Genomic DNA, 110,789 nt, shown 5'->3' with positions numbered 1-110,789 from the left:
CCCACTCCTATATTATTTTTACGATACTTTGAACAAGGACTGTAAATCCATAAAGATTACTGATTTTATGCACAGTTGGGGTCGTTGTTTTGGTCATAAACAGCCCAGAAGTGACCAAGATATGCACTTTAGACAGCCTTCTTCTCATCAAGCATCCTGTCCAAAAAACTAGTCAATGTTATATTTGTGCTAGACTAATGCAATGCATCCGGATGTGCCAATAATTCTCTGAAATAATAAATCATTCTTGTCCTATTATTAACAATCTCATGCAACATCTTTGTTTTCTTTGTTCAATTTGAGCACAATCATGCTCAAAAGCTAGTACCCCTATACTTTTAATACTGTTTTTTTGTGTGTGTGTGTAAAAACGTAATAAAAATCATCTGATTGTAATGGGTCCTAGTATTATTCAGCTGCACTTTTTTACTGTGCCATTATTTATTGAGCAAAGTGATAACAAAAAGGGGAAAAAAATCATGCGTTCAGTCCTAAGTTTTGGACATTCACTTATGCATCGTCTTCTTCAGGTCCCACCACAGCGTTTCAGTTGGGTTGTGGTCTGGACTTTGACTAGACCTTTCCTTTCCAAAAACTCAATATTTTCAGCCATTCTGAGGTAGATTTGCTGCTTTGCTTGGGATTGTTGTCCTGCTGTATGACCCATGCTGTGTTTGGTTTTCAGCAGACATGGTGGTGAACATTAAGACCAAACAAGTCCGCTTTGGTCTCATGTGTCCATAGGACATTGCTCCACAAGTGTTGTTCTTTGTTCAGATGCAGTTCAGTGAACCTCAGTCCTGCTTCCATGTGTTTTTTAGAAGAGTCTTTCTCCTGGTAACCCTTCAAACAAACTGTACTGGTTCAGTCTTCTTCTAATTGTGCTGTCACATTAACACTGAGCATGCTCACTGAGGTCTGTAGGCTCTGACATGTAGCTCTTGGGATGTGTTGTATTTCTCTGATCTTGGGCTGAACTTGCTGGGACGTCCACTCCTGTGAAGACTGACAGCTGTCTTGAATGTTTCCACTTGTGAATAATCTTTCTCACTGTAGAACACTGAACTCCAAATAGTTTGAAATGGTCTTATAAGTCTTTCCGATTGACTTCTCTAACACCATTGTTTGTGTCTTTCTCTCTTGTCATTGTTAACACACACCTGAATGTTCCAGAGCAGCAAACCCTCAAAACGTCCGTTCACCTGCTGAGGATCAATTCAAGGACTGATGATCAGCAGCACCTGCTGCAGCTCACACTATTACATCCTATTTAAGCAGTAAGAACACATTTTCTCTGGGGCTTCATTTTTGTTTAATAATGGCGTGGTGAAAAATGTTAATATGTTATAAATCTGAAGTTGTATTTGCCTGATACTAAGCCTCACTGTAATCAGATGACATACATTATGTTGCACATACATTATGTTGCACATAATGTATGTGTGCATACATAAGTACAACAGTAGTACATGATATTACATATTGTTACACAGGTTGTACCACTGTACCTAATTAGGTACACACACTGACGAGATGATGCAACAGCAACACTGTAAAATACAGTGTTAGATTTTGTTATGTTTTTACACATCTGTTGAATGCTCAAGGCTTCTTCCTGTTTTTTTAGTAAATACTAGGATCTGTTGTTTCAGCCATCTTTCCTGTCATATAAAAGTCAAATTGTTTTTTTATATACGACATCCAACATCAAAGACAAAGTGAAAGTTTTGAAAGTAAGCCTTCTTACCACTTGAAATTCCGTTTTTTAAATTATCCTTTATTTGTTCCAAAATCTGGGGTTTCAGCTGAAAGAGTGAGGCTAACATTGTAACTGTATGTTCTTTAGTATATACAGTAAGTGTGTGTGCAATTAACACACAAGAGACAAGGTTCGGTTTTAAAAACTCTCAGTAACTCTATTTCTGTATTAATGTACAACTGTTGAAAATTACATCATTTTTTTGTTTATTTTTTTCCTTTTATCTATCTATCAACAGCCATTTCCAGAAGAAGAGTGAACAATGTGAGCAAGACCGACAAAGAAAACAAAAAGCAAAAAAGAAAAGAAAAAGTGAGATGAGGGCAAAGAAAGGAAGAGAGTGTAAGATGAGGGAGCACAAAGGTTTATTTTCTGCAGTGGAGTGCTTGGGCATGGGTGTGTTAGCGAATGCATGCCATGTCAGTGTCAGTCAGAGATGCTGTAGTGTCTGAATTAGCTGAGATTACACTTGCTGCTTCATAACACTGTCACCATCTGATCAGTGGAAATGTAGAGGGGCTCATAACGGCAAACACAACCGAGCAACAACGGTCCAACATCGGAATGATGAGGAGGCCGGATCCAGTAGTTTTATTTCAACCATAATGACTGGTGTGTTTAATGTGAAGTTCTTGGGTGTGTGGTAACAACAGTGCTTTGTGTTATTCTTCTGGGTCTATGAGTTCACCTTGTTTTAGATCAACAGCAAAAGAAACTGAATTTCAACTACGTTCATACAGGTCATTAACTGCTACAAGTTACTGGCTCCACATCAACATGATCTATGTAAAACCACTACTCTGCATCATCATTGTACTTGTAATACAAGCTTCTGCATCCTCTACAATGTTAAGTCTCCACATGATTTTCTCTGGGTAAGCATCCCAAAAATCATAGGAATCCCTTTGAAAAATAATTTCTAAACACTCCCTTTCAAATCACACGATGTCATAAGACCTCACCCTACATGATCAGATCTGAAAGCTGAAGCAAGTGTAACTGATGTCAAACCAAAATACGCAAATAAGACGAGAATGTAAAAGAGGAAGGTGTAATACAATCGTGCCATCCTATGACCCTGCAGCATTATGGGAGTGAGAGGAGGGAAAGATGTAAAGAAGGAAGCAAATGAGCAAGAAGCCATAGAAAGGGGTCAGCAGGACTGCAACACGGGATAGTCATTGAAGGAAGCAAAGGTGGGAGGGAAAAGAGGAAGAAAAGAAGGGAGATGCTGGTGCTTTGCAGTCCTGTTGGAGATTCAGGTGTCATGGAAATCCTTCAGCAGTGTGCGCCGCCTCTGCTCAGCAATGTGCATCTGATTTTCCAGATCCTGCAAAAAAAAAAAAAAAAATCGTCTATCAGTTCCCCCTTTTATTCTGGAATTTCCCCCCCGGGGATCAATAAAGTATCGATATATCTATCTATCATCTATGCTTTTGTGCAGCTCCTCTGTATTTGGATCAGCTGGTTCTCATCTTGCTCTTGACACTACAATGTATTTCTTCATGTGGCTTGAATCAAAAGGCCACTTAGAAATGTGAAACATGTAATCACTTTCCTGAAGATGTCTGTGCATGCTAGCTCTTAATGCACCGACACCAGCCTTAGGCTATGTTCAGACTGCAGGTCTTAATGCCCAATTCCGATTTTTTGGTGAAATCCGATTTTCTGGTGTGCTTGGTCACATTACAAAATAATATGCGACTGCTATCACTCTCCTGTGTGAACGGACTGCAGGAAGAACGCTGAGATGTGTGTGGGTGCGGAGTGGTGGGACAGTGATGTGACTGCTTTTAGTGACACTGGCTTCATTCATAGTTTGTCACTCTTTACTATGATTTCATTCTTTTACTGAACTATACGTGGTATTTAGAGTGTTTGATTATCATTTGATCACACTGAATTACTTTGAGAGATGTGTTTGTCTTATAGGCCAAATGTATACATTTTTAAAAAAGTCTGTATCCAAAGAAGCATCTGGGGCTGAGAGCCATGTTTATTCCTAAATGTCAAAAACATCTTATAGTTTTTTTCTTATAGCATGTAACAGAAGCAGGATATTGTCTTCAACAGTCAGTATATTAATTGTTGTGTATCAGTGTATCTCTTGCAAAGAGAAAGATCCATACAATTTACAATGTAAGTGTATAGGTCTATATTTACCATTTAACACCTGACACCTTTTTAATATAGTGTCTAATCTGTAAATACCTTAAACATGAGAGATGGGTATATTAGGTTCTATGACTCTTCATTTGGAACCTTCAATACAACAATAGGATTTTGGCAGTATGCGCTCTTACCCCTCTGTCACTGGCGCTGAGCTCCCCCTCGCCTCCCACCACTCCTCTTTCGTAGCTGTCAGCTCGCTCCACCTTCCATGAGAGATTTTCTATTTCAGCTTCCAACTGAGCCTGTTGGTACTCAAACTGCAGAGGACAAACAAAAACGGACACATAAGGCCAAAAACACCATTCACCTCATGATATGAGACACAATATATAGACGAATACTCAAAATTGACCTTAGAAGGCCAGGGTGTAGACGAGACCAAGATCACAGATTATGTTGTTACTATACTATTATACTGTGTATTAAGAACTTGCCAAAGAGAGAGGATTGTGTCTCACCAGTTTCTTGCGTGGACCGGACTCCATGTAATAGGCATATGGGTAGGTATACTGCAGTGTGTAGCGACACTGGAAACAAAACATATACATAACAGTGAAGTCAGGTGTGTGCCCGTTCTCTCTATTTTACAGTTCTGTCATACTCTGCAAAGTACCTTAGCGAGCAGCTTTGCAGCGTTATGCAGGTACTGCCAGTCAATCCAGGTTCCCAGATTGTTCATTACTCTCTCCTGGATCTTCTCCTGAATCCTCTGGTATGTCTGAGCCTCCAACTGCAAAGACTTGTTGTGATTCTCCCACTAGTGAAGTAAAAACAAGAGCACGAAATTTTACAAATAACAGTGTCTTTTTTGAAAAAGAAAAACAATGTTGTAGTGAAAGTGTGCGGTAGCAAAGACAATTCAAATCCCAAAAAGCTCAACACTACCTGCGCGATTTAAATATTTCTGCAAGAGGCAAGCCTGCTTTTACACAACAGACGGGAGCAGCTCAGTCTACTAATATAAGCAGCAGCAACCAGGTTTCAGTATCACAAGGCAAGCATCATATTAGTTTCAAGCTGTTGTGACGACCCACAGACACTTATTGATTAGGGCAAAAAAATGAATGTGTAGATCGAGTATGCAATACAGTGTCAAAACCTAAGTGAATATTTCAGTGGCTTTAATACAAATATCCACCAAGTCTGCTGGTGTATCAGAATAAAGAAGTTTGATTCAGTTACGTTCCAGCTTTAAATAAATCTATAATATATAAACATCACAAAAGTATTTTTTTAGTCCAGGTGTTTCTCTAAAGGCTTACCCTTTCAAAGTAGAACAGGTATTTCTTGAGGGCCTCTCTGGCCTGAGCCTGCTGGCTCTGGTTGACAATATCAGGATTCTCTTTGTAGCGGCTGCACTCATAGTATTCACTGCCGTGAGTCTTCCAGTCTCCAAGACACATCCAGCAGAAATCTGTAGACGCATATGGATTTTCAATGACACAGCATGTACATGTGCTTACAATGTTGTACTATTAGAGATCAACAGCTTCCTTAGGTCTACATGTGATGCATGGTTCAGTAATGCTTTGTGTGTCTTTAGATCAGTAATCTCCCTTGGTTACATGGTGACTTGACAGACTGTTCACTGGACTAATGGATATAAAGAGAGAAATACTAAATAGCACAAAGTGGTATCCAATGTTATTTTGCTGTTTCCATTTACTTCAGGATCAGTCATTCTAATCTGGTACCTAAAAAAGTAAAGTTGTAAAACCCTGAAAAATATCTTACCATGTTTGCACTTGGAGCATTGCTGAAACAAAAGAGAAGGTCGAATTAGTCTGGCAGAATTCTGATAAATCAACCTTGGCATGTCCCTTTCATTAGATAAAGTACATCTGTGTGTACATGATGCCTTAACACAACTGGTTTATAAAAAGAAACAACAGCCTGCATATTTGCTTTTGAGTGATTCAAGTGTTAAGGTTGAGAACCCGCAAGCATAAGGTAGGTCTGACTCACCATGTGATTGCATCCTCCATTCTTCTCAATGCAGATATTGCACTTAGGACACTAAAGGGAGAAACACAAAATTCTTAGCTTTCCATTTCAATCTGTATTTCACAGTTGAGATACACTCTTGTTTTCTAAATGCTAATTTTAGGGAGACCAACTGTCATAGTTGAAATTGAAAGCCCTCACTGCTTAATATAAGATTTCAGCTGCTCATCAGGTTTAATGGCCTCTTTTGCCATTTTTTTTTCACTGGGTGACGGTCTAGCCTACAGTTTGCATGGACTGTTTTGCTGCCCTATGCAAGACCTTCCAGAAAGAGATCTTATCTGAACGGTAGCAGTTTGCTTTAGAGGCTGTATGTATTATTCTGCATTAATAAAGCTTCCACAGCATTCTATCTAATGTGCACTAATGGCTCCCCTATACAATCAAGAGGCTGGCTTTAGAACCATGTGCTGATTCAGCTGTAGCCACTTAAGAAAGAAGAGAGAGGACAGAATGAATGTGGGTATACAACCTTTGGCATTCACACATGCGCATGCACACTCCCTCCAGCAAAGATCTTTTATACAGAGATTTATTTTGAAGGAACAAGAGTAGGAATAAGAGTCACTATACAGTATGTATGTGTATTTATGTACGTTTACATGTAGGTCCTTACATCTTTAGTGTGCGCGCTGATGTAGTTGGCAGTCTCTGAGTCATCTGCGCATTTGGTCAGCCATTTGCGAATTGTTGCGCAGTCTGTGGGTGCATGGTACATCTGACGGCATTTAAAACTGAGGGACAGAAGACAATACAGACATGTGTATTTTTACTATTCACAAGTTAATAACAGTTTCATTATAAACAAAACCGACTGGCACTATGTAGCTTTACCACAGAATAACGTATACACTCAGTCTCAACTTTTCATGGATTCATAATTCAGGCTAAATTAAACAAGGTAGTTAATGGCAACCGCCTGAAAGTGTAAACAAAGCACAGTGTCGACTGTGTGTAACTGACACATCTTGTGACACCTGATAGACTTCTAAAAACGGCTGGAATCAAAAAGCAAATTGTAGTTTTTGTTAAGGTTTGTCAAACCTGCATTAGTCAATTGTTAGATGAGCAAGCGCCTGCTCTGGACATCAGCCAGAGGAGGCGCTGTGGCTGTCAGCACAGTGACCTATCTTGATGCAGAGCGACAGCATAACAGGAAACTAAATGAAGGTAGCAACTGTGTGGAGATGTACATTTGACATATTGAAGTGAACAACCATGTCATTGCCAGCTATGTTTTCTTGAAAATGGGCAGTAAAATGGCTAACAGCAGTGTTATGTTTTTTTTTAACTGATGGGAAAAGTTCCTCACCATGGCATCCTTATTAGTGATATAAACACTACACATTTATGAGGTTGGTATAGCTTGCAGGACTATATGAGTGTGTCAATAGTTATTCTGTATGTTGTACCAGAAGACTTCACTGCAGCGGCTACACTGCACTCTGCGGGCCCGGGGCTCCTGGACCTTGATGACAATGGGACAGTCTGCACCTGGACACAACTGCAACTGGAAGTGACTCTGCAGAATGTAGATCAAGACAATGATTAAGGAACATACATGTTTGTTGGTTATACACGCAGCTTTTTAATATGAGGTCAAAACACATGAGGACAGTCACGTACCTCGACATAGTCTCTGAAGAGGTAGCGTCTGTATTTGTCCTTTAGCTCCTCTCCTGGCAGCAATGGCAGGACAAAGTCTTCTGGCATCTGCAGCGAACAGTCCTGAGCCATACATGAGATACCTGAAAGCACACAGCAAACAACACACAGTAATCTCTGAAAGTGACAAAGCCATACACAAACAAAGAGTGAACAAAGGCATACTTTGACTGATAGACAATCTAACCTCATCCTAACCTTTAGTGAGGAGTTCTAACCTTTTAATAGTCACTTGAAAGAGTCTGAAAAAAGTGAGAGTACTCACCCACTCCCATGCCATCTTTGACCAGTACAGTGCAGTGCTGCTCCCAGCATGCTTTGCAAAAGGAGTGCTGGCAGGGCAGCGCCAGCAGGGAGTCTCTTCGTACGACCTGTAGACACACACCACACTGGAGGGACTGAGGGGTCTAAAAGACAGGAACAAGGAAATAATAATAATAACGGAAGCTTAGTCTACAAAGAAAAAAAAACAGACTCTTTTTACATATAATATATATTATAAAGTACAATCTACTTAAAAGGTACATGGCTTGTGACATCGATTAACAACTGTTACATCAAATTTTGTGGAAAAATAAAATGCAAAAACTGAAGCATACTTAAACTTAAGTATAGGTATTTGTACATAAAGTCAAGAACTGGCATCAAGTACTGACCTTAGCATTATGGTTTTATACAAATAAAACGTAACTGAATTGAAAATATTATTATATAAAGTACTTCAATGGCCAATCAATTATATCCAGACTTACAGTGACTGATCTGCAGCTGCTGCTGGGCTGGACCAGAGCATCTGACAATAACAGAGAGGAGTTGGACTTATATCTGTAGAAAAGAAAACAAGGACAGGACCAGTTCAGAGCTTTATTTTAAAAAAAATGGGGCCATCACTGGCTGTCAAATCAGCCCTGAACATTGTTTACATACAACATTTGAATTACTGAAACTTATTTCTGTGAGTCTGTTGGCATTACATAACTGTTCCAGTCCTTCTGGGTCCCTTTCTTGAGTAAAGTTTCTCTCATTAGTGGTGCAACAATACACCAATGACCCAGCTGAGTTTGTCAATCACAATATTGGAGCAGGATGGGGTCTGCGACATGTGTCATGGAAGTCGTAATGAAAAAGGCTTCAAGTGTGACAGAAAATAAACAGAAAGCGGGGAGGAAAGCAGACGCCACATACCTGTCCAGTATTTGTGAAACCTGCCAGTGAAAATGGACAAGGATCAGTTTTGCTACTGCTGGTAAAACCTGTGAGAGAAAACAGAGAGAGGCCATAATATTTAATTTAGAAGCAATACAAAATCCTTATAGGTGTATGGTGTGGTTGTCTTGAAATTAATTTGTAATGACATACAGTGTGACAGGGATAACGCTTGGGTTTCTAATAAAAAATAAATGCACTACTCATATAAATTAAATATAAAGCAGTGGTGGAGGAAGTACTGAAGCTTGGTACTTAAGTAAAAGTACAATTACCCAGCAAAATATATACTCAAGTAGAAGTGCTATATCAACAATCCTACTTGAGTAAAAGTCCAAAGTGCTTACTTTGAAATGTATTTAAAGTATTAGAAGTAAAAGCACTCGTGCACCAAATATTATTAATATTAAATAAATATCAATCAAATATTATTAATTAATTAAAATAAATATTATTATATTGAATTGAATTGAATTTGAAACCTTTATTAGTCCCACAATGGGGAAATTGCTCAAGGCAGCCCAGCAAAGAGCGCTATGAGGCTATGCGGGTAAAGTGTCTTGCCCAAGGACACACAACAGTGACTAGGGAAGAGTTGGGATCGAACCACCAACCTTCCGGTTACTGGACAACCCTGCTATACTGCTTATTATATTATTATATTGTTATCCATTATTGAGTTCAATTGCAAAGGATATATGGACAGGTTAAAATAATCTTAGAATTAAAACTGACAAATGTGTAGTTCATTTTTCAGAACCCAGAACCAGCTATGGACAGGAAACATGCATACTACTATATATTTTTAACAGTTATATAAATAGTGTTGCCAGCGTGGAACAGTGATATGAATACCTTAATGCAAGAATCACAACTTTATAATCGAAGCTGAAAATAACTTTTTGTTTTTGATCACAGTATTTTGCTACACTAACCTTCAGTGCAGCAGCCACAGTGTTAACCTCCTCTGTCAGCAGCCGCTGACTTTCTTTGTAGGTCAGACAGGTGAACTGGTATTCCTCTGGGTCAAAGGAGTCAGCACCCTGCTGCTCCACGTCACTGGCGACACCTTCATAGTAGGAAGCAATGTCACCTTGATCTTCCTCTTCTCCTCCATCGTCCTCATCTTCCTCTTCTTCAGAGTTCACCCCGAAGTCTTCTTCATTGCTGTCTGATGCCTGGCTGTTCATGTCCACAGACATCCAGTCGACCGAATCAATCACCCGGACAGGTAGACGACCCGCCTACCTGTCGGAACCTACTTGTCCAATTGACAGAAATGGCTTGATTGAAGTTTCCCCTCCCTGTTTTTTCCCCGCCTCCTTTCCACCACCTCTTATCACTTTTCAGAGACACCTTGCCTTCCCGTCTGTCTGAGGCGCCAAAAGAGCGCGCTCAGCAGCAGCGGAAGAAGCAGAAGAAGTCACACTCTCCGTCAGTCATAGGGAAATCTGATCACGAGACAATCTGTAGAAAGAATATGACCCTGGAGAGTGGGAGTGACAAATGAACAAGGAGGAAAGAGAAAACAGAAGAAAGTTTAATACATTCTATTCATAAATATATCTCAGAATCCCAATCTAAAACATGACAGCTGATTTTAAACAACTAGTGACTGAACACTTTCCAAAATACAGCAACCCTGGGATGAACACTAGTTAATCTGCACTGTCACTTTAGTATAGTCACTGTTAGGGTCGGGTGGTATCCAAATTTTTATACCGTCATGCGCCCTCCATATTTTACCCTGGTATACGTGAATACCATGCTGTGCCGTGCAAAAACAACAGCACCCGGTAAGCTGAAAACCTGCTGGTCACGTTTTCCGCTGCCATATTTAGTACCTGTTACACTGCTTCATGTCAGGGTCTATTTTAAATTCACACATAACCCTTACACAGTCTTCTGTTCATTTGTATATCTTGTAAATTCATATGTCAATGTATAGCCTTATTTTTGTTTAGATGGTATTTTTTTTACTTATTTTATTTTACCCCATGCATGCTTCTATTATTATATGATACTTGTTTTATGTATGCACCAAATCTATAAGACAAATTCCTAGTCATGTGAAATCTTCTGATAAAGAGAATCATTATGTGTGCAGATTGTGCTTAATAAAACTAACAGTAGGGAGAAGAGCCGAAAATCTGTGGGAGTTTTTATGTGTACCAGCTGTGGATGGGACAGACATATTTTCTGCTTGTTTCAAAGCTGTTTGTGAAATTACTACTAAGCATTTTTTTAGAAGTTCTCCTTATTCTCACTTCTCATCATTTAGTGCCCATGATTTGCAGAAAAACTCTATGTACAAAAACAAAACTGTGGATATAACTACTGATGCCTTTGTCTCTAATTAATGGCCACTCCATCAGATCCAGTGCAACAAAAGGCTGCTAATTTATGATGCAGTGTTGTCTGCAGGCAGGCAAAGTGAAGGATTATGGGAATGCAACTAGGGTTGGGGGATATTGGCAAAAAAAGTAATCACGATTAATTGTGGCATTTAACCGATGACGATTCATTTGACGATTAATTGATGACAATTGCACTGACATGTTTTTGACTCTAAATCGCCACATTGTTCTAAAATGATACTGACAAATCATCAGTCAAGTTAACGACTTCATTCTAAGGTTAAGCTGGTGAGTAGTGATTAGGCACAAACCAGCCATGTTTGAAATATTTATTGATAACAGATGCACTGCTTCAAAATAATAATGAAGCAAAGTAACTTAGTCCTTCAAATGTTCTTATCTTAAGGTCAGAGAGCAGTGCATCTCAACATTAAAATGTGTCTGTGCAAATGAACCTGTGACTGGAATATGTCACAGACTAGTGCATGTTTTCATTCATACTGTAGAACAGCAGCAGAAAAAACATTACAAACCGGACAATTCCACATTTAAATGTGCACACGATACAATTTTGCACAAGCAGCCTAAATGCAACCAAAGCAGCAGCTATGAAATTGCACTTTTGTGCAGTCCTCTGAAAAAAAGCAAAACAAGAAACAAGCACAAATATCCGTTATACAACACTCCTCTACAATATTTTTCATTCCATTGTGTGTCTTGGTGTGTCACAGCAGAGCGACCAACAACAGTGAGCACAGCTAACAGTATTTATTCACTGCCTCCGTGGGGCAAAAAATATCTACAATGGATAGATGTGTATCTACAAAGCTCCACATAATACCAAGACTCGGAACCACACTGTACTCCTAATATTGTTGGCAGCTCCACAAGTTTTAGGCCCACTCCGGTCATGACTGTGGTGTCTGATTAAAATTGTGACTGCAGAAACTCTACCTTCACTTTCTCATGGCAGAAAAAAAGTCAAACTCTCACGTTGGAGACATTTGACAGCTCGGATCTACCCAACCTCCAATTGTCTGATCAATATAAAATCCTGCACACTGCTGCCCTAACCTGGCACCAGTCCCAAAGAGAACTGCTTGAAGCTAAGAAATAAATGGGTCTGAGTGCTGTATTCGGAAGTACCTAGACAAGAGAGTATCTTCACAACACCATGGCAAGGCATTAGAGAGAAATCTGAGTCGGCTGACACCGATGAACTGTTGTCCATGGGCGAATGGAGACTATCAAGAGTCTAAGAAGCCATCAGTGTTAGAGGTGTACTCAAAAGAAGTAGGATCGAATTGAATTAGAGAGGCGCTCACCATTGTAAGCTGTAGACATTTTGCACATTTCTGGCCTGACTCTCAGATATTTATGATTTGGTTTGTTTTTTTTTAGTAGTTTTAACTCTAATAATTATCTCTACTTCATCTGTGTAAGCTTTGAACATTGCACAGCACACACACAAGGGGGGCACGTATACACACAGAAGTAAACTGTAAATGACAGCAAAGCACTCTCACAATCATGACAATGAAATGGGAGTCTATTACCAAAGGTCAATACATTAATCCTATTATTAGTAGTGGCCAATTCACTGAACCATGGCACACAATTATAGCAAAACAAATAAAGAAATCAGTGGCCCTTTGCTTTCTTCATCAAGGATGAAGTGGCCCTTTAAAAGATCGAGCCCAGCCCGTGTTAGAGGCTTTTTAAGCTTTTGATTACAAAAGGGCATCATTTCTTATGAGAACATTAATGAATAGAATATGAAACATGCATAACACAGAAAGGTAAAATTCACAAAAAAGAACACATTTTGTTACTTTTACTTTTGTATAGGCTTTTAATTGTTGAAACCACTTCATGGAGTGAGGGAGTGATGCAAATGCCTAATGTATTAGCAACTACTGTGGAAAGACAGAACTACTATTGGTCTATTGGTCATATAAAGAGGTGGGATCCGTTTTAACCTTTACAGCACTCTGTTTTCTAGGTTATTTTACTTCCTTTACTTTTCGGCCTGCATTGTTGTCACTATAAAGGGCAAGCCATTCATACCCATCCATAGAATGCCGGCTGTATAGATATCTCTGAGAATTTTGTAGCAATATGAACCATGACACTGCATGACAAGCCGACTGAAAAGTGTGCTTAGCACCCAACAGACCTGAAGACATAGCGTCATTATGTGTAACTGAAATATTACATAATAAATGTGCTTTACCTTAATTTAAAATATGTCTTTACATTTGACACTATTGAAAATAACTAAACAAACCGATGTAACTAGGCATGTGCACAGGAGGAACAGCAGCCCACCTGTACGGCCTTTAAGTCCCTGCTGTGTTTATTTTTAATGTTTAAGTGGACTGCAGTGTCTGCGATATTATGGAAACAACGCAGAAGTGATCTCGAACCTCACTGATTTCAAAACCGGGTTATTTCGCAACACTCTGTCTCACTGGGAAAAAAATGGTGTTGTCAGAACTTGTGCGTTTTGCTGTTTATTTTGATATGCACTGTGTCGTGAAGCCTGAGTGGGGAAACACTCAGAAGTACTTCCAATGACACTTAACAGAGAAGGTGTGGATTTTGGAAGCAAGGTGCTTGAACATGCCCAAACACACTGAGAACAAGCCCATTTGAGCTGGAAACAACAAGCAGCAAAGCAGAGACGTATGACCAACATGTCTCATGTCTACAAATCACACATCTGTATGAAGTGATGGAGAATGATATGCTTCAATGTCCTGACTTATGTCTCATGGAATCATTCCCTTCATTCTTAAGAATATCACCACAGCACTAACATGAATTAAACGATTAGACAGAGATTTTCTGTGTACGCTGAGCCACTTGGCAAAGCAACAAAACTCCATTTCCAAGCAGTCAATGCACCGTGGAAACCAGGTCCTAACACTGTTGTGCAGCACCATGTCTGCCAGAACCATTTTTGAAGATTTGTGATACATAGTTCAACAACTATCTAGTCTCCGGTCTTACAACGTGAATGGAAGACATGCAATACAATCACACTGCTGAGCTACGAACACTTAGCGGGGCTTTAACGCAAGATAACCACAGATGTAAGGTAGGCTTATATTAACATGAACCATAGTCATCGTGGTCAACAAATACTCCATCAAAGAAGCACCTGGGTGCAAATAAAACTATTCACCTGCACAGAACCCAGAGTCAGTCTGCCACGGTGTGAGTCCAGCGGCATTCCGCCCGATCCAGGATAAAAATAGGCAGCAAACTGGGCGACACACATCTCGCTAGTCTAACATGTTACAGCGACTCAGCACAGATTTGGTGGCTGGTCTTTGGGGGAAGGGAAGTAATGTGTTGGGTGCGATATTCAGCAACTTAAAATCCGCCTAAATTTCGGCAGTTCGGTCCGACAACGGGCAAAAGATAAAAATGTCAGTGAAGTCAAATGCACAGCTCGGCTGGCTAATTTAGCCGCATTAGCTTCCTAGCTAACGTGCTGTCAGTTTTGTTCAGTACTGAAGTAACGGCATGCCAAACCCACGACTCCGGCGGATAGACTCTCGTGTAGTTTCAGAATAGACTTTCAAAAAAGTGAATTTAGTCCCGTTACTAGAATTCACAACAGGCAAGCTGGCCAAGCAGCTACATCTCCTCCTCGCACACGCTCGCTGTACCCTTGCACCTCACCCACTCTAGTCCGGGGATTGAGATGTAAACAAGGCCCTCTGGAGCTCCGGAGTAAACAGACACATTTAAACAACCGTTTCATTAAATTACACAGTTTAAAGTCGGTAATGTTTACCTCTCAGAAAAGAGTCGACGTGGGCCGCAGTGACAACCAGAGGCGGGTTTTGTGTGGGGGAATCCAAAGAGCGATTTACACTCTTTTGCTTGGTTGGTGACAGACAGTTACAGAGGTACTTATCGGTGACGTCACTTCCGCGTTTCTAATGCCGGCCTCCTCTCTACTAGGAAACATGTCGCCATTTAACTCCGGACTTGTCCATTTAGCAGTAACAAGAACATAACTCCACTCAAAATGGGTTTTAAAGAATACTGAATGTTTGATTGGCTGATGTATAGATAGTCACATGAAAGCAAAAATCGAAACCATATTAAATGCTTTTAATGATGAAAGCAGATTTTCAGTTACATTTCACATTCTAATGACGTTTTCTAATTAGAAATGTCAGAAACAACACATTTACATGTCTTCCAGAAGAGGTCTTTATTACAAAAAGGGGTTAACTCCTGCATTCAGGCTTCCTTGATACTATTTTATGTTTATTTTTAACATTCACTTTCATAAAGTGGCACACCTAAATCTCTTTACATCAAACATTTTAAGTACTGTTTAATAGACAAATTGAGAACTTTAAGGCAAACACGTTCTAGTTGTTGCTTCTGCATGTGCTCAGGAAGTCACATTCTATATTTTACATTTGTGCATCTTCACAAAAGAAAAAAAAAATGAGCATCTTTGTCAGTGCTCTCATATAAAATGCCTTTACCAGTATATGTTTACTCTTTGTAAACACAAATTAAACAAATTAAAGGCAACTACAGACAAGACAGAAGATGAGAAAATGCAATAAATAATGCAAAAATTCAGCCAGTTGACACACTTTTCCTTCGTGTGCCATTTTATTTGTTTGGCACTTCAAGGAACGCGACGCAACAATTGTTTTTACGGTTACAATAAGAGTTTTGCAACCAAAAACGTGTGACTAGTATAAACAATTCACGTTCTTTTCATGATTTCTCAACAAGTGGAAAGCCAGGCTGGAGGTCCCCCACACCAACACAAGACGATCATATCTGCCAGTGTGAAGGCAGCAATGCAAATAGCTGCAGTACACTGGCAACCTTTGAATATGGGATTTTGGTATGTGTTGTGGGAAGTTACAAAAACACTGGAAAATACAGTATACAACAGGAATATGTACAGAGATCGTGCTCAGTGTCAACATTAGAAGACAGATCTGCACCTGTGTGTATAAACTAGTGACGTACTATTTCAACAGCAGACTGTAGTGTTTTCCAAACATGATCTCCAACATCACATTTTCTCAAAGGGGAATAAATGCTTCTCTTGAACCCTCTTCTTCTTCTTCTGTTTGCTTCCACTCTCACCGTCCACTTCTGCTTGTCTGTTTTGGGGCCAGGACATTGCCAGAGTCTCAGATGCTGTCTTAGCCTCCCCACTTCCACCCTCAGCCGGCTCCTCATCAGATGAAAGCCCAGAGTTGTCATCTTCACGAGCAAGGCTCTCTAAAGTCTGGTTCTTCTTGCTGTAGCGCTGCTTGAGCCGCTCTCTGATGATTAGTCCCTTAACCAGCAGAGTCCAGTTGGAGATTGCCCTCTTTTCTCTTTTCTAGAAAGTGAATAAAAATAGGTACTGAAGAGGACTCAGCTTTAATTGGAAGTAAGTAAGCCTCATGTGGTATTACACACTGCATGGTCATGCTTGGCTGACAATGAGCCATTTTAACATGGTTTCAAACAAATGCAACAAAAGAAAACACACAGACACACACAGACACAGACAGACACACACACCTCTTTCTCCTTCTGTTTCTGAATCTCTTGCTCCTCCAGCCACGCAGCTCTGAGGACCTCCTCATGCTCCTCACACACAATGTAACCATCAGTCCTGCAACAGACACACACATTTGTACCCTTACAGTTAAAATGTTTATCAAGAATGTTATCATATCGTGTCTTCAGTAACAGAAAATTTAATGTCTCGTTAGTAGACTTTACAACAGGCAGTCTAATAGATTTGCCCAGAGTAGAAATGAAGTCTTAAGACAAAGCAAGACATCACATACAATAAAGATTAAATCTGAGACTGGCATGTAACTAATCTCACTGAGAGGTTCATGTAGAATTATTTATCATTCCGTTCACATGGTAATATTCATCTTACACAGGATGTGAGAATCCTCCATGGAAGTCAAACCCTGTGACTGCAGCTGCAGTATCAATGTTCAGCTTCCTGGCTACGCGGTGCAGGTTGGGCAGCCTGACATGAACACAGCCCACTGGTAACATACAGGGTTTAAATAGGTAGACGTTTCCATAGTCGTTACAGGGAACCTTATGGAACATAAAAACAGAAGAAAAAGCATTATAACATCACTAAGTCTTAATGTTTATATCACTAAAATCAAAGCTGAATATCAGCTAAATTATTAGGTATACATTAAACAATTCCTTTTGTTGTGAACAAACTGTGCACAGTTTCTGAATATTGCTCAGTATCACTCAGTTTTCATGCAGCTACCTTCCCATCGACAGCTATAGGTGGTTGGTACTCTTCAGTTTGCCATTCTCCAAACAGAGGCAGGTCCTTTTCATCCTTTTGCTCGCACGTCTTCCTGGCTTTACGGGAATTATTAGAGAAGCCCTTCACCATCTGACACAGACACAGCAGCATGGTTAAACATACGGTATCATCTATACCGCTGATGTCATATTAGCATATTATGAAGATTTGTGGTGACTTTTTTGTTTGCAAAGATGTGATTACACATGCCACATTTGTACATTATGCTTAAAAGTTCTAGTCTATGTTTTTGTGCAGAAACATACCGTAATAAAAATGATCTGATCATAGTACAAGCAACATAACTCATTTACACTACTTATGAAGCAAAACATGTTCATACTCAAAATTCAGAACTTATTCATTTCATTGTTAGCAAAGACTCTATGAAGGAATGCTGGATAACGTTGTTAGATTTGTAGTTTTGGTGTTTATATGATTGAATGAAGACTCAGAGCTTTCATTCTGAGGTCAACCATCTTAAAACTGCTCATCTTGTCTAGAAACAAAAGTCACCAATCACTCATAACACATACAGTATAGAGATCAATAGAAGAGTAACAAAGAAAGTCCTTCACCTTGTATGGCTCCTCTCCTAGTCGGACAGTCCGTGCCTCTTTCAGCCAGGTGTCTCTGGAGTGAAGGGTGTGCACACAACTCCTACACAGGAAGAGAAATTATTGTGGTTGTCATTAAAGGTGTGAAACGGTGGCCACTCAACAGTCGACAGTATTTTATGAGAAATGCTTAAAGTTAAGTTGTGAGAGTAGTACTACTAACCTAGAGTATACTGGCTCTCCTCTGCAGTAGCCCTGGACAGTGGCCGTGGGAGGATAGATGGCTTCATACTTGAGCAGGTGTCTCTTTAAGGCGTACAGCGGGTGGTTCTTGTACTCGGTTATTGAGACTGGCAGGGGTTTGCTCAGAAGCTTATTCTGAAGCTGGGTGGGCGAGCATGGAAACACACATAACATAACTTCAGAGAGATAAAACATGATAGGCAGGATTTTTTTTATGACTCAAACATAAAAAGAAAACATTATTATAACAATATATCTGCCAATGTTCACTGTCTATATGAATTGGCATGAACCAAACAAGAAGCAGTCTACTTATTTTCATTTAAGATGTAAAAGAACTGTGTAAAAGCAAGATCTCTAATATTATTTAAAATATATAAATCATCCAAAAACAACTGGTTAGTGACCTGCTAGGTAAGCTACATAATTGTTCCTTGCTGCGGGGGCAGGACTGCAGTCCTCTAGTCATAGTTTCCATGCTTTCCAATAATAATGTTTAAAAGTTAGTTTTTTTGTGCAAAAACATAATAAACTTGATCTGATTGTAGTAGGTCTTAGTATTAGGCAACCACAACTTCAGATAAGCAACAATAACATAACTTCTTTTCACTTCCATTATTTATTTAAAGGTGAAACAGGTGCTGCAGGTATACAGACCTCTATAAAAACAGACGTTCGGGCAGTTTGCTGCTCTGGAACATTCAGGTGTGTTATTACAGCCCTGGGCTGGTTCAAGGTTCAGTGCCACATCTGGGTAAAATAAACAGAGCAGAAATCTCTCCCACTAACTGTCAACTGGCAGTGAAAGAGCGATGGTTTGGGCTTGTTTTACAGCTACATTATAATAAGACCCACTACAGTCAGATCATTTTGTATTATGTTTTCACACAAAAACATATAATAAAAGAAGGGGTACACACTTTTAAACCTGACTTTTTCAACATAACACAAAAAAGTCACCAACACAATATGCATATAAATGTGTTACAGTATCATGAAGGTGTGTTAAGCTCCTACAGTACGGCGTGTGAAGGGGGTGTGTGTAGCAGGTGGTATGTACCTCCTTATCCTCCTTTATGTCTTTCTCATCTTCAGGTCCCAAGAATGGCTGAAGTGTTTCTTCCCACCAGTCCTCATCTACACGCCTCTTCCTGGTTGATGTCATCCAGGTAGGATCGTACTTCCTTCCTAGGTCCTTCAGAGACCCATCCCCGTCCACTGACACCACATACGTCAGTGGTGCAGTTGCACTCTGGACGCAGAGATGAGGCATCCCAACACCGTGATCCACATCTACACAAATCCAGGAAGACGTTTTCTCTAGATATACCTCCAACCATTCATCTGCTCCAGGCCCCTCCTTCTTTACCCCACTCCTCCTCTTTGTTCTGTTGCTGCTCATACCCTCTTCCTCCTCCTCCTCCCACTGTCTGTCCTCATCCTTCACTGTCTTTTTCCCTCCACCACTCCTCCTCCTCTCTGAAGCAGTCTTTTTGTTGTTGCTCTTTCCTTTCCCCTTGTTGCTCTTTGTAGTTTTTGCCTCACTCTCTGCCTCCTCCGTGTCCTCTTCACTGGTCACCTGATACTCCTCGTCATCATGAATTCCCTCCCCCTCGCCATCTTCTTCACTGTCAGTCTCCTTGTAGCAGACCTTTGAGGAAACACTGCAGCGTTTTTGGAGCTTGCGTCTGTGCCCTCCTGTCTGTGTAGCCCTCTCTGCTTCCTCCTCAGGCTTACCCTTCGTTTCTTTCTTCTTTGCCTTCTTTCCTCCTCCTCCTCTTCCTCCCTTGACATCCCCTCCTGCAGCTGGTCTCTTTGTTCCAGGAGAGACCTTAGGCTCACTGGAGTTAGTCTTGGAAGTTTCTTGGCTTGCGTGGCCCTCTTCTAGGACACCAGTAGATCTTCCAGCACCTTTTCCCTGGAGAAATATCAGAGACACATTTGAAACCACAGACCTGCTAATATTGTGTAGCTGTAGTTTCACTTGCATAAAAGCTCAGTAAAATAGCATATTAGTACAACAGAGTACAGAAGTACACCCTATTGTATGGTGTTACCTATCAGGACGTGGTAGGAAATGACTAAAATGACACATATACAACCTCAGGTGAATGACAACACCTGGCATTTTACACACGCTTATATTGAGGTCTGCACACCTGCTGATGATCAATTCAGCAAGCGCATAGATCAGCAGCACCTGCTTTCCCTATATATTTCCTATGGAAGCAATAAGGGTAGACTTAATAATGGCATATGTGATATATCTGTTCTTGTTGTTCATCTGAGGTTGTATTACATCATTTTAAGACCTGCTAGATGACATTTTTATGTCCTGATATGTAGAATCCAAATAGGGTGTACTACTTTTTTTGTAGTTTCCTGGTCATTAAAATCATGCAGGTTTTAGTTCCAAGCTCAAGTAACATCAGAACAGATGATCCATACCTTGCCAGATGGGGGTTTGAAAGGAACTGGCTGCAAAGAAAGCACCAATCGACAGAAGAGCTGAAGAGACCTCAGGATCAACAGGAAAAGCTGGAAGAAACAAAAAAAAACAGCTCCATGCAGTGGCTCTATATAAAGCACTACATTTTTAAATTCATAAATAAATGAGTATTTCTTTAAACCCAAACCTAACATCTAGCTCTTCTCTGCATCTACTCTAAACCTTCTGCCCCTTCAGCCTCACCTGCATGGACCCTACCAACTGCCAAAAATAGGAGGGGTGATCAAAGTAAAAATCGGCATCAAAGGTATTCTCCTATAACTGTAGCTCCACATCCAGCTATCAATGCAGACAGATCAGTGCCAAAAGTAGTCAGACACATTGTGTGTTAAAGAGAACTCTAACATGCTGCAAGATATGTTGATAAGGATTCTCAGTCATCCAGATCCTTTTCATACATGGGGTAGAAGCAAGATTGGTGCAAGATATCCTCCACAGACAGTGAGATGATAGATCTATCCAAACTCCACCTACACCCAAGGTGCTATTTCACATCACTCTCTCTCCTGCTTAATAGAAGATGGCAGTACTGTATACACAACACCAATGGAAAGCTGACAGTTGTGCAGAACTCACATAATCAGTAACCAAAGATGCTGCCTCCCCTCTCCCTTTTATCAATATCAATATCTGATCAATTACCAAATATATACACATTACTGACAATCGCACAGAAGCATTGTTACTCATTTGTAACCATAGGCTGCTTTGCATTGAGACACCAGTCTGTAGGTAAACTACCAACATGAGTCAACTCCTTGTGGTTTCTGGCTGAGAGGCTGGCCAGCCGCCTTTCCAGGAGAGCCCGGGGGTCTGGACGCTCCTCGCAGGGAAGACTGGGGTTGAGGGTGAATGTTGTTCTAAACCTGGCAGGAAAAAAAATAGCACGAGGTGAAATATGAACCAAAGACTGACAACTCTAGCAGCTGCAGACTTCCTGATGTCCATATTTGGAGTTTCATCTCTAGCACAGGTCGAATTTAAGGATATTACAATTGTCTCCCATTGCACTTATGCACTTCACATTGCAAACACACACCATTTTAGCAATCCACAGAGGTAGTTTTGGTCAACACGTTCTTTGGAAATTGTGCTGAAGTGGGCCGGCAGCAGGGACAGGGTGACGGCCAGCAAGTCCTGCTCACTGCACAGGCTGTTGTGGAACATCCCGCTGGCTATAAGGCACATGAGGTGGACCTGAAGCAACAATGGCAGACTATTAAAAGGTAAAAATATCTGTCAACAAATCAGACACAAGACTGCAAAGCACCGTGAAGAAAAAAGTCTGAGTTCACCTTGTGTGTGTCCATTAGCAGGTCCTTCTTATATCTGTTCATCATTCTTCTGAGGTACGTCTCAAACTCCGCCTGCGCCTTTTGTCTGGTGAATTGGAAATACATTTAAATTGAAATTGGCACAAATACCTGCACTTTAAATGCATGCAGCCTGCTCCCACATTTATTTACCAGCAAAAGTCTACAGACTGAATGTCATCTGGTAGACTGTAGGCTAAGACTAGTTTTTTGATGTCCACTATAGACTTATAGACATAGTCTGGACTATAAAGTTGCACATATTCTTCAAGATCTAAATTGACATGGTAATTAAAAGAATACAGGACACATCTAGATATGCAGCTGCTTGTCAGCCATTTGTTCCATTTTATATATATACGACCCACCAAATGTATGTGTATATGAAAATGGGAACAGTTAAAAATCCTTGAATTAAAGCGGAAAGTCCCGACTAATGTGCTGGAGTACTCACTTCTTTCTGACCTCTGGAGTCTCAATCTCTATCTCCACAGGTTGAGAGGGGAGGAGTGGTTCTGGAGGATCACCTGGTCCCAATGGCTCAGATAACTCTACACACACACACACACACACACACACACACCGTTCACTTTTTATGATTTTTCCTTTTTATATCTATAAAAACATTTGACTTACAATAATATCTAATATCACCTTCTACTTCCTCCCAGTCATCCTCATCTTCCTCACTGTCCCCCGCCTCCTCCTCCTCCTCCTCCTCCGGTTTCTTGATGTTTACTTTCACCAGACGTCTTGGTGAAGTTACCATGTCAAAGTCCTCCTCACTGTCCTCCTCCTCTTTCTCTGGTTTCTTGGCATTCACTTTGACAAGACGTCTTGGAGAAGTTACCATGTCAAAGTCGTCCTCGCTTTCAGGCTCTTCTTTTGGTGGTGACTGGAAATATTTACTGGTTGTGACAGCAGTGCTGGTGTCAGACTGGAGAGAAGCAGTGTTGCCTGCTGCTGCTTTTGAAGACTTGCGTGGCTTAGGATGGACCTTCCTCTTGAGCTTTTCCTCTTTCTCTGTGTCATCATCACCTGGACAGACAGGGAGACATTTTTTAACACTGAAAAAAAACTGCACAAGATTAAAAACTAAATTCACATAACTGTGCTGCTGAGAGACTGAGAGTAATAAACATGGTGGTGGCAGTATAATGCTGTGGGGATGTGCCAGTGTGTCTGGAACTGGAACTCCTAAATAAAACTAGTATGTTATGCGTAAAATGTTGTTAAACAAAACGACGAAATTATTAAATAATAATAATAATAATAATAATAATAATAATAATAATAATAATAATTTGTTCACAATTATGTGACCAAACTACAAACTAGCTACTAACTGCATGTAACGGTCCAACAGTGTGTTTGGCTCCTCACAGTTCTCTTATTCAGCACAGATGTAAATCTAAACCACAGCTTTTCAATGTTTGTCATCATCTGGTGTTTGTATCGTTCCACAACAAAGCTGCAGCTGATGAGCTACAGCCAGCCGTGCACAGACACTGTTGACAGACACGGTTCGTGTGTTAAACAGATGGCAGATGTTCCGTTCCAGTAACCGTGCACATCATCCACGCACCTGCACTCCGCAGCTCCTGCAGTGTTTTTGTGGTGGCACAAAGTGAAAGCGCATCACTTTTCATACCTGCACCTTTCTTCTTTGCTGCTGCTTTCCCTCCGCTGCTTTTCGCTTTCAGCACTTGCTTCAGTTTCTTTGAGACGGCCGGTGTCTCTGCGCAGTCTCTCCGCTTTGCCATTCTGTCTCCTGTCTCTCAGAAATCATCTGCATGTGTTCGCTGTATTAAAAAGACCAGCTGCTTCTCAGCGCTCCACAAAGAGTTGTGTAAGTTCAGCGGCGTGCTAGTTACCCAACACTGCACTTTTTGATTTTTTTTTCTTGTGTTCCGGTTGTTTTGGAGGCCTGCCTTGAACAGCAACCGCGTCTTCCTCTCTTGTTTTATGAGGCTACTGCTGCCATCTAGTGAACTGGATGTGGAACTGCAGGGATTTGCAACTGCTGGGAACAAAAAAAGTTGTAAAGTTTACAACCTCTACCTTGGCGTGTCCGGAATCACTCACTCACTCATTCACTATTTACTATGGGGAGTTCACTGTGGGGCACCATGTACCATTCTTCTCGTCGGGCTGCGCAATGCATGACGGTACATAATTGTAATAATTGTCAGTGTTTTGGATGCCATCTCTGCAGCCTCTGACTGCTGATTGGTCGATGTTTATTGTCACAATCATTATGATGGCGTGCAGACATATAGGAATACCTAGACGCCGCATTGAGTGCTGAATCTCGCGTCAACACGAAAGTGGAGCGAACCCCTGTATCAAGAATAATGGCCCCCAAATCTATTCAACATCTAACAATCAGTGTTGCTTCCTAACTGTACAGGTTGATTTTACAGAGTGACTGACTTGGAGATAGGCTACATTGTGTTGTTTAAGTGTTCCCATTATTTTTGAGCAGTGTATATTAATTAAATATTCCTTAAATTTCATGATAAATTCAATTTCTCATAGCACTCTTATGTCCATCCTGTTACGATGTGTCCCCTCTGTTACTATAGAAAAAGTAACAGGGGGATATTTTTTGCTAAAGTAACCTATTGCTAGTACTGAAATGAAATAAAAGCTAGCACAAAGCTAACACAGACAAAGATTTTAAAGGTAGGATAGGAGATTTCCTTCTAATGCACTTTTTGTTAAATTAGTGTAACTTCTCTTTACAATCCGATAGCAACCCATTAGTTCTGCAGTTTCGCATTAAAACGAAGAATATGAATCATCTGTGGAAGCTATAAAACACTAAAAGCATCAGCCAATCCTCTGGGTGGACCCTGCGCAGAGTATTGGCTGGTTGTCACTCTCTTCCTGCTCTGCGCACACCAGAGAGGTACGTGCATGATGGCCGAAGTCACAGACCGCAGCTCGTCTTCAGGTAATGCGCGTACATGTGATTGGAGGTGTGGCTACGGGGTGAGCTCTGAGAGAAAGCGGCGTGTGTTTACTTTTGAAATCTGGCTGACTCTCACTGAGTTTTCAAAATCCCCTACCCTACCTTTAACATATGTATTAACCATGTTTTCAAAATTACAAAGAGTAATCATTGTATACTATAATTAAGGGTAACGGGGTGACATTATGCTTTACCACCTCAGTGAACCACTCAAATTTGTTTAAATGTGATACTTACTCTGCTTCTTGCAGATGGCTTCCCTCCAAAAAATGCTACTTCCTAAGTGTCACATGACTAGATGAACAGTTGGGGTTTTTTTCAGAGGTAGGTTACTTTCATTAGAGTAAACATTGACCAGCTGAGTGCTGTAGACATCCAGGATTCAGACCACTGCTGCATTTTCTTTCAGTGGATCATGTTTGTGTCCCCCAACAGCATAGGCCTAGAGCAGCATAGCTGTGCTAAAAGTTAAGATTTTATCAGCCCTATGACACCTGTTCTACCTGTGGCTGAGGTGACTGTATCTATAAATATCAGCCCTACACACTATGTTTGAGGCTACCTATACACCTTACTAAACAGAAAGGTTTTAAGTCTAGTCTTAAAGATGGAGGCAGTGTCTGCCTCTCGGACCCTGATTGGTAACTGGTTCCATAGTAGCGCCTGATAGCTAAATGCTGAGATCTGAGTGTCCTATTAGGAACATATGGTACTATCAGGTCCTGCAGATATAATGGAGCTAGACCATGAAGAGCCTTGTAGGTTAGAAGAAGGATCTTGAAGTGTATTCTTGAGTCCACTGGGAGCCAGTGAAGAGACGCTAGAACAGGAGAGATATGATCCCTTTGGCTGCTTCCTGTCAGAACTCTAGCTGCTGTGTTCTGGATCAGCTGCAGGCTGTTGATGGAGTAATGTGGACATCCTGACAATAAAGAGTTGCAGTAGTCCAGTCTTGAAGTAACAAAAAGCATGCATGAGCTTTTCAGCATCACTCTGAGAGAGTAATCCTGTAATCCTAATCTCATGTTCTAATCTGTGTAGCAGGATACGATGATCAGCACTGAGATCCATTGGAATGATTACAGAGACGAGTCCACGGTGTGATGCCATGAGGAGGTCATTAGTAACTTTAAGCAGTGCTGTTTCTGTGCTGTGATGGGCTCTGAATCCAGACTGGAACGCATCGAGCAGACTGATCCTATGCAGGTGGTCATTTAGCTGACTTACAACCGCTCCTTCAAGTAGTTTAGAAATAAAGGTGAGGTTGGAGATCGGTCTGTAGTTTCCTAAGACGTCTGGGTCCAGTGAAGGTTTTTTAAGTATCGGAATGATCACAGCAGTTTTAAAAGCCTGTGGTACATATCCTGTTTCCAGAGACAAGTTGATCTGTCCTAATATAGAGTCTCCGATCAGAGGAATAGCATCCTTGAGGAGCCGTGATGGGATCCAAAAGACAGGTAGTAGGTAAGACTTACTGATGCTGGTGGTCAGCTCAGGGAGGCCGATGGGCACGAAGCAGTCCAGAGTTAGATCAGGATCTGTTACCAGAAGTAGTGGTGGTGGCAGTCACAGAGAGATTGTGGTTGATTAGTCCTCTAATTGTGGTGATTTTATCGGTGAAGAAGCTCATGAAGTCTTCACTACTAACAGCTGCAGGAATGCGAGGCTCCACAGAGCTGTGGCTCTTTGTCAGCCTGGCTACAGCGTTAAAGAGAAAGCGCGGGTTGTTCTTGTTTTCTTCTATTAGTGATGAATAGTAGGCTGTCCTAGCTTTACGAAGGGCCTTCTTATACGTCAGCAAACTGTCTCTCCAGGCCCTCTGGGATTCATCTGCCACTTCAATCAGAGTATAATTGAAAAAAATGTCTAAATCTTTTGACCCCACCACTTTTGACAGCTGTATTGATGTTGAAACTTTTGTTCGGTCTTTTAATAGACATTGTCTGACTGTTTTAAAAGTGGTGGCACCACTTAAGTGTAGCACTTCTGCAGCCTGAACCCACTGCCCTTGGATAAACCAGGATATCATATCACTGTAGAGAAACTGTAGAAAAGTAGAGGGAAGGTGGAAATCCACAAATCTTGAAGTTCATAGATTACACTTAAAGGGACTTATTGCGGCATTCAATGATATGATAAAACAGGATAGATCTGCCTACTTCCGTGACCTTGTAACAATGAACAAGAAAAATCCAAGAGTACTGTTTGATACCATTCAGAAAATTGTTTTTACAGTTTTTTGTGAATAAGGTGGAAAACATCAGAGCTAACACACATGCAAGGGCACAGTGCTCTTGGTCCTCTTTCTCCCCTGTTAAGATTAAGATTAAGATTAAGATTAAGAAACCTTTATTAGTCCCACAATGGGGAAATTACATTTTTGCAACAGCAGATACAGACAGCAGAGGATAAGTTAAGAAAGATATATACATGATAAATAGACCACCAATAAAATAGAGAATAGAATAGAATCAAAAAACAGTTTACATATTAACAGTTATTGCACAGGTGAGTGGAGGTAGAAGGGTTCTGTAAGAAAACTGTACATAGTGCATCAAAAACTAAATAAATATAATTTATTGTACATTGTGGTGTATGAATATTGCACCTATCAGAAGTGTTTATTATACAGTCTGACAGCAGCAGGAAGGAAAGACCTTCTGTATCTCTCCTTCACACAACGAGGGTGGAGCAGTCTGCCACTGAAGCTGCTCTGCAGAGCTGACAGGGCGTCCTGCAGGGGGTGGGACTCATTGTCCAGCATGGATGTCAGTTTTGTCAGGACCCTCCTGTCACCCACCTCCTGCACTGAGTCCAGAGAGCAGCCCAGGACAGAGCTGGACTTCCTGATCTCTGTCCAGCTTCTTGCTCTCCCTCTCAGTGATGCTGCTGTTCCAGCAGACCACACCGTACAGGATGACTGATGCCACCACAGAGTCATAAAATGTCTTCAGGAGTGCCCCTTTCACTCCAAAAGACCGCAGTCCTCTTCAGCAGGTAGAGCCTGCTCTGGCCCTTCTTGTACAGTGCGTCTGTGTTGTGAGTCTACCCTAGAGGAGGTTAAAGCTTTAATGATAAAGATAAAAAGATAAAACCATCTTCGCCCCCCCTCGATGTCCTGCCGACATCTTTGTTGCTAAAGAAACCTGATGTATTTGGGCCACATGTTGTTAACATCATTAATCTCTCCATTTTAACAGTCTCTGTCCCAAGCTTTTCAAACAAGCAGTTCTTAGTCCCATTTTAAAGAAGCCTTCTCTAGACCAATCTGAACCCAATAATTACAGACCTATATCTAAACTTTATATCTAAAATCCTTGAGAAGGTAAAGATGCATTCCACAGAGACTGCCCTTGATAAATCGGCTACAGCACAACTTTGGATTGTCTGGGACTGTTTTAAACTGGTTCTCTTACTTACTTACTTAAGCTACAAAAATTGTGATTATTATTTATTAATAAATCCTGGAAACATGCATTCTATAGTAGAAATTGACTAATTGTACAACATGTGCCTAAAATAAACTTTTTTCTTCAAAATGTACACTGCTCAAAAAAATAAAGGGAACACTTAAAGAACACGATGTAACTCCAAGTCAGTCACACTTCTGTGAAATCAGCCTGTCCAGTTAGGATCAACACTGACTGTGAATCAGTTTCAGCTGCTGTTGTGCAAAAGGACCAGACAACAGGTGGAAATGAGAGGCAGTTATCAAGACAGCCCTATAAAGGAGAGGTTCTGCAGGTGCTGACCACAGACCATTTCTCTGCTCTCATCCTTTCTGCCTGATGTTTGCTCACTTTTGCATTTTTGTCAGTGCTCTTATCCCTTGAGGTAGCATGAGGCCGTGTCTACAACCCACACAAGTTGCTCAGGTAGTGCAGCTCATCCAGGATGGCACATCAATGAGAGCTGTGGCAAGAAGGTTTGCTGTGTCTGTCAGCACAGTGTCCAGAGCATGGAGGAGATACCAGGAGACAGGCCAGGAGGGCAACAACCCAGCAACAGGACCGCTACCTCCTCCTTTGTGGAAGGAGGAACAGGAGGAGCACTGCCAGAGCCCTGCAACATGGCCTCCAGCAGGCCACTAATATACATGTTTCTGCTCAGACTGTCAGAAACAGACTCCATGAGGGTGGTATGAGGGCCTGTCGTCCACAAGTGGGGCTTGTGCTTACAACCCAACACTGTGCAGGGTGATTGGCATTTGCCTGAGAACACCAAGATTGGCAGATTGACCATTGGCGCCCTGTGCTGAGAGCAGGTTCACACTGAGCACATGTGACAGATGTGACAAAGTCTGGAGACACTGTGGAGAAAGTTCCGCTGCCTGCAACCTCCTCCAGCTTGACCAGTCATGGTGTGGGGAGGCATTTCTTTGGAGGGCCACACAGCCGTCCATGTGCTAGCCAGAGGTACCCTGACTGCCATTAGGTACCGGGATGAGATCCTCAGACCCATTGTCAGACCATATGCTGGTGTAGTGGACAGGGCCGGCCCTAACCAATTTGGTGCCCTAGGCAAGATTTCAGGTGGCGCCCCGTTGTATCGCAGTAAATTCGTCTGCTAGTGTACATATACTCATAAGAAACATAATAGCTTTGTCTTGGACATTCTTTTATTTTTTGATAAAGCAATTGCAAAATTCAAGAATAGAACACTAAATTCAAAATACTTAGAATTAAAGAAACAAATACAAAAAATAACTGAACATATGCAATATAGAGATGACAAATGTTCTCCTGTTGACTGCTCTGCCACAAGAAAGCCCAAGAAATGCCCTTTGACTTGAGGAATGTCTTCTTTTTGTCACACTGTCCTGACAGAGAGCTGCTCCTTATGACTCAGATCAGGGGTGCAGTCTAAAATGATGGAGAAATATTTGGATATTCTATCTATGTTTGATATCTATCAGTTCATTTTGGATTGTTTTGCCAAGATAATGTACATGACTGCCAGCTCCACTTTCAACTACTGGACAGCAGAAGGTCCGCTTGATGTTGCTGCATCAGTGCTGGGTGGTGCTGCTGAGGTGGAGGTGAGCTTTATTTTCTTGACATTTTCTGGATATTTTTCTTCAACTTTGTCATTTGTCACTGCAATTTTTGAAAAATGAAGATGCGCTACATGAAAGGAGCGCATTCTTCGTGCTCACCGTCTTACCTGGTTTTCTTCCGTCCTGTCGTCCTCTGTACTCCTCCCGTCCTCCCCTGGACTAGATCTCATTGGTTTGTTGGTTTTGATTTCCTTTTCTTTGTACTTTGTGGTTTTTGTCCTGGACTTAGTTTAGTTTAGTTATTCTTGTCCTCTGGACTGTTTTGGCTTTCATTAAAGCTCACCTTTGTTTAACTTTACTTTTGTCTGCGTTTGGGTCCTGTTTTTGCACTGCACATGACATGCGTAGCACCTGATACCAAGGAGCCCTAAAATAAAATGATTGTCAGTTTTGATACAAAACTGTCTTCCACATCATGGTCATACACCCACTGTATGCATGTTTTTAGTTTTAAAACCGTTTACTAAACCTAACTTGATTAGACTAAGTAGTGGTGAGTGACCAAGAACGAGCATCGGCCCTCTCAAAGTTTGCATCCAAGTAACTTACAAACGATGGTTAGGATGCTAGTTAGCTAGCTAGCTAACTGTAATTCCCTCTCCCAGTGCAACAGAAACAGTACATTTAAACAAACTTCACTCACCATTAGAGGAGCGTGTAATGGCTGGGGAAACGCAGCCCGAACACCTGCCATTACGACCCTTTCTATCTCTCCACCAAAGGGACGGATCGGGTGCTGGCGGCCATGTTTGATCAATGTCACTTAGGCTTTCCCTCCAGCTTGGGCAACAGACCGCGAGTCAGGTGTGGCCGGGGCTGTGCACACTGTTTGAGTCACATCACTGATTCAAGATCAGCGTCATGGGCGGGTCTGTGCGCTGTTTAAGGGTGAGGAGGTGAAGCGTATTAGCATATTGATGAATATTCAGTGTACACTCCGCGAGACATATAACATTTAGATAATATTTAATATATATATAATATTTAGATTTACATTTAACATTTAGATTTAACATTTACATTTAGACCTTGTCACATATAGCTAAATGTGAGAAAAATAGTTGTATGTGATAATTTTACATTCGGATATATTCCCATATAAAACTGCAGATCTATGGAATAGAAAATTGAGAGAGTCAGTTCTTTCAAATTTTTGGGTGTAATGTTTGATTCACGGTTGACATTGAAGGATCATATTGACAGGATTGAAAGAAAATGCAAAAAAGTGATGAGATGTTTGGCCGGAAGGGAGTGGGGAGCGAGCTGCTTAGCTTTAAAAAGAGTATACTAGGCGCTGATTAAATCTGTGACAGATTATGGGTGTGCAGCCTATGGATCAGCTGCCCCTTCTCTGCTGAAAAAACTTGATGTCATTCAAGCTCAGGCTCTCAGAGTGTGTTGTGGTGCTTTTAAAACAGAGATAGAAATGGGAGAAATCCTGTTAGAAGTGAGGAGAAAACAAATCATGGCAAACTATTGGGTCACACCCTACTAAACAAGTGCTTGTGGACTGTTGGGAGTATGGGAAAAGCAGAAAAGCCCACCTTGGGAAGGTAGGGAACCAGCTGGCAATAGACTACCATATCGATGGTCTGCAGATCTGTTCGGCAGTGGTGTACCCAGATGTGCCGCCTTGGTTACTAGTGTGTCCTGTGGTCGACTGGTACCGTTTAGACCAAAAAAGGGATAGAAAAGTACATCTTGTCGTGGCTTTTAACTATTGGGTGCAGCGTAGGTATGCTGATTGTGTTTGTATTTTTACAGATGGTTCTAAGGATCCAGACACAGGAGTGACAGGTTTTGGGGTTGGGATGTTGGGATCAGTGGGAATGAAAAAGTGGACAGATTGGCAAAAGATGCTCTCAAAAAAGGAAATGTGGAAATGAAATTAAAAGTAGTCAAATTGAGGCAAAATGTATGGTGTGGAGGCAACTAACTCAGGAGTGGCAAAGGGAGTGGGACACTGGACCAGAAGGGAGACATTTATATCACATTCAGAACATAGTTTCAGGGTCCAGAGTGCAGGAAGGACAGAACAGTGATCACAAGACTTTTTGTGGCATTGTATGCTTAACAAGACATTACACATGATAGGTAAACACGAGGCAGGGTGGTGTGAGTGTGGTCAGGAAGAGGAGACAGTGGAGCATGTGGTTTTGAGGTGTAGGGACTACAGGGTGCAAAGGGAGAATTCGAGGATAAGGCTGAGGGAGCTGGGGGTGCATGAGTTCTCACTGAAGAGTATTTTGGGGTGTGGTAGTAGAGCACAGGTAGGGTTACTAGTGTCCTTTTTAAAAGAGACAGGGTTATATGTGAGAATATAGTCAGTACTGATGAGTTAGTTAGTAGTTTTAATATGTTTTTTTGTAGCTACACAAGGCATTAGATTGTGAGCTCACGCAATGCCCCATACTCCGGAACAGTAGGTGGCGGTAATGCTCCTTTACGTTGGTTGCCAACCACCGTAAAACAAAAGGAAGAAGCCTCGGTTTCAGACAGTAGTGACTATAACCAGTAGGTGGCAGTAACGCAACGCCTTGGATGCCAGTGGCTACAAACCCAGAGAAGAAGGTTGAACGGTGGCTGAATGCGACAAAACGTAACTATGCCTGGAAAATGTAAATTCCAAGACTCCTGGCTCGCAAAGGATATTTACAAGGACTGGCTCGTGAAGGATATGCATGACATCCACTTCGCCCGATGCAGGGCCTGTTGTAAATCTATTAAACTTCAGGCCATGGGCGAGGCAGCTTTGACCAGCCATGCAGGGGGAGCTGGTCACAAGGCAGCGGTCCGTAAACTCCTGGAAGGTACCGGTAGGTATTAATGTTAACATCCAGATACAGCGTCTTTGTATCAACACGTGCTCACGTTTATCATGGACAACACTGTCCTCTGTGTGCGCAGGGACTGTCCACAGTGCAAACAAGAAAAATGCTGCAGGAAACAAAATAAGAAACAAGTTTTTTTTTCTGTGACGTTTAATCAATAGAAGAGCAAAGATAATCCTTTATCAGGCCTAAAATTCCCACACAGTGTCAAAAAGTAGTAATACACAAATAACTAAACAAGAATATAAAAGAAGAATGTTGTTATTACACTTTAAGACTTAATAATGCTGCTTTTTGTCCTTAAAAACCAGCACAAAACAGAGGTACTAAATATTGGCCCATACACTCAGTGACTAACACAGACTAACACAAAACAGCCTGTTATTATCTAATAATATTTTAATTGAGACCTTTTTCTCTTTTATCAGGAGCAGGTTTGTTGTAACGCTCTTTTTACTGGACTGCTCACTTTTGCATTTTGTCAGTGCTCTCAGCCCTAGAGGCAGCATGAGGCGCTGTCTACAAGCCACACAAGTGTCCAGAGCATGGAGGAGACACCAGGAGGCAGGCCAGGAGACAGGCCAGGAGACAGGCCAGGAGACAGGCCAGGAGACAGGCCAGGAGGCAGGCCAGGAGACAGGCCAGGAGACAGGCCAGGAGACAGGCCAGGAGACAGGCCAGGAGGCGTGGAGGGGGCCGTAGGAGGAATTATGCAACCTTTTCATACCAAATAACTAACTTATAACTAACTAACTAATTAAATACATTAATTCTTTTAAACATTAAACTCTTTCAACCCCCGCCCTCTCTGGCTAAATTGTTAAAAATAAAAAACAATAAAACCTATAGCATTCATGTTATGTTATGCAACAAAATAGGCTTAGAGCAGCAGATAAGCCAGTCTGATCCTGCTGGTGAACCCAGTAGGCATGGAGATGCCAGGACTACGGAGGCAACAGGTAGGGAGGAAAAAGTGGGCCGGTTTGGGAATGAAACTCCTGGGCTGAAAAAGTAGCCCAGTCCGGCCCTGACCCTAAGCACACTGCCCAGGAAACACTTGGGTGGTTTAAAGGGAAATGTGTTGGAGTGGCCTAGTCAAAGCTCTGACATGGATCCAATTGAAAATCAGTGGCATGACTTAAAAATTGCTTTACACCTGGGGAAAGCTGGAGCAGCATTGCATTGATGAATAGGGATAACGTGGCTAGATGTGCCACAGTTGTAGAAACATGAGACTTTTAGCTGTAATTGCTGTATTGACCTGTGTAATGTTCCTGTGTTCACCAGATGGAGGCATTCTTTACACACTTTTCCCCTGGAGTCCCTTCCTGACTGTTTGTTTTTCCATTGGCAGGTAATTTGAAGTTGATGAATACAGCTGGGCAGAAGAACAGAGTGTTCAATCGGGTAAATATTTAAAGGTGTTGGTTTATGGTTTGCATTTAATTTGATGCAAAATTTCCTAGTAGTAGAATTTGAAACAGAACATTTAGGTAAACCTTACTGCACACAGACTTCTACAACAAAGATTTCATAAAGCAACATTAATGTGAAAAATGCTTCTTACCAGGCAGACGACACCAAGGAGCAAGTGGCCATCTGTTTCCAGCGTGTGGCCTTGGACAGGATAACAGGCAGAGACTGGTCAGGTCCTCACCACAGCCCTGATACAAAGCTCACCTCTCAGAATGCAGAGCTGCAGGATGTGACATTTCCTGCTGCTTTCTTCACAGCCCCAGGTACACACAGGCAGAGCTCTGCTGCAGCTTTCTGTGCACAAACATCAATTCAATCATGAGAGACTCAGCGAACTGAATGAGAAAGAATTTATTAATACAATAACTGTAAATGTGCATTGGCGTCCTATACCCCGTCGTGAGGACCACGTCCAAAAGGGGGGAAAGCTCGAGCAGAGAGGCTGCTGATCAGAAGACCCCCCTGGGTCTAGACCTGGTGGTGGTGTAGAAGCAGGAGAGCAGGAAAGGGGAGACCTTGAACTGCAAGGATGGGGAGGTGCTTGGGGTGGAGGAGGGTTGCCGGATTCGATCAGGAGACAGCTGGAGAAGAGACAGAGACTTTTAAATTTCTTGCTACGCTATGATTGGGCAGGAGAGGGACGGAGCAACAGCTGATTGGTGAGGGAGGTGCCATCTATTAAACACCTGACTATGTGGGAGGTCACTAGACGGAGTGCAGTGCAGTGAAAGAGAGTGCGAGGAGATAAGAGGTGGATGATGTGAAATAGAGTCTTCATGACTGAACTTACGCTGAGAGCTACATTTGTAATATTCTAATGTAGAGCTACTTCAGGCCATGATCCTTAATAACTGTTACTTGAGCTGAAGATGCTGGTTAGATTACATTAATGAGGATGTAGTAGCTGTATAGAGGTTATATTGTGACAGAGAGATGGTGTGAGTTCAAAATCACTCCCTAATCACTTTATATGGCCCTATATAGTGCCTTCGCCATTTTGTAGTGCTGTCCAAATATGTAGTGAGCATTTAGAGACCCTAGAGAGTGCCCTTAATGTATCCCACAATGCATGCATGAAAAGTAGTGTCCACCCGATGGTCACTACGATGTGATGCGATGTGTACCATCATGCATTGCATCGACTGGCAAGAAGAACGGGAATGTTACCTTTCTTGCCAATGTAATGATCTGTTTTTGTGTTATTCGTTTTTTGCCATAAAATGTTTATCGGGCTATAACAGTACAAATTATAATTGCTAGCAGCGTAATTTGTTTAGCTGACAGAGATTGGCACTTTGACACAAGGTATTGTCGAAAATGTTCAAAAAATGTTTCTATATGGTGGCCTACATTGAACATATAGGGAGTAGAGAGTCAGTAAGTGATTTCAAAAACAGAATTAGAGAATTAAAGGAGCAGGTAGTAAGTTTTAAACATGACTAGCAAGGTTGATATTCAGCTGTTAAGAGTTCAAGTAAGAGCCAGTGTTATACTGTTAAAAGCAAACTATCAAAACATCTTTTGAAGAGAAGAGAGACTTCTGAATGTAGATGCATGTGAATGCATGTACACAAGGTTCACCTTATTGATCTCTGATCTTACAGGCTGTGCGGTGCAGGACATCAGCAGCTTCTCTACAGACACCACGACACAGCAGCAGCAGAGGGCGCTGTCTGTGGAACAACAGCAGCACCAAATGAAGCTCCTAGAGTGGAAGAACAGGATGAAGCTGCTGACATTGGAGCAGGAGCTAGTTAGGGAGAAGAGGAGAGCAGTGAAGCAGAAGGAGAGAGCCTTCAGGATGAAGAAAGCCTATTACAAGGCCAAGCTAAAAAGGTTGGGTGAGGACATTTTACCGCCTTCCTCCAGCAGTGACGAAGAGGAGAAAACACATGATCCGACTGGCTGATCTGCCTTATCTTTGTAAATGTGTTCAGTGTAAGTAATAGAACTGTTGCTGCTGTTTTACTTTTAAGAGGACCATGTGGTCCTGTGGGTGAAAAGAAAATAGCAATATACTCAAGTATTAGAATGACTTTAAAGCAGCAGTAGGATTGGTCACAGTACACCCACAGGAGTAGCCCTTTGAAAGCTTTAAGAGCAAAAACCAAGTGATTTCAACAAGGACCAAACTGTGATGTTAGATAACTGGCTCTCCAAAATTGGGAAGTTCCTACCAAAGTGGTCCAAGGAAGGAAAAGTGGCGAACCAGGGACATGGTCATGGATGGCCAAGGATCATAAATGAAGGACTGAAGGCTGGTCCACAGTGCGTCGCATAATATTGTGTGGTCATAAGGTTGGTGTAAAGAATGCAGTGAGATGTGTAATGGATGTCTGTGCATAATATTGTGTACGTGTGCTTTGTAAATAATGTGATCTTTTCATCCTTTTACAAGAAAGGTACCATATGTGCAAAAACGTTCTTATGTATACATATGCTGTATATAATATGTCCTTTAAAGGGAAGTCATGTGTGACATAATGCCTCAAACTAGAGAAAAAAATGGATATTTCTTCATATTAAACAGGTCTCTAAGACCGCCTTCTTTCACCTGTGTAATATTGCAAAGATCAGGAGCATCCTCTCTCAGAGTGATGCTGAAAAACTCCTCCATGCTTTTGTCACTTCAAGACTGGACTACTGCAACTCTCTATTATCAGGATGTCCACATTACTCCATCAACAGCCTGCAGCTGATCCAGAACGCAGCAGCTAGAGTTCTGACAGGAAGCAGCCAAAGGGATCATATCTCTCCTGTTCTAGCGTCTCTTCACTGGCTCCCAGTGGACTCAAGAATACACTTACACTTACACCATATGTTCCTAATAGGACACTCAGATCTCTGAGTGCAGGTTTACTTGTAGTACCTAGGATTCATAAAAGTAGAATGGGAGGACAAGCTATCAGGTGCTACTATGGAGCCAGTTAGACCGCCTCCGTCTTTAAGACCGGACTTAAAACCTTTCTGTATGGTAAAGCGTGTAGTTAGCCATAAACACAGTGTGTAGGGCTGATAGGTGTATTAATAATTACTTGTTGACATACAGCTACAGGTAGAACAGGCTGTAAACTGTATCATGGCTAAGCTGCTATAGGCCGATGCTGCCAGGGGACACAAACATGATCCACTGAGCAGTTCCCCCACCTCCTCAACACCACCATCATCTCTACCCCACCTGATGACCTGCAGGTCTAAGCTGAACTGTATCCGGCCCTGTGACAAATCCAGTGTCTACTGTCAACACCTGCCTATGTCATTTTCTACGTAGTACTAGTATAATTAAGTAAAATACATAGAATTACAATACATAGTTCCTCAGCATTTCATTTAGAACAACCTGCCATGTTTGTCCGTGTAATGTATGTTTAGTGCATGTATGTCTCTTTTCTTTCATCTTCTCTAAAAGGGAGTTTTTTCTAGCCACTGTCTGCTTGCTCGGGGGTTCAGGCTCTGGGTTTCTATAAAACACCTAGAGACAATTTTGATTGTAAAAGGTGCTATATACATAAATAAAATTGAATTCTTTCTGTTTGGCCCCTCTCTATGTGAAAGGGTTCTGGGTACAGACTCTGAAGCTGAAGTTGCTCCTGATATGCATGCTAAAAGCTTTGAGGTTTGTGCAAACATTTCCAGCTGAAACATTTCCACTCACATGAGAATGAAATCTCCTTCTGATGGTATGAATACAAACAAACACACAGCCTTGTAGGAATAAGTCAGTTTTAATGGCCAACATTTCTCTTGTTTCCGTGGTAACAGGGGAACAGCTGTTTCCATCCCAACAGCGGAATAGAAGGCATCACATGACACATAGGCTAACAAAGACAATCTCCCTTCATCCCTCCCCCTCTGTCTTCCTGTCCTTCTGTCACCAATCCCCTTTTTCTTCTTTTTTTTCAGAGCCCATGACAATCTTTTAATCTGGATTAGGTTTTGTCTGCCCTCACTTGTGTGGCTCCAAGCCACACACTCCTTCAAGTATGTTAACCTGAAGGAGTGTGTAGAACCAGATGAATCACCTAATTTGATGCAGCTTTAAATCTATAAAAATGATGTCTGATATGGGACATAGTAATATTTTTTTTAACCTTGGAATGTTCAGCTACAATGTCTACAAAAGGCACCCATACAGCCCTGAAATGTAACTTTGTTTCATACGATTTGACCTCTGAGACAATCCAATGTTAATATTGAACAAGTCTGGCCTTTTTTTCCCAAAGACATTTTTATCTTTTCTTGTTTCTTGTCTTTTTATAATCTGTAGGATGTGGAAGACTCCACTCCTAACAAACTTTACATGTAGCAACATTAAAAAAACAAAAACTTCTTCATCTACGGGCTCTCATCTAAAATGGCAATAAATAAATAAATCTCCAATATAATGTCAATAAATTAAATATAATAAATAAATAAATAAATAAATACACATGAATCCATGTTTGAGGGTATTGAGGTCAGTTGAACAAAAAGTGGGTGGATGTGTAAAAATATGAATGCTGTCAGTAGTGATCAGGGTTAGAAGATATGTTTGTTTCCATCATTTGCATTTCTGCCTATGCAATGAGTCACCATCCTCGCCTTCCTCCTTATGTTTACATTTACACAGTCATTCTTGTCTTCTCTTTGTGACCCAGTTTCTTCTCCGTCCAACCTCGTTTGGATTTTTATCATCTTGATTTTATTATTATTCGCTTCTCGTTTTAATGTGTTTTTTTACTGCCATGTTGGTTTTAGCTCACAGATTTCACATTTCACCAAAACAGATATCTAATTTTACCGTATATGTTTATAATCCACTGCACTATTTGCATTATTTAAAAAAAAAAGCCTCAAACTCTTCCTCTCTCTCTGAAGGCTGATGGAGATTCTGCCCGTCTTTCAGTTTTGAACTCAGAGCTCACTCCATCAGCTGCAAGAAAGGAGCAGCTGCTGACAGAAAGTCCGACATCTTAAAGCCACTTAAGAGGCCAATGGATATGCTGCAGGCGAGCAGATCCTCACTAGGAAAATGTAACATGAGGTCAATATTTTCCATCAGAAAATTGTATTTCTCTGTCCACATCTGTGTGTTTACAAAGGTGAGGATTTGTTGCAATGGTGCCAGAAGGTAGCGATTGTGAAAGGGCTGATTTTGCTAGAAAAACATGTTTAATGTTATGAATTTGTGTTCATAACATGGACACCTGGATAAACCTTTTGTCATATCTTGAGGATGTGTTATCGACCTCATGTGCCATTTTTGTTTGCGAGGACACGTTGCAGCAGGTTCTGCAGATCATGAAATATAATTTTGTATTTAAGTAATCTGGGAGGAAAATCATCTTTTGTCTTTGTGACTCTCTACTGTATATAATTTCCCTTAAACAATGCTCACTCAAGCAAGTAAGAAATCCTGGCATGGGCTTACTGTGCTACAGAAGTGGGAAACCATACTCTACAGTATATTTGTTTCTTTCATGTCTGAGCACACATACTGTGGATGGGAGTGTAGTCTCATGCCTAAAAATCCACTTGTTTGCACAGCATACAGCCAAATAAAAAGGCAAACACAGTGGGTTGTGTAGTTGTGCAGATCTAAGGCCTCATTAATAAATGTAAATGTTCACTTGAGACTTAAATGACGTTACTGAAACAAAACTGTAGTACACCTATTGTGTTTGCACCTTGTACATTACAAAAACACTGGAGGATAGTCACACTGATTTTAAGTCACTTTGGCTTAGATTTGCATGAGAATCAAAGGATGGATGCTGCCAGAGAGATTCAGCTGCTCCTATGGTGTCATTTGAGGCAGGTTAAGTTGTGATGCATCAGAGTGCCAAAAATACCTTGAGGGGCCTTAAAGCCTTTTTAACATGGTACAGCCTCAGGCAGGCTTGTCAACCTTCACCCACTAAATCGGGAGGACTGTTCTGTAAAAACTTACACAGGTAGATGATATGGTCACTTTGTATACAGTGGATCACAAAACGTCTCCCCAAAGCTGAACTACCAACTTTCTAACTTTTCTTAACCATCTTTCTCCACACAATCATTTTGTTCCATTTAATCTCTTCTCTTACAAAATCCCTTCCCTATATACAATCACGTACCTACTTTTGAACGTTTTTTGATAATCTCATCAGATGCTATTGCCGGGCCCCTCTTGCTATACATAAAGTTAACGGGTAAGGAAAAGCTTTTGAGAAAAAAAAAAGTTGTTCTGAGGAGAAATTTGGGCTTTTTTTTCTGTCTCTGTAGGGGAAACATCTCCCTCAGCAACGAACAAGACTGCACTCGAATCAACCTCACATGGACACAATCTTTAAAATAAGAAAAACAAAAGAACATTACAAGAGATTTTTTTCATCTCCAATGAAAAAGATACAAAATGTATAAAAATTGTTATTTACAGTCCTTTTTTGATTCTGGAGAGATCCAGTCAGGCTAACCATAGTTGAGTCTTTAACAGTTTTTAGGTAGTAGAGGTTGTTGAGTCATCGTCCAAAGAGCCATCTTAGTTTACTGTAGACAGCAAGACCCAAAAACCTTCATGTATGCTGTACAACCCGTCCACAAACTTGGTCTTTAATGTGTAGATCTTTGTTTTTTCTCTCTTTGTTTCCACCGTTTCAACTTTGTTAGTCTTCCAATGTCCGAGGTTGTCTCAGTGGTTCAGGGCCACCCGTGACTTCCTGTCCCCAGCACTGTTGCAATGCATTAAGGGAAATGGAGGCTGCCGTCAAGACTGTCCTTCACTCCTGTTAGCTCTAGGGAGAGAAAAATAAGCTCATAAGAAAACTTCACATAATGATGACAATGAAAATACTTAAATTCCTAAAAGACAGGAGACAGAGCTGGAAGACAAGAAAAAGGAAGGGGGTTGGTTGTGGTAGATTTACCTAGACTAAAGGACTTACTCTGAGTTGGGGGAGACTTCAGATATGCTGTGGGATGTCTGGGACGGGGATGGGGAGGGTCCATGGACAGAGCCATTTGGACCAGTGTTTGAAGCAGCAGGGGGAAGAGTGAGGGCAGAGGAACTAAAGGATGCCAAGATGGAGGACAGTATATCCAGCTGTTCACTGGATGGTTGTCGATCCAGGGGAATTGAATTTGAACCTAAAGTTTGACCTGGGTACCTACATGGAGGTGTAGAATCCAGTCGTCCTCTGACATGAGCTGATGGAGGCGGCTGCTCTTGTTGGGGCTCCTCAGAGATCGGGGGAGGAGGGGAGGAGGATGGGGCTTGGTCGGTACGAGAGGGCTGGCGAGGAGGAAGAGTGCGGAGCCACTCTCTACATGGCTGAGCCTGAGCTCCCACTGTGTTGGAGTCCAGCTGCTCCCTCGACCTACTGGTTATCAGCGTCCCTTCTAGGTGCTCCCGGGATGAGACTTGCTGCCGAGTTAGTGTATTCAGCTGGGACCTTGATCCACTGAGGTATCCCTCCATTCCAGCTCCGACTACTCCCCCATTTCCACTTAAGTCCTCCCTCGAAGTGTGGAAGCTCCTTGACTGGTTGTTGTCCAGTCTCTCCCTGAAGCCTGCCAAGTTCTCCCTGGATGATGAGATTCTCTGGTGTTCCAGGCCTCCTAGTTCTGCTCCAAGGCCCAGCTCTCTCCTCCGGGGTAAGAGATCCAGGTTGTCCCTTGATCCCCTGGAATCTAGCCGGTCTCTGGAACCCCCAACTGTTTGCCTCCCTAGTGGGTCCCTGGACAGCTGTCTCCGTGCAAGTAGGTCCAGGTGCTCCCTGGAGGAGTAGCGGGAAGCTGGCTGGGAGAGGGAGCCAGAACCTCCGCTGGCACCTGCTGTCGCTGAGTACATCCGACCATATGAGGCTGCAGGAACACCTCGGTGACCCAGAGTGGAGGTACGGTACCAGTTTAGCTCACTGGGGACCCGACCCATGGTGGAAAGACCCTGGAGTGCTGGAGGACATCCAAGACGGTTTTTTAGGATACCTGCAATGAGAAAATGGGAATGTGAGAAGGTATAATAGAAAATATAAGATCAAAACAGCATAATGAACATTGTTTAGACAGACATCTATACCTTAGCATCACACTGTTTAGCATAGTTTTTCGAAGCTTAAAGTGCAATTACGTCACTGAGAACATGATTTTTCATTTTCCAAATGAGCTCACTATGTAGTCCAACAATACAACAAACTCCCCATGTAGTGAACAAGGAGTGGGGAGTGAGTGGGCGATTTTGGACATAGCCAATGGGATTTTGTCCATCAACATCATTAGCAGAAGAATTCAACGTTACACTATAAATGAAACTACACCACAGGTAATCGCATAGCTTCAGCATCTGCCCCCATTTTTGGGGACTTTGCATTCACCCAATAATAAAAGCCATAAAACACTGTACTAACCATGTAAAAAATAATCATGTTGCATGTTTTAAATTAAACATGAGAAACTCTACTACAAGCACAGATAAGCCATATTTACACGCATCAAACATAACTTCAACACCATGCAAATCAATTATCACTCATCAAAATAAAACTCTCATATCAAAGTCGACCCACTTGCCACATGGTTATTGCTAGCTCCCTGATACTTCAAGTCACTAGTTTACAGCGAGTAACAAAAGAATCTGTCTCTCTTCTGTAAATTTGCAATAATCAGTCATATTTGAAGGCAATAAATGCTTGGTTCAGAGAGACAAACATGTCTGTGTTTCTTCAAGACTAAAAAATATTAGGATTAGACATTTATTATGTTTGTGGAGGACTTTTTTAGGGGAGAATGTGGCAACGGTTGTTTAGCATAAAATGCATTTTCTTTCATGTGGCTGGTCATTGGTGAGTCTAGCACTAATATTACTACTACCTGTCAAATCTATTGGTTCTGACCTTTTAATAGAGGTGTCAATCATCCTAATCAACCCGTCTATTGTGAAGTTATGAGCCTGCATATTTGACAAGGTATTAGCTTAGCATTAGGTGGGCGTGTCCTATCTGCTTTATACATCTGCTATAACCTATAGATGTGTAATAATGTATGTATACAAGTAAAAACTGATGTAAATAGAAATGATGAACACCAATAGTGACTTAAAAGTGAGATATATAGTATGGTTCATCAAAACATTTAAATTCCAAGACCTTTAAAATTTTTTAAAGCACTTGGAATTTAAATTTGAAAATTATGTCTACATAGGTTGGACTATACCCTCTGTAATTTTGTTCCCCTTAATTAGAATGAAATGAAACTTGGCAGAGATAATGTCCACAAGCTTAGCTACAGCTTGATATCTTGAGATAACTTGGGTGCTCCAACTGCATCATTTCAAGAAGATATTCATTGTAAAAGTGAAAAAAAGGTTCATTTTTGCTGTGTGCCATCTTAATTTACAAAGAGCCAGAGGCATACAAAATGATACTTACACATCTGAAATCTCCCAGGTGTTTTCTTTATTATGACACCAAAAGTACTCAAATACACCTAGTGGTTGCTGAGATATACTCAATTCATTTTGGGCATGCCATTTTCAAGCTGATGCCTTAAAAATGGGCTGTGGGGTTGAAAGGGCTAAGCATAGTGCACTTGAGTTGTTCCATGCGATGTTTAATGTCCATGACAGCCTTTTTAGTTTCATTTATATTTCATAGATAAATGTAGCACTCTATAGTTAAAACCAGGTACAGTATGTGTCATGAGAGCAGTGAACATGAGAAAGTAAATGCCTGTGCTGTAGTCAAGGAATATAGAACACAAAATAACGCTATTGAAATATACACAGAAAATGTAACCAAGGCTGCTTTATAATGAAAACTAGGGGGGCCATGCTTATGATATTAAAGTGTAGTTAAATTCAACAGCGGTGGATCACAAAACCAATCTATGTCTATTTCAGCCGGTTTTCTCCGTATCTTTTGTGCGTCATGAAGTTTGTATTGAGCACTTCCTGGTCCACGTGTGGCTCAAAGCATTCCAATGTTACAAATGTCAAAAACAGGAACAGGTCACTACAGCCACTCTACCCTGCCCATCCAGCATCTCAGCAGCTCTAGACTTCCTCGGGTGATGTGGTTTACATCACCGCAAAGACTAACATTTTTGAGTGCAGGCTGCACGGAAGAAGTGGAGGCAGTGTGGATTCACATATTCTACACACTTTTAATATTAATAGAATTCATGAGTCTGTCTCACCCTTGCGGTGCCTGTGTGCCTGTGTCAGGCTGTTCTCGTCTCCACTGGTGAGCGCTGCATCTGGATGGTTGTTATTGGCAGCATCCTTGCCATAATCCGCCCCCAGGGGGCGTTCTGATCCCCATTTCTGCAGGGTGTGTGTGTCACACTCCTCCAAAGCTGGCCAGTAGGACAAAAGGTCATTACCATCCAGATCTGTCACACACAAAAATAACAAACACTCTCTGGTTATCAGTTATAATATTAATACAATGTTCTTTGAGACTTTTGGAAGTCAGATCTGTGGATTGTGGTTTATTTAGTTGCCGTATGTGCCTCCTTCAAAACACAACTCAGACTGTCTACAGCAAACACTCCTCAGCTGCACAAAAAGTAGAAAAAGTGTCACAGTTTCAGTTTGTGTCAGACTGTGACATTCTTCAAGGTTTAGTGCCTCAAGTGTTGTCAAGGTGTCTCAAGGTGTCCGGTGTTGCTTCCAGGTAGTTGCACTGTAAAAACCTTTGCAGGTGTTAGATGCTTTTTATGTGCAACAACGTGCTAATGAGAAACAACTTTTTAAAATCTATAGTAATAATAATTCAACTATCATGTCAGCTTGTTGTGAAGAAATCAGATTATGAATATATATTAAGCTTATTAAAATAAATTTAACCTTAAACAAGGATACTTGTTTTACTACAGATTATCTATCAGCTTTTTCAAAAGCTAAAGAGATAACCCATTTACCTTTGATGCTGTTGTTGGCTGGTTCAGTTAGCAAGCGCTCACTGTGATTGGAGCGTTTGAACCGACGCTGGATGCGTCCACGGAGACGGACATTGTCCTCACTCTCAGAGGAAGGGATGGAGAGACTGCGTTCCTCATCCATAGAGAGGTCCGAGTCTGAGTCTGAGTCCTCACCTGGGAGACGGAGAGAAGGAAAAATAAAGGGAAGTGAAATAAATGAATGTGCAGAAAGGAAGAATGAGTCAGGCCTGCTGAGTGTGTATGTATCCAGATGTGTCTCTTCTAGGGGTGAAACAGATTTAACTGCTGATCAGTACAGATCCACTGATTGCAAAGTTTTACCCTCATTGATGATGATTTCCTGAATCAGTGTTTCGTTAGAAAGACGCAGACTGAGCAGTTGTGTATTATGTGAGTGAGCATCACAGAACATCATTTGAGTGACATGCTAAGATGTTATGACAGAAGAAGGACAGTGGGTCACCAAGGCAACACACAAAGTAGTCAGATATCAATTCCGAATGAGAGGATGTTCCCCTGCGGGGACTGCACTTTAAAGAGGTCTACCCTGTCTCCAGAGCACACTGACATCCTCAAAGTGATGATATGACTGTTTTTATTGTTGTTCAAAAGAAGAAAGTGTCATCATTCCTCAGGCATAGTTAATATGGTTTATCTTACAACACTCTCCATGCAAGAACCCAGTGATGTTCAAATACTATATATTTAATTAAGGGGCAAAATGTTCCCCCCGGTTTGTTATTGCTTCTCTAAAAAATGTTCCAATATGTGAGTCCAAACATGTGATATGATTTGTTGTGTTGTATCATGTACCTCCATCCCTGTGGAACATGGCTACGTCCAGGTCCGTCGCTCCAGTCTGGACAATGTTCTGTTCCAAAGTGTGACGAGCCAGGAGGTTTTCTCTGACAGGAAAGGATGTACACATACGCAATGTAAGCACACATATACACACAATGCACTGTAAGCACACAGGCATGTGTAAATATATATAATAAATAGGGCACATACTGCACACATACTGTACATACAGTACATACCGAGACAATCACTGACCCATAAGGACACCAACAGCCTTTCTCAAAGGACATTAGTGTTGCTCTATATATAGTTCAGTACATTATTACATCCATTGTTTATTTCTTTATGTCAGTGACCCACAAAATAGACAAAAAAGGAAAAGGGCATTTCCTCCTTCAAGCAACATACAGTCATGTTCAAAAGTTATTTACATTTAATTCTATGTTTTTTGTGTAAAAATCAAAATCAACAGATCATAGTAGGTCCTAGTATAAGGCACATACAAGCTCAGCAACAACAACATATAACTTTTCACTCTGCCATTAGCAGAAATGAAGCCAAATAAATAAATAACTAAATAAATAAAAAGTTTAACTGTCAGACAGATGGCCTTTGTGGCCATACTCTGAAGAACAGAGGAGTATACCTGCAAAACAAGACAAATCATCAGTCCTGTTGACAGTGTGTATGAGGTGTTTCTGCTGAAAGGCTGTGTTGGGTTTTCAGCAGACATGGTGATGAACATTAAGACCAAACAGCTCCACTTTGGTCTTTCTCTTGGTAACATTAACATTGAGCATGCTCAGTGAGGCCTGGGGTCTTGTTTCTACAGAGGTCTGTACACCTGCTGATGATCAATTCATCAAAGACTGATGATCAGCAGCACCTGCTGCAGCTCACACTATGAAATCCTATGGAAGTTGTAACAAAGGGACGCAGTGTTGAATACATAATACATTTTGTTTTTCTATTTTACTTTGTATTTCCTAAATAAATAATTTAAACGGTTATATGTTGTTGTTTGTTGAACATTCCTATCATCCAATGGATAAGAGTCTTTTTTTCATCATTTATCAAAAAAAAACATTTATATTGTTGATATTAATCCAAATGCTTTAAAAATCATGATGTTCTATTGAATTTCGTTCCTACTTTGTTGGTTGATGTTAAGATTTATGTGTAGATACCTGGCAGAGCTGACAGAGGAGATAGTAGAAGTTCCCAAGGTGATGCGGTGCAGCCCGCTCTGCTCCAACAGAGATGCATTCTGATAGGGGTTCTGAGCCTGAGCAGACGTGCACACACACAGAAGTTTCATTTGTCAAACTCTGAGCTCTAGGAACCTTTGTAGGGGAAATATTGCATACAGCAAAATGCAGAAGCAGTGAAAAAAATCCCAGTATTTTTTCCATAGAGGATTCCATCCCGAAAATGTCATTAAGATAATGATGTGATTTGCTGCCATTAGCAAATGCATAATTTTACGTATAATTCTTATCACTCAAACCTTACATGACATCCTCCCACAGCTTCCACAAATTCATATGTGCTATAAAAGTGTCTTTAAAGAGAAGAGGCTAAAGTGCAGTGAGCTAAGAACTGATGACACACACACACACAGGGCTTTTGTAGAAGGGGGGTAAAGAGCAGGCACAACCTATGTGGGTCAGCCACAGACCCTTGAGGGCAGAAAAAGAGAGAGAGAGTGGGCAGGAAAGAGTGATGGATGGAGCGAGACATGGAGCACAGGAGGGATTCTTTGCTGTCTAGTAATGTGCCTCTAGAGAAGATGAAACATGGTAACATTACACTCCATTTAAATGTTTGATATGCGTTGCGTGCTGTGCGTAGATAAGAAAACATTTTTCGGTTAAGCTGAGCAGTATAAATATTGTTTGTGTGTGTATAGACTCACAGTGTTCTGTGTTGGTCTTGGTGGGTCTTCTTCAGGGCTCTTCTTACCCAAGCAGGAAACTCTCCATGCCTCCTGAACTTCTGAGTTGAACACAGTGAAAACGAGCATCACCGACACGCCCTGAGAGACAGCAGCACAGAGACAGGCACAGAGTGAGAGAGAGTCCATAAAGCTAAGGCAAAGTTCCAATTGTCTGGACCAACACTTTGTTCATACCTGCACGAGGCAGAGGACATTAAAAATGTAGTAGAAAGCCAGGATACTGTTGTTTACAGCCATCAGACCACACAGCAAGGTGCCGGTGGCAACCAGCAACAGCAAGAAGGCATCGCGGATAGTAGCACTGACGACAGACACAAATGTCAACACGTTACGTCCAAGATGTCTTCGAATAATCAAAAGTTCGTGTGGTGGAAAAGTGTTGACACAGGTGCTTACATGACAGGGACTTTTTTAGTCTCCTTCTGCGACGGGTTACAGGACATCTTGGCTACGATCGTGAAAACCCCTCCATTCATCTGTAGCACAGAGCAGCAGTTATAATGCATTTGCAATACTACCATTGACAACATGACAAGAAGTAGACAGAAAGGATCTATTTAGATTCTTTATGGTAATAATTTTGTTTTATGTGCAAAGCGGTTTGGGCAATCTCTGGTTGTAGTAAGGCACTTTATACATAAAGGTTGATTGATTGATATACATATAATAAATATTGGAATATTTTACTATTAAATTATCAGCTTCAAAAATCCAGTATTGCTCAGGTTCTATATAGCACAGCATAAGTGAACACTGCTAACTACTGACCTTATTACCTAGAAATTCATTAAGTCATTCATTCATAATACAATGTCTTAGAGCGACCTTATGAAGTGAAAATGTGTGAGCAAACAATGAACGATCCACATCCCTGTTTGAACATGATAGTACAGTGTATGAGAAAGACAGGGGGATGGTTACCAGTATGACAATAGCAACAGGACCAGCAAAGCTCCAAATCAGTTTATCATAGATGGAGATCCAACAGAAGTCTGGGTTCCCATAACCCTCTGGGTCCAAACCAACAGCCAGGCCTGCAGCAAAGACACAGACAGATCAGATCAGATCAGATAAGGAGATGCCCTTTATGTCACAGTCAGCAACCATGAAGACAGAGCTGTGAAGTATCTATGTCTCTATGTTTGTACACAACTGTATGTGCAAGCAAGACTGATGAGAGTGAGTTGACCTGAATAAGAGTGAGAAACAAAGGCCGGAACAAGTAGATGGACTGTGTGTGTGTGTGTGTGTGTGTGTGTGTTTGTGTGAGAGAGAGAGAGACAGTGACAGCCACACAGGGGATGACAGCATCTTATGAACTGTCTGGAGCTGTCTGGAAAGAAACTACAAATATGTGTGTGTGGCCACAGATATTACTTCTCTACACCGTGTCAGTGCAGAAATTGCTTTTCTCTGTACTATCTCTTTATTAAAATGCCACTGAAACTTGTTGAATTCAAGTGTCAGTAGGACTCCTTATCTGCACTGCCAGGCATACTGTGAATGTGTGTGTATGACTATGTACATTTTGTAAATATTAGTGTGGGTGTGTGTGGCTTAGTTGGAGCTCGGTGGCAGGACAGAGAGATAGTAGTTATTCCTTGGCATATAAGTCAGAGCATGTGCATGTGTGTGCATTCCATCAAGCTGCCAAAGGAGTGCATGTTTTGTGTTTAACCATGGGGAGAATAAAAATTGCCTGCTGCACCATTTTTCCCCATGCTAGGTGAGGTGGCATCTATGCACTAGGAGAAGGTACATGGAGAACAGAGAAACAGACAAGTGTTTTAGAGCTCCAGGGAACAGCAGATATCACAGATATCCAACTGTGCCACTTAAGTTAGATACAGAGGCAAAAGGCATATTATGACAACAGATCGCTCTGGGTTTTATAAGTTAGTCAGACAATATGTGGTTATGCGTTCTTGACTAACAGGATGATTAATTTGCCTTTTATTTCTCAGTGGAGGTTGTGTCCGAAACTACTAAAGTGGATGGGAAGCAGTGCACCCTGACATGGCACAGACAGATCCACATTTTTTCACTGATTAGGCCGGTCACAGGTACAGAGAGAATAAATGAAGTCACACAGCTGTTTGGGCCCAAAAACTGAAGGGAAATCAGTTTCCAGGTGGCTCACTACAAGCCAATGGCTGGTCACATGGGATATGAAAATGGGCTGAACTGGATAGTGACACAATTCTGTCACTTTATTTGTCAGGTTATTTGAATACATTAGAATGCACCTGCTCAGGCCATGTCAACAGAGTGTACACAGGTATTGCTTTGTGCCCCAAGGTGTTTTGGACCCACTGGACACTGCTCATCACCCATAGTGACACCTGGACAGAACATGTGCAGTGGGTGGCTGCAATGCTTTATTCACTAACAGAGGCTGAGTTTACAGCCAGCCCAAAGAAGTGTGCAGCTGAATTGAGGCTCCAGGATTATTGGGTACTGGGCTCATTGCTAGGGGCCATTCGGTGCCTTATAAGTGGAATCAGGCTCCTTTTGGGTGGAGGTTGGACTATGTTATGGCTGCCCTTGACTACAGTCATGGATCCTGATTATACAATTCCTGCAACCAAGGGGCAACAGGGGTCCCTTAGGATGGTATCTTTGGTTCACTTGTGTAGAGATGTAGCAGTTGATTTGCCAGCTTTGTTGACCCAATGAGTCCCCTGGCACTGGAGTGACTGCTACCGTTTGTGTGTAGTCATGAATGTGTAGCTGCAGCAGGCTTATCTCCAACATATATCAAACCAGTTCCACATGTCACTATATCAGGTAGCTAGTAATTCATCCACATTAGCAATCAAGGCAAAGCAACCACCTTCAATCAACACCTTTTTCAAAAGGTTACAGTCTGTTGATTTTTTATAACCATTAAAAAGGATAAATAGCATTCAATTATTATGTATATTATTATAAAGAGTCTCTAATCTATGTCCTACCTGTTATAATGGCAGGCACACCCCAGCCAATGGCGTAATAGAACCTCATGGCTCCGTAATTGATGTTGCGTTGCTCAGTCTGCATCCTGTAGATATGAAGGCCCTCTACAAACATCCAGGCAAATGTGGACATGAAGAAGTAGTGTAGCAGGATGGCGACGACCGAGCACAGGAACTGGAAGGAAAGAAAAAGAAGGCGATTACATAAAGAAAAGGAGAAAAAAACAAGAGGTGCAGAAAATAGCAGTACATGCTGGAATGAATGAAAGAAAGAATTCATAAGTGAAGTGAATTTAAATCATCATTAGGATTAATTGTGTGCCAGCTGTGATGCCGATGTCATGGAAAGATAGCAAGAAGTCTGTTTTTACAGAAAAGCAGCTGGCAGCAATAATGTAACTGTTTAATGAGATGCGTTATGTTGGGAACAGCACACACTGTCTGGGGCGTTTGGGGTGTAGAAGTAGGAGCAGTACCTCCTGGAGGGCAGGTAGCTGTCCACCAGGCCTCTCTATAAAGGCAGTCTGTCCACATTTGGACCCATTTTGTCACCACCTCTTACATCACCTCCTGGTAGTTATTAGCATGTGACAGCAGCCACACCCTGGGCAACAGCTTTGACAAGCTGGCAAATCCAGGTGTCAGTAGCTGTTAGGGCCGAAGCTTGTAACACATTAGAGTATGCAGCCAAACTACATTTGAAGTCTGGTTGCAGCTGACAGAGAAATCCTCAGGATGGGATTAAATAAGCAGAAAGGCACCACATAGCAGCCCGAATGCAGAAAGCAGGAGGTATCGTGTAGGAGTGGCTCCAGGATTATTGGGTACTGGGCTCATTGCTAGGGGCCATTCGGTGCCTTATAAGTGGAATCAGGCTCCTTTTGGGTGGAGGTTGGACTATGTTATGGCTGCCCTTGACTCCAGTCATGGATCCTGATCCTAATTATACAATTCCTGCAACCAAGGGGCAACAGGGGTCCCTTAGGACCCCTTATCTGCTTTTTGCAGATGATGTGTTGGCTTCATCAAGCTTGAATCTTTAACTACTGTAGTGGTTTGCAGCAGAGTGTAAAGCAGCAGGGATGACAATCTGCACCTCTAATGGGAGACAATGGATGGAAGTGCTTTCAGACAATTAAGATTTTCACATTTATGTAAAAATTGTGTGTGTGAGTATATATATGTAGCTCTTAGCGTAAGTTCAATCAGGAAGACTCTGTTTCCCATCATTCACCATTTATCCCTATCCGCTTCCTAATCTCTCTCCCTCTATCCCTCACTCCTCTGCTCCCCCTCTCTTAGTCAGGTGCTTAATAGAAAGCACCTCCCTCACCAATCAGCTGTCGCTTTCCATCCCTCTCCTGACCAATCACAGGTTAGCACAAAATTTAAAAGTCTCCATCTCCTCTCCAGCTGTCTTCTGATCGACCCCGGCAACCCTCCTCCACCCCAAGCACCACCAGATCCACGCCAGTAAGGCCTCCTATCTCCTGCCCTCCAGCTCTCCACCACCACCAGGTCTAGACCCCGGGGGGATCTTCTGATCCAGCGGCCTCTCCTCTTACGTTTTCCCCCCTTTACGGATGTGGTCTTCACGATGGGGTCTAGGACGCCATTGCACATTCAAACTTTGTACTTAATAAATCTTTCTCATTCAGTTCGCTGAGTCTCTCATGATTGAAATATATATATATATATATATATATATATATATATATATATACTACAATTAATCAATCAGAATCAATTGTGAATATGCAAAGTTCTTTGCTTGGCACCAGATGACCTTTGACCTGTAGGGTATTGAAGTGCCATTGTTTTATGATTTATGATGATTTATTCCTATCTGACATTTGTATAAAATATAGTCTTGGAAATCAAAAGGATGATGGTGTGGAAAAAATAGTTACACCAGCTCCACCCAGGTCCCACCACTACTTACCTGCTGTTCAGTCTGATTGACCCCAAGCAGAAACACCAGCTCTGACAAAAACATGGCTGCTGCTGTGTTTGAATGGATGCTCCTGGTGTTGGACTTGAGGCCTCGGAAGCAGGATAGCACCAAAACAGTAAGGAGGAGTGCCAGCATGGAGATGCTCAGAGAGGAGTATGTGACCAGGGCGAGCATCTCCAGATCCCCCTCCAACTGCTGCTCGTAAAGAAATCAGAGAAGGAAAGAACGTGCAGAGAAGAAAGAGACAGGCTCTTACTGAATTTATATCACTGAGGTGGAAGTTGATGAAGATGAAATAAGGTAGAGGGAATGAAGGGGAAAATAGAACATCTTTTACATCACTGATGGAAATCATGTCAGGGACAATGAAGAATGAACATTTGAGTGAGTGATTGCTAACCTCTCTCTGTGAACTGTCCATCAGCACACCAAAGGTCCCCATTCTGTGGCACTGACAGCGCACATGGGAGGTGTTCCTGTACACAACCATACAGTCCCTCACTGTCCAACAGCCTCCTACTTCATATCTGCAGAGGGAGATAACATTTGAAAGAAGCATGAGCATATGCATGAGAGACAGGCACGCCAAGAAAATCATGTTGTACATTCTGTCAGTACTTTATGTGCCAGAAAAAGGCAGACTTTTTCAATTGAAAATGTCATTTGTGTGATGAAATAAATGAGTTTGTGATGGAAAATTGTACTTTTGGGTTGCCTGGCAGCACAGGCTCCATGCAGGAGAGCTCTTCATTTTTCTTTTATTGCTACTTATAACATATGTTATTTTTACAAAGTTTAATGACAGACTGTTTGAAATAGATAAAAAAGTTAAGTAAAAAGAGCCTGCTTCTAGTTCAGTTGTTACCATGGCTTCATGCTTTCCCTCTCCTCCCCTTCCTCCTGCTCCTGAAATGTCATCTTTTAGTAATAGTGGTAAATATGCTAATAATAAATATGCTATGTTCATGGCATTAGAGGCAGGGCTCAGTAAATAAGTAACTGGCTCATCTCTTCTCATCTCTTCTCATCTCATCTCATCTCATCTCATCTCATCTCATCTCATCTCATCTCATCTCATCTCATCTCATCTCATCTCATCTCATCTCATCTCATCTCATCTCATCTCATCTCATCTCATCTCATCTCATCTCATCTCATCTCATCATGTGACTAAGGTGTGACCCAGAGTCATATGGTATATATAAGACATATTAGACATAAGATTGATAACCATTCGATGTGAATGCTTGTACTATTTACATTTATGTTATAAACAGTAATATAAAAATAGGTGTTATATGCAGAATGTGTCTTTGTATCTGCATGTGTTGTCTGTACTTACGGACTACTGTAGTTCCATTGCACACACAGAGGCTTGCTGCGATTGGCTGTCTCCAACAGCTTGAACTCCAGCAGGATGGGCTGATCCAAGTGTCTGCTCACAAACGTGTGGTTGTTGTAAACTGAGACAGTGACCACCGGGGAGTTCATTACCGGGTGTCTGGGAAGCCTGGGGCGAGAGAATATTTTCAGTTACCACACAAACACACAGAAAGTGGAGAGGTCAGGAAGAAAAGGCAGAAAGACAGAAAAGGGGAGATTCTACTGAAAACTGTGTTTAGTACTTCCAGTTAGTTGTTGAGTAATGACAAGGAAGTAGATGGAGATAAAAAACAACAGACTATTTATTCTTATACTAATCATGTAAAACAATGTGAATGTTTTGCAGTTCCAGGTTTTTATATGTGAAGATCTAAGGGCCTTATTAGATGTTAGCAATCACATACCTATTGTTCTATGACTGATTCCTACCTTACTCCTCGTCGGTCTGCATGGTATTTGGGAGGAAGGGCGGCACCCAGACTTCGATAGATCAGCAGGATGACAATGGTGAAAGGTGGTTCAGGCATTGAAATTGTGCGTCTGGCTGCGGTGTATTCTCTGGTATTATTGGCTGAGACACTGACAGGAACTGAAGCAGCGTTCAGAGGGGCTGAGGCTAGATTTCATAACAAAGTTTGAACATATATTATTATTTCTATCCCTTGAACACATGAAGACTTCAGCTCTAAGTGCGTGTTCTTACGATCTTTCTCTGTCCGATCCTTCTCCTTCAAGTTGTGGAGCTGTTGCCGTTGTGGCACCAGTGCAGCAGGGGGCAGTATCACATGCGTATATGGGTCCCATAAAGCCTGACCACGAAACAGAGTAGTGTGGTAACGTGGAAAACGCCGGCGCACATGGGTATGGTTCTCCACACGATCCAGATTCATAACTGATAAACAAGCAGAAATTAAGAAATGAATTATGAAAAAATGAATTAAAAATGACAGTGGCCAAAACAAATTATGTGACCATTCAAACGTTTGGAGATACCTTCTAATTCAAGAAGCTTTGCTGCTGACAATGTGGCCAATTTATTACTGGACACATTAACCAGCATGGCCACCACAGCATTCTGCAGTGAGACATACCGTCTGCAGACTGTCTGATTTGTTTTTCAACAGGTCAATGACCACAAACACACCTCCATGTTATGTAAGGGCTGTTTGAACAAGAAGGGGTGTAACAGAGCGCTGGGTCAGATGACCTGACCTCAACAATCACCCAGCGTAAACCAAGCTGAGATTGTTTAGACTGCAGTTTGAAAGCAAAGCATCCAACAACTTCATGTTATTCTGCTGAACAAAGCAGTCAAGAGCTAATCAACAATGATATCAGTTTCATGTTGGTATTACAGAAGTGGAATAGTCTTTTTTCCCCACAAAATACATCAGTCTTTTCAAGATTGAAGGGTAAATATGAAGTGGCTGTGTCAAATATAACTCATTCACATAAACACACCAACACACACCGTGGAAAAGGTGGCAAACACGAAGTAAAACAAATCAAAGTGGATTGTTCAGCAATGACGGAATATTTGACCCAGCAGCTGAAATGGAGTCAGTATAACAGACATGACAACGTGTGTATGCTTGTTTGTCTTCCTGTTGGTGTGTGAAGAATGTTTGATTTATATGATTTGTAGAAATCAAACTTGAAGGAACAGCAAATAGGTTTTCAAATGAAAAAAGGCCGTCATATATTGGAGGCTGAAAGATGTCCATCCATATTCTCTTCCATACACATTCTGTCCCATTCTGCTGATGGCAATATCTCTGTGTGTCTGTGTGTGTAGGAGTGTGAAATTTTGTGTCAGTCATCTTTTTTTCTTCCTTCTGTCTTAGCAGCTTATTCTATGTCTGAAAATCAGGCTTTGATTCAAGGCTATTATTATCATTATCATAATAATGTAAGATGAGATTTATTTTGTCGATTTTATTTTATTTTAAAAAGAAAAACTATTTTTTGGTTATAATGGTGTCATTTAACCTGTTAGTCTGTGTGCTACGTCATAATATGAGAGAAGAGGAGGAGAAATAAACTGTTATGGTTGCTACCAAGAAGTTCCCCGAGTCTCTATTATGACCCACACCGGACCTAGTGTTAATTAAGTGATGACAGATTACACTGGTGGTATGAGTAGGTTTAATCTAGCCTATCACTGTGTGCATTGTCTATACACACACTTGTGTGTTGTAATGGAATAAGGTGTATGTCAGTAACATTTTTTTTTTAGTTTTTACAATTTAGTAATGGATTATGGTAATCTGTAGTGCAGCACATTTTAATTCTTACCCTTGTGCTTCCCATGTGTGATGTCTGTGTGTTTGTATATCTGTAAGTCTACATGTGTGGAAAGCTTTGGCTGCTGTGTAGGAGTGTCAGATGTATCTTTCTGTGTTGCTGCCAGCACTCTGGGAGTGCCATCATAATTTGCAATAGAGCTAATTTCTCTCTTTACTGCTGATTTTTACAGCAGTGATTTATGATATGAGACTATTGTAGCAAATCATCTACAAAGAAGATTTCATCACTGTCTTTGTCTTAATGACTTTGTGTTGATCTGACTAGTGATAAGTCATGCCTTAGTGTATTGTACACTTACCTATATTGGGTGCGACCAATGCTACAGGGTTGAGGTAGGTGAGCTTCATGTTTTGAGCCAGATTCTGGGTATACTGTTCTAGCATCTCTGCCAATATGGCTGGTCCACTGCCCGGAATGTGGTTCTGACTCTGAGCAAGAGCACGCCAAAGCCCAGCAGCAGTAGGACCCAACAGCATGCTGCAGCCTCTAAGGATGTTCTGAAAGTAGTAAAAGTGAAGAAAATGTTAAAATGTGTGAAGAAATTAAAGATTTGAATACTGCACCTGTAATGACTGAGGACTATGACTGACCCAACAGCCGTTGTTTTAGCAGCAGACACCTGCAGCTGATGTATGTTAGCCACATAGTCAGCTATTTCACAATTAGCTGTGCTATAAAGTTTTAACTATTCACAAAGGACATGATATCAGATCTGCATCAGACTGCCTTTTATACCCTTCACAATCAGAATAGGAGCTTAAGAAGCATTTCTTAAGTTGATTTAAGAGACCAATAGACAGTTTGCATACAGTTAACAGGTGTTAGCTTGACAAACAGGACACCAACAGCAAGCGTTCACTGCATGTAATCTGTTCTGCCACATGCATTCATCCTGGTGCTTGTAGGCATTGTCGTAATATTGTGCAAGCGGGAGCATTTTCTAAAGCTGCTTCAACCAGAACCATAGAAATATATATATATATATATATATATATATATATATATATATATATATATATATATATATATATATATATATAAGCTAACTCTGACCCAATTAGAGCAAGTTTTGCCACCCTCAGTGCCTCTGCATGAACTCTGGATGGAAGCCTGTTAGAGATAGTCTTGACTGCACAGCCTTGCAAAATGAACAAAGAATGTCAGAGGAAGGAAAAGAGCTTAGTATGATCCCTGCAGTATGATTCCAAATAAAGCACTGCAGTCATCTAACACTGTTAGACTGTTCTCCAGAAGTTGTTGAGTCTAAGGTGTATTTTTATTTCTACTGATGCATTAAAACTGTTCTACCCGTGATTATTTTTCATGATATTGTCATGGCCCTGTGTTGTGTTGATATTTTTTTCTAGTAAATCTTTTTCTTTTCCTGGATAATTTAGTATATTAGTATTTTCATAGTTTGATTTATTTCTGCTCTTGGGTTCTCCTGTGTGTTTGTAGTTGTGTTATATGTTCCCTGTGGTTTGGTCTTATTTCCTGTTTTATTTTGAAAGTCTTCTGTCTCGTCTCTGTTTCTTGATGTGTGGATAACTGTGTACTTTCTGGTGTTTGTTCATGCTTCTTTTGTTTGGCAGTGTTGTTATTATTATTATTATTATTAGTCGCCATTTGTATTTTTTTTGGACCCTTTGAGGGTTTTTTGGCTTTATTTTTAATAAAGCTCACCTTTTGTTGGAACTTATCATTTTGGTCCTACTCTTTTGAACTTACATCCCTGACAGATATGGCCACCTAATCATGTTCAAAAGTTAGCACACCCATTTTTGTGTAAAAAAAAAGTGGGTGTATTGGACAAATTTTCACTGTGCCATTATTTATTTAGTAACAGTGAAGCCAAAAAACATATGCTCATACTGCGTCCCCTCTTCCTGCTTCCATAGGATGTGAGTGTGAGCTGCAGCAGGTGCTGCTGATCATCAGTCCTTGATGAATTGATCATCAGCAGGCGTACAGACCTCTATCTAAAAGACCTCCTCTCTCACATCACAGAGGAAACCATTACTTTGTTATTGCTGCTAAAGGTAGATCTACACGCTGCTGAATCATGGGGGTACTTAATACATTATGTATTTATTTTTTTCTTTTGGCTTCATTGTGCTAAATAAATGATGGCAGTTGTTCATGTGAGGCTGTATTTATCTATCACTACGATGACTGTATGAACAATATGTGGTCAATACTTAAGGTGAGTCAGTCCAAATGAGGTCAAAACACTCCTCTAAATAAAACATTCTATCAAAGCCAAACACGTATGCTTGCTGTGCTCTTAGATGTTTCTATTTAAAGACTGCTCTTACCATACGCACTTGTTCGGGGAAAAATGTGAACTCAAACATTTTACTGAGATTGAAAATATGCCAGTATTTTCCCATGAGATGGTGAAACTCACACAAGCATGTTGTGCACTGCGAAAGCTCATATAGACTCTTATCTAAAGAAGCAGGGTGAAATAAGAGGAACAAAAAGATGTCAGACATACAGGAGCAGAGAGGCTTGCAGAGATAAGACGAGTCTTTCCTTTCCCTCATATGCTTTTGTAGATATCCTATTAAATTTACTGCAGCATTAAAAAGCCAAAAGCAAGTCAAAATGAGATTTTGATAGAAATCTAAAAACAATGAATAATGAACTTTATTTTTTGTGTGTCAAAACTTTTGAATGTTCAAGGTCTAAAACTAGTACTAAGGCCTCAAATTTTGACATTTCCTTAGGTCAAAGCCAACACTAACAGTGCTGGGGATAGCAGGTCCTCAGCAGGAAACGTAACATGAGATCGATGTATCACTCATTCAGAAGGGAACGTGTGTGTTTCTCTAGCCTTATATGTTCAAAAGGGGCAGAGACTCATCACAATGTTAGATGAAAATAGAGCACATTTACTGCCCAACCTTAACCGGTAGTTTTTATTGTCGGCAACCATGAGTGAAAATGAAAACTTAAAGGCGAATGAAAGCAAAACATTTTGTGTTGTCAGAGGGCCTCCATCACTACTTCTAAATGATGGGCTTTTGTTGCTGTATTCGATGATGTCAGACAGTACTATCACATGTTCCGTGAGCATAAACGTAGCCATGTGTCAGATCTTTTATTTTTTCTGAATGTGTGTTTTATTGGCGAAGCAAACCCAGAGTTGGTTGCTTGTTCCACATGGGATAATAAGTCCTTGATGTGCTTTATGCAAATGCCACGAATGATTACAATGCTTCAGTGCTACTAATTGGCTAATCAGATCAGAGTCTCTTCAGCATCGGCTGCTCATTCACCAGGTAAAAACACTAGGGATGACCCGATCAGGTTTTTTTGCCCTCGAGTCCCAGTCTGAGTCATTTGATTTTGAGTATCTGCCGATACCGAGTCCCGATCCGATACTTTCTATAAAGGCACCCGTTGCGGCAAAACCTGTGTGTCTGTGTGTGTGGCCACACTGGGAGATTTCACACACACAGCACATCAAGGTCTCGAACCCAGGACCTGTCGCACCAAAAGCAGCTGTCATACCCCTGCGCTACAAGACACAGAGACACCCTGCACAGAAAGCATTAACTTTGACAGCCCTAATAAATATATATCCGAGAACTGATCGGGAGGTAATGTCCGATTCCGATCGAGTCTGAAATCACGTAATCGGATCGGGACATCCCTAAAAAACACAACACCAGCTCCTCATACGCTGCAATGGTAACCTGTGTCTAACCTGTGTCTAAACTGGGCGCGCTACATCATACATGATGTAATCTACAGAGGCAGGAAGTCGGAGATGTAAACTCCAGATATTTTCTCCTCTCTAACCTTTAGCTGAACCCGGCAAGGACTGCTACAGTGAGCCTGCAAACAAGATCCAGGAACTTGAAGCAGTACTAAAACTACTCTGAACCATCCTTTCATCTTTACACTGCCTCAGTATAGTCTGGATCTGACATAGTCTAACAAATTTTACTCAGTGTCAGACATCCACATTACTTCTAACGACTTCAAAGGGCTGCCAATGGACAAATACCAGCTCTAATAGACTATGCCTCAGAGATTCTGAGGCCACTTCTTCTATGGTGAACATCTGTTTTTTTCACAGTTTCTACAGGATAAAGGCAGCTAAGCTGTTTGTAGTGGCCAACATATGGTCATTTTAATGGCAAGTATGTTCCACCTCCTGCCTCCACCTATCACTACTAGGCCCCTGCTGGTAAAAAGTAAAAGAAACACTCAGTGTTTTCAGAACAAGTGGGTGTGATAAATAAATGAGAAATTACTTCATTGAAGTGTGCGTCCTGGGTGGCTGTGAGTCCAAAGCCACTCTGCTGAGTCTCAAATGTAAGGAGGCGGGACAGCAGTCGCTCAGCTATCTGCAAGTCATTGCCATAGAGTCGGGCGGTAGCTTCAGTTACATCACAGAGCTGGTGTGCCAGTTTCTTTTCCATAATTGTATTCAGCTCTGTCTCATTGCGCTCAAGGGAATCGAGCTATATACATACACAAAGACACAAGAAAAACATGAAGAAAATTAATCTCTCTCAATCTTTATTGGGATCATTGTGAGTAGTAGTCCACTGTACATACGGCAGCATTGAGCTCCACAAATGGAGGTGAGGTACAGTTGTACAGATCCGGCTCCATCCATCCTCTCTCCACATCACAGTGTCTGATGGCTGCACCTGAATGCACAAAAAAAGGGTCAACTGAATGCATTCTTATAATATGCATCCATATCAACTACCATTTGACTGGACTTGTACCAGTGAGTACATACCAACAGAACCTTTGGGACAGGGCACTGCAGCAGGCAGGTTAAACTTGGTCCGGGGCCACCAGATTCCCTGAGTGATGGTCCTTGGACAACCATCATAAATGACTGCAGAGAAAATATTATTTTGAATCTTTACAGAACATTATTTCAAAGGATAACATTTCATTAATGACACAATAAATGTACCTAAGATGTTTAAGTATTATGTTTAACCAGTATTTTTGCATATATATTGAAGTCATTAAAAAGAAAAACTGAAAGATTACAAATCTTTGAGGACCGCTGGAGGACATACAACACAGAGAGGCTACATATTGTACCTGTGGTCATCAGTGAGCCACGTACATGCCACATTCGAAGAAATGCCCTCATTACACAGATCTGACATTTGCAGAAATGACACAAACATGAGGTCACAGTGACTGATGATATAACCAGTACTTCCTTTGTCCCAGTGAGTGTTTGTGCTAGATTTGAAGGCTCTCTGTTTGGCAAGATCCAAGTGACATTTGTCAACTAAAAGTAAGTCAAGGGCCTATGGGGCCATTTTGATAACAAAATACAATTAAAGTGGTAGTCTTTCCCTGGTTCACATCCCAATGCTAATGCTCCATATATAAGAAGGAAGCTGTGTGGAAGAAAGGACATTCATCAACATGCATATGGACCATGACAGTTTGCTAGATGACGAACAAAAACAAAGGCAGACTCCATCTTGCAGTGGGATCATATTAATAATGTGACCCACAAATACTGAGTAGGACTGCACCCAATCTATATTTTGCACACATGGACCTAAGATCAACCTTAGAGGTAGTTGCTGCTAAAGTAGATATACACACAATAGACGACAAAACCAGTGATAATAAAGACTATGTGTTATATGATGATCAATTAAAACCACGTACAAAAATATGAAAATGGAAATGTTTTTCTCATTTTTTGTGTTCATCTTCTCTCAGTTCCAGTTAAACTTAAATTAATTAAAAAAAAAATCAAATATAAGTTTAACAATGACCCTAAAAATCTGTAAATACGCTTGAGAGACAATGACAAACAACAGCAAGCCATCTGCTGACCATCTGCTATTGTTAGCTGTTTACGCGTTTAACTCATGGAAAAGTAAACAAGAAACTGAGGAAGAATTTTCTAACAGCTGTTCACTTATACAGACACCATAGAAAATCAAGTCAGGAAGGCTTCTGTTGTTTTCCACCACCTTCTTTTTCTTACCTTCACAACCTGAATTTGTAACCTCGGCAAAGGGGTTGTCACATGCATTGCACTGCCGACCAATCACACCGGGCCTGCACTGACACTGTCCAGTCTCTGGATCACATGACCGTGAGAAGGAACCCACAGGGTAGCAGTCACAAGGCAAACAGGTGTCGGAGCCCCGCAGGTGGTAGTGAAACTCCTGTAAACACACAGACACGGTATGGATAAGAAATGCTAATATAAACCAGGACATTTATGGTGCTTAAATTGTGTAGAGATTTTAAAGATACACATTCTTGGAAATAACAGGTTAAAATAGTCTAAATGTCAGAATCAATACATGGAAGGGTAAATATCAAAATACTTTCAGGTACTTAGAAAAAACATTGTGTTAACTCTGCAGTGTGTGTGGATGTTTCTGTGTCTCCTGGATACCTTGCAGTGACAGTGTCCACTGGTTTTGTTGCAGTCGGGGTCGAAGCCTTTACTGGTGTCACAGTGACAGGGTCCACAGGTCGGAGATCCCCACCAGCCTCTGGGACACTGGTGATCAATCCTACATATGCAGCCAGCCAAGCCAGTAACAGAGTATCGACAGAAAAAGCTTAAAACAATTGCATCTGCCATATTTTATAACAGATGAAAGAAAGCAGAAGTTTAGACCTTTGTGTCATCCCACAGATGGTTTATTGTTCAGATATTGTTTTGTATGTGTGTACCTGTGTTGGCAGTACTGTCCATAGTGGTTGTCTCCGCAGTCACAGATGTACCCGTGGGAGGAGCTGGGCTTCCTGTGGCACTGAGCTTCATTTTCACATGGGTTCAAATGGCAAGCATCAGTGCAGCCTTTCCCGTAATAACCTGAGAGGACAATCATTCTGCAATTAGCTAGGCGGCATGAGCCAGTTTCTCTATCACACATTAATCTGTAATTATCGGAATTTAGTAGCATTTTAGTTCTACTGAAGTGGATAAAAATGTAACTCTCCTCAACTTCTTCCCTGTGCTGAAAACCATCAAAACCCTTTTCTGAGGTCTAAAACTTGACTTAAACTTAACTATAAACTATATAGTATAAACGGTAAAAACCTTCATACATGCTTTATTCATTAGATAAAGGTGATTTAACATATTCCAAGCCTGTCTTTGTTTAAATTTTAAAGATTATAGCTTATGTATGATGGTCTCAAATTAGTAGAATATTCCATAAGATCAGCTAACTTCTGGAAAAGATGATTTACACACTCAGTGCTTTGGGGGAGCTCCTGTACCAGGAGTGACTGCCTTAGTGCATTGTGGCATGGAGGCCCTCAGACCACGGCACTGCTGAGGTTTTACTGAAAGACCAGCTTGTTTTGATAGCGACAGTATTTTGGGTCTGCTATTTCTGGTGATTAACCAGAAGATGGGGATTCAGGTCAAGGTGAGTCGGCGTGTAAGAGGAAGTTCTGGAGTACCTAACTACACATGTGTCACTATCATCCTCTGGTCCAGTTGGAGCTCCTTGATCCAGGTTCCAACTAAAACCAAATTCAGAAAATAGCACTACCCCAGCTGTTAGTTCCACTATTTTCCCACTGCTCACATCTGCCTGGTTGAGGAGGTGGGACAGGCCTGGTTCCAAATATCCTCATGTTGACAGTGATTACTTACAGTCCACTAACCAGCCCATTTCCCAGCTGAGTTTGACACTGCGCTGTCTTTTCCCCTGTGAGTGTTACTGTACCATGCTCATCCTTGGTGATATGAACAATCACTTACACAATCCTAACTCTATGGACTTTTTGTCCCTGGTGGTTTCCTTTAAGATACAATGGGTTAACAGCTTACAGGCATTTTAATCTGACCTGAAGAATGTATCTGTAATGTGTGTGTGTGTGTGTAGTGCACGAGTGTAGTGTGTGGTGGTCTTGTACAGCTATTTTTGTGAGAACGTTTGAGAGTTAGACCATTGAAGTGAGGACATTTATTCATTTTTTCCCAATGAGTGTTCTCACAAAGATAGCTGTACAAGGTTGTGTGTGTGAGAGCTAACAAACACGTGAGGTCTGAGGTATTCAAACTGAAGAAAATACAGACGGCACAGCTTTCAGGCCTCTGGCCTTGGCTTTAGACACTACTTTAGAAAAGGATTCCTATTCCGTAAATATCACCAAGCTAACGAGCCCACACGCTGTTATTTGCAAAACCCACACAGTGGCCTTGGTTTTTCCCCTTTTCTCCACATGCACACCTTTGTCATGTAACCTTCACTTCTCTCTCATCGTCTCCTTTCAGAAAGTGTTAGGAATTAAACACACAAAAAAAATCAATTTTTTTCCCTAATGCAGCTGCAGCTTTTTTATAGAAGACTGTGATCTACCATTATCAAAACTTAATGTTTCTGCCTCTTTGCATTTAGCCTTATCAATAAGACCCAAACTATCTGTCCATTTTCTTAACACACTTTATCCTGTGTCTCATCGAGAGGCAGGCTACACCCTAGACAGGTCTGTTGCAAGGCTAACATATGGAGAGAAACAACTGGCCACGCTCACTCGTATGGCCAATTAAGACCAATCACCCTAACATGCACATGTTTTTGGCATGTAGGAGGAAGTACCCAGAGAATACCCAAGCTGGCCTCTGCCACACTTGATCCAAGACCCTTCTTGCTGTGAGGCAGCAGTGCTGCACCAGCATGCAGCACAAGATCCAAACATGTATTACTTCCATGCTGCTAATTCATTTTTATCAGGTAGTTGATCCAGAAACCCGCAGTTAGAGTGTTGATGGGATTTAGCACAAGACATAATATTTCTCCTAATCTTGCCTCTCATCATTAGCCTGTAAAACCCAGATATAACCCTAGATGTGACGTTTCATTATAAAGATTTAGCCTGTGGTAACTGCAGATAAATGACACATAATAAGCATATGCAACTGTACTTGGTTAACAATAGAGCTGAGAGTTTAGTAGCAAATCCTATCTGTGTGTGTGTGTGTGCAAGTCACCCATTAGTTAGTTTGTGAGTTTCAGTATCAAGCCAAAACACACAGCCACTCACATGAAAGGGAATTATTCACCACACACCTCTCTCTTCTTTTTTCTCTGTCTGCTTTTATTAAACTTTGATTCGTCTCTAACGACATTCATTGTACAACAGTCTGAATTTTTAATGACCCCTTTGCCAATGAAATGTAATGATAATGAGATTGAGAGCATGAGTGTTTACAGTAAATAAATTACACCAAGTTTGCTGATAAGCTTGTGTGCGTGCGTGCATGTGTGTGTGTGTCCAGTCTGAATGAGTGTGCGCTTCATATTAATAAAGCATTAGCATTAGCTTGCAGGTTGGCGCAGGATGCAGCCGGATAGCTCTTTGCTTCCTCTCCCATGTTGTCAGGCCCGAGGATCTTCCAGTTTCACCTCCAAGCAACACTCCAACTCTTTCTTCTTTCACTTCTCCTTTGCTTTACAATTTCGCTCTCTTGTTTTCAGAAACTTATTTCATTATTTTTTTTTTGATCTGACAGCAGTTAGTGTTAGCGGCTTGCATATTTGCAGCTGTAAAACATTTGAATAAAGAAATCTCCATGGCTGTCTGCTTTGCCATACAAAGCAAAGCTCATTGGATATGTATAGTATGCTGTTTGTGATTGAACAGTGCCCTATTTTGCTAAAGTGATTGAAACCCATGGGTTAGAAATCTGGAAAAAAATAATGTACTCTTCTTTGGCCCTCACTTCTAGTCAGTTCAACATTCCCCAAGAAACAGATCCAATCTGTGGAGTAGCACCAGTTTGCTTGGCACCAGCTGACTAATAAAAGCTGTGTCCCAATGGAAGTGCTGCATCCCTTGCAGGACCTGGTCTATGGAGGACTGACTGCAGGCAAATCATTCGCAAATCATTAATTTTGAGAGTTAAGAAAAAATGAGCAGTTGTCAGTATGTAATGAATCCTGGGATAAGTGCAAGGGATCCACCTCATGCATCCTTCATTACCAGGAAATAGAAGGATGCATTTGAAGGAGCCTCACATGGTACAGCCTTGTACTGCCCCTGATGGCACAGCTACAGTGTCAAAGAGAGAGGTTAAAGCCTACAACAGTTTAGTTATAAACTGTTTATATGGTAGTTTTTATTTGATAGCTGATCTAAACCAATCAAATTTTAAAATTAATATTTTCACTAATGCCAAAAAAGATGCTCACTTTATACTATACAACCATTTTATGTGCGCCAAGCTCTACAGGACCTCCTAGAAACAGTGATGCCATTTTTTTGTAGTGCATGCCAGTTTGATGTCCTTATCTGAGAAACAACCTGCTCCACAGCAGGTCAGGTGTGCAGCATATGTTACAACTGCATCCTGCCCAACCGGAACATTTCTCACTGACCTTTAATTCTACTTCACAGTATAGGCATTTGGTGTGTCTGTTTATTTTGTATCTTTGTAAACTTTTAGTGGTATTTCTTGTCTGATTGGACTTCTGGACTCACCGGGTTCACATATGCAGGCGTGTCGTTCCCACTGATCGTAACAACGGCTATGGGCTGGACAAGGAGATGAGATGCAGGGGTTGCCAACACTGCAGCCAGTCTCTACTTTCACAGTCCTAGTGGGGCGGGGCAGGGCGGGGGCATCTGGTCGAACACCCAAACGGATGCCCTGTTGATGATAGAAAAACCAGCTTTATTCATGACCTAAAACCTGCCTACCTTCACTTCTTAGGGGGGTGTAAAGATTTCATTCATCACCTGTATACATCCTTTAATACCATTCTGAACATCTCCCGAGGCCAGCACTCCTCCTACATGTAGATGTTTCACCTTCAATCCATGAATTTCATTTCCTACTATCACAGTTCCCTAAATTAGGAGAAAGACAGGAAGGATTAGAGTCAAAACTACACAGGAGGGACTTAACTGCTGCAATTTACTGATGTGAATTACCTGATAGAGTCCAAAGTCGAGCCGCAGTGTGGCAACATAGCGCGTCTCGCGACCGCTGTGGACGTCTCTCAGCTCCAGCTGGAGGTCGTGCCATCGGCCATCTGCCACTTGAACCTGATCCAGGCGCAAACGCACCGGCCTGGTGGAGCCGCGGGTCACAGAGAACACCAGCTGACCATTTTGCACCTGAGAGGAATGGAGGAACACAGCTGAGTTTATGATTATGATTTATGTTAATGATTTTGCATGTGTACATGTTATGCGTAGGAGGATTACAATGTGTAAAAGTGGAATTTGTGAAAAAGGGTAAAAAAAGATAGGACAGTTCATTTGAAATAGCATAGAATGGTTATAAGAGGCTTTGTTGTGCATGTTGCAGGCGACTTACTACAGCCTACTTACTGAAATATAGTGAGGTGGTGCTATATAGGGGGCACCATTGAGCCATGTTGCCACAACCACAACCTGGTTCATAATTCAGCCGCCTGTTTCATCTGCAGAACTTCCTCTTGTAAGCACATCACTTTCATTCTCAAGTAGCTTCACTGGCTCCCAGTCTACTCACAAATTGTTTTTTTTTCTGCTGTTTGCCTTCAAAGCTTTCTATAACCTTAGAAATGTGTACCTCCATACCTCTCTGATCTCCTGCACTCACACACACCCTCCCACACACTCAGATGTTCCTCAGCCCTCCTCCTCCTCCTCCTCCTCTTCACTTCACCTACCCATGTGTCCTTCCCTGGGTTTTAGATTTTCAGCTGCTCTGCTCAAAGACTCTTTAACTTTCTACCCAAGAACCTCTGTACTCTGGACTCTCCCCAAGACTCACGGTTTCAAACTAGCCTATCATCATGACACCCACCCTTATGCTATTGTTTTAGTGTTTAATGTTCGATGCCCAGAAAGGCCCCTACAATCTATAGTTATTAACCACTTTGAGACATCAACAGCTACAATGTGACATGCATAAATGGTTTTATCGTTTTTGAGCCCCCCTATATCCTCACCCCATGACTTTTTCCAAATTCATAAAAAAAATCACAATATTCATAATCCAGCATCATCAAGGACTTGAAGTGGATCTGATCCATATGTAGAAGAAAACCCCAAGAAGTTGAATTAACATTCATGCACCAACACACACAAATCATAAGACTCCCAGACCAAACTTATATTAGATTAGAACAAGAAAGGAGAAGCAGAGTTTAATGATAATATCCAATCATTTGTAATACAGACATGATCACAGGATGGTATACCTGGAACAGCAGGCTGGTGTACTGGCCAGCCTGCGCTTGCAGCAGAGTCCCCTCTCCATCTCTGGTTCTGAACACCAGGCCAAGGTACCAAGGTGTGGAGATTGTCACGTCATTCTTCAGGTCCCACCAGAGAGCACTGTTACCCAGGAAGCGATGTGGGTGTGGCAACACTATGGCGGAGGGTTAGAGAATATTTGTCTATACATAAAAAAGTGTTGGTTTCATTTGTTACTCTGCAATAGAAAGAAAAAAACTCACCCTGGCTGCAGTCTTTTCCTCCATATCCTAAAGGACAGTCGCAGGAGAATGTCTCCCAGCTCACCCTGCAGGCTCCTCCATTCTGACAGGGGTTGGACTTACAGAAGGGGAGTTTAGCGCTGCAGCCTATAAGACAGACATCATTTCAGTGTCAACTCCATACAGTCAAATGGAATGTAACATAAATGTTAGCATTATAAACCTAACGTCTAACTATCTAAAGATGCCACTTAGCTCCTAACTTTATAATGTGTACCTGTTTCTTTGACAAAACAAGGATCCTGTGCTAAGAGGCTAAATGCTACAGCTGTCTCTAACAACAACAAATAGGATTAGCAATGCTGACCAGGTAGTGTTCCATTGTTAGCGATGAATCCTGCCAGATCCAGCGGCTTGTTGTCAATATGCAGCTCTTTCATACAGCCAATAAACTCCTTGGTGCCAAAGGGGATGTTGTCTGGTACATTAGGAACTCTACCCAGAAACAATGGACCAGTCAGGTCCAGAGACCTAAGAGAAAAGACAATAAAGAGAAAGAAGGGTTAAAATGTGGAAAGGATGGGGGCGTGGTTACTCTGCAAGTTCAATTATAAGTTTCAACTTAGGGCAAATGTTAAAAGAGTGAGTGGAAGGAGGAAGATACCGAGACAGACTGTATAAGAAAGGAAAAAATGTCCTCATTTCAGGAAGATTATCCTATTTTACTTCTTTTATCTCTTTTTATTTTAACCTTGTGGGCAAATCCTGCATACAAAGCCAACGGATGCTAGGGGAATATGAACTGAAGGGCAACAAGAAACAAGGTTAAGTTAACTTGCATCAATGTGTGGATTTCCTCTTCATCTATGTTCCCTTCTCTCAGCCTCACAGCGCTTTATATTCTTATTTTGTTGATAGCTCTATCACTGCGCACCATAGAAGCACCGGATCTACTACACTGATGCTGGCAAGAGCGATATCGTCATTGATGTGTGGTGCTTTGAGGGCAAAGACAATTATAAAGTCAGCAAAAACAAATGGAGATTTGAAATAAAGGAAACTCACTTCTTGCTGCTGGTCTGTTTGCCCTGTGCTGCACAGCTGTAATTTCCAAGCTGCATACCAAAGCGAAGCGACAAGGCCGTGTCACAGTCATCCACACTAACCACAGCGATCTTCTCATCTGAAGGACCCTGGGCTTCACCACTCATACTACGCTTGGGCTATGTATACACACAATGACACCAGTCACACATTACAACAGATGCACATAGTTTCAACACAGTGCAAATGTTAGAGAAAAAAGGGACAAGTTTCAGTTAGTATTTTAAGAACTAACAAACATTCCTTATGGGTAAGAAAAAACACACTAAAAGTAGACAGACAACACATTCACTCTTCACTCATGGTCTGCTGGTGACAGAAAGACAGACAGAGAAAAGCAGCTAAACAAAGAAGAAACAGTATGTGCACCCTGACACACACTCATACTCACATAGCGTGTAGCTGGCTGGGAAAAATGAAAGAACATGAAGAAAATGAAAGGAAATGTGTGGTGAATACATATGAATAAAGTGATGGTAAACTAATACATGACTGTGCACATAGAAACACTTCAGCTTGATTTAAAAAGCTGTCAGATTGAAGGCTGAAAATCTATTCTGTAGAAACAGAGGCACACATAACAACAAGTAAAATGCCATCACTGGAGACACCTCAGAAAAGAACTTCAAATAAACAAGTGTAAGATCAAAACCAGAACCTCACCTTGTTGTAGTATTGGATGTGGACTGTGTGCCAGTTTCCATCGCTCACACCACCAGACAGGAAGGGACTCACCTGTGTGGATGATTCCCCTATGGGCGGATCAGTAAAGACTGAGTCAAAACATAGATAATGATTCTTACCTTTACATGCATTGAGTTTTGCATGTAAAGATATGAACACATTCCAGAAAATCATAAGACGAGATCAAAGTGTAAGGACATTCACACAAAGACACAGCACCTGTGGAATATTTGAATACCACTTGGCCTTCTTGGATCTCCAAGGCTATGAAGTCATGTTTCTCATTGAAGCGTCCATTGTAGAAGAGGAGACCACTGTTCTCCAGGGTAGCAAACCTGGAAAAAGCACCAAGCACATCAACTACATTTACATCATGACCTGCCAGGACCACAGTGAAAAGGCAGACACCAGTAGATGGTGGTAGATTTGAAGATAGGGTTGGTTCACATGATCACATAGGGACTCAAACACCAAATCCAGTGGAGGTCCACCCTGCTGTCCAGTACAGACCTTTGCATCTTGTTGGTCCCATGATTAGCTTAAACACAACCACATGTCATATATGGAGGATGTATGATTGATAAAATGTGGCATTTCTAATCTTGAGGATGTGTGTGACCCTTTAGAAGAGACACTAAAACATTGAATATACAGCATCATAAGATAATCATATCTTATCAATGGTGGCTAAAAATCCGGAACAAGGAAACATTGGTACTCACGTTAATGAAATGGAGAGGTGAAATCTTTGTCTGAGTCCCCGGAACATGACAAAAGACTTGGGAGGGAAGGACCGGGCGGTGACAGTGCAGTACGGGCGCTCATAGCCTCCTGCAGGACACTCACAGCGGAAACCACCCCCGGAGAGCTCTCGACATGTCCCTCCGTTACGACAAACACCTGGCATGCACATGCCCTGCCGCCGGTCAAACTCACATCTGTCACCTGAAACATACAAGATGAAACTGAAATAAACAGGCGATCTTTGTCCCCAAATACAGATGATCTGTGTTTTAATAGGACTCTTTGGAGCTGAAGGAAATCCCTCTGAATAGTGTGAAAATGTCATCATTTCATGAAGCGGTGATTCCCCACCATTTAGCTTAATGGTAACACGTCAATAACATTTATTGTTCGATTTTTGAAAAAACAGCATGCATTAACTTCACATTTGTGTTAGCTGGAGTTAGGTTTTATTTTTCTGTGGTCAGCCATCCCATGTCAAACCGGGTACAGCAGCACAACTGCTATCCAGGAACATCAGAGAAAACACCCGGAATATTCCACACAATGCCACCAAAAGTACCTGGACACTATGTTCAGCTTTAGGTGCTGTTGGCCTTTGTTTAGTTGTAAATATGGGAAATGCTAATGCTGCAGTCTAGTTGATCTGACAATGATGATTGCTTGTATTATTGATAACTGCTGATTAATTATCAAAGGAAAATGTCCTGAAAATGTTCTTGTTTCCAGACTAACAGTGTCAAACTTCCGTTCGTTGACTAACTGTTACACATTTAGACCAAATAACGAGCATATAGATGATAACTCTGTGTTTGTCGGAACAACAAACTCAAAGTAATTACATTCTTGTTTGGTCTACAATAGCCTCCATGTCCTCACCTCATCACCCTTCATCAGACTTAACAAATACTTCGGTCTGGATGGGGAAGACAAAGAATAGAGGCCAGCAAACACATATTGTCACTGGCTGTCCATGTACTTTTGGCCATATAGTGTATACCTGTACCTATATTGAGTTTTACCATATACATGCTATCACAATAAAAAAAGAATACAGTAGAATATTGAAAAAAAACAAGATTTTAGTTTATTATTTGGTAATTTAAGTATAATTTTTATATGTAGAATAATTACATTTGTAAGGGAAATAATGAAAACAATGTAGAGCCTTAGATTGCCTCACAACCAAATTATACTCATAATTATATGCTGTATTATAATGCTGGTGCTGCAGCAACAGTGTACTTTCACTTTAGATTTGCTCATTTCCCACAACACATCCACAAAGATCTCATCTAGCTCCTGGTGTTTTTCTTTCTTTTTCTTTCTTTGCTCCACTTTCACTCTCTGTATTTAAAAATGCTCCACGCTCTTTCCCTTTCTTCCTCTTTCTTCATCATTTCCATTTCTTTTTTTTCTCTTCTGCTTCTATGCCTGCTTTAATGCATTCACTCCACCTCTTCATTCATGCAGATGTTTTATTCATCAAAGCCAGTATTCTCAACCACCCCTGGCATCTTAGCTTGCTCCACCCAGTCGCCCACCCACCTCCTCACCCTCCTTCTCCACCCCAACACATGGTGCTTTCCTGGAGGCGCTTCCACCTCCTCCTTCCTTTTTGTATTGTCTCTGGGAGTCTCTGCTCTTTCTTTGGAGCTTGTTAGGATCCCTATACAACTTCACAAGAAAGGGCTTCTATTGAACCTGAGTTATGTGTAATCAAAACAATTCCTTATTAAAAAATGTAACTGACGTTTTTCAATGATATGCAATTAAATATTTATCTGCTATGTGTCTGTTAGTTTTAGACAATTTGCGCCATACTGAGTGGAGTTCTAGCCGCTCACCATGTGGTTACAGCTTCTTTTAAAAAATCTGTGGAAGTGATGGATTATTGGACTCTTCAGGGCCTTAGGCAGCTTGTTCTACACTTGCACGGCCCTTACATTTACAGGTTTATATCTGTGCTAGCCTAACTACTAGAGACATGAAGACATGCATCACTGCACACATAGCTCCACACGTTGCTTTTTATACTAAGACATACAGAGAAAACATCGTTATTTTCACTGCAGAGATTATTTGCATTGCTTCCATAGTTCTGTGCTATTTTAGTCACAGGGCAAAAAAAACCACTTGATTACTGCCATTACACTGAAATGCCATCAAAGGTAGCAGATTATGTAATAGGTCATGTGTAAGCTCTGGAAAAGGCAGTCCCTACATGCCATATGGCCAACAGGGCCTGACACCACTACTGATACTCATGACTTGTTTGGGCCATGATCTACAGTTCATAATTTTTTCTGATTGGAGATTTGGATTTACTTTAATTGGCCTCAAGTTAGCAATAGGGTACGCTTAATAAGCTACAATTAATGAACACATCTAAAAATGTAATGTATTTAGATTTTAAGTGTAGTTTGTCAGGATGTCTTCCTGTTCTCACTAGGTGGCGCTATGATAATACTGATAATAAAATACTGCCTTTCAAACATGTGAAGTTTTACGGTGAGACATGAAGGCAACGCCCAAAGCAGCCAAATATGAGCCATTTAGTCAAACACCCATGCGACATAGCGCAGCATACGTTTAAAGTGTAAGCAAGGTTTCATGAGAGTCTAAACAATGACTTTTAGTTCACACGATACTACACCTGTATCTCCAAGCCACTTGACAAAAGCCAGCAATACTCACTACAACATGCTGGAAACAGAACACCTAAAAGAATGGTGCTAGTGCTAACCTTGAATACTCTTATGTGAAGTTTGGGGAATACACTTTTTAGAGTGCTATCCTGGCTAGCCACTGGTCTGGGGGCGGGCGATCGTGGAAGCTGGAAACTCACGCTGTGATACGTCAACTGTCTGTCACTCAAGCGGCAACGCCCATAATTAGGCGGAATTTTAAGTCCGAATACAATTGAAACGAGTGAGTTGTAAAAAAATTCACCCCCCGTACAATTGACACTAGAAGAGAACCTATCATCTGAGACCAGAGTGGTTTTTTTGTACCAGGCTGTAAACATGTTTTTTTCTGCTGTGAAGTCGGCCATTTTAACATGGGAGTCTATGGGAAATTACTCGCGTTTGGAGCCAACCCCCAGCTGTTGCGGCGTGAATTACAAGTTTTGACACTTCCGCATGGGCTTCAACTTTGAGCCCCGAAGGTTGCTGCTTGATTTGAACCTATAGGTCAGAAAGACCAAACCATGTCTGGCGACACTGTGATCATGGCATATCAATTCATACAGGCTGAGAGACTCCTCATACATGTGAGGTTTGGGCAGATTGGGTAAAGTATGCTTGAATTTGAGGGCCACACAGTGATATGATAGCCTTTACCATTACTTTTAACTTTTAATCATCAAACATCCTAACAGCAGACCACCACCAAATCTGATGCTGGCCAGATTAAATCTCTGGAGACGTTTGTTCAAAAACAAAACATGCCAACTGCGAAGAAAAAAAGGCGGCCCAAAAAGCCACACCTAATATAGAGACCCAGAAAATACTTACATTTCCCCAGGACTGAAATGTGCAACATTCATGTGTTTCTGAACATGTGCAGACAACAAAAAGAGCATTGATTTGGAGAAAAAAAGAAAAAAGAAATCAATCTAAACATGCCACTTCTGGCCTGATCTTTTGACTGTGTGGTTCACAATGGTATGTAATGTTTTCCCTTACTGACAGGTTGGAAAACAAAACAAATCAAACAAACTTGGTGGGCAGATGTCTGGAGATTTTTTATGCGTTTGCAGAATCAATTTATCTCTCTTCATTTATGGTGCTCCCTCTCTTTTTCCTCCCACTAGCCCTGGGGTGTTGACAAAACCCCACCCAGCATCTACCCAAGAATAGCACAACACATGAACATAACAACTACCCAAACCCCAACTGAATTCCCTTGCTGCATCTCTCACCTCCTATCTTTCACCCCCCTCTCCTCTCATAGCTCTTGGATGTCTGTTGCCCTATTTTTACCCCTGCAGTCCTTCTTCCATGTTTTTCATAATAATTCATCTCCTACATCTCTCATAGTGCTATCATAACAGACGGTTCTCCCTCTGATTCTTCATGTCTTATTCTGTTTTATCTCACAGTGCAGTGTTTACACAGTGTACTATACTATTGACAGGACATAAAGTAAAGAGAACATGATATGATGTTCGTACACACCTAGCAACTTAAAAAACCACTGACAGAGTAAGAAACACAGACTGTTTATCGCTCTGACGTGTGGAAATGTCATACTTTCTCATCCTTCCTCATCATCTGTTTCGTCTCCTCACACATTAGGGTCCTGTTGACAGATTGTTGGCATGTCCAACCCTCAGCGACTCGATATTTCAGAACATGTGTACGTATTTCTCTCTATGTGTTCATGGTGGCAGGGACCGGCCACAACTGTGGAAGGGAACATTTTTTCCTCATAAAATGTGTTTAATGTTATGAATTTTTAATCAGTTTTTAATCTCTAACTCTATCCATGACTAAAAACAACAGTTAACCACAGGCAAACAAACCAAACAAACCAAAACAGACCACCATCCCCAACCCCATCATTGGATGAGGTGGGACAATACAATCATGTGATCATACCAAAAGGTATTGGTATTCCATAAGGACATGCTAAGATACATTGGGCTTGTAGCTGTCCTCACTTCACTCTCAATATACCAATATGTCTATGTCCCTAAGCAGTCTGGAGTCACTGCTCCTCCATAGCTGAGGTGGTTTGGGCACCTGGTTTGGATGCCACCTGCACATAGTGGCTCACCTTTACCACAGCAACAAACAGTTCCCCTCTATTTTATTTCCCCTCACTACAGCAAACACTGCCCTCTCTACTCACCAGTGAAGTCCTCTCTGCAGATACAGGTGTACCCTCCCTCTCTGCGAGCACACACCCCTCCATTTAGGCAGGGGTTGGAGTAACACAGGTTGATCTCCGTCTCACAGTAATCACCCGTGAAACCCACTGGACAGCGACAGCGCAGGCCGGCGATCGGGTGGATGGGCCGGAACAACATGGAAGGCGAGGAGATGAATGGAGCAGAGCTGTTGAAGCGCAGCACTGAGATGCACTTCATGTAGTTCTGGCATGGCTCCCGCAAACACACATTGTCATCGAATGGGAGAACCTGTAGTGATGGCAGAGAGAAGATTCAATTAGTTAGGAAGAATTCAGTTTAGCTCCTGTGACACAAGCTTACATTGTTGAGGATCCTTTCATACTTTATGATGTAACGCTTTTTTTTGCATAAAAACATAATTATCGGATTACAGTGGGTCTAAGTATCAGGCACTTACAACCTTAGATGAACAACAACATTTTCAGTTTGAGCAGAAACACCTCATACACACTGACAAGCACGGTGATGGAGGGCTGATGATCTGAGCTTGTTTGCAGTTACAGGATCTGGACATCTTGCAGTCATTGAGTGGACCATGAGCTCCTCTGTATACCAGTGAGCAGCAAATCTACATCCCTTTTTTACCTTTTTTGCTTCATTTTTGACAAATAAATAATTATTGTTAAAGTTATATGTAGTTGTTCATCTGAGGTGGTAATTGCCTAATATTAAGACTAAGTTTAAGATGATTTTTGTTTTCATGTTCAGGTTAGCTATATTCTATGAAGTTATTTTATTATAACAGTTATATTGACAATAAATGAACATGAACAGAAACATTAACTTACTTCCATTTGTGTTAACAACGTTAGCCTCGGCCTGTTCAGGTACAGCTGCTCCTCCAGAGCCTCAGAGGGGAAGTAATGTCCTCCCGGCAGCAATGCAGAGAAGCTGATGTTCAGGATCCCTCCTGGTGCTGCATCCAGGTCTGGTTGAATGTTGAAGATGAAAACGTCCTCAACAGGCACAGACAGTACAGCTGACACACCCTCCAGGAAATTACCCAAAAGTGGTGAGAGGAATTGCTCCTGGGACATATTCTGGAGGCGGACAGTGACACTGCTGGCCAACATGTCCTCAGTGATGATGAAGACACGGAGAACACACTGGGCTGAAATGCTGTGGATACCGTCTGAAAGTGGGAAAAGAGAACGGAGAAAAAATTTGTTAGGTGGCTGAACAGATGTCCAAAAGTAGCAACACTGAATTTCCCCTCGGGGATCAATAAAGTATCTCACTGGGTAATCTGAGTTAGAGCAGAACAGAACACCGTCTTTACTGTCAATGTATAAATAATAAAAACAGCAAATGTGTATTCACATACATTCAAACACCATACATACAACATATAAAAGAGCTAAAAACTAAAGCTAATAAATCTTACATGAATGATAACATTTTAAAGTTAGATATGGTCGGGCAAAATTGTTAAGAGGAAGTGAAGGAGCATAAAGCAGGAACAGAAAGAAAGTCTGAAGAGCAAAGAGGATAAGACACATGCAGCTAATCACAAATACTTAAAGATTAAATAGTTATTGCTGAAATGATCTTGCCACTAAAAACATTAATGTGGCATACTACAGTCAAACGTAACATATACATATAATCCAAAAATCCCAGAGACATAAAGAAGCTTATGGGTGACTGAAACTCCCAGTTGTTCGCAGTGACAGACTGTGGATGGGTGCAAGGTGCATGCTGGGACATACTGACACAGGATTCTGACGCTGAACATTTGGCTTAGTTCGGCATTACAGTCTTTCACTGAGAAACACTACATCCTTGCGGACAGGATAAGCCATACTGTACTCAAAATGTGCCTAATAGCTGTGTTGTGTCATAAGTTGCATTTAACTTTTAACATGATAAATAACAAAGAGTCAGTGGGGTTACACCCCAAGAGAAATCAAGTGTTCATACATATTTCACTAAACAATCATTAAAAAATAATTATGATCCCTAGATAATGTTCAAACCACAGTAAGTGGGAAGTATGAGCCGGAACTAAGACATGGTCAGTGTAAGATAATGGAAAACAACTGCCTGACCAACATCTGAGATCTCTGTCCACAAAGGAGCAGTCCCATCAAGTTCCCCGGTCTCTGGTAGAGTTACGAAGCCAGAGGGAAACTGACTACTAACAGGGGCGACTTTTGAGCGTTTTGAATCCACATTTCAACCTCATGGCAGAGGTCTCCAACACACGCAGCTCTCCATGAATGAATTATAGATGAGTCAGACGTTGTTTTCCTGACAGCCACATACAATGCATATGTGAGACTGATAAATGACCCTATGAGTGGACTGTTGGGGTCTGGCCATATTGATAATGTATGTTTTTATAACTGATCATAAGAATCATGACCAGAATCAGCTTTAATGGACCGATTCTGCACACATGTACATGTGATTCTTCTAAAATAGAAGAAAAGCAAATATAAAGAAACCACAAGGACATTTAAATGTAATAAATAAAGATATATAGAGCCCAGGCATACAGCAACTAAAACATAAAAATACAACTCCTATTTTACAATTTATTATATATATTTACAATATTTACCTACTACGTTCAGTTAGATTCAGTAATTATGAGACCAAACACAATCGATATCCCTAAAAGACATGTCCCACTACAACAGTTGTGATTTCTGTTTTTTTTTATGTTTTGTGTTTAAGGGTACGTAAGCTAGGAAGGCATCATTTATGCATTAACCTACCCCCAACCCTTTGAGCCACTTTACTTTGGTATGGGAGGGAATATTAAAAAATGTATTACCTCCACAAACATCCATCTACCGTCTACATATTTGTGTGTATATTGTCTCAGAACCAGAAGGCAGCCTGGCTAAAAGCACAACACCAAGCTCAGAGGAACCTGTGCATTTCTCCTGAATATCTACAGAGCACTGGTGTGTAAAGCTGTGTACACCTAAAGTCCACATCTGGAGCTGTTCAGAGGATTCAGGTCACTGTATGGATGCATTTTAGTGTCTCCCTAACTCTCCCTGTGCAGACTAATACACAGTCACTGTATGGTGAATTCACGCCCTCTACTTTTCGCACACATAATTGTGGAAAGGAGCGAATGAAATCAGATTTAGATATGCTGTTATCCCATTACATGGCATAGCATAAGAAGGCACGATAACGTTTCCCCACAGAGAGAAGCAGGGAGGCCTTTCTCATGTCGTTTAAAAATGTTTACATACATAGGACATTTGAAATCAGCCAGTTTTGAATGTATAACTCTTGGACAAATGGTTCCACCTCTGTCCACAAAAGTGAAGCCAAAATATCTCACTAACAGGCACTGCCATGATGGAAAAACATGAGAGGTGAAGCCGCATTATCGCTGTTCTGCCCAGTCATCCACTCGTGCACTTCTGTGTCAGGCCAACAGCTTGGCTGCTCCATTGGCTACTGACTGCAATCACTTGCTTTCTCCTTTTTTTAAACCAACAAACACTAATCAAATACCCAGATCCAGAGGACCGACACCCGGCCATGAGGGTTCTCACAGGCAGCTGATTGACACACACAGGTGTTAATCAGCTGCACTTTACAATCCCTTCAGACTCTTCCAGGTCACCTCACTCCAAGTACTTATTGCTATAACCTCTGTTCAGTGAATATTTATCAGGGGTGGAACGAACGGTGGAACGGTCCGAAATAATCCACGGTTTGGTTTGTTTCAGAGTTGTGAGGTCACGGTTTTCGTTTGGTTCGGTTTCCGTTGAGGGTTTTTTTTTTAAACACTCTGAGATACCATAGGTAAGCATAAAATATATAGCCAACGTTTACCATATTTAAGAATCAGTTATTACGTTGTGTTGCTGCTGTTGCCCCTCTGAAGGTTCCATTCTGTCACTGCTTGTGCTTCAGAGAGACGCTCCAGTGTTGCCAACTCCTAGCTATTGGCTGTCCCACTGAATGATGTCATTGCAAATATTTGCATAATTAAAAGTGTTTGAACTACCACTATTTTTTTTAAATTCAATTTTGCTATTATAATATGCTATGTACATCCTGCCCTGTAAGCCGTGATGGGACCAGCGGCAGCTTTGCAGATGATTGGACGCAGAGTGGTGTGGGTCTCTTATCTGCTCTGACTGCAGCTGAGACTGCTGCGTGAAGCTCCTGTGAGACTGACCGCCTGTGAGTGCTTTGAGCCGGGGAAGGATCTCACGCTCGAACTACCTTCTTGTTGAGGACAGTAGCTGCAGAATAATACATGCTTTCACGTCTGTCTCCAAAAGTCACCAGAGAAAGTTGCTTGATTTGTTGCCAGTCCCCTTTGACAAAAAAAGATTTGGAAACTTCTATTCGAACCTTGGGTGTTAATGTAACAACAGCACAATTGCTCCCTTTCTCTCTAAACACTTTCACAATAGCACGCTCTTTCACATTAAAAACCACCACAATACACATGTCCTGAACCGAACAATACACACACCCCGAACCGTGACACGTGTAGCGAACAGTTCAGATTTTTTTCCTAAACCATCCTATATATATGTCATTTTGCGTATTTAAATTAACTGGCAAAATCTGTTTTCACTTTAACAAAAACTTGTAAATTGTACAGAGTGCATGAGAGTAACAATGGTCAGTACTATAGAACACACACACACACACACACACACACACACTATTAAAATGCAGGATTTGTACAAAAATGCACAATTCTTCCTAAATGAATATACAAGTCTTATCAAAGTCAGCAAGAAATAGTCTGGGCGGTGGATTTTCAGTTTAGCCTGATCTTTCTGGTGTTAGCTGTGGATGCTAAATTGGCAAATAATATATCTTTTGATATGTCAAAAGAACAAACTCGGTGTGGCATGCAGTCTTTTGCATTGGGAATACATTCATTTGCAAATATCGTCAGGATGTGACCTTATAAACCTTGTCATTATCTGCCTTTCCATTTGTTGTATCTCATAATGATGTCATTAACCTTTTGTCCACCTTGCATATAGCTTTTATATCCTGTTGCCGCAGTATAACCCTGGCAAATAATTAGCACTACAAAAATATTGCTTTTGCAGAGTTCTCTATATTTACTATACAGTATTACTATCTCCCACAGCAGTCTGTGAAACTCCACACTATTGAGAAGGGTTTTTTTTTTCAAAATGAAAAAATGCATTAAAAACATTATTACTATGTCATGTGATTGCTACTTCACATAAAAACAAAAAATCTGTGCAATTATTAACATAGAAGTTTCAGAGAATCAATAGACATGAACAACTTCATAAAGGGGTTCTCATATTTTACAGTTAAATAGATCCACGGTCGTCTCTGACAGTGAAAAACTATGGACAAAGCATCCATGCTGGGGATTGAGTTGCTTTTGGAGCCAGCCCCTAGAGGCTGCTGGATGAACTGCAATTTTTTAACACTTCTGCATTGGCTTCGTGTCAGGTTGCCGTTTGGTTGCTTTTGCAGCATCCATATTACTGTTTATTTGATCTTATTTTAAACAGTACATGTTCTATTTATAGTGACCCCCAGTTAAACTATATGGGATACATATTAACCAAAAATGACAGACAACTACTTGAGGAAGCAACCTAATGTGCAGTCAACCCTGACCAATCGCTGGCCATTTTCATTATTTTAAAGTATAATGGAGCACACAAAGTGAAAAAAAGCAAATATGAAAGCAAAATTAGCACTTCTACATCAAAGTATAAATCACAGGATGAGGGAGGCAGGATGCATATTAATACAAGCGACAACAGTTGTGTGTGTGCATTATAAATCATACACTGTTACATACATAGTGCCGGCCTTCCAGCTGATTTATGTGCTCTGTTTGTTGCTGTTCTACCCCTGAGGTCTGAGCTTTCAGGGTAACATGGAACAAGAAGGCAAAAAAGCAGCGCACACAGACACACACAAATACATACATACAGCAGCCACTGTGTCTGCATGATGATTTAAACCACCCTTTTATGACAAAAGCACTAATCCTTTACAATAAATCAGATTTACTCAAACAGGACAAAAACCCTCTCACTTTTACCCCTTTTCCACACATCCTCATGCCTATTGAACTTATAACCCGCCAAACAAATCCGCAGTGACCTCTTTAACACGCAGGCCTGCCATCGGTTAGCAGCTGTTTGTACCATGACCATCCTTCATCAGGCATCTGTGTTCTATTTGCGCTTACAAATGTGCAACTACAGAAACATGAATGTGTTTGTGTGGAAAGAAAGGTGAACCATGGTTTATTTTTATATACAAAATGCCTTTTGTCTGCAGGCACTAAAAACAGGCTCACAGCTTTTTGCAGTCTAAAAGGTCTACTGAAGGTTCTTTGAAATACAATTATTCATGTATGTTTCTTATATATTGTTAAGAACGTCAACAAAAATGCTGGAAAACAACCTCTGTATTATGATATTTGACATTTGTTACAATGTGATATCATGCCACAATGTAAAAATAACACATGACTTCTAAGGATATATTGCACGCTGTAGCCACACATTTTAATCTATACACACAAAATGTTGACATATTGACTACATGGACTTAAATTTTAAGCTACTTGCTTATTATTTCACGCCAAAACAAAATATTTATAATGTGTTGGCTGAATTTCACCAAGGCGTTGTGGGTTTGCTTGATTTGTTTTTGCTCAAGGTTAAATTTCATTTTCACTTGTGGTAAACTTTTGTTTTCACTCACAGTTGAAGTTAGACAATAAAAACTACTGGTTAAGATGAGGTGCTAAAAAACAGAATTAAGGATCATGATTTGTATTTACGACATAACATGCAAAGACCATCCATGCCTTTCTGCTGCTGCGATGGTGTCAGCGCAAATCAGTAGAAACTGCAGTGGCGTGAAAAGACACGCAAAATGCTAAAGATTCATTGTAAAAACACACAAAATGATTTAAGATAATGGCATCCTATTCATACACGCTGTAATCTCATTATTATGGGCTTTTTTACTACTTGGTGACACCAGGCTGTTTGGTAACATAACAATTTAACCAAAGTAATCTGCACACAAAAACAAAAACATATAGTTCCGAGTACTCATACATAAACAGTAGAATACAATACTGACCAGTTAACCATATAGTTACCCTAGATATATATATAAATCAATGTTATACAGTCTACAGTTTTTTTTTTAATTGGTATACAGAGCTGCCTTCTTTTGCCTGCACAACATGTTGTGTGACTACTGTTGAATGATGAAAAATCATTCAGTTGTTCTCAGTATGTCCAAACAATTCTCTGAAAGGCTTCCTGCTGATCTCCAACTGCAGCAGTCATTGTGCCGACAGGAATTAACAAGAGATCTCCCATTTTTGTCTCCCTTCTTTGGCTCCCTGTAACATCCAGAACAGGCTTATCCTGTGCCTGCTGCACTGTATATTCAGCCCAGATGACACCTACACTGCAGTGCAGACATTGTCCGGGTTGTAACCTTCTGACTTAATACGGTAAGCCTGAATGATGTCTTATTCAGCTAACATGCTACCACAGCACATTCGGAGAGGAGGAGGTCGACCCCTTCTTCTCCTCCTTTACCTGGTTGACTATAAGCAGGATGGTTGTCCCTTGTGAGCCGGGTCAAAATTAAGTTACCTGACTAAACATGGAAATGGCCCTCAAGGTAGACAGCACCTCCACATGGAGAGGTGTGCCCATTTTTGGCTCAACAGTGATAAGATTATTCAATATTCATGGACACAGGTCAGGCAGGAATTTAAAGGCAAATGGCACTTGTGTCCCCCTGCTATAACCTGTGTCCCTTCTAGACGTTTGCTGACACTGTTATGTCCTGTCTTTGAGACAACATGTCACAACTTTCGACACTGTACAGCACTGTCATTCTTGTACAACTTTAAATAGCCAATACGTCCCACATTTGTGTGCTACTGCAGGCTGCTAACTCCTCTCTGCTAACCTAACGTGGCTGTAATTCAGTCACATGATAGGTTCGGCCGTTATCGTTGGTTTTCATGCTGTCTGACAGAACACGATGGATGCCTTCTATCAAAGTTATATTATCATTTTCTCTCATTTTTCTCCATAGATCGATAGATATTGTTATCATTTCACCACCCAGCTCTAAATACAATTCACTCAATGGCCACAAATGGCTGCCATATCACTTTGCTATCTTGGAAGATGATCCCAAAATAAATGACCTCTTTAAGCTCCTGACAGCAACACCACAAGTTTTATAAAGAAAATTGTTATCTTTAAAAACAAAATGTTTCAAAATGTGTTAAACAGAATGCACCATCCTAAACCTACCAGGCCAGTCAGTAAACGAGGAATATCTAAAATATGTGATAAACGGATTCACATTAATATAATCTATGGGACATTAGAAAAAGAGACTAAAGAAAAGTAATGGCAGACAGATTCATAAATATCAGGTCTGTGCAAGACATGATCTTTTACAACTCAAGGTAGACCACCTGCTCCCCATTTCTGACAAACCTTGATGTTTATGATAAAAGTGGCAGCAGCTGGAGCCTGAATGCTAATCGACACACATGTTAATGATTAATTAATGATCAAAGTAAGTCATTGCCACCTGTAGTGTAAAATGCACAGTTCGCCACATTTAAATGTGTTGTTGTTGTTTGGTTAGGTTTACAGATTGTGTACAGATGCTGATTGGCTGCTTTTAGAAAGAAATTAAACATTTTACAAGTCAATTTGTTTTTCCATCTGGGCAGACTATAAATAATTTATTAACACATACTTACACTTCAACACTAGTCATTTTAATCACTGCAGTCAACCTGGTCCGACTAGAGCAGACAACACAATTCCCAAGCTAGCACTAAAGCTTCCTGCAGAATGTAGCATAGTACTACACATGTCTTCAGAGCAACAATGCCAGTGCTTAATAGGATTCTCATGCTTTGATCATTTATACCAAAGAAGCCTGACAAGCTTTTCTAAAGCTGAAGTGCAAAGAAACACAAGCAGTGGTTTTAACCCAGACAGTCTTGCGTAGCCTCAAAACAGCTTACAGTTTGAATTAAACACACAAAAAATACATGCAAACATTATTTTCACGGTTTTATGCTGAAAATGTGACAACCCCGGAAATAATCTCGTCACATTTCATCAAGGAAATTACCATGATAAAGAAGGGCTGATACCATTTAGCTAATGACAGGAATTTTATTTAGGCTTTCTTGCATTCCTGCTAAATCTTTAATTTAAGCAAATTAGACATACAGATACACTGATATTAATCAAGTGTACCTGTTTGTATATGTCCTATCAAGAAAATGCGTGCAACCACACACACTTTTATAAAAGAAATTTAAGCCCAGCATTAACACCAGCTAGTTCCTAAATCACACATGCATCCTTAGAAAAAAGAGAAAAAAAAGTCTCCTTCACACATGTGAACTGACTGTGCACACACACTTTTACACCAATAATCTCTTCACATTTTTCCCTACATGGTCTCTTACCTGTGACGGAGATCAGCATGGGAGCCACCAGCGGCCTGTTGTTATCCAATTGTCGGCTCAGTCGAATCTCTCCACTAGTGTGATTGAGAAGCAGCAGATGAAGCTCATTTCCTCTGTCAATGGTGTAGTACAGTCTGTCTGACACATCAGGATCATGAGCAGGTACCCTTCCAATGACCCCGGTGGGAAAACTGTTAGAGCGATTAGACACAAAGTTGTTGAAAATGATTTGAAAGTCTTGTAAAGTTGGTCGGTTGTCATTCTGGTCCACCAACTGGATCCGGACGGTGGCCCGGCTCACTAGAGGTGCTGATGTAGCTTGGACAACTATGACGTACTCATTGCGAGCCTCATAGTCAAGATCGATGAGTGATGTGAGCTCTCCTGAAAAGATGTCCATTTGAAAGATCTCAGGAATATTGCCCTCTACAATTTGGTACATTATCTGAGCATTGGCACCCTCGTCTGGGTCGGTGGCTGTGATCTGTGCCACCACAGATCCCACAGCGCTGTTTTCCTTCACTAAAACCTCAAAGTCATCAGCAGGGAAGACTGGGGCATTGTCATTCACATCTAGGACCGTCACCTGGATGTGGACGGGTGTTCGCTGAGGTGGCACACCTCGATCCACAGCATAAGCAGTGAGCTCATAGAATGGCACGCTCTCACGATCCAAACGTCGAACGGTTCGTACAATACCAGATGTAGGTTCAATGGTAAAATCTCCATCTCCATCTTCACCATTCTGAAATGTGTACTGGACACGCCCATTTGCATGTGCATCACGGTCGGTGGCTGAAATTTGGAGGACACTGGTAAAGGGAGGGGCATCTTCACTGACTGCTCCCTGATATCTGGGACTGAGGAACTGAGGTGCATTGTCATTCACATCATTGACATTTACCTCAACATATGTGGTGTCTGATTTCTGTGGGATGCCATTATCTTTAGCTGTTATAGCTAGAGTGTAAGTCATCTGGTCTTCGTAGTCAAGTTCTGCCTGGAGTGTTATAGCTCCTGTGGCTGGGTCGATTCTGAACTGTGGGATATTATCTTCAAGGAAGTATGTAATCCGCGCATTTTCACCAACATCATCATCAGTGGCACTGATCACAACCACAGTGCTTCCAGGAGGTCTGTCCTCATTCACACTTACAGAGTAGTGGGCACTTTGGAATACAGGTCGATGTGTGTTGGCGTCTGTGATGTTTATGTGCACCTGACAGGTGTCATAGAGCGTGCGGTCTGATGCGGTCACAGTTAGAACATAACGCCGTTCTTGTTTGTAGTCCAGTGGGAGAGCTAAGGAGAGAAGTCCTGCCCCTCCTGCCGTGCTGATAGAAAAACGATTCCGTGTGTTTCCTCCTGTTATCTGATAGGTCACTGCACTGTTGACATCACGGTCCACAGCTGTGACAGTCACAACACTGGTACCGACTGCTGCATCCTCATTCAACCTTGCGTAGTATTCCTTCTGCAGAAACTCTGGCCGGTTGTCATTAACATCCATTACTGTAATAGTAACACTTGCTGTAGCAGAAAGAGGTGGCATGCCATAATCCCTGGCCTCCACACCAAAGAAATAATGCTCCACAGATTCTCTGTCAAGGATGGAGCTGACGGTGACCCAGCCTGTTGCAGAATTGATAATGAACGGTGTGTCAGAGCTGGCGCCAGTTAATCTGTACTCCAGACGGGCATTATCAGCAGAATCTGTATCTATGGCCTGAATGTGGAGGATAGAACTACCAACTGGGGCACTCTCAAGAACAGATGCCTGGAATGGTGTTGATACAAAGATAGGTGGGTTGTCATTGACATCTGTCACTTGTACACTGACAATTCCAGTGTTGTTAGAGAGAGGTGGTCGCCCATTGTCCTGTGCACGTACGCGGAGTGTATATTCCCGTTCAGATTCAAAGTCCAGTGGCGCCACAACCTGGATCTCACCAGTGACACTGTCAATAGAAAACTGCCCACGGCTGTTACCACTGATGATATTATAGTGAACGGCAGCGTTACTGTCTTTGTCCCGGTCTGTAGCACTCACCCGGAGGATCTCAGAGTGAGGCCGCACATCCTCTTTCACTGCCACCACATAACGTTTTTCACTGAACTGCGGCACGTTGTCATTTTCATCCAACACAGTGATAAAAACTTTGACGTTGGCAGAACGTGGTCCTGGATCCTTCCCCTGATCGCTGGCCTCTACCTGCAGTGTGTAGTGCTCATTTGTTTCCCGGTCTACGGATCCACGGGTCGTGATTAGGCCGGAGCGAGGGTCAATTTCAAAAGCCATTCGTGCCATTGCAGCTGTGTCTCCAACAAACCGGTAGCGAATATTGGCATTAGATGGGGAGTCTGAATCTGTTGCTCTCAGCTGTAGTATGGGATAGCCCTCCTCTACATTCTCTCTAATTGTCTCCCTGTACTCTGTCTGCTCAAATATAGGAGAATGATCATTCTGGTCTGAAACAGCAATGGCTACCATTGTGGTTCCAGAGAGGCGAGGGGAGCCATAATCAGTCGCTGTGATCCGGAAGTAATGCAAATCCATGTGTTCTCTGTCAAGACTCTGAGTGGTGGTGATGAGACCAGTGTCTGGGTGAATGTGAAAGTAGTCAGACGATCGACTGTTCATCAGCGGGGCCATTGTGTAGCTCACCCTGCCTGCATCTCCTGGATCGGGGTCTGAGGCAGACATGACAATGACTGAGGTGCCAGAGGGCTGGTTCTCTGCTACTTGGACTTGGTAGTTATACTGGGAGAAATGGGGGTGTCGGTTGGCTGCACGTCTAGAGCGAGACCATGGGGTCAAAACCTTCCTCTCCTTTTCTCCCTGTGAAGCACAATCATCTGCTCGTATTATCTGTTGTTCCCGGGTAATGTCTACCTTTAAACCTTGTCTTTCTTCCTTTACCCCCACCACCTCCCTATCATCTCCCTCTCCTCTGTCATTGCCTTCATCCGTGGGGCTTTTACTCTCCATTCCTTTTGTATTCGGCTGTCTGATGATCGTAACACTACTGCCCTTGTTCTGACCATCCACTCCCTCTGACCCTCTCTCCTCTGGCTGTTTTTCATGTATTATTCCTTTCCCCCTCTCCCAATCCACCTCTGCTTCCTCCTCTGCCTGTGATTCCCTCCCTCCCATTAGCCGCGCCTGTCTCTCACCCTCCCCCACCTGTAATTTTCCTCCCCAAACACCGGCTGCAACAGCCGCGGACCCCTCCAAGCCCTCTCCCTCCCTCTCTTCACCCCCCATCCTTTCTCCCTCTGCCTTCATCTGCTGCCCCTCTGTCTGTCTGACACCGTCGGGCTCTAATAGCACTTGCTTACCGGATTTTAATTGCATATGTGCACGGCTTCCCTGCTCGGTTGTGGCGGAACAGCCGTAAGCACACCCTGAGTGGACCACTCCTTGCAATGCACTCTCCAAAGACAATTTCTCTGTTTCAGCTTCAAACCTAAATTCATGTATCTCCTTACTGTCATGCTCCTTGTTGTTATTGTTAGCATTAGTGTTAAAACTGCTCCAGAAAAACACACTATGGGCAGCTACAGGAGCTGTCCAGTGTGCTGAACTCACTGAGGAGGAGTGAAGCCAAAGTGGAGCGTCAGCCTGCCAGCTGGCCAGGGTCCTTTCTGAGAAAGACAAGAGGTAATTGGCTGTAGTTGGATCAGGCTCCATGCGTGATGTTCTCACCGTCTTGGAGTGAGTCATGGCTGACATAACACTGGAAGATGTAACGGGAAACTTAGCGGGCAAGAAAAAGCCTGAGTCACCAGTAGACTCTGTCGCAGAAGTTGCATTTACTTTTTTAGGAGTTAAACGGAGCAGGACTGATAGATTCCCTCGTTCTGTATCTGTTAAAATTTGAGTGGGTGTATTTAGCACCTGGTGAGATTGTGGAAATGCACTTTTATTGGGCAAAAGCTGCCGTTTAATGGGAAGATTCCTCTGATCTATGCCTCCCTCGGGTGAAATAAACTTGGACAAATATCCATCCCCCATTTCTTCTCTTTTCAAAGGGAGCTCCCTACTCTCTCCAAAGGTCTGTCTGCTCTGCTCCCCATGTGCTGTTAGTGATTTCTTGCTCTTATTAGTACTAAATGAGGGCGTCAGAATCAGAACATCATTATCCTGGTACCTCGATACATTAATGATGGTCAACCCTCCTCCTCTTCCATCTTCTACCTTCACTCCCTCCTTCCTCTGCCCCCCTGTATCCTTAAGTCCTGTATCACAAACTAGGTGGGCACGGTGGTCCAGTACACCACATCTATCCTTCTCCTTCTCAGCATCATCTCCCCCACTCTCTCCCCCCATCTCCTTCAGCTGCCTATCATCACTCTGCTCTGTGCTGCTGATGCTGAGATCAATAACATTGTGCCAGCCCAAATGAGAACAATTACCAGCCCTCCTGTCCACGCCAGCCAAGCCCCCATCAGTTTCCTGGTTGTTCATGTGGTCTGATAGTTGAATATCAGTGAAGCCAATTTGGGAGGAGTTAAATCTGAGGCTGTAATTAGATGAATGTGTGGAAGTGAATCCAAAGCGAGGATGAATACTCCAGGAGGGGCCATGTGAGTGCTTCTCAGCCGGCGTGGAGGCTTGTTTCCCCGGTCTTGTAGCAGAGAGCTTTCTAGCCCCAGTAGCCCTCTCCCACACGTCCCCTCCTTTTCTCTCACCACTTCCGGGTGCTTTACACAAACCAGATGCGTGCACAAAGACTCTGGCGGCATCACGTTCGGCGAGGTGTGGCCTCGACGCCGGCCATCGGTGCGTGCATGCTCTAGTCCTTTGTACTGCCCTTTTTTTCCCGTTTTGAGCCGACAAGGAGGTGAAGCCAGGTGACGAGAGAGGCGGAACAACGCCCTTCCTCTCCATCCCTCCTCTTTCCACTCTCGCTCCAGCGCCATCGGAGTTCCACCTGCTCCTAATACTGGGGTGGAGAGTATGAGAGATAGTGGATAGACATGTACCGGCCCCGATCAGTCTCCTTCTCCGTCGCTCCTTTGCCCCATCCGTTTGATACCCTCCCATCGCCCCTCCTGCGCGCTGCGCTCCAGCGCATCTTCCAGTCTGTATCCGCTCTGTGGTCCACCTGCTTGAGCGTAAATCCCCGCTGCCCCTTGGCGACTCCCCTACTTCCACGCACTGCCGCTGTCTCAGTTGGCTCGCTGTACCGGCGTCTCGGTAGCAGAGGCCCGGGTTCCATCTGTTGAAAGCCCCTCTTGTATTCACCGTCCTCGGGGCGAGGGCGAACAAAGGGCCGAAGACAAGCAGGTGGAAAGCCAGAAACGAGAGCAGGAGCGGGGTGAAGCCCGGTAGCGGTGCAGCCATTTAATCTTTTTCTTTCTCTGTATCCACTCTCCTTTCTCTCTCCCCCACCTCTGCCCAGTCTCCCTCACTCTCCTTCTCTCTCGAGTACGACTTCCCTTCTCCTTCTTCTCCAGCTAGGTAGCCAGTTCCAGGACCCCCAGCACCACCCGACACCTTCCCCCAGGCTCCCCCGTCTCTTTTTCGCCCTGGAGAGTTGGCATTTACCCGCTGTGGTCCGTGGAGGTGGACGTCTGGACGTTAGGAGCGGCTCGGTGGCAGCATCTCTCCTCTCGTTCATTCACATCCATCGGCTTACACTGACTGGCTGTCTGGCTCACACACTATCCTTCAGTGTGTGTGTGTTTGTGTGTGTGTGTGTGTATGTTTTTATGTCAGCGCTCCTAGCATTGGTGACTCTCTCTCTTCATTTTCCGCCCCTCCTCCCATTGCTCGCATCCCCGCTGCCTCTCTCTCATTCTTCCCCTCTCTCTCTCTCTCTCTCTCCTCTCTCATAATGGTTGGTTCCGGTGCACAGGGCGGTTACAGCACTCATGGCTGCGCCATACCCACAACTGGAATAGGAGGGGAATCTCCTAATCTCATGTTAATATAATATAGAGAATAGCCTCTTAGAGTTGTTTTTTGTCCACACATAGTGCAAATTATTGCACTATTTTTATTATTATTATTATAAGAAATATATATATATGCTTATATTCTATGAATATTATAAAACAAAAAAATAAAGATATACAAATAAATACAAAAACACTGCAGAACAAAAATCAACCCAAACCCAAAAACTTTACCCGACTGCAAAACTGTCTTTTGACTTTTAAAGTCCCACAGTGTGTTATATATTTGCCTAGTCGCCATAATAGCTTACAAATTGTTAGCATGTTATTAATAGAATCCATAAAGAAATGCATTCCAATAATTAACCTAATTTCACACCAATTTCACACAGGAAATTTGGCTGTGGTACATATTGGAAACAGATTATGTGTTATTAACATCCACTCATCATCTCCTCATTCCGTATTCATTTAAAATGTTGGCGAGTCATTTTTTTCCAATGACATGGCTAAAATTGATAATGATTTCTTCCTGTGGCTGATAGCAGGAGTTACACGAGGCATCCGTCCCCGCACAGACCAACAGCCAAATCTCAGCCACAGTGCTGCATGACCTAGAATCCACTCTGTGTTCTTCCTCTGCCTCTGTTCTCATAATTGTGTGTCTGTGGTGTGTGTGTGTGTGTGTGGTGTGTGTGTGTGTGTGTGTGTGTGTGTGTGTGTAGTAAATGAGATGCTATTCCACCACCAAACCACCAAAATAAATTACAAGGAACCAAGAAACACAAGTAAACAGACAGTGAGACTACACAGGAAATGAAACTAAGAACAGATTTTTCAAAATAAAACTGAAACCCAGATTCACCATTATTTGGTTGTTATTAAGGTAAACAGAGAGTCTGGTGGGTACTGCTGAGTCAAAATGAGTCAAAATACTTTGTTGTGTTGTGTTGTGTTGTGTTGTGTTGTGTGTGTTGTGTTGTTGTGTGTGTAATACTATATTTTTTTAATATATAACCTATTTTATAGATTGTTTTTCTAATTTCTTATAGACCTAATGAAAGTGTTGGTATTTTTATTTTCAGGATAAAATAAACTGATGCATTCAGATTTTTGCGTATTTATTAGATTGTTATAAACTATATTAAAATGACTGTAATAACACACCCAAAAATTAATCTAGAAAGTTAGATTAAAATTTAAAAAATAATAGATAGACAGATTATCAATTATGCCGTAGCATTGATACATTACTTCAAGCTAAATAGCCTGTTTGGGTATTTTCAGACTTTCAGTGTTTGTCTCTGTGTCAGGGCTCCGACTCTGAGCTAGGGCTTTTTTTTGTGTTGTTGTGTTTACATAGTTTTATTTTGAAATGACTGACCTCCCTCTCGTTTCAGGTGTCTTGGCTTCTGCTTCCTCATGTGCCCCCTGATCCTCCCGGTGATTACCTGCTCCTGCCTCATGTGTCTCACCTGTTTCTCGTTGTCTTCCCTGCCCTTGTGTACTTAGAATCTATATTCCCCTGCACTCCTCGCCAGTTTGTTTTGTGCTCTAGCCAGACTTAGCCGTTAATAGCCTTGTTCTCCAGTAGCTCTAGTATTTTTTGACCTTAGCCTGATTTTGACTACTCTTTAGCCTAGCCCCAAATAAATAACTTTGTTTGGCTTCAACCCTCTGCCTCCTGTTTTGCACCTGTGTCCACTCGCAATGCCTGGTACTCTGTGTGAGTGTGTGTAATCTTTCTTTAAACCTGTTTCTGACGCTGTGTTTTTCCAACTTAGTGCTGTAACTTTTTTTCTTGTAAAGGACACATGTACATATCGAGTCCCAATTGTGTTCATCTAAACAAAAACCTTAAACTTTTATTTGGATTTGTAAAATGTTCTGCATAATTTGTTTGTTGTAATATTTTTCTTTCTGCACTTGATGTATAAATCGCCTGGCTAAAAATTAGGTCAGGTGACCCTGCTAATTAGTGCACACAAATTATTGAAATTACTGAAATTTCTGCATTGCAAATATGATACATTCAGAAATGTTCGTAAGGAACATTATACCCATCTACAAGTTCCCCAAAACTTTTGACCAACGTTTTTATCAGATTACTGTGCAGAGGTTAGCACTGCCATCTGAATGATCTGGGTTGAATCTCCATGGCGTCGCTGGCTTCCTCTCATGCACAGACATGCATGTTAGGTCTCACTGGGGACTCTACACTGGCTATAGGTGTCGCTCTGTTTTAGACCAGTAGTCTCACCCAATGACACCTGTGATAGGGCCCAAATATCCCTGTTAAACATGCAGTATGTAACACAACTCTCAAAAAGCTGCAGCTATGAAACTGTAGTTTTAGGGCTACTTTAGGGTATCGCTATGGTTTTGTTATTGTGGCAGAGTTGAAAGGCTCCAGCATGTTTAATACTGTCTGTTTCTTATATACTTTACAGTATTAGCTGACATCCGGAGCCAGAGCATCAAGTGAGAATGTGAGAGCTATATATGATATCTAATCTAATGAAGCTCACGTTCTCAGGTCTCAGCTTCCCCAGCAGTTTTTGCCTCAGTTAGTTGATCCTGCTTTTAACCATGACCTTTATCCATAGCTATAATAATGTATTTTAATCTAATCATCTAAAATTGTAAAATTCTATCAGGCTGTATCTCAAATATAGGTTTTTATCAAATGTTAAACAAAATGTGCATCCTCCATAACCCACAATGCACAATACAGCTCCACAACAGACATCCTGTTTATCTGATAGAAAGTCAAAGAAAATAAATCCATTGATTTCTTACTTATAGCTAGTCCGTTAGCATCTCTTATACTTTTAACAGAGGAAGAAGGACTTTCTCAACATCCCCTTTAAATGTTATTATCATCAGTTTTTGAAATACTGATAAACCATTTTTGTACTCAGTTCATGTAAATAATGTGATATGTGTGATGTAACACGTTGGATAAATGTGTTTATACACAGTAAATGGTTGAAAAATTAATAATTATGAAAGCATGTAATATAAGAGTAATGTCCTGCAGGCTTGGTAGGCCACTGTCTCTTTAATCTCCACAGAGCTCTATGCAGTGTTGATGCAGCATCTGTGGGCTCTTGAGCTGACTTCATGACCGAGCCACACAGTTTCTTATCGTAGAACCTTGTGGAGCACTGTGAATAGTAAAGTAGTAAAGTGAGACAACTTAGGAACTAAACATCACAGATTAAATTATTTTTGGATTTTTGTGATTTGACACAAAACTGTTCTCAGATTATGTAACTTTAAATATACAGTCTTGTGCAAAAATTTGGGCACCCCTTAGGAAAATCACTGCATCAGTTTGTCACCTGATGAGCTTTTGAAGCAGCAGCTTCATTTTAACATATCTTGAAATGAATGTGATTAAATGGGTGCCCAAATGTATGCACATGCTTTTGTTTAAGTGCACAAAATTATTTCACTACTGAAATGTTTCTGTTAAAATGAAGCTGCAGTGATTTTCCTAAGGGGTGCCCAAACTTTTGCATAAGACTGTATATCGATGTTGCTATTTGTAAAAACTGTACACATTTAAAGCCTAAATCACAACATGATTTTAGTGTCCTGTCATTTCTATCACCACTATATGCTGCTGAATGTGACTGCTGTAATTTGTTTGAAAGAACCCTACTACTTATTGCACACCGTGCTGGGGCTGATAGCTACATTTAGCCTTCTTAGATGTGCAGTTCACCATTCTAGGTACATATTGGCAAAAACATCCTGCACGTACTTTGGTGGCCTTTAAATGGGTGCATTGCAAAATGACCCAAATCTGTAGTTTCACTTCATTTCCCCAAAGTTAATATGATCCAGTGTGCAGCCTGTAATAACATACTGCACACCATGGAATCAGGAATAATGAGAAAAAATCTTATTCCCAGTTTAGCTGAGGTAACATGGCATGCTGCTGCTGATCCACTCTGCTACCGTCTGCTCTATGACCTATTAATAGCCACAATTATACACACATGAACAGAGTGTCTTTACACTGAAAAAGTGCTTCCACGTAGCTTTGTGTTGACATTTTGACCAGATGTTTGTAAACGAAGGCTTATGATTAAAAACCATGCAGTAAATAAAGTAAATGACAGATTCTGCCCTGTATTCATGTCAACATCAGAGGAGGTGGAGTTCTCACTGCAGGCTTTCATCTGTATTTTTTAAACTTGCTCTAAGCACTCCAATATTTATGCATGTCACATAATGTATACAATGTGAGGTCAGCCCCTGACCTTGAAGTCTTCAGACTCTTTGAGTATTGATCAGGCACTGAATATGTGTGGTGATCACATCATATAGAGTTAGCAAAGTAGCTACCCTGGCTATCCATCCTAATTCTTTATTTGTTTTATAAAAAAGAATCAGTTTGGAATTTTCAAGAGGCAGTACCAGTGAACCCAGATTAAACTGTCTCTGGACATATTTGGATATACACATATAGGCCTACATACAGTGTGCAGTAGAGTGGGTACACTAATGGTACAAAACATGAAAATCCATGGTGTGGTGTGCTGCAATTACAAGAAATTCTGCTGATTCTGCAAATTCTGTAGCCAGTGGAACAGGCTGTGAAGGGGACATATTATAAATCCATTTTACTGAGAATTTTTATGACGTGAATGGGCATGGCTGGCCGTGCTAGCTGAGATCTAACCTTAGTTGTAGCTCCAAAAGCCTACTCTAAATCACCCTAGGGTGGCATGGTGGTGCATTGTCGCCTTGCAGCAAGTAGCTTCCAGTTGGGGATCTTGCTGTCAGAGCCTTTCTGCGTAGTTTGGGGGGTTCTCCTCATGCCTGCGAAGATGTCTCTTTGGATACTCTGGCATCCCACAGTCCAAAGATATTTGTGTTAGGTTAACTAGGGACTCTAAATTGGCTGTAGGTGTGAATGTTTTGTGTCTCTGTGTCGCCCTTTGATAGACTACCGACCTATCCAGGGTGTACCTTGTACCTTTCGTCAGATATGATGAGCTCCAGCCCTCACCCTGTGTAAGATAAAGCTATCTAACCCAAACGGAAGGACCAATTAATCTGAATATAGTGGGTGAATTAAACCTGTTATTGTTGATAATGGCCATCTTAAAGGTTGGGTAGGAGATTTCATTCTGATGCACTTTTTGTTAAATTAGTGTAACTTCTCTTTACAATCCGATAGCAACTGATTAGTTCGGCAGTTTCGCTTTAAAATGAAGAATATGAATCATCTGTGGAAGCTATAAAACACTAAAAACATCAGCCAATCCTACGAGGCGCCCCTGCGCGGAGTATTGGCTGGTTGTCACTCTCTTCCTGCTCTGCGCGCACCAGAGAGGTACGTGTGGGGCGTGTGTTTACTTTCAAAATCTGGCTGACTCTCACTGAGTTTTCAAAATCTCCTAAGACTTTATTCCATTTATTTTGTATTAAAAAAAATGAATCTCTGTATTCTTTTCTGACTGTGTGTGTATTGATGGGAACCTGAATAAGTGCAGTACCAAGGCTAAAGTCATTAATAATATTATAGAAAAGTATTATTATATAAATACTTTTCTGCAGACAGAGCTAGTGTGAGCAGCCAGCTGACCCGTGACTTTATTACACAAATGTTGGATGCTATGCATGTACATTTTAGCAGCACATTAAGCATCTAAGCACAGCCTGTATATACCATTTTCCGTCTGATTACATACATCTCTTCTGCTTTCAGGCTGCAGAAGTGAGTTTGTGCATTTAGTGTAAAGCTGCAGTCAAAGCAGCCATGCCTGAATTTCACACCACCAATGTGATTATGGTGGTGTCACATGGTAACTGTAGGAGCTGACAGTATATTCTGTCATTTAAAATACATCTGAATAACGAATCAGAGGTTGGAACATAATAAGCTGACGTTTGGGGGATAGGAAACTATTAATACCTAGGACCAAAAATTAGAGTCAATATATCACTCATGAGGTTCACATATGCAGGTGTGCTATTCTCTATGATCGTAACATGAGCTAGGGTTAGGGTACCCTAGACAAGCCAGTCTCCAAGCTGCAGCTGTTTGAACACCTAAAGGAATGCCTTGTTCGTGGAAGAAATAGCTTCATTTACAACTTAAAACATGCTTACCTAGTTCATTTCTATCTCTTAATCCAGTCCACCCATTCCTATTTCTCACTATTACCGTTCCATTATGGGGAAAAAGACAGAGAAAGAAATTAAAAATGAAAATTAGAGTCTGGACAAAACCACAGAAAAGGGGTCTTTGAATACCATTTGAATACACTGTAAATACCATTTGGATACATTACTTGATCATTTGAGTCCATTTTTAGCCTAGCCACAGAATATACTGCCTCTGGACTAATTTGGATGCATACAACCAACCAGAAAAACAAAGCATGTGACATAAGCAGAGCGACAACCATACCAGTATCAACAAAACACATCCAAAATGGCATGCAGCAATAACTTTTGCTATAAAAACGTATAAATCCACGGTGTTATCAGCACTTATGCAAATATTTTAGACAAATGATTACTATTGTTTGGATAGGGTTTATACCAAGTGGATGGTTCTGGCTAGGCTAGCAAACAGGCTTGATATAAGAGGAGTACACTGCAGATGTTTCTAATGCTGACAGTTATGGGTTTTTTTGGTGTTGGAATGCTTGTGTTTGGTTTTCTTCTCCTCCCTCCTTTTGGAGGCGTTCTTTTCTTCAGGAGTGCTGGGCATGGCTTCCTGCTGGCTGAGGGTTGGCACACCCACGTCTCATCTCCTCACTCCTTAAAAGCCGGAGCATGACACTACTTCTTTACTAGTTACCTAGTTTGGTAATTCTCACGCCGCTGCCTGTGTAACAGTTTTCTTGTTGCAAGACTTTCGGGACCATTTTCTAGTGCTGCAGTTCTCTTTTATCTCCTCCAGGAAACTCACTTGTTTTAATCGCTCACAATGGTCAGCTGCGACGTCACTGCTCACACTACACGCAACTTCAGGTGCTCAGGTGATCAAATTGAACCGGAAACTAAACATGTCTAACCCGGAGCTGTTGCTGTTTCAAAGAAAAAATCTAAGTCAGTCACAATCTGTGCTGCGTGTAGCTGCCTCAGCTCATCAAATACAGCCTCCATCAATTCTGTCCAATGCCGTGTGGGCGCCACCATGTTTGTTATCATCTGAAACAATTTCGTGTAGGCGCAGTGACATCACAGTGTGCGATATTCTCACAAGGGGCGACTATAAAATATCAAACATATCAGAAATTCAACTGATCATCGGATCATTAATCACCGCTCGTGAGCTCCAGTACACTGCACGATTAAAGACACCCAACCCCAAAAACATATATATATATATATAAAATACATTTTAAATAAATTGCTTATTTTTTCAGGCTATGTGGTAATAATCATGATTGAGACCTGACATAATGATTTGTAAAGATGTAGTGGTCCTTGTTACTGTTCAGTTGTATTATGAGTCTTGGCAAGGCTTACACTGTAAAGTGTATCTGGTATTGTGCCCAGAATTGTGTGTGTGTGTTGTTGAGTTGGCTGAGCTTGGTTAGTTGGCTGGCCTCCAGGAAGCAAAGGGTCAATAACTGGAAGTCTCCTCTGTCCCTCAAGCCAGGCAGAAACCAGTATGCGCTCTGTCAGTATGGGTTTCCATGGGAACAGTCAATGAAACTATCTATGTTTGTGTGTGTGAGAGAGATTTAGTCGCGGAGACTGTCAGATAACGGTGAGTGTATTTCCTACGTGTGTGTGTTTACAGTAAAACAGAGACAGAGAAAGCTGAGAGAAAAAGACAATGAACAACTGTGCCCTTTGTTCCATCATCCCCTGCCTCAGTCTGAAAAATTGTACATGTCATAGGATTGTGTGTATGCTGTAATCCAGATCAAAGTCCAAATACCCAAATATTGTTCTTCAACAGCTAATAGTAATTAGGAACAGCACAACATATTAAGGGACAATCTGTTATTTTAAAACAGGCGATGTCTGTTGCCAAGGTAATGTCCTTCGTTTTTTAGATTGTTGCTGGGGGACGTCCTGCAAAAGGGTCATACTTTTACAGCTGTGTTGATCCAGGGGATCATGGTACTGTAGTGCGAAAATCATGTGTGAGGCGACTACTGTGCAGGCGATGGAGGAGGAGCTTTGGGGTGACTACTGCGCAGGCGTGCAAAGGGCCTTGAACATAGCCGAATGTTATCATGCAAGCCTGACCTACAAGTGAACCCACTGAGCTTATCTAGAAGAAAGGAGGAGGGGCTGCTCTGGTGTGGCAGGGCAGCAAACAGGTGGGCCCTGGTAAGAGGGTGGAGGGGGGGGCTGCCCAGCTGTAGCAGTCCCACAAACAGCTGGCCCCGGCAAGAAGTGGGGGTAAGTAAGGCACTGGGTGAAAGGGCGAAAAAATGGAGAACAACCAAGTAGGCACACACACACAGCCAGGTATCAAGGGTGGGTACACTGGCAGAAGATATGAGTAGCGGTCAAGGAGGGGCCTGATGAGATTTTGCCTTGCTTGTCAGTCTTCTGACCGGTTGCTGACACGAGTCTTTTTGTTGTATCATTTTTGATCTGCAGACTCTATGCTTCAGAGTTTGCCTTTCTACAGTTGTCTTTTTGACTTAGATATTTTTGAAGCTGTTTCAGAAAAGAATCAAGGTCAAGATCAGAGTCAAGCCTAAAATCTATCTCAACAGTGCTGGATCTCCTAGTCCACAAAAGTGATGCTGTCAAGGCAAAGAAATGTCCAGAGTTCAGTTAACCCTATCAGCACTGAGAAACAAATGTGTAGAAATATTATCTAAATATATGAAGTATTTCATATTTCATAGTTTACAAACATATCTCAGATGTCAGGTTGTACTGTACTATCTATTTACTATTGCATATTATTTACATTTTTATGTGCCAAAAACCCATCAGAGGTGATGGAACTTTCAAGGGATAACTGAAACTTTGTGTGAAAGCTAATACTGTGCACATCTGGAAAAATAATGAAATCGTAAATTCACTTTCTGGAGCTCTTAACTCTACTACCTCAGAAGGTCAGTGGCCAATGTATGGATTTGATGTTGATCAAATTGCGGCTGTGGTCCCAGGGAATCAATTTGCTATATTAGTGTATTCCTTTTGCAAAGGACTCCATAGTCTCACTGATCCCCCGTGTCCTGTACTAAGCGTATAAATGTCAGAGGGAGGTATGTGCTAATTGGTATTCACTTGATATCTGGGCCACAAAGTTATCAATCACTTCTTGAATTTGTACAAGCAACATGTCTTCCCACTTAAATGGGCAAGCGGCAAGAACAATATAATCCCACCAACACATTAGTATACAACTAACAAATTTGTTATAGAAAAACGTGTTTATCAACAGTACTGCTGTTATTCATTAACTGAAAAAACATATACAGCAAATAAAAAATCCCTCATAGCCCTGAAAATTTCCATTTGGAGGACAATGAATCCCTATCAAGCTATGCGCAGGGCAAGGAGTAAAACAGGACTGGGCCTACATATATGACAATATGTCATACACTAAATACATGTAGTGTATACCAGAGAGTTTCAAGGTGTATAAAATATTTCAGCATATATTAGAGAGCAATTTAGAAAGACTTTTTAAAGATACTTCCCTGGGAGAAGGAACAGAGTTGTTATGATGGCTCTGGCTCTGATGGCTGTGTGCTGAGCCACGAGGAATCTGTCTGGGTTTACCATTTATCTAAGTTGTTAGAACCTTCAATCATAGTTTGTTTGCAGACGATTCTCTCTCTATATATTTTTTGAACATTTTTTTAACTCATGAAATACAATTTCATTTTATATCAAAACACAGCAGTTAACAAAGCAACAAGGACTAGCGTCTTGGCAGGTAATCCTTTCTGTTTCAGAGACCATTTTTCTGGCTAACATCCCGAGTAGAGACAGTATCTCCTTTAAAAAAGGAGCATTTCACCAAATTAGTGAAGCAACACCGAGCAACATTCTTTTTCCTCTCACACGAGCACCATTTGTCCACATTGTCCATCCAGAATAAGCAACGACAGGGGCCCACAGAGTTAAAAACAGGTCCATTCCTAAATGCAACTTAACAGTTATTTTTTCATTCTTTCCTATATTAAACTGATAACTAGCTGATGGCTGGGTGGACTAACATTAATATGATTTCAAGAACATCTGAATGGAAGTAGACTGCAGCTGGCTAATAACTGCTGTGTTTCTCGGTAGAAGACTCAAAAGTAGAACAAGACAGAAGAGAACAAGTTAATCTAATAATAAAATTACTGAGAATTAGGCTGGATCATCTCAGTACATTGACAGCAGAAAACGCAGCTGCTGCCAGAAAAAGTGTGTTCGTGTCTGTGTGTGTGTGTAGAGATGTTCATCAGTGTTCAGCGGTGTGTTTGCTGAGGATGCAATTATAGACCACCCCAAAGCTGTAGTTGTTTGAATGAACTGTCATCATCAACATCACACAAAAACACATCATCAACACTATAGTTCTGTCATTTAAATAGAGCTCACTCTCTCTCTGCATGTTTCATCACATTGTTCTCATTATCAACTGTTCATACAATAACAACGGTCACATCATTGCAACCAGTTTGATTCCAGGCTTTAGAGCAGAATGTAAGATGTGTAACCTGAAGTAGTGCTTTATGGTGAGAGTTAATGAAATCTCATCGTGTCTTAACCTGAGATGATTAAAACATCTGCGTTCCCTGGTCCATTATCTGTGCCCAGATTAGCAGAAACTTGTGTTGCTCACACAGCAGGTAAAGTAAAGGTATAAACCACACTCACTTTTTGTTCTCTTGTGTTCAACATTGGCCTCTGGTCCCTCATACCATCTCTGCCCAACCCCTGCAGATTAACTCTGTAAATCATGCAGACATTAGCCGTCTAGTGCCATGTCCTGGCACCAGGTCAAACCAGAAGCCTGCCAAGATGTATCTGGTTCCTGCCAAACACAACCAGGAGCACAGTGGAAACACCAGTCAGCCATCTCACTGTTGTTTAGTAGTATGGCCAGTTGTCATCCAATTTCCAAACATTTTCTCTGTGATTGTTCACATTTCCCCTCAATGAACTTTGTTTCATGGCATAAACCACCTACATTTTCCATCCATTTATTTTCTTAACCCACTTTGACCCAGGGTCACTGGAGCATATACCAGCTGTCAACAGGTGAGAGTCCCCAATTAACCTAACATGCCTGTCTGCGGTATGTGGGAGGAAGCCCAGAAAAAACCCCACCTGGACACAGGGAGAACATGCAAACTCCACACAGAAAGGCCTCAGCTGAGTGATCTAAGAACCTTCATGCTAACACATGTGGGTTGATGGCAATATCTCTCTCCTCTTGACTCGTCAACTTGCTCTGAAATCATCTTTAGAAGTAGATGAGTTACTTTATCATCCAATAACAAAGCAGTGTTTTTTCACTCTGCTTTCTGAGACATCAACTTTTTCTATAGTGAAAGTCAACTTATTAACCTTATTAACCCAGTAACTAATTTCGAAATCTGCTGACCCATCTAAAGCAGACTATACAAGCAGTTTCTGGCACTTGTCCATTTTACACCCTCACTGATGTAATGACGATGTTCAATGTTTTTACCAATATCCCATTTAAAAGCTGGTATCTGCTGGTGTCTTGTCAACAATGTAGTGCACCCATGCTACAGCACCATAAATAGACCTATACAGACTCACACAAATCAATTTCTGTCCTTCAAAGTGTCACAATCCATGTCAAGACGATGTGAAAGTACAGTATTTTAGGCACCACTTGTACTGCAGCACCAGCCTCCAAAACAAAAGGGAAACAATGGCATCAGAGAAAAGCAAGTTGGGATATTCAGATGAATTTTACCATCATAAATTGATAATGCCAGGCTTATCCTTCCTGCTTCTGGCATTGGGATGCATAACAATAAACCTAATCACACACTTTAAACCCTATCACACTGCTGAACACGCAGTTTCTTGGAAGCTACCAAGGGAAAGCAGCTGAAGCTAAAACTGGCTACCGCTCAAAGCTAGCACTAAGCTGGCCCTCAGGGAGCCATTCATTGCTTAGAAGAGAGCGTGTGATGGGTCGGGTACAGTGTAACTCTCTAACCTCCACATCTGCTGCTTATAGATTTTAGTGAGGGGTCTCAGGGAGCGTCCGATGAGGGAACTGTCATGGTACTCTGCAACTAGCAGATGATGGAGAACATGATGATGCTCTAAATAGGATGTTTCTGTTTAGGAATTAAGTGTCTTTAGAGAGTTTTGCCACTGCTGACATCTAGCGAGAGTCCCCCTTGTGTTGGAAGGGAATTTCTTTCAGCAGTCGAAGATGGTTCCCAAGGTACTTGCACTATTCAATGAGCTACACTGGGTCCCCATAGATTGTAACAGTGAGCTTGCTCCCTCTGCCTGTTATAAAAGGTCACAGCCATCTTTTTATGTTTACCAATGTTCAGTTTCAAGCAGGAGCAATCACAGCACTGCACAAACTACCACAGCATCGGCATCATTGGCATACTCAATCAGGTGGTGGTTGGTCTGTAAAGATCTACGGTCATCAATGTAAAGGATGGGGAGCACACAGCCCGGAGGGGAACCAGTGGAGGTGCAATAAATACCAGATGAGATTGAATAATACCTTCTGTGACCTGTTGGTGATAGAGTTCAGTTGATCTTGCAGAGTGGAGCTACCCATAGTTCAACACTGAGAAGTCAGAGAAAGCTGCTAAGATGCTGTGGTGCTCCAGATGTTTGTGCATGCCATTATAACATTTTTAGCGTTGCTGTATCGCAGCATGCTCCTTCTGAACTTTGTAGGTGGTCCATCCTCCCAGATGGATCACCTTTGTTGCTTTGATGGCTTTTATCACAAGCAATGTGAGGGCCACATGTTTAATCATTCAGGACATTGTTGGTGCTGCCCATGGAACAGACCTGAAAAACACCCATGGCTATTCAGCAAAGTGCTTCAGGATGCACCCACTCCAGCAACTATTCTTCCAGTTCCTTGTGTAAGGGAGATATTGATGCATCATGAGGGTTAACTGTCATTCTAAAACTGGTTTAAAATTAGTGGTGTTGTTGAGTAGGGATGTAGGACAGGATCCTGGAACCTGGATCACTGTAGGTGGTGAGCAGTATTCACAGCTGCCATGTTATGTCTTTGCCATGCTAAGCAGAGCTCCCTTGTGTGAGTTTATATTTATCATGTCTAAAATATGGCAGATTTGACCTTTTTCTGCCTCAGAGCTTGTAAACAGGAAAAAATATGACAAGTTGTTGGCATATGTTTAAATGCCTCTGTGTAAAATGTTTCAAAAATGTAGGAACCTCACAGGTTTTTAACAGGGACCATTACGATCAGCAGAAAGGTTCCTGTAACTCTGTGGAGTTGCACATGTCCCTGTGCATGCATGGGGTTTTCCTGGGTGCTGTAATTTCCTCCACCATTACAAAAAGTGCATGTTAGTTTAATTGGGGACTCTAAGTCATGGCCATAGGTGTGTGAATGCTTGTCTGTCTCTCTGTTAGCCCTGTAATAGTCTGTAATAGATGTACCCTGCCTCTGACCCATTGGCAGCTGGGACTGGCTCCAGCCACCCTGTGGTCTTGTAGTACAGAAGGGTATAAGAAAGTGAATGGATGGTTTTTGACAGGGAGTTCTAATAGAGGCTAAAGAGAAAAGGCCAGTCCTGTTATGAATTGATGTGTCATCAAAATTAGTTTGCAAGCATTATTTTACAGGAAAACAACGTTGTATTATCACTTTAATGACAATTAGCCTGATCACATAGTACTGAAAAGACAGCAGCTTCTCACTGAAGTTGAGGGCAAGTGCCTTCTTGGCTGCTTGATAGTGGTTTGATTACTTCACTTTGTTTACAGCCATGAGCTTACATTGTGTAACATGAATTCTAGCCTCTCTACAGTTGCTTGTTTACTTGCCCAACTTTTGAACTGCTCAGCTCAGGTTACCTGCCATCAGTCATAACATACGGTATATGTTTTACATACGTAATTTAAGGTGGTTGTACAATATGTACAAGATCCCTATGTACCTAAGCACTAGAGGGAGTCTGCGTATGTTCAACAGTTGCATCATGTAATTGAAAACCAATTAAAAAAACATGGAGCCCTGCAAAACTTTATACCCTCACATCATTTCCATTATTTTTCAGGTCACAAAGAAATACAGTGTAATACAGAATCAAGGTATGACGTCAAATGCACATGGCCAGACAAACTGTTGTGTTTCAGGCCACTGTCAGTTCCAGGGGAAAGATTATGATTCATCATATTCTGTGCTCGAGAGAGATGGAGACAAAGGGAGGAGACTGGAGGGGGAGGGTTTGTAGACCAGCTGTGGGTAGTTTTTTTTTTTTTTTTTACTCAGTCAGTGACCTAAATCACAGAATCAAAAGAGAGGGAGACTAGAAGAGTGTCACAGGAGAAGGAGGAGTGTTTATGGATATAGCAGTGAGGCGAGAAGAGAACTTAGAAAAAAAAATAGAGGAAAAGTAAAAGAGCTGACATTTTTGGTGCAGCATTCTGCTGTGCAAACATAAACATGTTTCGTTTGTTATATTCATGCCTTACAGAGCAAAAGAGAAACAAAACAAAACAACTTCCCAACCATCCAGCTTACTTACAATACAAACAGATGCTCCCTGCAGGTACAGCTAGGTTTCTCTATGAACACAGCATGCAACACACAATGACAAATATGTACATCCAAAATATACCATGTGTGACACATTGTTAAATAACTGCGTTGCTAAAACAGTATAAGACACAATAATGTTTCCTATACGGTCCATCCTCAGCAGGCGAGGGTAAAAACAGGTCAATATTTCCAGACCCATGCCTGTGGTTGTATGTACAGTATATAGTGCATGTCAAATGTGACTCATCAGGGAGAGAAAGAGTTTTTTTTAAATCCAAATCATGATCTTTTTTATACCCACAAAGTTTTAATACCTAAACCTAATAATAAAAATAAAACTAACTGTAGTTAAATTGATGACAGGTCATAAAGACCTTAGATAAAATAGAACAATGGGCCCCATGGGGGACATAAACTTCATCCTCTTGGTGAAAGTCTACTTCAAGTTACAGCCAGATTTATTAACATGGGCTAAATGTTATATCTAGTGCCTGATTATACCCAGTTGACGCATACTAAGCACATCACCACATAAGTACGGATAAAAGTACATACCATTAATAAGGCATGGCTCTGAGATGGTTAACACAGAAAAACATAACAGTAACACCTCAACACATTAGCTAAAACAAAGGCATACAGGCAGAGGCATTTACTATGGTGTATACTTTAGTCTTTGTTTTTGTGTTTTATATTCTACTCTATATTTCTCCACTTACGTACATTTGCAGTGTCTTGTTCATTTACAATACAATATGATCATTTATTGTCATTGTTGTCAATAACAAGATTACATTAGAGCATCATCAATAAATGAACAATAGTGCACTTATCAAGTGCAACTCCATAAAGTGCACATGCATAAGAATGTAAACAATCATATAACATGATATGGGCCCACATGTAAACAGGACAACTGGACATGTAACATGTAAGTAATACATAATATGTAAAAGAGAACAGTAGAAGGAACTTATAAAGGTAAGGCTGTGTGTGCTGCAGCAATGCAAAGTCCAGTTAATGGCTGTTGGGCATGATGGATGAGAATTAAGTAGGTGGAGAAGGGGGGGGCAGTCTTCGTTTATGAGTCTGACTGCCTGAGGACAGAGCCTGTTGGCCATCCTGGTGGTTCTGGCTAGAAGGGACCTGTACCTCCTTCCTGAGGGCAGCAGGTGGAACATATGATATGTGTCCTACGCAGGCAACAGGAGGTGTATGTACTAGAAATCTCCAGGAGGTCAGTCCTTAAGATTTTACCAGCGGGTTGCACAACCCTCTGGATCGCCTGCTTTCCTGCTTTAGTGCAGCTGAGGAACCACACCAGCAGACCATAAGTCAGCATGCTCTGTATGGCACGGTTGTAAAAGTTTACCATGAGCCTCTGGGGAAGCTGGCACTTGTTAGCTTCCCTGAGGTGGTGTTGTTGCCTCAGGACAGATCCTCTGACACAGTCAGACCCAGGAATTTAAAGCTGGTCACCCTCTCTACTAACTCTCCATTAATGTGGACAGGTAAGTGACTGGGTTGGTTTGACAGTCCACAGTAATGTCTTTTACACCAGCCTGTCTGTTATGAGGCAGAGTACAGTTGCATCATCTGCAAAATGATGTGACTAGAAGGAGGCAGAACATGTGTAGAGTGGTGGACTAAGCAGGCAGCCCTGAGGGGCCCCGGTGTTGGTGTGGATGGTGGTTTGTGTCCCCTTCAGCAATCAAAAGTCTCATCCCATCTCATCACATGTAGCCATCCTATTTTGTTTGTTTTGTTTGTTTGTTTTTACAGATTTGGGGAAGGATGTTCTGTTCCTTAAAAGCTTTTTGTATGTAGCTATAGTCACTGTTATAGTGTCATGGCTAAATCCAATTGATAGGGCTGGCTCAGGTGACCCTAAATCTTCCTTTAGTTGCACTGATTTTGATTTAGGAGACAGATAAATGATACGATTATGACAGATTGATAAAGTTCAGTGCAGTATACAGATTAACTTTAGTTTAAGTAAGTAAGTTATCACAGATAATTGGCAGAGTGTGATGGCTGTCTGTGGAGAGCACAGTGAACTGCAAATCTTCTCTTATTTTCTCCTGTGTTTTTACAAAGTCTGTCCCAAGTACAGCTGTACAGAAATCTTCACTGGGTTTAAAGACTGTTTTTTTAGTTGACAGTTGTTTTTTTGTAAATATCTACAGTTATTTTACTTGATTTTATTTTTGGATTGACAGTAGTAGTATTTTTCCTGGGATCCACTTTACAGAAAAGGCAAGTAAAAGGCAGCCAAATAAATAAAATCAAATAACAGAAGATATTTACAAATGAACATTTCAAGATTACCTTGACAAGTAAACATGAAAAAGAAATGGTAACACTATTAAAATGAAATAAATAAAGTTGACAAAAAATGTCTCTAAAATAACCTAAAGGTCAAAAGTTCATATCAATGTGCAGTTTTAAATGAAAGCTTTATTAAACCCAATCTGCAGCTGCTGGAAACCTATTAATGGACACTGCATGAGCTGGTGTAATTGTGTGTGAGTTTGTGAGGCCATATGCATACTTGTGGGTATGTGTATTTTCCTAAGTACACGTAAACAATCATCAAAGAGGCCTAGATACGGAGTAGGGATATTTAGACATTAGAGGTGGTGGGGGAGGGCATAGTCAGGGTGATGGAGAGAGAAAGGGAGTAAGGGTAGGAAGGGAGATTGGGTCACAGACAAGCTGGGTCTGTTGTAACAGCTGTTGCATAGAGAGTTTATCAGATTAAATCTAACCACCTCCGCTGTGGGAGGGAGGGAAGTGAACTCATACTCCAAGCACGCGCACACACACACACACGCGCGCCCACACACACACACACACACACACACATACACACTTCAGTGGGCAAAAACTTTATTTTTTGAGCTGCTAAACTGAAAAAGAGACTACACAGGATAATAGTAGGATATTTAATCAACAATTTTGCTTCTAAAAGAGTAAAAGGGGGTTGCTGATTCTTATTTTATTATTATTGAATTGCACAGGAAGTGATGGTGTTGGATTGAATCTACCATTTCACAGAAAGGATATAGCACACTATGGATAGTACAGTATATAGTGATTGCACTGCCTATATGGCTGCAAATGAATATGGTTATTGCATTAAATTTGTTTTGTGTGGAGAGTGGATTAAGTTGCACAGAAGAATGTACTGCACTTACTGCAAGCAAAGGACATAATGATAGAGACCTGTCGTGTTTATGGATCAGGGAAAACAGCTTTTTGTGTGTGGCTCTTCGTGCTCTTGTGTCGCCTTCCCGAGGACACTAATCTGAACAGGGGGTGATTAGAATGGGAGGGATCTTTCAATATTCTCTTGGCTCTGCGGAGGCACTGGGACATGTCTTACAGGAGAAGGAGAGACGACTACCAATTACTTTCTTTGCTGGTTTGCTAACAGAGCAGAGCTTTCCTGTCTCTTGCTATACGAGTACGCCCAAACACATTGTAACAGGCGGTCTCTTCTTCAAGTTAAATTTAAGGAGCTGGCACACAAAAGTGTAAGTTTAGTCTGAACATTGGTAAGGAGCCAAATAATTGATTGATTGATTGATCCTACCTCATGTTGGAGATCATTTTATGAATGAAGTTGCTGGTGTTGTAAACCTTCCATAAATGTGTCAACCTCTCATTTATACTACACTTATATGCATGAATCATACATCAGAAGCACTATAAAGTACAAGTGGCTGTTTTACTGCATTGTGAATAGTGTTTGCAGAGGATGCTGTTACACTTCTGTGTGTTTTAAGTGGGCTTGAAGCTTCAGAACAGTTTTATGATCACTGCGCCATCTGCTGGTTATCACATATGATGACATTTTAATCATGACCACTGACCCTTTTTATTTATTTTCATTTATGTATTAGTATTTTTTATTTTTGGATATATATTTATATATTTACTTTGCAGACAGACTTTCCATAAACATGCTTGAAATAATTTGTTTTTTTTTTACCTACTGAACAGTAGTTTAGTAGCTACAACATTGAATTAATACTGACACACTTTAATTAATAATAATAATAATAATAATTAATAAAGTAATGATTAGTATAATAAAAATAAAATTTAATATGATACAAAGTTTGGCAACATACACTAAAACATG

At 41.4% G+C, this 110,789-nt stretch overlaps 4 protein-coding genes across 5 annotated transcripts; 1 reads left to right on the top strand and 3 right to left on the bottom strand.

Annotated features, from left to right (window-relative positions):
- Nucleotides 1–1,890: 1,890 nt before the first annotated feature.
- On the bottom strand, nucleotides 1,891–15,112 carry arih2 (ariadne homolog 2 (Drosophila)). The gene is made up of 15 exons (XM_028410230.1): nucleotides 14,969–15,112; nucleotides 9,742–10,292; nucleotides 8,786–8,853; nucleotides 8,353–8,425; nucleotides 7,866–8,007; nucleotides 7,562–7,683; nucleotides 7,348–7,457; nucleotides 6,552–6,669; nucleotides 5,897–5,947; nucleotides 5,666–5,687; nucleotides 5,194–5,345; nucleotides 4,545–4,688; nucleotides 4,390–4,458; nucleotides 4,063–4,188; nucleotides 1,891–3,089 (listed from the first exon to the last, which is right to left on the bottom strand). Exons 2-15 carry the CDS (start codon nucleotides 10,006–10,008, stop codon nucleotides 3,018–3,020), a joined length of 1,536 nt encoding a protein of 511 aa, XP_028266031.1. The 5' UTR covers nucleotides 10,009–10,292; nucleotides 14,969–15,112; the 3' UTR covers nucleotides 1,891–3,017.
- Nucleotides 15,113–15,429: 317 nt separating this feature from the next.
- Nucleotides 15,430–24,048, bottom strand: xpc (xeroderma pigmentosum, complementation group C). Its single transcript, XM_028410729.1, has 14 exons — nucleotides 23,768–24,048; nucleotides 22,771–23,154; nucleotides 22,571–22,667; nucleotides 22,099–22,183; nucleotides 21,843–22,000; nucleotides 21,549–21,669; nucleotides 20,743–20,832; nucleotides 19,355–20,212; nucleotides 18,275–18,435; nucleotides 18,073–18,154; nucleotides 17,453–17,584; nucleotides 17,096–17,265; nucleotides 16,726–16,819; nucleotides 15,430–16,540 (listed from the first exon to the last, which is right to left on the bottom strand). Exons 1-14 carry the CDS (start codon nucleotides 23,877–23,879, stop codon nucleotides 16,226–16,228), a joined length of 2,859 nt encoding a protein of 952 aa, XP_028266530.1. The 5' UTR covers nucleotides 23,880–24,048; the 3' UTR covers nucleotides 15,430–16,225.
- An 8,647-nt stretch (nucleotides 24,049–32,695) lies between these two features.
- fsbp (fibrinogen silencer binding protein) lies at nucleotides 32,696–36,711 on the top strand. 2 transcript variants are annotated; one of them, XM_028410546.1, is made up of 4 exons: nucleotides 32,696–32,956; nucleotides 34,332–34,384; nucleotides 34,548–34,716; nucleotides 36,058–36,711. In XM_028410546.1, exons 1-4 carry the CDS (start codon nucleotides 32,734–32,736, stop codon nucleotides 36,360–36,362), a joined length of 750 nt encoding a protein of 249 aa, XP_028266347.1. In that variant the 5' UTR covers nucleotides 32,696–32,733; the 3' UTR covers nucleotides 36,363–36,711. The 2 variants fall into 2 exon arrangements, with proteins under 2 accessions (XP_028266347.1, XP_028266346.1); XM_028410545.1 differs by having other exon boundaries at nucleotides 32,696–32,962.
- Nucleotides 36,712–41,177: 4,466 nt separating this feature from the next.
- On the bottom strand, nucleotides 41,178–91,480 carry celsr3 (cadherin, EGF LAG seven-pass G-type receptor 3). The gene is made up of 40 exons (XM_028409508.1): nucleotides 90,088–91,480; nucleotides 89,750–89,838; nucleotides 89,633–89,688; nucleotides 86,044–89,573; nucleotides 77,354–77,697; nucleotides 76,505–76,793; nucleotides 71,626–71,848; nucleotides 71,123–71,238; nucleotides 70,883–70,971; nucleotides 70,611–70,625; nucleotides 70,181–70,338; nucleotides 69,483–69,646; nucleotides 69,137–69,262; nucleotides 68,879–69,048; nucleotides 67,620–67,805; nucleotides 67,425–67,535; nucleotides 67,167–67,335; nucleotides 63,402–63,543; nucleotides 63,118–63,238; nucleotides 62,698–62,881; nucleotides 61,468–61,569; nucleotides 61,278–61,372; nucleotides 60,971–61,180; nucleotides 57,004–57,202; nucleotides 55,102–55,290; nucleotides 54,828–55,014; nucleotides 54,358–54,525; nucleotides 53,416–53,542; nucleotides 53,004–53,210; nucleotides 51,062–51,236; nucleotides 49,029–49,141; nucleotides 48,504–48,583; nucleotides 48,282–48,408; nucleotides 48,066–48,185; nucleotides 47,338–47,435; nucleotides 46,163–46,254; nucleotides 45,329–45,502; nucleotides 44,603–44,797; nucleotides 41,356–42,397; nucleotides 41,178–41,205 (listed from the first exon to the last, which is right to left on the bottom strand). The coding sequence occupies exons 1-40, from the start codon at nucleotides 91,388–91,390 to the stop codon at nucleotides 41,178–41,180; spliced, it is 11,313 nt and encodes a 3,770-aa protein (XP_028265309.1). The 5' UTR covers nucleotides 91,391–91,480.
- Nucleotides 91,481–110,789: the final 19,309 nt, after the last annotated feature.

The sequence above is a fragment of the Parambassis ranga genome, chromosome 7, assembly GCF_900634625.1.
Source record: "Parambassis ranga chromosome 7, fParRan2.1, whole genome shotgun sequence".
Classification (NCBI taxonomy): domain Eukaryota; kingdom Metazoa; phylum Chordata; class Actinopteri; family Ambassidae; genus Parambassis; species Parambassis ranga.
This window is presented reverse-complemented; position numbering and strand designations above follow the sequence as displayed.

What these genes read in the sequence shown, in the direction of transcription:
- xpc (XM_028410729.1), bottom strand. Translation starts at nt 23,879, where the DNA reads ATGGCAAAGCGGAGAGACTGCGCAGAGACACCGGCCGTCTCAAAGAAA. An exon ending in GGAGAGCCAGTATACTCTAG is followed by an intron (nt 18,155 to 18,274) that starts GTTAGTAGTACT and finishes CTTCCTGTGTAG; the next exon opens with GAGTTGTGTGCACACCCTTC. An exon ending in TAGGAGAGGAGCCATACAAG is followed by an intron (nt 17,585 to 18,072) that starts GTGAAGGACTTT and finishes TGTCTGTGTCAG; the next exon opens with ATGGTGAAGGGCTTCTCTAA.
- fsbp (XM_028410545.1), top strand. Translation starts at nt 32,734, where the DNA reads ATGCGACAAAACGTAACTATGCCTGGAAAATGTAAATTCCAAGACTCC. An exon ending in TAAACTCCTGGAAGGTACCG is followed by an intron (nt 32,963 to 34,331) that starts GTAGGTATTAAT and finishes TTCCATTGGCAG; the next exon opens with GTAATTTGAAGTTGATGAAT. An exon ending in TGCTTTCTTCACAGCCCCAG is followed by an intron (nt 34,717 to 36,057) that starts GTACACACAGGC and finishes CTGATCTTACAG; the next exon opens with GCTGTGCGGTGCAGGACATC.
- celsr3 (XM_028409508.1), bottom strand. Translation starts at nt 91,390, where the DNA reads ATGGCTGCACCGCTACCGGGCTTCACCCCGCTCCTGCTCTCGTTTCTG. An exon ending in CACCTCTCCATTTCATTAAC is followed by an intron (nt 71,239 to 71,625) that starts GTGAGTACCAAT and finishes TGCTTTTTCCAG; the next exon opens with GTTTGCTACCCTGGAGAACA. An exon ending in TCAATCAGACTGAACAGCAG is followed by an intron (nt 51,237 to 53,003) that starts GTAAGTAGTGGT and finishes CTTTCCTTCCAG; the next exon opens with TTCCTGTGCTCGGTCGTCGC.
- arih2 (XM_028410230.1), bottom strand. Translation starts at nt 10,008, where the DNA reads ATGTCTGTGGACATGAACAGCCAGGCATCAGACAGCAATGAAGAAGAC. An exon ending in ATGGAGGATGCAATCACATG is followed by an intron (nt 5,688 to 5,896) that starts GTGAGTCAGACC and finishes CTTTTGTTTCAG; the next exon opens with CAATGCTCCAAGTGCAAACA. An exon ending in ATGCTCCAAGTGCAAACATG is followed by an intron (nt 5,346 to 5,665) that starts GTAAGATATTTT and finishes ATGCGTCTACAG; the next exon opens with ATTTCTGCTGGATGTGTCTT.